The sequence below is a fragment of the Pyrgilauda ruficollis genome, unplaced genomic scaffold, assembly GCF_017590135.1.
Source record: "Pyrgilauda ruficollis isolate IOZ18807 unplaced genomic scaffold, ASM1759013v1 scaffold38, whole genome shotgun sequence".
Lineage (NCBI taxonomy): Eukaryota > Metazoa > Chordata > Aves > Passeriformes > Passeridae > Pyrgilauda > Pyrgilauda ruficollis.
Genome location: NW_024525267.1, coordinates 470900 through 583019, shown reverse-complemented (window position 1 = coordinate 583019; position 112120 = coordinate 470900). Strand labels below are relative to the sequence as shown.

The 112120-nt window shown below is 41.8% G+C and overlaps 1 protein-coding gene across 1 annotated transcript; it reads left to right on the top strand.

Annotated features, from left to right (window-relative positions):
* The first annotated feature begins 33866 nt into the window (after positions 1-33866).
* CLMN (calmin) lies at positions 33867-107298 on the top strand. Its single transcript, XM_041476350.1, has 13 exons — positions 33867-34063; positions 83949-84010; positions 86521-86616; positions 88180-88263; positions 90751-90843; positions 92096-92283; positions 94035-94228; positions 95184-95266; positions 96488-97801; positions 98922-99100; positions 100319-100382; positions 101402-101463; positions 102968-107298. The coding sequence occupies exons 1-13, from the start codon at positions 33982-33984 to the stop codon at positions 103119-103121; spliced, it is 2655 nt and encodes an 884-aa protein (XP_041332284.1). The 5' UTR covers positions 33867-33981; the 3' UTR covers positions 103122-107298.
* The last annotated feature ends 4822 nt before the right edge of the window (positions 107299-112120 follow it).

Here is a 112120-nt window from a genome sequence, read left to right as displayed (position 1 = left end):
GACCTGGTAAGACAAAGGGGAGTTTTTTTATGAACCTTGGGTTTGAAGTTAACACCAATCACATGTAGTGAGCGAACAGTTTGTTAGTGAAAGCACTGCTGATCTCTCTGAAGAGCAATCACTGCAGCGTTTGTGTATGGAGGCACAACTCTCATTAGCATCCAGGTAATTGCTGGTTTCTTTCCTTAGTCTTTATGAGAAGAAGTCTGCCAGTATCCCTGATATCAAAGGGCTCCACAGGCAGTTATTTCTGTAGAAATAACAAGTAGAAAACCACTACAATTTTTCGGTGAGCCTATGGGTTAGGTTCCCTGTTGCTTTTATGAACACACGGGGCTTTATGCAGGTCTTTGACTTCTCTCAGGCATTTGAACTATGTGATCTTTTGCCTTCCTATGAGCTGTCTCCTGCTAAGCCCCCAAAAGTACAAATGCAGATGCTTAGGTGGTCACAGCTGGGTCAAGGTTGGAGCAGCAGCCCGAATTCCTGTAGGAGAGAGCAGGGTAAAACAAGGCCAGGGCTGTAGGAAGAGCAGAGTGTCATGGTGGGACAATCACATTCCCATTAGGGCTACAAGTGGTGCATGAAAGACATTTCTGGTTTTACAGTTTTTGTTTTTCCTTTGCAATGCATTTTTTCATCTTGTAGCTTGTTTTTTTGCGGAGCCAGAAAGTAGCCTGCTTTGTGTATATCAGGCCTCTTCTTCAGGAACCAGCAAAAAGAACTTGGGGCTTCATTTTGTCCCAGACACTGTACAGACACCAGGAAAGGCCTTTGTCCAGCAGGGAGGAAAAGTGCCTGTGAACAGATAAAACAGCTCATGCTTGTATGGGGAATTAATATTTTGTTGATCAGGTTCAGCCTGCAAACAACTTTACAGCTGATTGGTAGGAGCTGGGATAGTCAACAAGAATTATTATAAACACTTTTAGAGGACAATGAAATACTCCAGGTAGTTATAAATCTCTGAAGTCATATATTACTGCAGAAACACCTGTTTTAGATAGCAACCCTGCTGCTAGAGGATGGAAGTTTAGGTTGTAGCAGCAAAAGGTGGTAAGTTCAATAAATAAGAATAATAGGGTAAAACCCTCAAGTGGAGTAAATCAGTGTAGCTTCATTGAAGCTGTTGGAACTAAGTCAATTTACAGCAATAAGGATCTGGCTTGTAGTCAACAGGAATTTTACAGAATGTTTAAAAACTCTCCATTTAGAGAGTTCTCTGCCTTATGTCTGTGCGCTAAATCGTATCCACACAAAGTCCTTGCTGGTATAATGAGGTCATTTCGGATGTGAGCGTTCATTATATGCTTAGGTAAATTAAGGGGAAAAAAATACATCATTAGCAAAGTCTTAAATAAAGGATGGAGCAAGGTTAGCGAGTGAGAACTATTTAAATAAAATCAATCTCAGCCCTGGAGAGTTAATGGGGAGTGGCTTTCTATGGAAAAAGGCTGATGGTGTGTTGATGCTGCACATAGAAGCTGAGCACTACAGCCATGAGAGATTAAAAGCAGGAACTGAGGTTTTTTTCCTAGGCTAATATTTCAAGTTTTCTAAACTTAATTCTGTGACATACCATGAATGCTGCCCAGGTTTCCAACTTCAGAAAAACGCTCTGATAAACACATATTGCTGGAGCAAATGAAACTGAAGGCTCATCCAGTTTTACTGTAGCACTCGTAGTATTAAGAGGGATTGTAATATAATCCTCTTCAATGAATAACCCTAACAGATGTTATCAGGGTTGCTCTGTACGAGCTGTGGACCTCTTGCTAGAACTCCCTCTGTGGAAGTCCAGTTCATAAATTGTCCTAATGGGCTGCCTGCCTCGTCCTGCTGCTGCCACGGCATGAAAAGGAGGTGGTTACCAGCGGCCTTGAAAGGCAGCATTATTCCCATCTGCTTTTCATTACAATACTGCTAAATATTTCATGCTTTTTGTTTTACAAACAAATAAGAGCAGAACTAATCTTTTTGTTTAATGTTCGTTGATTGACATTTCAGGGAGGAAAAAAAGTTTTGGGTTTGTTTTGATTTTTTTCTTTACTTCAGATCTCTGCAAAAGCTTTTAATGGAAGATAGAGCAGATTTCCGTCGACTTTTCTGGTGGGCTTTTTATGGCACCATTGATACAGGAAAAGATATGGGGGAAATCCAGATGATGAATGTGCTGTTCAATCAGCTGGGATTTCTTTGCTTGCAAGGAGATAACTCGATGAAGTGCAAACAGAGACAGGGAGCAGACGTTGACTGCTTGTCAGCTATATACAGAGCTATCTCTGGCTGGGGCTGCTGGAAAACACAGCAGCTATTAGTCCCCCTTTGCCCTTTCACAGCGCCCTGTCAGAGGGTCCCCAAGCACTGCAGCCAGAGCCATCCATTAAACCTCAGGACAAGGAGTCTGTTAAATTGCTGCTTCTTTACAAGGAGGGGGATGGCAGCCCTGGGAGGATTCAGCCGACATTTTAACCCCCTGGATCCCTAAACTCCCACTGAAGGGGATGAGTAAAGGCATTCCTGTGGGCACTCTGCATCTCCAGCAGCAGGTGCTGTCTCTGCCCAGAGGGATGGATGTAGGTGACCCAGCTCTACACAGGACCCTTCATCCCCAGGGCAGAGGTGGGGAGGGGGTCAGGAGTCCTCCAGGGGGATGTGCAGTCTCCCCTCAGGCCTGTGGACATGCTGGAAGAAGGTTTTGAGAGGTTTCTTTCCAAGCGAGGCCTCTTGGCTGACGCTGTTCCACTCGAGTGGCCATGTTGGCTGGTTTGTCTGGCGTTTGGACAAACATCTTCATTAGAGCACCCAGTGGGCTGTGTCAGCTGTGAGGCCTAATTGCAGGGTGAGATGGAAGTGTGAAATGGCCCCCAGAAAGAGCTAAATTCTCCTGGAATCACAGGATGGTTTGGGTTGAAAGGGAGTTTTACAGATCATCTCAATCCAACCCCCGCTCCTGCCATGAGCAGACACACCTTCCACTAGACCAGGCTGCTCAAAACCCCATCTGGCCTGGCCTTAAATACTTTCAGGGATGGGACATACACAGCTTCTCTGGGAAACCTGTTCCTATGCCTTCACCCTCAGAGTGAAGAATTTCTTTCTAGTATCTAAACTACCTTCATTCAGTTTAAAAACATTAGCTTTCATTCTACTGCTATCTCTCCATGTAAAAAGTCCCTCTTTTTCATAAGCCCCCTTTAGGTACTGGAGAGTGCCAAAAGGTCTCCCTGGAGCCTTCTCTTCTCCAGCTGAACAGCCCCAACTCTGTCAGCCTGTCTTCATGGGAGAGGTGCTCCAGCCCTCAGACCATCTTTGTGCCCCTCCTCTGGGCCCACTCCAGAACACAGTCCTGGACACAGGACTCCAGGTGGGGTCTCACGAGAGCAGAGTAAATATAAAAAAAAAGTAAATGGTCCCTTCTTCCAGCCAGTTGCAGCCTGACCCTGCAATGGAGTGGCAGTGTGTCAGTGCAGCTGGTTACATCACCATGCTACATTTGTCCACATAGTAGTATGTTTATATCATTGCCCAAACAGAAATGAGTTTGTCTGATCCACTCTTGAGGCAAATTCTTTGTATTTATTGCAGGATTAATTTTTCCCCAATGGCTGATGCATCAACCACCCCATCCCTTTCTCCCATAATTGCTGGCCTGAATTCAGAGGCAGAAGTGAGTCTTGGGGCCTGACCCTAATGCTTGCCTGCAAATAGGCTTTATGACTTACAATGAACAAGACACCCAGGCAGTAACATAATATACTGGCTTCTATATCATATTTCTTATTCTTCTAGCATTTTCCTTATGAGGATCTCAAGGTCCACTGCAAGGTTTGACTAATTCTCAACAGTCATCTGTGCATTAAGTTCTTGTAGCTGAAATACTATTGCCAGGGCTGAAGATTGCTGTTCTTGAGCATCTCTCTACAACAGCATACAATGGTTTCACTCAGGACTGTAAAAATAAATTCTAACGGCCACAGCTCCTTGCATTTTATTATTTCATCATTTCATTATCATTTTGACGTTCATCTTAAACATTTTCAAATCCAGGAACAGTAAATGCCGAGTCATAAAAGCTTAGGAAATGGGTCAAATCCAGAGTGCAAGGCAGCATTACAGTGTCTGATCTGCTGTCTCTGATAATACCCTCATAAGACAAGGGTCTCTTTTTTTTTCCTCCATTCCTGAATAAATGAATTGCAGCATGTATGAAATCTCCAGAGGCCATCTGTGACTGTAATTCATTTACCCACCGTATTATGGAACAGATTTTCCAGTGAGTTCAAAACTCAGGAAAGGGGGGAAGGGAATAGTACGATGAGAAGGATCTGCGATCCATATCTAAAAGTAAAAATATTATTCAATTGTCATATTTGATGGATAAAGTGTCTGACACACCAGGCAAAGCCATAGCAACTAGATAAATATGTTTAAAACATTTAATTTTGATACATTAAGAATGAGTTGGAGCAGGGGCTTATCGACATTGAAATTAAGCAGACATTTCTAAGTTCCTAAAAGCCTCTGATTTTGTTTAGTTTGGAAGAAAATTTGCTGCAGATAACTTGGAAGTGTAAGGGGAAGTTGGACTTGGTGCACAAAGGAGCAGCTCTGACAGGTCAGGACTAGCAATTACCTTTCTTCTTCATCTGTTATTTTCCAAGTGCCAGCAGCCCCTACTTCATTTGTGTGAGACCACAAGAGGCCTCTTGGCAGGCTTACAGACCCTTGGCTTCTGATTTTAAATTGAAATTAGCCCATTCATTTACGACTTTAGCTGCTACAAAAATATTTTTATATATAGGGCACTCTCAATATTTCTGTAGTGCTGTTAACATTCGGTAATTGTAATTAGTAACACATCCTCATGAACAGCCATTGGGTTGTGTGGCTGTAAGCATCAGATTTCCTCCCTGAGTAATTCCAAGGATGTCACTGAAGCTGCAGCAGGAATGAATTTGGTCCATGGCAGCTGGCAGGGTTTGTGTTTACTCTGCAGGTCATGCTGGTACTCACAGAAGGGTTTTCATTCTGCACCAGGTCATGTGTTTCTTCATAAAGTGATACTGTGCAGAAGAAGGAAATGCTGCAAACTTCTAAAAATTGTTTTCTGTAGACATCTGATTGAGATTTCTGGCAGAGGGAGGAAAACATTCTCCTCCACGCAGTAATTAGGGGGCTCTGCTGGAGCAGAGAGAAGTGAGAAGAGGGCAAGAGAAGGAGGAAGGCTCTGGAGGAGAAGCTTTCCTGCCATCAGTCTGAAATCAGTGGAATGTGCTGCACCAAGCCTGCAGCCCCTGCTGCTTGGAGGAACCAGCATCAACTTCTTCCTCCTAACGCATCAGGCCCTCAAATATCTTTCTTCTGAGCCAGTGCAGAAGTGGAGAAGACAAACACAACCACTTTATTTTCCTTCTTCTTCAAAGGATGGCAAATGCACTCACCTTGCCTGACTCATGTGGTCACTGTGGGGGCTGAACTGAGCAAGGGCTGGGAAGAGCTGAGCATCAGCAGTGAGCCTCCAGCCTCTGCAGGAGTCACAGCTGTGCTTGCCTGGGACCGAGTGAGCCAAATACTGCTAACACTGCTCCTTTACTGCTTCAGCTTGGCCCTCACAGCTCTCTAGGGATGAAATAAATGATGATTTACTCACACCTTCTCATCTATAGCAGATAAAATACTTTGCAGAGTGCCCACAATGCTGAGTTTAATTTTTTTTTTTAATCCAATACTGGCAAAACATTCAGTGACAGGGCTTGGTACACACCAGCAGAACTGTATCTTTTCAACAATTCAATTTTTCCAGTGGAGAACTAAGACATTGGCAGAAATGTGCTTTGATTAGTGCAATTATGTCTCTGCAACAGGCTTTTTTTGCATGCCTGCGTGTATATATAAATATATATATATAATGATACCCATGATCAGCAAAATTTGTAGTGCCAGGCTTGTCTTGGTGAATGCAGACTCTAGGCAAGAGGTTAGTAAATAAAACCAGTGTAGGCTCCTCTCTGCCTCAGCCCTTCTTGCTACTGTTCAAAAAATGAGATGATGGTGAGAAATGTGACTGATTGCTTTGGCATTGTTGCTTAATTTACACGGGGTGGCAATTTGGTCCCAGAAAACTAAAACCAAATTCAACAAAAACCAAAAATCATTCAAAAACCAAATCTCCAAGGCTAAATGAGAAAACGGAAATAAAGGAAAGATGCAGCAGTAAGATTAAAAGCAAAGAATAATATAATTTATGTACAGAAAACAAAAAAACATAAATGAAAAATGAAGTGGCAATTTTCTAAAAAATGAGAAGAGGAAAGCAGGGTGAGCTGCAGATGAAAATGCTGTTCCAGGAGGAAGAGGAGGGACCTGGCAGGGAGTGGGAGTGGGGGTGGGCAGGAAGGATAGGGCAGTGCATGGCTCTGAGCACAGGGCTGCCCCAGTGGGAGGGTGGCACACAGGTGACAGCCTGAGGACACAACACGCCCTTTGTGCAGGCACCAGACGGGCCTGGGATTCCTGTTCTGCTTCCAGCTGGGTCATGGGTGTCTTCTGGTCACAGGGGGAACCAGGGGCAAATCCCACTCTCCCCAGGAAGTCACTGCCAGAACTCCCGTTGTCTTTCCTTCATTTCACAATGCAATGGCAATTTCACACTTTGGGAATGTGGCTTTAAATAAGTGGAGAGGAACTGGGGGAAACTTGATGTTTTCCATGGCCAGCTGTGGGTACCTGACTTGCAGGAGACCCATGAGAAGCAGGGCTGGAGTAAAGGCACAGTCTCAGGCACAGCCATGGGACCCACTGGGCATGGGAGCTGCATCCTGCTGCTGCTGGGGGATGCTGCTCCCATCCATCCTGTACAGCTGAGGTGAGACCTCCAGGAGCTGATCTGCAAAGAGGAGAGAAGCAGAGCTCTGCAGCCAGATCTCATGAAATTCACAACCCCTGGAGCCATGCTGTGTTTCCAAGGGCAGAGGAGGCAGCAAGGCAGCATCTCAGGCAGTGAGGATCCAGTCTGGCACAGCCATCAGCCTGGAGGGGCACAGCCATGCCAGGGATCTGCTGCCCACACCTCAGCGTGTTTCCTCAGCACTGACCAGAAAAGCCAAGTGCCTTCTGCTAATAATCACATCTGGAGATACTTTTTAATAACACCTCCAATCAAGGGTCAAGTTCCTTATGGTAAGAAATTCCAAAGTGATCTTCTTCCACGTTGTCACTCTCTTGCTGTGCTTGGCTCTCCAGCTCCAGTTATGGCAGCAGGGAGGGAAAAAGTGCTCCTGGCACAGGGGAATGCCCAGTCCCCTGCAGAGGAGCCAGAGGCTGCACAGCAGCTGTCCCCAGCCCCATGTGCAGGCAGGCTGGCAGGGAACCTGTGAGAATGGTCTCCATCAGATGTTTGGCAGAACTAACCCCTACCCAGAGATCCTTACAACCAGCAGTTACACCCATTTTCCCTCCAAAACCCCCCGACAGTGTGGTACTGAAGGCAGAAACCAACCAAAATCAGCTTCTGGCCATGCCCATTGCCACAGGCACCCACAGGCTGTGTCTGCCTCCTGGGCTGTCTCCAGCCACCTTGGACAGAGCTGGGCAACACAGCTGCCTGCCAGCAGCACAGTCCTCTCCTGGGGGCACCTGGCAAAGCTTCAGGAAAGCCAGAGGGAAAGGTCTGATGGAGAGTGAGGATAAATTTCTGTATCAAAGTAGTTAACCACTGCTAGAGCCTGCCTGCTGTGCTGGAAGGGCAGCTGGGGAATCTGGGTATCTCCTTTTGCTTCAGAGCAGTCCCAATACACGAGGTTACATCCCAGAATGAGCAATCTTGGCCACAGCTGTCTTCCTGGGGCCAGATTTTGAGAAGAGCTATTCCTGCTCTTGTGTGCAGTGCCCTTTCAGACAGTGACAAATGGTTTGTATTTGTCCTTGATAAAAGCCACACCTTGTCTGAGTTATTTTTACAGCAATTTAACCACTAGTCAATCACCTTGGTTTTGCTGTGGGAAGAGCTAAATGCAGCAATTAGAAAGAACCAGACACAATGCAACAATATTTCGTGGTGTGTTTGGTACTGCTGTCCTGTGCTCACCTCACATGGCAGAGTGCATGACCCTGTGGGCTGGCAGATGGGCCATGCAGGAGGGGAATGGCTGATGTGTGCATGGCTGGGTGATGCCTCCAGGACAGCAAAAAAAAGGGTTTAATCTATCTTGACAAAAACAGGGTTGAGAGGAAAAGATTTGTGATGAGCAGGAGGAGAAATGTGTTTTCTTTGGTACCACTTTCTTCCCAGCCTTGGAAAATGGAAGTCAGCATCCTGGAGAGCTGTACTGGATCAAGCTGGTAACTCAAGGTAGCTACCATGAATACAAGTGTCGTGTTATTGCTGTCTGGATGTCACATTGCCCTGGATTTCTTTGCCTATATTGAGGAAAAACTTGGGTTCCATAAAAATCCACACCAGTTGTGTTAGAGCACAGACAGCTCTCGCATTTGTGCAAATTTTTTGATGTTGGAGAGAGAAGAAAGCCAGAACTGACCTTCTGGCACCTAAAACATCTCTAAAATCTAACAGAAATCACAGCCAGACATGCATGCCATGCTGCTCGCTCTCTGCTCAGAGGAGTGCAGCTAGCAGAAAAAGGATCACTTCTGGTTTCAAGCCCTCCGTGTCAGATGTCACCCGTGAGGAGCCTGGCAGGCAGGCAGCAGGGAGAGAAGCTGGGCAGGTTCACAAGCAGGGAAGTCCCTGAGGTCTGTGTGCTGGGGCCACTGCCTGGCAGCCCAGATCCCTTCCAGAGAGGTGCAATCCCAGAGTGCTGGGCATTGCTCAGTAAAAGGCTGCCAGATGAGAGCAGCTGGGAGTGGACTGTGATCTGCAGAATAAGAGATGATCTGATTTTTGAAGTATTTTTGTTTGGAGGACTTGTCTGATAGGACCCTCTGAATGCCCCATGTGCTGACCTCGGATGCAGCTGAGTTCCTAGTTTACAGCTCTAATTTGCACTGTTGCTGTGGGAAACTCTTCTGGGGCACATGTGTGTGCATGCACACGAGGCTGTGCATGCTTCCCAGGGGAAGGGGGCAGACTCCATTTCCTCTGCCCCTTTTGTACCACAGCCTGCAACATTTGTGTTTAAATTCCATTACATCGTGAAAAACCTCTTCTGTTTCAACCAGTCAAAACCAGCTGCTATTTCTTCCTTTGTTTGAAATAGCAAAGCAAAACAGTGTTTACTTTAATTCTTGAGAGTGTCACAGATAATCTGTGGGATGGAGTCCTCATTTTCCATGCACTCCAAAACCATGGAGTGTCACGCACAGCTGTCAGTAGTACAAAAAATGAAATCAAGTTGCTTAGCCCAGACAAAAGCAGATAAAAGTTCTGTGTGCATTGCCCTGTAAGAAAAAACATGGAAAGGATGAGAAGAATCTTAACATAAAAGAAATGTGAGGATATTAGGCACTCACAAGAGGATAAAAGAATCTGAAATCTGCCAGTAAAGAGGGATCTGTTGCCTTCCTGAAGCACGGGGATCTAATTACTCTTTTCTTCCCCCTCTTCATTATGAAGCAACTATCGCAGAACATAAATGACCTTGTAGACTCATGAGATATTCCTGCCAAAAAGCGTGTCCATTATCAAGTAATACATTTTCTGCTTGTGTAGTTCCAGTGTGCTCTTTTGAAAAGCAGTAAGTTCTCTTCTGTCTCCCTTATCACATTTCAGGATGCCTTTAGTCATAGGACTCTGCTTATTCAGTAGTTCATGTCAAATTTACTTCAGTAAGCAAAACTTAGAGTTCTTTCAGATTACTTTCCTGTTCCCCAGTGAGGGAAGTGTTAGGCTTGCTCCTTCTCTCACTAAAATACATTTGAGCTTTGCTGTTGATTTCATGGAGGCCATGAAGGCATGAGACAAGAGTTTTTGAGCCTAAGTCTCTCCAGAGCTATTCTAATTCACACCATCTGAAGTTCCTTTTTGCAAGAAATAACAGTGAAAAGAAAAGAAGCTTTTGGGACAAGCACTTCAAAAAGGCAGAAACTAATTTAAAAGCTCATCATAGCTCGAGTCCTGCTGGCCAGCTGTACTGTAGAGCATGAAACCTGGGTCTTTGATAGGTCTTTGTCTGAAATCAGACAACAATAATTCCTGACAGAATAATCCCCAAATGCTAGAAGCAATCTGAAGTGGGGAGGCTGCTCCCCAGTGCCTTTGGGGACCATTGTGACCAGTCCTCCCTCTGGCACAGCTACACGATGCTCGTTGGCATCAACTACAGCCAGGCCATGGACCATCCCAACAGGTTATCCATGCACATGACCATGCAGTGGGAATGGTCACTAAAAAAGTAGTACTGTAAATGCATCTCAGAATCCCAAATTCAGGTAAGCATGTTGGCCTCTGATGTCAAAATCGGGTTTTAAGGGCTTTGCTTCATGATACATTTAGTGATACAATAATAGAAGATTATGGTTTTGTTAAAAGTTAGCAAGTATCCACTGTTTTGGCTAAGAGAGTGAGCCTTTTGTTTGCTCAAAATAACTCATAAATTGGAGTTGTGCCCTTAATAATACAGCTACTTGCGTTCATTTAAGAAAAAATTTAAATTGCTACTGTTATTGTGTTCCAAATTTTATTCAGTCACAATGGTACTCAGGTTTTTATTGTTGCTGTAAAACATTCAGGCATTTCAGTCCCATGAATGGAACACCAACCATCCATGTGTGGTGCATTTTCTATCAGACAATTGCAGGTTTGCAACAAAAGAAAATATAAAAAAAGAAACAGTTTTCCATAAAACAATCCAAGAATGCAGGAAAATGTTCTGATTTTTTGAAGCAATGTTTCTTGCTGGGAACTGTGAGTTACAGTCATTTCTCCAGCGTGCTGAAATACTGAGTGCCCCACATTCACAACAGGGTCATTAACAGCTGTGCCACAAGCCCCATGCTCCAGAGAAAGTCATGGCACCGCTGTCATTCTGTGCTTTCCCCAAATTCTGACACTAAGAAAGCTGAACTTTTAAAGCATGTACTCACATTAGATGTTTCAGGCTTTTGCTGGCCTAAGAAGTCCAGTGTCATCACCAGGCTGAGGTTCATGGCTCTTCCCAGCTCCAGCCCCAACTCCCACCCATCCTTCTGACACATGGAAAGAGAGCAAAATCTGAGCATGTTTTAGTACAAGTCAAGGCTCAACATGCTGGACAAATTAAGCTGGATGTGGACGAACAGTCCACTTCAGCAGCAAATAATTTGGCTTTGGCATGATTAAGGCTGCTCTTAACTTCTCATTGCAGATGGGGCCAGAAAGTTCTTTTGCAGAACCTGGAGCGACCCAAGCCTCGTTCTTTATATTCCTGGAAATAATCATGAATACTTGAGAGAAGTCCCCTTCAAAGATTGTGTCACTATCCCCAAAGCATGGGCTGCCTTGCAGGGGTTACCTGGCAGTTCAAGGGCCTCAAAATGACAAGTTGGTGTGATGGATCCTTCACAAGAAATCCAGTTCTTGGCATGGCAGAGCTTTTCCTGAGCCCAGCATCCCTTTGGAGCCAATGCTGCCCCAGGGAGATGGGCAGCTCATGCTCTAGGGAGATGCCTGATGTGGCACCTGGATGCCAAATCCTCCTGCCCCCTGTGCTGCACTGCAGCCTGCATCTCCCCCAGCCTTGGGCAAAACAAACCTGGTTTCTGACTCTCTCGAAGGAATTAAAAGGCAATCCCCATGGTTTCTGCAGGAGCAGGTTTCTGGCAAAACATTGAAGAACCAGTGATTTATTGGGCCAAGCAAGTCTCCAACAACGACTCAAGGTTCTCCCTGTTGATCTGAATACAGTGGAGAAAAAATAAGAATTTACAGCTTCTGTTTTAATTTCTTTTGTTCTGATTAAGTTTTAGTTCTTGTGTCCAAAATAGACAAATAAATGTGATTTTTTTAAAATTAGCTTCTTCCTTACTAGTAATGTGCCAGTAGCTTTGTCTGTGTGGATGTGACTCACAGGGTCTTTCCAGTCCCACTGCTGACCTGGGAATGCTTCAGTCAGGTCACCTGTACACTGCAGACACGTCAAGGGTATCAGTCTCACTGTGTCCCAGTTTTTCTTTTCTGAGGTAAAATATGGTGCAGAATTAGATAGTTCCACCTTTCTCTATGCCTGGAAAACAGCTTCATGCTGAAGGAGAAATTATCTTCCAAGGTAAGACAGTGGACTTGTTTGATATGGACTGTCTTCATTTCTTTGCCATCAATGTCTTACTGTTCTCAGACAAATCCTCTGGTCCCAAAATACAAATACTCCCTCTAAAAAAATAGGGCTATTAATGTGTGTGTCACATTAAATGGAAAATACCTATTGATATTTTCTAGAGTACTGATAAAATAAATGCCACAGAACAGCTTTGTAACTGCCCCTAAGCAAATATCTATGTCTATCTGTATCATAAGGAGCAGATTCTGGTTTCAAATGAATTTGCATCTTGTAGTTGATTCTTTTTTAAAAACAGCAGCACGTGTTTGTGAGAGAAGGCTTTATGAATGTCCATAGCACCAGAAAAAGCTCAATCAGAATTACCTTTTACTACACACAGGATATGGTCTTCATCTGGGAAAGACAACTTGAATGATTGGTGGATTTTTATGTCTAATAAAGCATTAACTGTGATCTAAACTTTTCCTGCAGTTGAAGTATTTAGACTGGCTCTTTCCTGTGTGGATTCTCTGACAGTCTCTCCTCTACCCAGCTGTTTATTTAAGACAGAAATTGCAGGAGCATCCTATTTTTGTGATTTCTCCTTCTCAATCCAATCTGGTTGAAAATGGTCCCTGAGTTCAAAAGTTACTATGAGAAGAGCAGCTAGAGATGCACAAACACACACAAACAAACACAAGACCACATGGGCCTTTTCACCAAAGTTAAAAATAGAAAACCAATGAAATACACAAAAACCACTTTAAAAGGCTTAGGCAGGAGAGAGGCCTCTTTTCCCTCTCCAGTGTTACCCATCAGTGTTTTGCTGTCTGGGCCCAGCATGCTGATGGGGTGCAGGGTACCCCACCAGCCCTGGCAGTGTTTCTCTGATGTGAACAGCAGGCAGCTGTACCACAACCCCACTCCCAAAAGGACTAGGACAGGGGTGCCAGTGTTGCCTCTGGGGAGGAAAAGCTGCCCTTGCATCAAGGCTGCCACAACATCCTTTCCACAGACAGACTCCAGGGAATGCCACTGCCCCCTTATTTATATAAATGGATATCACAAATAACCATGGAAATGGGACAAAACCAAGACTCAGATCGGAACTTCTGTGAAAATTTGGATCAAAATCCTCATGGCAGGGCCCAGTGAGAAGCTCCAGCTTTAGGACTCTGGTGACATGCCTGCAAGGGCTTGTCAGTCTTTCCTCACAGGACCTTCCCCAGGACAACAAACCCACCATCCTGCAGGGCACCAAATCCATCTCTCCTAATGAAGATGATGCTCCCTCATGTACCTCAGTGAAGCACGGATTGCCCAAACAAAAACCATCAGGTCAATTTAGCAAACAGCAGCTTTTTGCAGGAATGTGACCTGCTTGTCTTTGTTTACCCAAATCCTAGGATTTCTCAGCTTTGCAGAGAACTGTTTTCATTCCACCTGCTGCCTGCCACAAAAGTTGTGCTGCCAGGTAAAATGGAGGCGGCTGCAGAAAAGCACCCAGACTGCATCAACAAAAGGTCTTAAACATCAGGGAAATATCAAAAAAAAAAAAAAAAAAAAAGGCAGGACATGTAGCTCAGCCAATGCAAACATGTAAGAAACTCTGCAAGGACTCAGAAGAGAAACCAGATTGCTGTTGAAATAGCTGGTTAACATTTTGTCTGGAAGCACAGCTTCAATAAAAATAGGTAAGGAAACCAGCTAAGGACCCCCAATGGCAAACATATTTATTGAGAATCCAATAAAAGTCTCAGAACAAATAGCCTGAAGGACCTGTAGACACAGCCTCTGCTGTAATAAAAATGCAATACAAGGCATCAGGGAAATAGTAAGGGAAAAGGGCTGCTCCATGAGAAAACCAAACAAGAATCCCAGAGCATGAGGCCTGGAGACACAGGCTGGGATGTAATAAAATAGCTGCCATTGGGGAAAAAGAAAGAAAAACAAAACATCTAACAAAGGCACAAAGAAGCCCCATATACCCCAGCTAGTCTAGAAAATCACCACAAGTTGCCGTAAAAACACATGGGAAAATAGGAAAAGGGTAATGGCTGCAAAGTGATCAACTCCTGCAGGTACCTAAGGGCAGTGCGTAGGTGAAACCCACAGGAAGCCATGTCAGCTGCAGTAAACTCTGAGGGTGCCTAGGAGACAAGGCTGTAAAAGGTGACAAAACAGCAGCCTCAGAGGGGCTAAATCTCTGCATGGGAGAAAGATTTACTTTAAATCCAAACACCATATTGCACGGAGCTGCGGTTTTTGTTGTATTTATCTTGGTCAGCAAAACTTCTGGGTAAGTACAAAAAATGCTAGAGAATTTCTATCATAAGTGCACAGGAAAAATAATTTTCAGAGACATCTTCTAGTTCAAAGGTTTGATCTGTACCCGCTTATTGTGAATTTTCATGTACCACAAAAGCAGCCAGAAAAATGGGCAATTATTGTCAAAGTCATTGTCATGTTAAGTGCTGTTAATGAAAATTATATAAAAGAAGGGCTTGTAAGAACAAGCACGATTTTTTAAGGCAAGTGAGTAAATTGGGAAAAGAAGGTGATTTTCATTTCCTGGCTTCAGTCACATGCTGCAGGTCTCAGGCATTAGAGAGCAGTTGCATAGAAAGGTGAAGATCTCGGGCTGTGCCATGGCTGCACCGCTGCCTGGGGAGCACAGGGGACAGGACGGGACAGGACGGGACAGGATGGAACAGGATCTCTCAGCTGCTGGCAATCCAGCACACCCTGCTAGAGGGGCCAGTCTGCACACACAGGTCTGCTTTTCTGCACTGCCCCTCATTCTACCATCAGTGGGTGAGGGCACCACTTGACAGCTCTGCCTGGGCTCTGCAGGGGTGCCCTCGGGACACCCCAAGGTGCAGACTTCTCCTGGTTTTCTCCAGGTGTGTGTCTTCAAAAATTTATTCAATCACGCTTCTTTAAAAAGAAAAAAACCCAAACATATATATATACACACACACACGCACAAATATATACACACATACACATGCTTATTCTGGAACAGCTGCAGAATTAATTTGTTTAGATACGTGCCAGAAGTTTGCAGTAACAAAGTATTTTTTTTTACAAGCGTCTGAATTAAGACACCTAAAGCTGATAGTTCTTTGGACCCACTTGTCAAGTTTACTTTTCATTGCTGACAAAGAATTATGTGCTTTTTCAACAACACTTCTTCCACCTGCTTCTCAGCCCTGCCCCTTGCACCAATCACTTTAAACCATCCACACTTTTGAAACTGTCCTTCCTGAGCTGGTCTGCCTGGGCTGCACAGCCCTAGGGTTTCCTGGGCACAGCGTTCAATGGTAGAGGATGTGGGATTAAGATTTATGAATGAATCCCCAGACGAGCTGTTCCTCACAGCTTTGATCTCTCCAGTTCCCATCGATACTTTGGGGTAGAATTTGCCCTTCTTGTGCAATTTACAGTGTTGCTCTCTTTCAAGAACACTTCAAGTTACAGACGCTTCTTCCAGCCCAGAGGTGGGTTTATCCATCATATCCACACTTCTTCCAGAGGTGGATTTATCCATCATATCCACACTTCTTCCAGAGGTGGATTTATCCATTGTATCCATGCAGCTTCCGTCTGCTGCTATGCCAGGAAGTGCTCCAAGGACACATCTCTGTCTGCAGTTCACCAAGCCACACGTGCAGGGGTGCTCTCATCACGTGCAGGTCTGGAAGGAAGAAAACCCAAAAAGACCAGTTACAGCAGAAAGGTTAAGCTCAGAAAGGTTAAGCTGTTATGTCTGTGGTCCAAAAGAGCGGTGAGCTGAGCTCATTCCACCAAGTCTCTTGCTAATCTGGTGCTCTCATGGGTGTGAAATATTATCAGCTGTTAGAGTTATTAACCAGTGTTAACCAGGTAGTGTGTGCACTGAGCTATGTTTAAGGTTAACTGTGCCATTAAGGGCTTACAAACTCAATTAGAGATTTTAATGCTCAACAGCTAATGGTTAATTTCTGCAGATGTCCTGTTTCCAATTACTATTCATATATAATGTAAGCAGCATGGCATCACACTTCAACTCAGACAGACTGATTTTTTTAATATATATTTTAGACCAGCAGAAGGTTTCACTTAATTGTGTAATACCAATATTTAGTATTCCTGGAGTGTCTTTGAAACCCCTTTTAAATCCCAACTATTTTCACCTTTCTTTTTCTATTATTACCACTGTACCCCATGTCACTTCTGCTCATCTGACCTCCCAAGGCTACAGAGATGTTCTCTGCATTTGCCATGACCCTGCTGCCCACCAGGGAAAAGGACTGCTGCAAAGTGCTCCTTCTGCTCCCCAGAGTCACAGGGAGAGACTCAGAGGTTTTCTTTTTTATCTCTCACTGGAGGTGACATGGGAAGCTCACAGCCCCCAAAGTGTATGGAGAAGCTCAAATGCAGATTTAAAAGCCTACATTTGATCATGCTGAGTTTAGAAATTTTTAAGCAACAAAAACCCTCTTGTAAGACCAACTCTGTTAAGAGAGAGCTTGACTAAATCTGCAGAGGGAGTTAAGTGGAAAGTTCTGAGTCCTGGAGTTACACCCAGGTGGAAGGAAACTTGCTGCTGTCAGTAAAGAACAAGAGTGAATAAATCAGCTCTCAACTAATGAGTCAAATAAATTCATAACTGGAATCACCCATTAGGAAAAATCAATTACTTTCCATACAGGCAATTGTGGTATTCCTCCTGAGAAGGACATGAACACATACCTAGCTTTGCACATATGAGTAAATCTATGCTTATCATTAAATCTGAGTTAAGAATACAATTAAATTGAAATTAAATATTAAATGCCTTGGGAACTGCTCATGAGCTTGAAATTCAGTCATTTAACTGCAATGTTGAACTGGGGCCTCTGGGAGAAAAGGACCCCAGACAGATGCACACCACACTAGGCATGCAAAACCCTGTGAGATGGTTTCACAAGACCTTCCAACCTTCTAATGACTGTGCTGTTATTAAAAAAGCACGTCCCACCTCTCCTCCCTGCCATGCTTCCCCAGCACAGCAACCAACCTTGTTGTTTGGCCAACTGCATCAGCGAACTGATCTAGACAAAAAACAATCCTCCAAAAAGCCCAATAATTTTCAGATGGGTGTGTTCCTTGACTCATATGACTGTAGGTGCTGTTCCACAAAATGGAGGGTGGAGGAAGGGTGATCCCACCTTTTCTGGTGGCTGCAGAGCCAGCAGCTGGTCAAGCAGGTAAGGAAACTCATGTTCTCTGAGGGCCTGTTACAAAGTCCACATCATTCAGAAAGCATTTGCAGTCACTTCTGACCAGTACCATTGTGTATGAAATCGTGGCTGTTTCAGTCATTCTTTCAGGTGCAAGAGTTTTTGGGATGATATCTAAGGAGATGTTGTTCTTTGGCATTTATAGAGGTGCAGTGTCAGTGCCTGTTGCGGATATTCAGGTTAATGTTAGTCTACAGAAAAGGCACAAGCCACTCAATGATAGAGATCTGCTTTTTTCTGTAAGAAACACCAACAGGAGTAATTAACCCCAGTGATGCAAGTGTGCTCAGCCATCTTAAATTGGGAAAGACTTGGGCAAGAGATTAACAGAAGGGAGATAAAACTTCAGCTATTAATTACAAAAGAGGCAAAGCTAAGTTCATATAATGGATTATAAAAAAAAATATTGTGGATAGGAATAATAGATGGTTGGGAGTCAGAAATTTTCTAGATGTCTCTGAAGTTTTGGGATGAGATCCATCCTTCTCAGGTGTGCAGGGAATTTACACTGTGCATAAAGCTACTCTGGGCAGGGGTCTCCACTCTGGTGGCTGCTCAGAAGCTGTGGGAGGAACTCCAGCAAGATGTTAGACCTATCCTAATGCTCAGTGCTTCTTGCTCCGTGCCTCCCACAGAAATACAGAGTATTGAGCACTTCTAAATGCCCCCCACCAACTCCCAAAGGGGAGAGACTCACCCACACAAGCCTGTAAATGGAAGGCAAGAGAGGAGAAATAAGGCATGCATAACAGATATTCAACACATTCCTCAAAGCATCACTGGATGAGGTTCACATGGGTTGTGCGACTATGAGCAGTGTGGAACACATGCAAAACCAAAGGATTAATCTATTAAAAGACAATGTGTGGCTGACTTTTTCTTTCATTTAAATTAGTGGAAAAGAAAAAAACAGACAATCCTGTTTAAGGAGTGATTTTCACTTTGCACTTTCATCTTGAAGATATTTATTTATATCAGGCATTTACTTTACAATGGCAGAGGCACCTCTAACCAAGACCAGGCCATCAGAGCAGAGAATAACCTCAGCTCCCTACAAAGAGACAAAATCAGGAGGAGTTGAAAGGGTTTCTCAGACCTCATAGGATATTTTCCTTGCTTTTTCTTTTTTCTCTCAGTAGAAGTTTAGAAAAGCACTCACGTGAATGGCAAAGTGTCTCACAAATATCTTGAATAATTTGGCAACCGCAGTGTTCCACATCTAATTTCATTACAGTACATTGAATGTTTTGGGGGTTTTTACAATGGTTTTTGCACCTTTAACAACATGTTGATTATTGCATTTTGAAATAGCTCACTTCTTTAAGAATTACTTAAGTGAAAATTTCATTTAGAGTTGCAACACCTGGAGAAAATCAACATCATGTGACTTATAGGCACTTCTAAACAGGAAATACTCCATTTATTTTTTTAGCTGTGTTTGTGTAATAAAGTCTAGCATCCAAGTGTGAGCAACACATTTTCTCGTTTTATTAAACAGCATGAAAGGATTTATTGCTTCTCCACTGAATGCACTTCTGGCACCAAATGGAACTGGACAATAATTGTCAGGCACTGAGTTTAACATTACGAGAAAACACCTTTGGTGGAGTTCAGAGTTTATTGTATAATGAAAAATACACCTAGATGGTGAGGCTTCCTTTGAGAATTTGTTTGGTGAGTATAATCTCAGATACTGCTGCTAATAAATTGGATTCTTTGAAACAGAAATTAAAGTACTGAAATAATATCTAAGACAGTTATTTTTCTTTTCCTTCTCCAGCTATGCAAAGTTCCCTGAGAAGGAAAATAAAAACAGAGGGAATGGAGAACATTTCTTTTACAACTCAGCAGGTTAGGGCTGTGAGGTGCTCGCAAGAGCAATGTACCACATTTGGAATTTTTCCTCCTTTCTCCTCTGATCTTTCTTGAACACAGGCTGCTCATCCTCTTGTGGTTCCACCCCTGGCCAGAGAAAGGCTTGAAGGACTTTCATCTCTCTCTTTGTTTTATTCCCTGTACTGCAAGGGAAAGTTGCCCCGGCCAGGGTAGGAACCATGAACATGGACTTGGCTGGAGAGAAAGTCAATGAGTGTTTTGCAGGTGTGCAGCATTCTCGTACCCTCGAGTTTACCAGGAATGGAAACAGATGAGAAAACAGAGGGATGTGGTTAAAAAGATGTGGCAAAAATTCAAGTCCTGCACTTCAGAGGATGAGCAGCAGGGACTGATCTGCCGCACCCTGCTCTGCATCTCGTACAGGCAAAGGTACCTATGCAAAGTGCCTGGAAAATGTGGCAGTTTTATGCTCTCTTGACTCAGTCGCAAATGACTGCTCAAAGATGAAATAACAAAAGGGCCCTGTGTATCTCTAGGGTCCAGGGCTGACAAATTCTCCCCGATGTCTCCGTGGAGCGTTGCAACACTCAACATTTGATTTGTTTTCCACTGAGACTGGCAGCTCATGTGTTAGAGGTTTCAGGTTAACTACAGGAATGGGAATAAGCTTTACACAACCCCCAGATTAGGGGCTCTAACTAATGAAGAGCTCTCCCATTTACTGCCTTCCTCGGTGCAGGACAGCAGGCTGCAGGCACCCCGGCGCGTCCCGCTGGGGAGTGCTAGAAGGTGGGGAGGGGAGCAGGGGTGGGACCGGTCCCCTGAGGCAGGGAAGCACTGAAACCATCTTTATTGCCAGAATCCTTCACACCCCCGTGGAGTGACCTGCAAATCGGGTTACGCGCCGGAAAGCTCATTGTGTTCTGCAGCCGTCCCGGAGCTGCGGGCGGGCGCCAGGAGAGGGCAGCGGTGCCCAGCGCTCGGCGCTGCCCGCCCGGCGCGCTCCCCGAGCCCGAGCCCCAAGCCCCGAGCACCGAGCGCCGAGCCCCGAGCCCCGAGCGCCGAGCGCCGACAGGAGAGGTTCTCCATCCACCAGCGACACTCGGATGTGCTGCTGGGCTGCGGCTCTCGCTGCCCGTGCCGCTCACACGGCACAGGAGCCACCGGACACGCAGGCATTCCTCTGCAATCCCCCGACTGCAGGGCAAGCCATTTCTTAAGGGGATGCAGGTTTTAAGGCCAGAAAGGACCTTTATGGTGAGGCACAACATTTTTAGTAGGGCCTGTTGCAATAGGACAGGGAGTAATGGTTTCAAACCAAAAGAAGGTAGATTTAGGCTAGTTATAAAGAAGAAAATTTTTTCAATGAGTGTGGTGAAACACTGGACAGGTTGCCCAGAGAGGTGGGGGCATGCCCTATTTCTGGAAACATTCCAGGCTAAATTGGACTAGACTCTGAGCAACCTGATCTAGTTGAAGTTGTCCCTGCTCATTGTAGAGAGTTTGGACTAGATCACCTTTAAAGGTCACTTCCAATCCAAATTATTCTAAATCACTCTTACTTGGTTACTTTCAGTTGCTCCTTGTGAGTTTAAATGATCCTTTTCATTAGTGTGTACTGCAAATCTCATTGGCAATGCATGAGAGCCACAGGTGAAGCAAACTGGCAACAAAAGAAAAGCTTGTCTACTGGTCTATGGTTCTCACAGAAGCAATATAGTAAAACACAGTCAGTAAATACATTCAAAAGTAAGATAAATCTTGAAAATTGTTTGTGCTTTTACACATTAATGTCTGGATGCAGAAAACAGTTATGCATATAATTGAAGTTACCACCCTGATAACTCCATCGTGGCACATTAGCTGTAGGTATTTGCATTTTTATAGAAAGCCACAACAAGAAACCACAACAAGGTCTTTCAGCTCTACCTTAGTTAGGCAAATTGCAGGATTTTTTGTCCTTATGAACATGTGGATAAGTGACATTTTGAGGGAAATTATTATAATTAATAGATATTATAGGATCGAGACCTGGTTATAAATAACAAGGTCATTGCTAAAATGGGGATACTTTCCAACCAGTTTTAAAGTTTGTCTAGCAAAAATAGGTCAGGCCATACTAAATGGTGTTTAAGGCAATTATAAAATCAGTTTGCAGGAATTGATTTAGATCTTATATGAGATGTGTCATGAAATTTTACAACTTCAGGGAGCTCAGATCACATTTATGTGGTTCTACTCTGAACATGAAACTTTGGCTTCAAAAAGCAGAATAATAAGTGAACCTCAGAAATCAAATGCAAGAAAGAGGTGGTCAGAAAATGTCCTGAAAACAATCTTTTTCTTATGGGATAGGTACGTGTGGCATGAATGAATGGCAAACTTCCGAGGCAGATCTAAGGGTCATGTTAATTACCTTCATAATCCTGACTCCTCACAGATCATAGATGTCTCCTTGGCAATCAGACCCTGGAGTCGCTGATAAAGGCTTCATTTGGCTGGGAAATGACTCCTTCTGAGTATTGCAGTTGCACACACAAAGGTACATACTGTATGAAGGCCTGTTCCTATGGAAAAGTGCTGCTGGGATTCGAGCCATTGCTTACATTTGTACTCGGTCTGTTTTTTCATGAAGCCTATCCAGTGTGATACCGATGATAATTCTTGCCTGACTAGACAGCTCCGTGCCTGGACACTGTTCCCAGAGCCAGAAAAACCCAGCCTGATAACTCATATTGGTGAGACTGAAGTGTGATAGGAGTAAAAATAATAACAAGTATTTTTAAGTATGTGTCTACTTCCAAGGTTCTATACAGAAACCTAGAGCTGGCACTCCTATAGCATTTTTACAGAATGGACTTTGTTCCTGCCTGAGGATTTCAGCAAAGCAGCTGAGCATGTATTTAGATATGAATGACAGCAGGAATGAAGGGAAAGAGAAAACACGATCAAATGTAGCTATTCTTCCTAGGTGGGCCTGGACCCTAGAGATATTTGGGATGAGGAGATGATCCTTAGAAATTGGATGTTTATATTAGGATAGTTATATTAGGGTTAGCCAGAAAAATTTTACTTCTCAAGAAAAGAGGGAATTGGAAAGACCTATCTTGTACTGGCAAAATATATTACAATACATATATAAATACAAAGCCAGCCTCCAAGTCAAGTCCTCTCCAGCACCATCCCCATGGAATGCATGCACATGTCAATAATTTCATCATGCCAGTGCCTGGTGCTTGTGCAGGAAGAGGTTAATTCTGCCTCAGCCTTTACAAAGTAAAAGCTCTCGTTATTTTTGTTTTGGTTTGGTTTGTTTTTTTAAAACTGTGTGAAGAAAGAGGCAGGCTTTAAATATTTGTGTAGGCTGCTTGGCAACAGATTGCATGCGATCTTTACAAAAACAATGAGCTCCCATAGAATTTACATTGTTCGAGCTGGGCGCTAATGGCTCCTGAGCAGCGCTCTGTGGGAAGAAGCAGGGCGAGAGGTGTTATATTGTGCATTGTGTGCTACTGCTCCAGCTTTCCGAGAAGCAGGCGCTGGCAGAAATTGAGGACCAGGGCAGGACTGAAGCTGTGGCTTTTACAGCTCATAAAAGGCATGAGGTGAGAGCTGGCAGTGGCTGTAGTTGTGCGCTCACGGCTGCTGTTGTGGGTTAAGTCTGCACACACGACACGGTGCTCCCATAGGACCGATGGCTGCAGCCCTGTCTCCTTTGGCTCAGGAAGCAGCAGCGTTCCCGATATTTTTCCTTCAGAAACGACGTCTACTTGTCTGCAGCAACGACACTATTAAGCAGATTGCAATCCTCTCCCTATCAGCTGGGAGCTGATTTAAAACTGATATATCATCTGTTCGGCTGTTCAGGAAAGGCAGAGCATCCCTGTGCCTGCAGCTGTTCAAAAATAATTGCAATCAGCTCAGAAATTAAGAGATGTCTCAGAGCAATAAGCACTACTTTGCTCGTTTGTTTGTTTGTTTGATTGTCTCTTCCACCTTTAGGATACAACTGCAGCATGTTTTCTTAGGTTTCCTCCAATATTGGAGCAAAAGCATACTTCATCTCTCCCCAAAATTTTCTTCCTGACAGGGAAAGGGACTTTTAAGCAAATATCTTTTGCAACAGCAGTGAGAAGAAATCTGAGAATTTCTGGTACTGGGTTTGTAACCCTTGCCATAATCTGGAGTGATTACATCATTTCCCAGCACTGACAGCCTTAGGTTAAGAACTTTGGAACCATTCCTAGTGATCACAGAGGGGTTAAGCACATGCAGCACCAACTGAGATACTTGAAAAGGAGACATAAAAGAGAAGTGAACAAGGGTATACCTGATACCCTACCTTAAAACAAATAAAAACTCTGATCACTGTTGCTTCACTTTTACTAGCCAAAATGCAGGCATTGCTTTCTGTTTATACAGGCAATAATGAAACCACATAGCTCTCCTGAAACTACCTCTACATGAAGATACATGAGTGTAGCAGTTCACAAGAGCTGGGAGAAATAGGGCATAGTAAACCAAGAGCATAAATATAAATAATAATAAATAAATTAATACATAATATGAATTCAGAGAAATTAAGTGACTCACATATGATCATGTATGCCCTAAAAGCCAAAGCCAAACTAACATCCAGACTTTTCAAATTGGGGTGCTGTGCATTGAGTGAATGATGCTGATAATATTCTGTAGGTGTGTCAGTATTTGTGTTTTAATTCTCGGCACACATCTGAATGGGAAGATGAGCTCTTGGCAAGTATCACCTGGTAACAGGGCACCCACTGACTAGCTGAGCCTCTCTCTGCAGATACCATGGCAATGTTATGAGTCTTTATGAAGTTATATAAGAGGAGCAGGAGGCAGCAGCTTCTTGTGCACAGATGTGTATGACTCGCAGAAACTGTGCTGAGTAAACCAGATATTCACATGCTCGTGTTCCACCAACAACATTCTTCTGTTTACCCCCATATTTATTAATTCCATACACGTGTATATACAGGTACATACACGATAATTTTACACACACCTTTGGCAGAGAGGCCATTCAGGTTAGGTGCACACACGGGCATGAACTGTGCTGTAACAACCATCTAGCAACACGCATTTTCAAATGTTGTGGCACTGACTATAAATTCAGGATAACCTCACAAAAACGGACTGTGTGATTTAGTGACTGTCTTGCTGAATTGATAGCAGAGGATTAAATTATGACTATCAAACCATTCACCTTTGTCAGTGGGTCTAATCACAATCCGTTTGATAGCGACCAAAAAAATGTGTCTGATGGTAGCTTTGTAGCTTTGTGAATGAGTGAATTAGTTCCCACTGGCTGAGCACTAACTGCAAACTGTTATCACTTCACAGTTGCTGTTATGACTTTTGCTTTGCTAAATGGCTTCATTTTCCAAGGTAGAAACCTGTAAGGAATTGAATTAAAATACTTTCACCTAGTCCGTGCAAGAGCTGGAAAAACGAAAAGAAAAGCAATACTCTTTTAAGATAAACCTCACAAAAATAAAGGCAAAGGACCATTAGGCAGATCCTCTGATACAGCTTTTATTTTACAAGTCATTATACTTCACACAATTAACCCACTTTTGAATAAACTGTACTCTTAGTATGGCACATCTAGAAAGGCAAGCTTTCTTTCTGAAGAAATTAAGAGTTGGCAAATCGTCATTTCTCTGGATGACTGACTCACTATTAAAATCTCCTCATTTGGATTCATCTTGGCTTCAGCTCCTGGCCACTGGTTTTTGTCTTTCTTGTCCCCGGTGCATTTTAAAACCCCTTAAGGCCTGGTGTTTTCTTCTCAGGAAGAAAATTAACTGTGTATGTGAAGAGCTCTGAACAGTTTGTCTCTTCATCAAACCCTTCAAGGATGTTTCTCACCAATGATCATAGGAAAGAGCTCCTGGACATATATATATTTTTAAATCAGTTGTGCAATAAAATGCAACAAGTTTTGTAAGTGGTGGTAAAAACCACTGAATACACAAGGCAGAGCTCTCCAAAATTTTTGATTGTTTTGTGCCTTTTGGCAGTCTTACTGGAACTTAACAAAATTGGGAAATTAGTCAGATTTTTATCTCAACAGTTCTGCAGTACTGGAGATAAATATTGCTGTTGGGACTTCCATTCAAAGCCACCACTTGCGACTGGTTTTGAGAGGTCGGAGATTGCACCAAATGCCTTTTCTGGGCTCTTTGAAGGGGAGAATTAAAGGGTATTTTCAGTCTCCAAAATTTATTCTCAAATTAGACCAGCTGAATTTTGTACTGTGGTATCTATGATCATCTGCCAGTTCAAGTCAAGGGAGCTGCAACATAAATAGATGTATTCCTAAGCCTCTCTCAGAAGCAAAGTACAAACATTTCCATCAAAGCTGACTTAAGTGAGGATGCCTCATACTTTTGCCTTCCTTGTTAACTGTTGTTCATTTTTTGCAACAAAGTTACTGCAAGAGGGAAAACAGTGCATAAATACATACAAATCCATCCCTTTTTATCCCATCAACCCAACTCAGTGATACAGGAGGGACTGGGTGTTACAGAGGGAGCTTGGACATGGGGGAAGACAACATTAATAAAACCCCTATAACTGAACCATGGGTAAGTTGTCATTTCAGCCTGCATTTCTGTGCTCATGCACACACCAACACCCACAAACTGAGCAAAGAAAGTCCTTTTTGGTACTCCATACCCACAAGATATTGCTGGTTTTTTCTTTCCAGATTCTAGATTTTTCTGTTTAAAGGATGGGTTTGAAATCCAGAGCTTGATTTGGAAAATGCATTTGGAAAAGAGGACAAGAATAGATCAAAAGGAACCAGGCAGACACCTCTCACTGGACACACTTCCTGGCTGGGCTGCTGCTCTCCAAACCAACCGTGCTGACCACAGCAAAGCAAGGACATCCAAACCTGCTTAAGTAAAGGCCCCACTGTGTGATCTCTAACATGACTTGTTAGAGTCTTTAAGGGCACATTGGTTAGAGGATGACAAACCCTGACAGATGCTTGCAGTTAACTGTGCTCAGGTGAAACACCACCAACCCTGACTTCTAAACTGCCTCTACAGGCACCACAAGGACATTCCTAGCACTCCTCAAGGTCACAATTTGAAACAGGATAAAGAGAAACTTTCTAAATCATCAACTTCCTTCTGCTAAGGAATGACTGATGGGTTTTAATTCTCCTTATTTTCAGAGGCTTCTGGCAGAACTGCGACATTAAATATTCAGTGAAATATAAGTAAGGTTTGAAAATGCCTGCTCTGAAAGAGCTTGGAATCATTAGTGAGTGCATCCCATACTGCAAAACCCTCTGTCTGGCAGGTTATGCATTGGAATCATCCATTTCTTACCTCAAAAAATTATCAGTTTATTTATCACCCACAGGGTACAGCCCCTCCACTTGAAGCATTTATATATTTCTGTTACTTTCAAAGCTAATATTGTTTGGGAAGGTCAGGGAAGGAAGCTCTTCTCACATTCCTTTCACAATCAAACTGACTTTACATTAGATGTAAAATTGAAACCCCTTCTTCAAACAGAAACAAACAAATAGGAAAAGGTTGAATTGCTCTGGAAGGGTGCTGCATTGACAGGGAGTTTAGCTGAATGTTGCATTTGAAGAATATTTGACATCTCCAGTGCTGTGAAAGAGGTCATGCAGTTCAAAAGAAGCCTTCTTGCTTGCTGGCTTCTAAGAAACCAATTCATTTTGTTACTATGGTGAAGTACGCAGAATAGATCACACATAATTCATTCCTCCACAAACATTTTATTGCAAAAATATACTGGTTGTTTTCTGTAATATCAAATATTATTTCAGGGCTTGTAGATTTTGTTTCAGACAGGTTATGCCAGGAAATTACAGAAAATTGTAATATACAAGAGATTTGAAATTTGCAGATGGAAAGCTGTGTATGAAAGTCAGCAATGTTAGCATTGTTTATACAGCAACTGCAGTGCTTGAACACTAATAATTAGCTGCTGCCCTGCTTCCAATCCTAATATTGATGGGCTAAAAAACCGACCAGGCAATCTCCATTTTCACTCTGAAATTTTCACTTGAAGCATTCACTTTTAGTTGGTGTTGGAGAAGGCTGATTTATAATTTACCCCATATTAAATATTTGTAGTTATGTCCAGAAATAGTCTTTGCCAGAAAGTACTATTGCAGGGGCCTTGACTTGTATCTCTGGGATCTACAAAGAGTGTACCACAAGTTTCTCTAACCAAGATAATTCAGGCAGAGGAGGGTAACCAGGCTAGCCAGGGTGACCTGAAGCTGAGCATTGCAGGGATGGCCAGCCCTGAGCAGCATCCAGCTGGATTGCTTCTTCCTGCACAACTCCACCAGCTTACACTGCTCTGCAGGACCCTTCTGCCACCACCACCATCTGCAGAGACATCCAGACACCAGGCCACTGCTTGCTGTCCCTCTCTCCTTCCATGCAGGAAGCCCTGACGCAGAACTGGCCCCTGTGTTTCCTGGGTTATTGTTTAAGGCACTGATTGCACCAGGCTGGCCTCTCTACCTTTGCACGGAGACCACACAGAATGAAACCATGAAAATCATGTTAGGGGAGTGGATTCTGAAGAGATGGAAACTCCCAGGAGATGCTCAGATGCTCTCAAGGTGAAAGCTTTGCTTCTTTGGTCTTTTTCCTGGCCTTTAGGGTGCTACACAAGCTCTAGAGCTGGAAAAATGATCCTTTACTGGTAAACATTGCAACCTTTGTTCAGTATCTACTGGGAAAACAAACCTTCATAGCGTGCTGGAGCACACAGAAGGGAATCTGAAGGTCCTGAATTCAGCTGGTCACAGACGAGTAAGAGCAAGTCAGGCTCAAAGGGGCAGAATTACACAATACTGTCACATGGATGAGACAAGCGCATCCCACATCCATCAGAAACAGAAGGAACATAGAAGCAGAATAAAAGGGAAAAAAATAACAAACAATTTTCCAAAAACTAGATAGAATTTTTCTGTGTCAATTCCTCTCTGAATCAAGGAAGGGTTTTGCCCTAGTAAGGGGAGATTTTGAATGAAAGGCTCATGGCAACAGAAAAATCAGTTCCACAAGTACATAATATTCAAATGAGTTTTATGTAACTACTCTCCTTTTCTTCCAACTTTCATCTGCATGGAAGAATGGCAGAAAACCAAACTGAATGTAAGAAAACCAGCCTGAAGGCCAGAGAATAGCCTTTCTCTGTCAAACAAAGCACATATGTTCTCTCTCAATAAATCACATCTTAAAATAAACCACACTTACCAAAGAAAATGAAAAACCAAAAGAGGGAGGACTGAGAGTGACCCACAGAACCTTGCTCCCACCACACCAGCTGTCCTGATGAAGAATCAGAAGGAACTCACCTCTACAGCTCTAGCACATGAAAGCTGTCCCTGTGATCCCACCCCATCACCCCAAAAGACACAGACTTGGAAATAACCAGATTATTTTGTTATTATTTTAAGTTGGTCCAAACAAGATTTACCTTGGTAGCAAGCAAACAAAACAAATTCACCTTCCAAGTTAAAAGCCACTGTAACTCCTGGCATTATTCATGGACTGTGTGATGAAACTCATACAGAGCACATAAAGACCTTCCAGCAATTTCCAGTCTATTTATTGCCAGTTTGTGGCACCAGTTGTGAATCACTGTGGTTCATCAGTGTGGCCTATGTGGTGGACTTCTGGGAGTCAAGGAAGCAGGACGCCCAGCAGAGGGAGGCTGCTCAACCTGCAAAGTTTGTAAATATGCTCAGTGGTACACTGAGGCAGGGCCAAGAATCATCACCCCTCTTCTCTTACCATATGAAAGGGACTAAGAGGAAGATGGGTCTAGTGGGGCACAAAACTCCTATTTCTAAGCTGGTATTCATTTTATTCATTTGTATTATCTCAGTGTCTCCTCTTGACTTGGTTGAATTAGACTGTTTTTTCCTCTCCTGACTTTTTTTGTGTTTTGCTTTGAAAGTCTGTTTTACATGGTACCCCTCCCATTGTTTACATGTGTGTGGGCAGAGGAGCCAGACTATGGGGTGGCTGCTGTCAGACAGGGTAATAGTAAAGAAATCTTTGCTTACCTATTCATCTGAGAGAGCTAATGAGTCTTTTCTCTGGGCTGGCCCTCCTTGGTATTTCAGATATAGGCTAAGCAAGGAAAAGAAAATCTTGATGAAACCTACAGTGGTATGATTATTGCCTTAAAATTAAGTGACCACTCAGGTTGTAATGTATCTGTAAAATACCAGAGTTAAATAAGAATGTGGATTACTTTCCTGTGTTACAGACTTCAACTTTCCTCCTTTTTTTCTCATTCAGCTTTAGGGTAAGACAGCATTTTCAGTCCTCTTCCTGTAAGACTTCAGAAAAAGGGTTAAAAGGTGAGTGAGATCCTCACATACTCTGCAGCCCCTTTAACAAGGCAGAAGCACATGCAAAGATGCAAGGACAATGCCAGGACCCAAATGCCCACCACCTTTCCCAAAACACTGTTTGTCACGGACAGAGAAACATTTTGCAGACCAAGGCACTCAACAAGGATGTTTTGGGAATGTAGGCAGAGGGAGATCTAGACAGGATTAGTGGAAAGTTGGTTTTGTAGCTCTTTGGTCTGAGCAGCCATGGATGGCTGAGGCATGGTTGGATAGGAAGTTACACTTCTCTGAGGTCTGGGTTGAAATGCAAGATATTTTCACCTGTTTCAAGACAGACAACACCTTTTTCCAGTACCATTGGTCTGGAACTATTTTAAACAAAAGCAGGAAAAAATCCATTCCTAGAATGACTGTTTGTATGGAGAACTCTGTTTATAAAGGCAAAACAAATTAGCTACAATGGCATAAATATCTTCCTTCATTTCAAAAATAGCTTTCTTTTTTGTCAGATATCTTCCCTTGCCATTTCAGCAGGAATCACAAGGATTCTCCATCTGGACAGGCACAAAGCTGAGCTGTAGAATTTGATGGCTTTGTCCCTACTATTACACAACCTTCAAGTGTAAATTTTCTTCTCAAACTGAGAATTTAACTCATTAAGTCACTCACTGGTGAGATAGGCAAAGGATGGGAAACTAAAAGCTTTTTAACATCCTTATTCTGCATACACTAAAAAAAAAAAAAAAGATAAAGGCAATGCAGAAGAGTGGTAAGTTCCCCGTGAACTTCATATCAGACTCTCTGCCTTCTCATATGTGACAAAACTCTTTTTTTAATAAACCAGCTATTACAGTTCAGAGTCTCTGCCAAGTGTTTACAGCATTGCCCTAAGTAACAAGTCTGAGCCAAGGGACTTAATTAAATCTAACCTGCTTTTTCAGTTATAGAATAGTCCTTTAACATCAAAAGGCAAGTGGACTTTGTTAATAAAATCTGAAATCACTTTTTGTTTAAGAGAAGTTCTTTACTCCTCACTGCATGCAATGAGTTACTTCTTAGAAGACATAGTATTTTCACAGATAATTTCCACAAGCCTTTACAGAGTTTACAACAACTAACATAAGATTTGGTGTTCTAGCTTTATATGAGAATTTCAGATTTCATACTTTCTTGCTAAGCTGATTCACAGACCCCAGGTTGCAAGGAAGAACTTAAAAACTTAAAGAAAAATGTTTATACAGGATGCCCTGTCGATCTTAACATTTTTAAATGTCCTTACAACTTTAGAGGCTTACCTTTCTACTTTGGAGCACTTGGTTCTGCACATATTGCAATGTTCTACATAGGAGGGCTTCTGCTAACCACAAAGCTGACTTGGGAAAGGTGCTGGGGAGCCATCTGAAAGTTTTGTATGGACAAACGCAGGTGACATGGCTGCTGCCTCCCTCCATACCTGCTAAGTGAAACTGGATCAGGGTTTTCATCCACAGCACCTCATGGTGTTGATGTAAGATGAGGTTGATGCAGCCTATATTGATGTGCTGGGCTAGAAACAGGAGTGATCAGACCTGGCAGATGGGCTCAACCCCAGGCTGAAGTCCTGCCTGACTTGCTGGCAAGAGAAGGGCAGGCTGCTGTGCTGATGGTTTTGCCTCCATTGGCACAGGAAGAACTGGCAGCCCCAGCCTGTGCTGCTGCTTGACCACGCCAACCTCTGCTATTGTATAGGGCTACACAGAGCAGGTGTTTTCCCAGGTAAGAATGGTTTAATGCCTTTCTCCTCTCTCTAAGCGGAAGTTTTAACTTCCCTGTGTTCACAATGTTAATCATTTACATCTTAAACCCAGCCTGACTCTGAGACCCAGACTGTGCAGGTCAAGTGCAGCTGCCTGGCAGGCCTGGAGATGTCAGTGACGTGGGCTGCACCCTCAACCACCAGGAGAGTGGAGCTGGGCAGTTCTTGCATGAGGATAAGGAGGAGGGTGAAGGCAGTAATTAGCTCTAGGGAATGACTCACAGCTGTAACATCACAGGTCAGGTGGGGCTGGCAGTGAGGAGTTACAGAAGAAAGAGTGTGGCCAGCAGGAGCAGGGCTCCGACCCTCCTGAACTTGGCACTGGTGCATGCAGCTGCACCTTGCATCCTTTTCAGTTTGGGGGCCTTCATTGCAAGGAAGACATTGAGGTGATTGTGGAGTTGGAGCACTTCCACACACGGGCAAAGAAGATGGTGACAGGTCTGAAGCACAAGTCTTGTGAGGAGCTGCTGAGAGAGCTGGGAGGGTTAGCTTGGAGAAAAGGAGGCTCAGGAAGGATCTTATTGCTCTCTACAACCACCTGAAAGCCGGGTGAGGGTTATTATCTTCTCACAAGTAACAGGTGGCAGGACAAGAGGAAATAGTCCCAGATTGTGCCAGGGGAGTTTTAGACCGGATATTAGGAAAATTTTTTTCACTGCAAGAGTTGTAAAGCATTGGAAAAGGCTGCCCAGGGAAATGGTGGAATCAGCATCCCTGGAGGTATTTAACAGATTTGTAGATGTGCCACTTAGGGACGTGTCTTAGTGGTGGCCCTGACAGTATTAGTTTCACGGCTGAGCTTGATGATGTTAAAGGTCTTTTCCATCCCAAACAATTCTAAATCTGTGAGTCTATGATTCTGCAGCTGACACCCCAGCTCCAGGAGGATGCTCACACACAATGGGACAAAGGCTCAGCTGTCCCCATCTAGCGCTGGGAGTAGTCCTGCTTCGAGATGCAGTGTGGATTAGGGATCTCCAGCCACTCTGGCAGATAGTATTTCCACTGATGCTGTGAAGTCATTCATCTGTTTTTCCCACAGCCACACTTGCTCAGTTTCCAGCTCCACCTCTAAATGTGGTACTGATGCATCCAGCCCACTTGGATAATGCCTGGAAAAAAAACAGGTCCTCCCAGTGTAAAATGAAGGCAAAGTCTGGCATTGTGATTTGTGCAAATCTATTTGAGTTCAGATGCTTTTTCTTTTCCACAAGCTGTTTTTTCTGCTTCTTACATTCAGGTTTATAAACTCTTTGTCATGGCATTCATGTGTCCATACACCTGTGCAAAACTTTCCAGTTTTGGTATGTAAACAGCTGAAGACTGCCTCAGACTCTTGGAGACTGCATTTTGGGATAGCTGACTGCTGCATGTTATAGTGGTGATGAATCCTTATTAGATGCTTAAGGGACGACTTTGCTTTCTTACCATCTCCATCTGATTTTGAGTCGTAATGGCAAAATCACCAGGGCAGGCTGTGGGAAGAGCGATGCATTCCTGAGCTGGGTGAAACAACTGGTTGTGTGGAGTGTTTGCCTGGGATCACATAAACACTTCAGACTTGAAAGAGCCACAATTTCTAGATCCCAGTTTGTTTATATTTAACTTTGTAGATTTTGCTTACATGTTTTGCTAGTCTAGCTCTTGATGCTATACTGGTCTGACTGGATCATGCCAAAATTTGCTGTTTACCTGCACGAAGGTACAAATAGTGGTATATTGCAATGAAATGCTTTGTATGCAAATGACATGCTCAAGCTGTTCATCAGGTTTGTAGAGAACAAATCTCAGTGACACCGAAGGGCCTTGGTAACAATTACTGTCCAAGCTGGATAAAAACCGGTGTACATGAAGACAGCCAATGTGAGAATTCACCTCAAAGGAAATTTGAGAGCCTGAACAGACTACCAAGAGCAAGCTAAATCAGAATGCAACTGTTAGTGTTTTTAATGTATAGTGGCACTGATTTCATGCCCTCGAGGAAAACCCCTCTGCTGCTCATACTTTGGTTGTTCCATTGCTGCCGCGGGTGCATGACACTTGTCCTAGGGACGGCCCTCCTCCGGTCCCCAGGTACGGCAGGAGGGCGCGGGCACACGCCCGGCGCTGCTCGCGGCCCCTTGCCTGGGCAATAAACCCGTTTTTAGGGGAGCGCTGCGGCGGGACGGGCGCCGGGTCCCCGCCTGCACCCGAGGGGGCGGCCGGAACGGGCCGGGCCGGTCCGGGCCGCCGCCGCTGAGGGGAGCACGGCCGGACCCCCGCCCGCTCCGCCCCGCCCCGCCACCCCCGGCCGGGCGGCCTGAGGGAGGGAGGCAGCGAGCGGCAGCGGAGGGAGGGAGGGAGGAGGGAGGGGCGCGGGGCGGGGCGCAGCCGGCGCGGAGAGGGGCCGCCCCCCCGCCCGCTCCGCTCCGCGCCCGCCGTCGGTGCCGGTGAAGGCGGCGGTGGCGGTGCCGCCGGCTCCCGCCGCCCGCCTGGCCCCGGCCCCGCGTCCCTATGGCCGGGCAGGAGTGGGACTGGTTCCAGCGCGAGGAGCTCATCGGGCACATCAGCGACATCCGAGTGCAGAACCTCCAAGGTAAACCAACACCCCCGCAGAAACCCCTCCCTCCGCCCCCGCGCCGCCCCGCTCCCCGGCCCCTGCTGCTCCCCGCGCCGGTCCTGCCTCCCCCGCCCGCCCCCCGGGCCGCCGTGCGCGGCTCCCGCAGCCCCGCGGAGAGGGGGCGGCTGTGGGGCCGGGGGAGAGGGTCGGCGCGGCCAAAGTTTCCCCCGAACGCGGCGCCTGCCCGTCCGGCCGCGGAGATCCCCGGCGCTGGGGCGAGCGGCCCCGGGGCAGGACGGGGCGCGGGGGCTCCGCCGCGCCGGGGATGCTGCGGGGGTGGCACTGTCGTGTCCCCGCGGGCGCTGCTGCCACCCACAGCCGCCCCCGGGGGCCGTCGGGGCGGGGGTTGCGGGCTCCGGCTGGGCTCGGGGGAGATCTGTGTGGCCGGGCGGCGCCGGGGCTCACCGTGCCCGGGGTCCCCGTGGGCCCGGCCGGGGCGAAGGGCAGAGCCCGCCCGCCCCTCCCGGCGGACAGCCGGGGTCGCTCGGCCGCGGTCAGGGCACGGCTCCGCATCTGGACCGCCGCGATTTGAAGCGAAGCCGCTATCAGAGGACTCAATTTGATGTATCTTCTAATATGCTACTGTTGAATAAACAAGGACAGAGCTTTTGGATAAATCATCTGCGGGATGCTCTCCTATTCTGCCACAGGCTGTGCCGGCGGAAGGGATGCAAATACCTGGCTCCTAATGTAGATCGGTATCAATGTAGCTGTAGTAGTAGTTCCTCCAAAGTTATGTTTGCCCCTCACCAGGTAACTCCTCGTGGCTGGAAAGGACAGCAAGATTCGATGGAAGAGGAAAAAACCAGCAGTGGTTTATGGGAGAACAACTTGTTCAATGTAACATACTGATCTTAATCAATAGCTCACATAATACTGCGATGTATCTTCATGTTCCGTAAAAATAATAGACTTTAATCAGAGGTCATTATCTCTTCCTGTCTGTGCATAATTACATTAAGGCACTGTCTACTGGCAGAGCAGTACACTTGCTGGAAATTAGTTTCGGTTTGGATTGATTATAGAAGATATATAATTTATCAGAAAAGAGAGTCAAATTAGCCATTCTTTCAGCTCTGGTATATTAATGCAGTTAGCTACTGATGGGGTCACTCCACATCATTTTGACCTGCATCATCCTAAGCTCTGAAATTCAGATTTTGAGCACAGTCAGGGCCATTGATTCCAGGTTGCATTCCCCTTGGATTTTGACAGTCTCTCATTACATTGTAGCTCTATGTTTCTGGCTTCTGTCTCAGTCTCTTTCTATTCTCTGAGTTAACATGGCTGGCCTGACTGATCTCTTGCTGCTCAAAACTGTAGTCATTAAGACAAATTTAATCCTTAATTAATGAACATTTTTGAGAAAGAATACAAAAGTAATCTTTCTGTTCCTAGAAAGAGTAGTATGTTTTTTGCTTTGTCTCTCAGTAATTTGTGAGAGAATGGTTAATTTCCCTTTCTGGAACTTAAAATGCATGTGTACAGATGCACACAGCCTTATCTAAAATTCCTGTAGCTGTGTAGGAGAATGTCATCCTACAGAGCAAATTCTTTTGAATGACATTATGTTCATGAAAAAAACCTTCTGTTCTCTTCTTATCATCCAAGAGAAATTTTGAAACATACATTGATTATCACCTTGCTTGCACTACTAAATAGGTTTTTAAGAAGTTTCCTGCCTCATGTGAGCTCTTATAGGGCAGAAAAAACATTTGTTCTAAGGTGCTGCTCCAAAGCAAGTGATAATAGCTGTCAGAAAATATATGATTTGTAACACATAGTTCTCACATTATCTTCTAGAGATGAAAAACATTTTACAGATGGCGAGTCTGATACTCGTGAGAGTGTGATTTTTGTCGCTTGGGAGCTTGGTGGCAGAGCATGGTGCTTCTCTTCAGAACAGTTTCTTGTAAAATAGCAGCATATGCTCTATGCTCATATGTAGTAATTAAACTTTCTTCTGCTTTATAATTCAAAATTCACTCTCTCCTCTCAAAACAATGTCATCTGAACAATTGCTAGTATCATTGTCTATCAGCTGCAGAATCAATAACAGCTTTGATGTGGTAGAAAGTCAAGAGTTTGGGATGAAAAACTAGGTGAGGACAACACAGCATTTCCATCAGCACCATCAGACCCTGCCAGGGCCCTGCTGCCCAGAGCCACATGAAGACCTCGTGCAGTGGAGGTCCCTGTCTGCTGCTGCAGCTCCAGCTCCTGCAGCGCTCTCTTGTAACACCAGCTGTGTTTAGAGTGTCAAGGGGATGGTTTGTCTTATTCCAGACTGCTCCCATTCAGTGGGACATCTTGCATATGTGGAGGTCCCTCCTGGTCTCTGGGGAGCCCATCATGTTAATATAGACCCAAGAAGGAGTAAGGAGAGGATGTGAGCAACACATGCAAACACTGGCAGGTGTGCATGCAGGGGTGGAGACTGGCTGATGCACAGAGCCAGAGAAATGTGAGGTGTGCAAGGCAGACAGGCAGTGCAGCCATGCTGTGTCTGAGCCATCCTGCCCAGCTTGGAAGAGTTGGAAGAGCCCAAGTGCTGATGACTCAAGTGAGAAAGGGTCCCAGGCAGCCTAGCTGGTGTTAAGGTTTCTGCAGGAATCATACAGACATCTGCTGTAGTAGTTCTCCATACCCTTTCTGTCTCTGATTTAAAAAGTGAAAATTGTTTATTTCTCTTGCAAATTTCTTCATTATGTCTTAGCTAAGCTATAGAGCATCGCTGACATGAATTCTATTTGAAGATAGCATATGTTGTTTCAGTCTGTTGCATCTTCCCTCTCTAGTTTGGTTGTTCCACATCCAGGAAGAATGCAAGATTCCCGTTACTGGGAAGCATCTGCTCTCATGAAGATGCTTTTGCAGTGGTATGGTCCCACCAAACTGAGATGTTGTAGGTGCATGTGCTGGCTACAGAAGTAGCTTCAGGAACTATATGTTCTGTCATGTGTGAAATTATGGCCGCTGTGGGTTTTTCAGCTCTTTCATAGGGAGACTAAAACTGACAGCAAGGGGCAAAAATTACTAAATAGGCTGGACTTGGGGGTGGAAAAAAAGAATGAGTTTAAAAATGGATTTACGTCTTGATATTTAGGCATGTAATGATGGGCTTCTATTTTCCCTTTCCATCAAGAGATTTTCTGTTTTATTTTTTAAAAGAAGGAAGTGACATTTCAAAACTGTGTCAGCTAAGTGATGCTAAAAGCCAGGCACAATTCTTCCATTCTCAACAGAGGTGATTTCAGAGAACAGAGCAGAAGTGACAATCTAATGGATGAGAGGAGAGAGGAATATAAAGAAGGAATAAACACTAGTTGTGGTAGTGCACAAACCAAATTCCTCCCTCCTGGTTTGTTCTAAATGCACTTAATAAACTGATACCCTTGTGCTCTTTGTTCTGTTTGTATATTTTCCATAGTGCATATTTGTATATTCTCCACATACTGAGAGAGAAAAATGGAAAGCCTGCACAGAATGTAGGAGTGCATCATCAAGCAGGGGAATGCTCAATAATTAATTTCCTGCCAGGAGATGGTTTTTTTCTTCTTTCTTTCTTCCATTACAACACCATTGGGAACATTTTGTTACAATACAAGAATATTTTAAAATCTTCCCTACTGGAAGCTTGATTTAGGATCATCAAAAATATACTTCCTTGTGTGGTGAATTGCACTTGCTAGAAAGAAGCAACATCCTCATCATCATTTAGATGGTTGTGTGCTTTGCAATAGTCTAAATGTATGTTGAGCAGTACATATCTTTCCTTACATTCCTTGGAATTAAATATATAGAGATGAATAATTGTGTAGTCAGATGTATCATCTCTGGCAAACAAGTGCTGCTACCACAACTTTAAAATAATTATGGTTTGAATGTTCATTTTGTATATTTCTAATAGAGTAGATGGGCTGGGATGGTAGAACTCTGCATTTCTCAGAGGACAAGTCAAGGTCCTGCTGCTCGTTATTTCACTACTCACTCAGGGTTTGATCCAGAACTCACAGAAACCTGTATGTGTTCATTCATTGGTTTCTGTAGATTTAAATATTTTCTTGAGTCTCATTCTTGTTCTGCTGAGGGGTACATGGCCTTCAAAAGTATTTGGAGCGCTGCACAGGAGTGTATTGTAGCGTTGACAGAAAGGAGAAAAAGAAGGGTGACAGCCTGGAAGAAAGAACCTGAACAATACCAGCCCCATTGGTTCCCCTTCCTTGCCATAGTCTGTATCTCTGGGTGGATCACTCAGTCATAAAGTCCCAGCACTCTCTGATTTTGCTTGACTTCCTCTTTGGATCCATGAGATCTAGACTTCATAAGCTTTGGACAGTAGTAGTAACTATAATTGTCACTAACGTGAATCTCGGCATCTTATGAGGTAACAGATTCTGCAGCCTCTGTCTCAAGAATTAATACAAATGCCTAACTCACACAAGGTAGCTCTGACAGTGAGAATATCTATATATCTTGACTTTTTGGGGGCTTAAGCATCACTGATGGATGACCAAAGGCAGGTGCTGTAGTCAGTCGTGAAAATGTTTCTCTCTGTACTTTTCTTTTTATTTATGTATGAGGCCTATTTTTAATGACTTTTGCACTTAACTGCAGCGAGTAATAATTTTCCTTTAATTACAAGATACAGCAGCATTCAAGTTGTTTGCTGTAGTTTGACATGCTTTTCAAATACATGGAAATATCACAAGTAGAAGGAAACCTTTTTAATGTTTCCTTTCATTCTGACAAAAGTAAGGTGCTGTAACTCTTCATTACTTTAACTCTTCTATAACTTGTCACCATCCCCAGCAGGATTTTATCTGCCTGGAGGCATGTTCATTTAGTGGAGATCTTTGTAGATTCAGGTGATATTTGGAAAGATTAAATTGTCTGGAGAACCTTAGGCAAAGCACTGTACATCTACAAAGTGATCCTATTCTATATAAAAGTGAAGTTAAATGGGCCTGAGAATTATAAAAGTGAACCCCCAAAATAAAGTTTCATATCCAGGTATAAGAAGCCAAAGTTAATGCTGGAAACCCAAGCATCCTAGTGGGCATGGTCTGTGTAAGGGCAGTCTCTTACCTGGCAGTATCTGTCAGCCATGGAGGGAAGACTTACCTGCTCCAGATGTAGGAAACCCTGGCACTGAAATAAAGGAGCAGTAAGAGGTGAGACAAAATGCAGATTGCATGTTTCAGCATGCAATTTTAACAAGGTTAATGCCTAATTTCTCTAACAAATTAGAAGTCTGGGCTCTCTGTCCCATTGAATGGATGAAATGACACCAAATTCAAATCATGCCCAGTAGCTCCACAGTCACATGAACTCACTGGTGTACTGACACACTTTGTCTTAAGAGAGACTCTGTTTGGCAACTGCATGGACCTGACTCGAGGTGTGGGGTTGATGTGCTGTCACTTGCCAACATCACCTCCTCTGTCTTTCCTGGGTGAGCTGTTGTTCAAGTGCTGACCAGTCTCAGCATTGGGAGAGCTGGTGAGACCTCAGATCATATCACTTGCCTGAAGTCATAGTTTAAAAATGACAGTCTTCAAAACACTGTCTTAAAACTAGTGATGATTTTAAAATATAATGGACTTTTCATAGTTCTCCTGCTTGTTTTTTGTTTTGCCCACTTGACTTGGACAGAAATTCAAACAATTTTCTTTCTCCTAAGGACAGTTTCAAGGTTATGTCATTTGCCTTCTGAAGAATGTGTAGCATTTATTTTGAAAATATTACAAAGAGATTACTTGATTTCCTTTTTAACTTCTAAAGACAGACTTCTGTTGGACTGGAAGAAGCACCCTTGGGCATTTTGGCTTGTCAGTGTCCATTTAGACATTATTTGTTTATGTCCTAAATTGTTGATCCTTACTGTTGTTTCAGAGTGATTCTTAAGGGCGTATGTCTAAAGGGAAAGAGCCAAATATCTGTCTTGTCATGTAGAAGTCAAAATGATCTCAAAAATGTTTTCAGGAGTAGAAATTACCAAATAGGCAGTGAGATGTGTGTCAGTGCTGGGGTGGTGAAGGGCATCACAGCACGTTTTAAGAAATAAGTGTCTTTTTCTACATGTCTCTGTACCTGTTATTCTATTTTTATATCTCCCCAACCAGTTAAATACAGGGACTGTAGGTGGAGGATTGCAGGATGAATTTTACTTCATTATAATTGCTGCATATTTCTGTGCAAAAAGCTGAGCTGTATTTTAGCTGTAGTTTGAGGCTGTATAGCCGTGAACAAAAGTTTAAATTGGCATCTTCTAGGGATGGTTGTAATAGCAACAGCCTGGATAGCTACAGAGTGAATGCCTGTGGACCTGTAAGCTTTAAGCAGAGGATTTCTTTATAACACCAGAAATCCCACTGAATCTGAATAGATGCTATCAAAAACACTTAGAAGATAGTTCTAATCCTCTGCCCATTACTTAATTTGATAGCGTGATTCAAGACATATTTGTTATAATAATGTAATACTTTGAGGGATTCTATTAATTTTCCACTAATTAATTTCAGACATAAATTAAAATATATTTTATGCTGTAATATCTTGAAAGTTACTCCTGACGTTGGTCAATGTAATTCAGACCTAGTGTATTTGTGAAGAATGAGTTACCTTGTTTTTTATACTTTTAATATTAGCATCTCTTACTGTTAGCAGTCAGAAATGAGACCTTTCTAGACTTTCTAGCAAATTTAGTGTTGATTTACTTCATTATGTTTTTCCTCTTTTTGTAGTGTAATTGGTAATATAACTCCAGTTGTTTACAAAATAAATGTTCATTAAATATGTTGTCATCGAGTTCATTTTAAAAACAAACATTTATATACCAGTCCTTTTTATATTTAATGCATTCATCCTTTTGGATCTTCATTTTATTATAATTATGACTGTGGAGATGAGTGCATTTTGTAATGTCCAAAGCTGCTCTTATGTAGTGTCCATTTCCAGGAAACACATCTGTTTAAATGCTCCATATGTCTGAGTTCCCTTTGGGCCCTGCTAAGGGCAGAGATGCTTTACCCATACCCAAGGAATGGCCCAGATCCATTTTTACTCTTCCAGCCTGTTTTCTCTAAGTTTTCTTCAAGGGATGCACATAACAGTGCACTAAACCCTGTGACGATTGGGAGGCCATGTGTTATTCATATGTTGTGAGAGCCATATCACAGCCTGAAGTGTCCATTTCACAGGACTCCAGCTGAAGCTCTGAACTGCAGCCAAGGCAGAGGGAGCAGTTGTGTGCACAGGCTGTCTTTCTGTTGTGCACTAATGGCCACATAGAAGTACTTTGCCATTTTGTTTCAGTCCTTCTGAAGAACCCCCTAATGTATGTCGGTAGGTGTTTGGTGTATGCAGTCAGGGTAGTTCACAACTGAGGGCTGATTATGCTTCTCTTGGCTCAGTGAGAAATAGGAAGGGCAAGAGAGACCTGGCTCTGTGACAAATGAAAGCAGTGCCAATGAAGATAATTTAAAATCTGATCCTTCATATGACTGCATCTGGACACGTGATTAAAGTTTTCTGGCTCTTACTGATGTTCATGATAAACATGAACTGCAGCTGTAACTTAATAAAGATATAGCATGTATAAATAACATAGTATGAAATGTCCAGACTTATTGTCTTAAACACAAGGAATGAAACATAAATCTGTCTGGGCTGTTTGCCCAGGGAGAGTAACAAGGCAAACAGAAGCAGGCCCGTGGGGAAGAGTGCTCCTCAGAAACCTAGATAGTGCAGGAGGGACTGTGGCCAGTATTTGCATGTCATACTTAAACTTGGTGAAACACAAAAATCCTGCCCAAATGAGAAGATGATCTCTCAGAGACAAAATTCCCATTGACTCTCCCTTTTTGATAAGGTACTCACTAGGCTTATTTCTGGTACAAAACCTGAGTGATTCCAAGTGTAACTGGTAAAAGTAGCTGGGAAACATTTGGACCCTCTCCTTGTTCTCACGTTTCAGGCTGTGTAGGGGACTGCCTGGCCCGATGATGAGTGCCACTGAACAACATGCTCTCTTTTTTTTTTTTTTTTTTTTTTTTTTTTTTTTTTTTTTTTTTTTTTTTTTTTTTTTTTTGTTTGTTTGTTTGTTTGTTTGCTTGGGGTTTTTTTAAAGATCTCTCTGGATACAGGACAAAGGGTGATTTGAAGTTTTAGACTCTTGCCTGAATTCTGTTTCTTCCTGTTATAGAGAAAAAGTTAAGGGAGTTGATGTTGGTTAAAAGAACTTGTGCTCGGTCTTCTTGCAGAAGTTGTTTGGTTATTGACATTGGAAAGAAGACAGAGTATGAATTTTTACTGGCTAAACTGCATTTCTTCTTGTGAAGGTAGACAGCCTTTTTGACGTACTAAGTGTTGGCCTTTCAAGACTTCAAAACATTATGTGTTTCCTTATCCTTATCAGAAGGATTAAAGAAGATAGGAGGTTTTCATTCAAACTGTGTGTATGAAGAGAGGAAGCACCATGTTCTGGTTGCTAGCACAGCGAAGGGATGCTGTAAAATCCTTGGTCTAAGCTGCAGCTGACAGTATCAGTCATCATGAGTTTATTTTAATTTTAAAATTTGAAGGTTGCACCAGTGTGACTCCTGTGAAGCCAGGAAGTGGTGGATGGGCTGACCCTGGTGATGGGAGCCGATTTCTGCAGGAGAAGGATGGTGCATGTTTCCTGTCCACACCCAGCCAAGAGGGGCATTCTCAGGTGCTGAGAGATGCCAGTGTAGCTGAGGAGGTCTAAGGAGCTGATACCCATCTGTCTCAAAACTGGAAACTGATTAATGCAGCAAGTTATATTCAAATTTTGTTTTAGCTGGTCAGATCTTAGTACTTTTAAAGTCCTTGACACCCTTTAATTTTGGGAAAGGTCGAAGCATTATTTCATTGCCCATCCCACAGATGGCTCTAGAGCAATTGTTTTTCTTGCAGGATCTCAGCTTTTTTCATGCACAGTGAGTCCTTTGCTTTTATGTTTAGGCTGATTATGAAAGCCAGTTGCAGAAGCAGTCTGGATGCCCACAGCAAGCGCTGATGAGACCCCCTTGCTGCGTCACTCAAGCCAGTAAACAGCTTTGTCATTTAGGCACTTAATTATGAACTGGATGTTCACTTGACCTCTTATATTCTCATTTCACTAATGAACCAAAGCTTAGGAAGAGTGACTGACTTCAGAGCTGCAGCAGTTTGGGCTCTTTGAGCCAAAGTTTCCACTCATTTAATTTATCATACTAATGATCAGTTTTGGAGCCTAAACACAGGAGCTGCATGGAAAATACAACATAATGTGCTAATGTGATGGCCACGTGACAGAAAAATTGGTGGGGGCTGCCCATTTCTTGGCTTTCTGGTCCTGCTACACATGGGTATTCTTGCATGCAGCATCCTTAAAGAATGAAGGGGCTGTTATGGATGTGGAAGTAGCATTTAGGAATTCTGGTTTTACAGAGAGGGTCCAAACTTGAGTTCTGGTACTCAGATAATATTGATGCCCATAGGCTTTTTTTCTTACTGCTTTGTGTTTGTCTTAACTGAAACTGAAATGTGTTCCTACTGCATTCTAGCAGGGATTTATTTCTACTTTTTTAGTGTTTGGGTGTCTCATGGTTTTAATGTATTTCTCTAGATGACACCCTTAAGTTAGGCTTGAGGATAAAAGACACATGAAAGCCACAGGATTGATTTAAGTTATCCAGAGAATCTAATGACATGCTTTTCTATTTATGAACATGGAAAATTTTGGTGGAGCAGGCCTTGAATCTTGGTATTCTCTTTTCAAGGTGATCATTGGAAGCACCTGACCAAATTCCTTTCTTCACATCTTCTTCTCTCCTTCACTGTGTTACAGCAAAAGCTAACAATGTCCCCTAACAATTCCTGTGACTTAAATACTGCCTTCTCTGTAGTAAACCTTTACCAGCTGATGATTTCCATGAAGCTACAGACCCATCTTTCACCCCAGCATGTGGTGTTCTCATGTTTGGTGGCAGGTGGTTCCCCTCTGGGTTTGCTTGTGCTTGTAGGTGTTCTGTGCAGTGCACACCACTTGGTGTGAAGGTTAACTGCAATCAGATTTCAGTTTGGCTCGACTTGGAGTTTTTTAAATGAAAGAAGAACAAAATGTTTGTAGAATGGAATAAAACCTGCTTTGTTCTACTTTTTGCCCATTTGTGAAGATGTATTTTTTAATGTCTCATTTTGGTCATCTATATGAGTTACTAGTTATCATCTTCAGGTAGAAACTCTTTTTTCCTTCAAGGGCTTTGGAGTTACCTCAGTTAAGATCCAAATTAGCTGTGCTCTCTCTGGCCCTTTGTACTGTGCTTTCAGTTCACTGAGTTTGTTCTAGAAGTTTTGTTTGTTTTGAGTATGTGTTTCTAGAAAGAAGATAAAGTAAAGCTGGGGAAGGAAGAAAACTTCCTGCTAGATGGAAGCGGATAATTAATGATAAATATCTCCAGGAACTATAATTTGTTTTCTTTGAGAGATGTATGCTAATAAAAGCTTTCTGCTTGCATGCATAAATGAATCAGATTAAATTTTGTCCCAGCATGAACTTGCTGTCAACTCATGCTCTTCAGTTCTCAGAATCATCCAAATGTTATTTTAACAGAGAGCAGTGATATATCCTTTGTCCTGAAACCCTGTCTGCCTTGTGCACAGGTTTGAAAGAGCTCAGTGGGGTACAGAGGAAGACTAAGGAAGAGCTTGCCAAGGGCATGGAAGAGGTATTTTTATCTTGTGTGAATGTAGGGAAGTATGTGTGTCTGCCCTGGATGATCATAGGAATATGTTCTGCAAGAGAAAGAAATCAGAGAGTTAATAAAAACAAAATTGGAAATAGGACAGCAGTCAGATTCTGTGTTTTTTTTACTGCAAAGGTCATAGAGGAATGAGGCAATTAATTGCCTAACCTTTAGAAATGGTTTATAATGGAAGCTCTGCGATATCTGAGAGCATAAGCTGCCTTGAATTGAAGCAAGTTGCAGCTGGTGTATTGTGGAGTTACAGCTTGATAAATAAGCCATTCTGACCTTCTCCTGGAAGATTCCTTTCCTTCTTTGTTCTCTAGTCCCAGTTTCTCAACCTCTTTGGTGTTTGTTTGGTCATCTCCATCTAGGCTTGGTTTCATTGCATGAGCAGAGGAAAGCATTACTGTTTTAGTCTCATTCCTAGAGATGAGTTATTAAGAAATAATATTAATAGATGACAGGTGCTTTGCTGGGCACCTTCCCTCCAACTTCTCAATCTTTTTTCCACCAGAGCCTGGGAAGTGCTGAGGCCTGGAAAGTCCTGAAATAGCCCCGAGTCTTCCCTGGGCAGGTTTTTCCCACTGCACACGGGCTCTGGCTTGCGATGTGTGCGTAGGAGCTGATCCATCACTTAAGGCTTCTTTGGGAACCCCAAAGAACAATAATATCCTGTTCACTAGGATTTTACTATTTATATCCATGAGCTGAGCAGCCACCTCCTCTGTCTGCTCCTTAGTTACCACTCTGCAAATCTGTCTTTGGACCACATTGTCTACTGCATGGTTGACAACATGATTTTTCATTTCAAGATGAATTTGCTTGAGACACTTAGAAGAACAAATACATCAATGATGAAAGGCATCTGCATTTTTTATTTTGTTAACCTGTTCACTTGTTGGACATCAGACAAAGAGACTGGCAGGAAACTAACCTAAAAAACAAGGGTTTTCATTAGGAAACAGTACAACAATAAGAGGAAAACAATCAGTTCCCTTATAGGTACCTGACTGTGAAGAAGTGCTGACATACACCTGTCAGATTAAAGACTGAATCCTGCCACCCACATGCTGTGCTGGCAGTTTATTTATTTCTTTTTTTTTTCCACTCATTTTTTTTTCTGCAGCAGATTTTCAGTCTTCTTGAGTAAAAAAGATATCAGTTTCTTCCAGAAAAAACCCTTCCCTGGCTTTGAAACATTAGGAAAAACTGTCAAATTTAGCCTGTTATTTTCTAGGCTGTTTTTTTCAAAGTTGAGCTTTTAAAGAGAAGCTGTACAATTTACTTTGAAGAGAAAAAATACAGTCTAACCTGTGGGAGTCAGCTAGAGTGAATGGAAAATAAAGCAATTATTTCACTGCAAGCTTTTGTGAAGATTTTTGAGGCTCCTATCAGAAAATAAAGTGTGCTAATAATGGAAGTTACAATTTTTTGCTGCTTTTGTTCCAGTATGGATAAACTTGTGGACAGAGGGGGTTAAACCAGATCTGAATCAGAAGGGGTCATTGCTCCTCCTTGGAGCTAATTTTAAGGGTTTGAATGTGGAACACTTAGTTCTGTAATTTTGCCTTTGTGTTATCCTGCATGGCCAGAGCGCGGTTCTTTTCTGAAGATCTCAATAGTATATGCACCAAGGAAGCACCATATTGCTCTTGGCTTTTTGATTCCTTCTTTTCTGCACTTTGGAATGTGATGGTTCTGCCCATCTCCCTTCTCCTGTGCTGTCACTCCCCAGCTCTGCCTTTTGAGGTTTTCCAATGCATATATGTCCTTCTTGTTAAAGTACTGCAAGCAAAATATATGGCAAGTTCAGCACTTCAAAGGGAATTAGAAATACTCAGAGAAACCGGTATATTTTGTGAAACCATTTTTTAATTATAGTGAAAGCTTTGTGCTTATAGAAAGTTTGGAGTATTTTTGGTACCATCTGGACACCTAAGCTTGGACAACAAATCACTTTTGACATAATGACGACAGTGTATAATACTGTGTTCTTCTAACCCATGTCTCATTAATGTGGAAGCACATGGATTTTCCTGCAAAATGTGGATTCACCATCTGTGCTAGTATTCTTTGCATGAAGTGAAAGCCTGTTCTTTGTGTTGTGATTGCAATGGACCCATTCTGCTTTTACTGCCTTCTCTCTTGGACCAAATGGATAGGTCACAGAACAAAATACCTCTCACCAAACACTACTTACTGCTGATGCTTATTTACCTTACATCCAGTGTGGGAGCTACCAACGTTTATTAAAGGTGGAATTCACAGATTAAGTGACATTTTTCTGGTGTTCCCACTTTCACTTCTTTATGCTTTGACATTCATTGGCTTATATGGGCTGGAACCTCTGGACCTTGGGAAACTGTGACTTCCTTGTATGCCCCTTGTAGATGTCAAAACCCAAGGGACAGTAGCATTAAGAGATAAAATGTTACAGGCAGGTTTATAAAAGGTGTAGGAGAGACTTGCCCATTGAGTGTGTTGCAGCTTGGTTTGAATCACGTCGCACATCAGTTATAAAGTGGCTTACAGGTAATTTGCCTATAGAGCTGGGAATGGTGTTTTAGTCTGATCCAAGACTGGGGATCACTGTACTCACCACTGATGTCTGAATTGCTATTTAAATTCTCCTGCCTTCATTGTGACTTTTTATATTTATGGAATAATAGTTAAGGTTCTTTTATAGAAGGTATTGCAAAGCAGTCTGTCTTTTTACCATTATGTAATTTGAAGTATTACAAAAAAAGTGTTTTATATGCTCTGAAACTTTATACCACTAACTGATAGCTTCTTTCATACTCACAAGCTGGTACTGGTACTGATGGTTTCCCCATGAAACCTGTCAAGCCCAGGGATGATCTTTCATCATCTCATTCTTTCTTCATCTCTGTCAAGTTTGTTTTTTTTTTTTTTTTTTTTTTTTTTTAATACCCTTGGCACTGAGAAATAGATGGAACATCTCTATGTAATAAAATAAGTATATTAGCAGTAAAAATTTAATCTGCTTCCATAAATTAATTGATGTAGTATGACTGAGCAATGTACAGTTAGGGGACAGATTCTATTTTCTTGTGCTTTCAGTAGTTTTACTTCTGCAATCTCACGGAGATAAGTTGCTTTATGGAAGATACAGATCTGTGTTTTATTAATGAGTTTTTATGATAATTTTGATACATCAGTAAATAATACCAAAGGGGCAGGAAAGGGCAAAAAAAAAGAATTTTTTTGTTGATGGATTCAGAGTATCAGTTTAGGGGTTAGACTTCTCTAAGGACACTGTGAGGGAAGACAGTTAAAACAGGACAGAAAGAACATGCTGGGGCTGGAAGGGGACTGAAGGGGCTGGGAGCTGGACAAGCTGGTCTAGAAGGAAGGTGCCTGATCCCTATGCTTTGGGGCCAAGTCCATCTTTCTTCAGACACAGCAAATTACTTACTGGATTCGGTAACAAATTTGAAACAGCAATAGCAAAGCCTTTCTTAGGTCCTTAGGGCAAAATTCTGGTGAGGTTTAACAAAGAAGAGCAGTGGCTGGTGGTGGTCAGCAGGATATTATCACAGAATTGGCTGGAGTACTGTTTTCTGAAATGAGAGAATATCAGTAGGAGAGACTTGAACATGTAGGTAGACAAAATCCTATGAATTTGCCTGCTGGGATGAAAAAATCCAAAGCTGCTCACTGGGAACATGGAGGAGGAGGTAGTTATAGGAACCGATAAGATTTTGATGCTTTGTTCATGACTTAAATCCACCAAACCATGTACTTGGGCAAACCTCAGTAACTATAAGCTATTAAGCTTGCCTTCATCCTTCCTACTTGTCATATGAATTTCTTTGCCTGCAACTGGGATCTGATCTTGCACCCACTGAATTTTTTGCCATTGAGCTCAGTGAGGCTAAATCTGGCTGCTGCGGTGGGGGAACTGCTCATCTCTGCCTGTCTCACGTGCACAGCGTTGCATGCTAAGGCTCTTGAGCACGCAGTGAGGGTCCTCCAAGGGCTGCAGAGTGGCTGGAGCCAGTTTATAGAAATGTATCTGCCTGCCGTTCAAAAACCTGAATGCACAGAACTACATACCAGAATTACATCTAGATCCTCAGATCAGCCTGATTTCCCATACTCTCGTCCTGGGTTGGCATGTTGCCAGGTGAGCCAGCAGCACACCTGTGCAAGAGGGGTGATGTGGAACTCCTGGCTGGATGCTGCAATGCTTTATGCAGTCATTTGCCCGCTGTAGGAGTCATTCTTATGGCTTCTGGCCTATTTCTCAGCAAAGCAATTAGCAAGTCCGAAAGGTCTTGCCTCAAGGCTTTTACAAGCCATGAATTATGCATTTTATTCTGTGTCCTGCTTTTCCTTTCTCTAACATGCTATTTCTGATCATGTAATATCTTATTTTGCCTTCCCATAAAATCTGACAGCTTGGTGCCCAGAGCAGGGGCACAGGAAAGACTTTTTGTCATCTATTTCCAACATACAACTTCTTTAGTTGGTTGGCTGGTTGATTTTTTTTCAGGTGGTGTTCGTGAAAGAAAGTGCTTGTTGCAGACAGTGATATCTTTAGGCTATTCAATGCCTTCCCTTCTGAGAGCAATACCAATCTGCAGGGCAATCAGCAGCAACAGCTGCTGCCCACCTGCCACCATTAAAACACAGGTTTAGAGTTTATTTACAGCACCATGGAGCCATAAACGTGACCACTGCCACTCTGGTCTGGTGCAGCTAAGGAATAACAGAGGCTGTGTCAACATGAGTACCCTCAAAAGTTAATGAGAGTTAACTTTCCTGAAAGCCAGCCTGGATGTAATGGTTCCCCTGAAGAAATGAAGGTGTCTCTGCCTCAGCTGCTCATAGTTAAATGTAAACTGAATTAAGGATACTTTTTTCCTCTGCTAGTGTTGTACATGAGGCAAGGTGTTAACAGTGCGGATCTTCCATTGCATGCTTGAAGTCGACCCAAGTCCTGACAACAGAAGTGGATGCAGAGAAAGCAGTGGGTGTCTGAATGCAGAGTTGGGTCAAGCATGTGCTTTGTACCAGGATCAATACCGGTAGAACTGGGCTCATTCCCAGCCGCTGGTGCTGGAGGCTGTGCTGGGAAGGGCAGGCTGAGGAGTGCTTTAGCTGGAAAGGCTGAGCACAGAGCCCTGTCCTGCTGGAACACTGGGGCTGAGGCTCATTTGTCTGTAATTCCAGTTTTTGCTTTTGACATCGCCTTGAGGCAGGGAGGAGGAGTTGTGTGGCTACTCTAAACAAAAATAGGCTAGGAATTAATTTCAGGAGTATTGTCCTGCTTCACTGTCTCAACAAGAAGCTCACTGGGGATGCCTGAGCTGCTGTTAATAACAAGGATGCTGCAAAGTGACCACGTTTGAGGATGTTTACAGCTGACAAAGCAGGGTTATACACTTAATAGCTGTATACCTATAGTGGTTCCTGTAAGCAGTTTATTAGGCCTCTCCAGACATCAAGGATGCTCCGGGGAAAATGCCTACATGGCCCCTTAGCTATACATTACCTGTTCATGTGCTGATCCATGGGATGCAATTATTCCTTCAGGCTCACAGAAAATGCTCTCCTAATTCAGTGCCATGGCAGTAAGTGTGGAATGAAAGATGACTTTCAGCCACTTCAGGAGCTTGCTGCTGCCTCCTCTCAGGAGTCCCCAAGGAATCCTGCATGCCTGCAAGGGAGCCAGCTCGTTTCTCAAATCAGTTATTTGGGCTACAGACCCACCCACTCTGGATGGTAATTCTGGGCAGTGTCAGCTGGAAGGTAATTTGGTCCCAAGGCCCATCGTTTTGCTGCTGGGGATTCTCCATGGAAGCTGGGATTGCAGCATGTGGGGGTGGGGGAAGATTCAAAGCCTGTGCTGGCCAAATTACACAAGCTGTGTTTTCCAGTACCAGTGTTCTCAAGCTTTCTTTGCCCTCCTGCACGGAAAATCTTGTTCAGTTAACAAAATCAATTATAAGCTGAGGCTGCTCTTGGACTTCTAGTAAATGTAAAATATAATTGTTAGGATGAGAAATATTTGAGTAGTGAATTTAGTGCCATGGTATAAGCAAGGCAAGGTTTGTAGGGAGGGGTAATGTCTTTTTTTTTAGGCTGGCTGATAAGTTACTTTGTTGTTTTTCCTGATCCTGTTTGTTTGCCTAATAAAAGCTCCCACCTCACCACAGACTTTTTTTGCGTGGCCTGCTTATCTGAGCAACAGAAATCAATGACATTAGCCTAGTGCAAGTGGTCATGTCTCCAGACTGGACTATGAAGCAAACAAATAAATTAAATGTTAATTTTTATAAACCCAGTTTATTTATTGTCTTGCATATATTGCTTTTTAAAAAATCTAATTTGTGACCATTAAGAAAAAAAATTAAGTTCTTTCATTTTTACAGGGTAATCTCTTGAATCAATACAATGAATACATCATTGTATTTTCAACAGCCTGGCTACAAATAAGTGAGGTTACAGCAGTGACTGACTGAGAATGACAAGTAACAGCACAGCCAAGGCCCAGCCTGACTGCAGATGCAAAATGTGAAATTTGGCTTTGAGACGTAGTAAGTGGATAAATTAAACTACACTTGTAAGCAGGAGAGCACTGTTTAGCTGTACTGCCATAACCTGAGTCTTCCCAGTGATGCCCAGTCCCTGAACAAAGTCAACCATCTGTGCTTCATGGTAAAAAGGAACACACAAAATACCTATCCAGTCTGCATCTTGCTAGTAATCCTAGCATGTATAATGTATCAAAACAAGAAGTTTCACTGCTTGAAATGCAAATATTGCAAATCATATATACATTTTCCCTAGTTTATTTGACTGTGTAGGGTGAGGCCTATTTAAAGTTCATTCCACCTTAGCTTATTTATGCATGGAAAGTCCTTGAGGAGTACTTCAGGGAGGAGGCTGGGAGATGCCTGAGTGCTTCCTCAGCCCTTGCCAGGCTGTTGACGTTGTCCCGGGATCATTCATTCCCAAAAACACTGTTAGGATTTAATTCGCCTTTTCCGTTCTTGCAATGGCTAGCAGAGCAAAGTGGAAATATATTTTAATTTTCTAAAGCAATATTTGAGGTACTAACAAAAGCCCCGTGTCTGGGAGGACACTGGTGTAAACAGTAGGCAGATTGTTTGAACTGCTCACTTCCAAACTACCTCAGCAAATGTTTCCCAGATCAGTACAGTCCACTCCTATCTGCAGCCACCGTAGCTGCTGGAATTACACGCCTGGAAGGTCCCTCCTGTTGACTTAGCCCTCATTAAAGCTGTGCCTTTCTCACAGCTGTGACTCTTAAGGACAAGCACTGAGTTGTGGCACTTTGCAGGGGCTGGTTGTGATCCCTGAACCTAGCTGCCCTGTCTAATAAGAGTCCCGGGACTCTCTTTACAATTTTGGCTCACTGGGTGGCATTTCTCTTAAGCCCTAACTGGAAGCTGGACCTTCTCAGCTGGTCATGCAGATTTCCTCTGCAGCCTTCCATGTGTTTGATGGTTGTTTGCAGTACCTGAGAGTGTGAAATGCTGAATGCCAGGCTGGGAAAGCACTCTCCTTTGCTATGAGAGAATTAAGCTCAATTTCAGCCTCTGCTGTAACTCTGCAGACACAGAAAAAGGTTTGGGGCCAGCGATGTAAACACTGCAGGCTACAGTGTGAGCCTGCAGCTACCGAGGTGGCAGGACTAGCAGGGGGGAGACAGAGGTCACCCCGATTTCCTTTTGACAGGGTCAGTAAACACTAATCCTTCTCTGCCAGGGGAAAGCTGCTCCCTTGGCTCGCGGGGAGCCCTTGGTCACGTCAGCCCATGTTTATGCACCAAACACAGCATGAGAGCACATAAAAGAGCAGTGTTGTCAGCTGAGCCCCCCCACCCTCTACAAACACTGCCTTGTTTAGCCTGCTTGGCTCGTCAATTTTATTTCATTTTGTAGGGTAAACTCCTTTTTCTTCTGTGGTGTTGGTAGAAGACTGTGTTCCGTCTATTAGTTGTATCTAGTACCTGCTCGTTGTGTCTGCCTTAGAAACCTCCAGGTTTGTACATCTGCACCATCCCAGGTGAGGACTGCAAGAGCTGTGTTCTGAACTCAACCTGATCTGCTTACCCACCTTCCTGCTTTTCTTACTGAATGCAGATTGAATATCAAGTGCTTATGCACAAGTAAAACTATTTGTTGTAATTGAGTCCATCAGGTTAATGCTGAATTAACAGGACAATTAAGTGGAAAAAAAACCCCTTGGGTATGATTGCTCATGTAGGTCCAAAGAGGATTTTGCTGTGGAAAAAGAGCAACTCTACCAAATCTGAGTTTCTGTTACTCTACAAAAGAAACTTGTCAGGTCATTGCAGTTTTTGATTATTGCTTCATTCCCTTGGCCTTCCCCATCCCACCAGCTTGAATTCACTATTAAATGTATCTAAATAATCTATAAAAATCAGAGTGCTGATATTTGCAAACCTGTCCTTGCAGAGGGGTCATTGCTTTTCATTGCAAAGGCTGCATATGTGGAGCAGTAGGTAACTCTGGTCTTTTCTCCCTGAAAAATTTCCAAGGGCAAGGAGAGAATTTTTGTGTGCAGAACTTACAAGTAATACTCAAAACATAACTTTGTTGTGGTCATGCTAACTGTTTTTAAAGAACCATTGAAGTGGTATTGCAAGAAAAAAACAAGCAGTGAAAAGCCCGTTTCACTGTTTCCCTGTCACTGCTACCTTGGCATGGTGTGCCACCTTGGACGTGTCTAAACTGTGCTGAGCTTGTCTGTAAAGAGACGGGAAGTGCTTCAGGGTCGAAGCTTTGTGTGTGTGTGTGTGTAGCTATGCAGGCTGGATCAAACTCAAATCTTTAAGTTGTGCTAATAATTAACCCTCAGCTTGTAGTAACTATCCAGCATAATGATAACCACACTGCTGGCTCCTGTCCATGAGGTTATTTGGCATGTACTGCACAGCATATCCCTTCCACTCTGTCTGGGAGCTGATGTCCCTGAATGTGAATGAATGTGAAAGATTCTAAATTAGGCACATTTGCCAGTATCTTTTGCCAGATCCTAATACTTATAGGCAGATACCAGTTCATCTGTCCTTTGACCTGTTATGTCAGGCTTGAAGAGTATTCTTCTTGCAGAGACTTCAGTAAAGCTCTTGAGCACACACTGTGGGCTATGCTCTCATGTTTGTGTTAGCAGTGGTGCTTTTTCATGTTAAACTGGTTTGACCATAAACTGTATGAGATTAAGTCCACGTCTCTTTTATCTAGATTGTTTTTTCCCTCTTCTGTGTTACGTGACGATGGGTGAGCAAAGCAGCAGTTGGGCCTCTGTGTTGCTATTCATCCTTTCTGTCCAATTCCTTGAGGTATGAAGGATGCAAACAGGTAGTGAGTGTGTTTATGGCTGCCAATCACTGATGCTTTGGCAGCTCACACAGAAAATATTACTAAGAGGTGCAGGAATTCACGTAACTTTTGTTTATGCTTAAAATATCATTTGCTTTAAATATCGTCTACTTCTTCTTGTCAGATGCTTTGCCCTAACTGTGTTCCCTCACCTGATTGTCATCAAAGCTGAAATCCTGGCACGGGCAATGTGGCTGCAGAGCTCCATGACTGAACCTCAACCTGGTGGCTGAAACTCGGCAATGAGAAACTTTTCACTGCAAACCAAAGGGAGCTCAGGCAGCCTGGGAAGGGGAGCAGAAAACATGCCCTCCCCCCTGTGTGACCCTTCATGGTGACCCTGTGTGGTGACCCTGCGTCTCACCCCGCAAACCAGCCATCCTGAGTCTCCCACCAAGCTGATTTACAGCCTCTCCTTAAGTGCATGTGTAAAGGAAAGGGAAACCGAGCTGTAGTTAATCTCATGTTTCTAAGCAACCAGGTAATTCTCTGCAGCCGATCCCCAAAGGGAAATTCCTGTTTTCCTGCGCCCCTGCTCAGAGGACACCTTCCTCTTTGCCTTCTCCAGCTCCTGGGCAGCAGGCAGTGGAGTCTGAGGAGGGTCAGTTTTTCAGCATTTCTCCAAATGCTGTGGGGGAGGGTGAGGAAGCACAAAAATGACACTTTGTTAATGGTCTATAACAGGTAAGGAGGTTCCTTGCGAAATAGAGTGTGGAAAGTTTAAATGTTTTTCCCAGAGCTAAACTGAAAATCACAATCAGAAGTGGGGGGGGGGGGGGGGGGGCGGGGGTCGAGGGGGGGGGGGGGGGGGGGTCCTGTGCTCCAAGAAGCTTAAAAATGTCTGAATAGTGTATTGCCAAATCTGTTTACAGTGAAACCTGTTTGCTGTTAAGTTTTGGTGATAGAAGTGGCTGAATTCTATTCTCAGTCTGTTTGAGCCCCTCGGAGTGACTATAAGGAACTAGCCTTTTATTGATAAAAGGTTCCTGGGCCTTGGACCTCAGACTATAGAAAGGAAATTGAGATGAAATGAGATCTCTGAGCATCTCCACTTTTGGAAGAATGGAGGCCAGTCTGAGGCTTCATAATAATTATTATTTTTAGGGCTTTTTTTTTTTCTTTTTTTTTAAAGTCACATGACCCTCACACAAGCAGTTATACTGTAGGGACCTCAGTCTGCTCAGCTCCCCCACTGGAGGTGGTGTGTGCTGAACCCAGAGATGTGTTGGAATGGTGACAGGAATTGGGCAATGAACTCTAGTCACAGCTCCAGCTCCAGTGGGGAAGGTCAGTACCTGACCCTGGAATTAGCTCATTTGGTTGGAGCATGGTGCTAATAATGCCAAGGTCACAGATTTGATCCCTGAACAGGCAATTCAGAGCAGAGTTGGAGTCAGCGATCCTCATCAGTCCCTTCCAGTGCAGAATATTTTGTGATTCTGCTCAGGGAAACAGTGGTGGGTAACTTGAGAAATGCTTGTGTTGGTTGAAGGCTGCCCATTTGACCGAACAGAAATTCTAGTTAGAGTGGGGGAAAAATGCTAGAAATTCAACAGTGGTCAACAGGAGGAAATATAGTTAATAGAAATGGACATGCCATGTAGGACAGGTGCATCATTGTCTTGAGATTTGGGGTTTTTCACCTTTCCTGGTCTTTTATAATCTGGAGCTCAGCTGAGAAAGTGTCCCTGTTGGCCTTTGTCCTGTTTGTTGACAAATATGTGCTATTGACTACTGTTGAGAACACCAAGTCCACTTTCATTTAACCCAGATAAGATTCTGTGTCAAATGGACATTTAGGTGTGACCCAGCATTCTGTCCAGAAAAATGTGTACTAAACCACTTTGCGCAAAGATTTTATAACCAGATGTAACCAGGGTAACCAGATGCTGGGAGCACAATTCTTTGGAACAAGTCTACAAGCCTGATACATTTAAGCCCATAACAGAGAAGTACTTTTACAGAGTGAAGTACAGGAATAACTTTTGAAAATATAACTTCAAAGTTATATTCTTGAGTTATAACTTATGGGAGGGGCACTCATGAGATGGACTTGGCTGAAGTGCTGACCAGGCAGGGTGCCTTGTGCCATGTACCTCCTCCCTGACCTCGGGGAGCCACAGAGCCACGCCTCTGTAATGGCCAAGTAACTTCTCCAGCACCATCCTGGCCCTTCCCTGGTTTGCCCTGGAAGCACAAGGAAAGGTTCACCGGGGTGTGGCTGGCTGAGGGGTTGTCCTGCCCGTCCTGTGGCCTGTGCATGGGCTTGCCTCTGTGGTGATGTGCAGAGGAACACAACCAGGGCTGCCTGGGGCTGGACAGATTTTATTTCCAGGCAGGAAATGCTGTCAGGGAAAATTAGGAGGAAATCTTCCAGCAGACTCATTTTACTCTTAAATCTTGGCTACATTTATCTCTTCACGTGGCAGTAGAAGAGTGTGGCAGGGCAGTGTGGCTCACAGGTCTGCCCTTGGAGTTCAGAGGTGCCGCTCACACGGGCACAGCGGGCACGGTGCCACGGCGTGAGGAGCTGGCTGATACCTGGCAGCCTGGGCACAATGGATTTCTTCCTCTGTGGTACTTTTGTAGAAGATCTGACCGTGGTTAAGCGGAGGGATTAGTGGGCAGGAATTGCCTGAGAAGACAGAGAGATTAAAGCTGTTGTTGTAATTTTGGTTTGGGAACACACAGGAAATATTCTAGTTGACAACCACCAGCACTGCATATGAGGTAGCTGTTTTCTGTCAGGCGTGTCTGCTCTCAGCACCAACATGGGCTTTCATCTGTTTTTAAATTAATGTTAATTACAAGTTATTAATACTTTTTTAAACAGCAAAATGCAGCTGAAAGCAATTACCCCTAATTGCTAATTTGTGTATGTACACCCAAAATGGTAATCTCTTCATCTGAACACCCAGTTCTCACTGGAGTCAGTCAGTGTGGTTTTGCTTCCATTTTTTACTTCAGTTTTGGATTGTATGATAGTCTTTCTTTTTAATGGCTTCGCTGAAAGCTACAAGATCTCTTCTCACAAGTTCTGTGATCGTCTGGAAAGCATGATCTTGTTAACTGTTAAGGAGGCCTAACTAAAGAGATGTTCTTTGGTTTTGGAGGAGTGCTTAAAACACAGTCACTGACATTGGGAATTAATCAGTTCTTGCAAGTTGTGCATAACATACACTTGAATTTGTGCTGGATCTCAATTTCATCTGTGAACGTCATCATCCTTTTTCAGAAGCTGATGGCCACAAAGGTGGCTTGTGCTGATAAATTAGTGGTACAGTTGAATGCTGACCTTTGCAATCCCAGGTCTCAGATGGTTTTGGACTTTAAAAATTTAATTCAGAGATACCATGGCTTCTCTTTCTATCTGCATATTTTCATCCTTGCCAGTGCAGGAAAGATTCAAAGCTGCCAAATTCTGCCAATGGGAAATGGCCTTTCTCGTACTGCAGTCACAATCTGGTAGAACAGATTGTTAGATGGGTTGAAATCTGCTGGGACCACCTTCAGCTGGACTCCAGGAGATCAAAGGGCTGACGTCCAGCTGGCACCAAGTAGTGAGCATCATACTCTGCTGGAGTCCATGTTCCTCGACATTTTGATCAGCACAGAGTGTGCCTCCCTCAAATGTGGGAACGACACTGAATTAGGGGTGGCAACAGCAAATGAGAGAGCCTAAATCCACAGGGATAATCTTGGTGACTAGGCCAACGTGAAGCTCGTGGAATTCAGAAAACAAAACAGTCTGCACCTTGGTGAGACCAGCCCCTTGCAGTGGTTGAGGCTGGGAGGCAACTGTGTGACCTGTGGTCCAGCTGATATGTTCGTGGGTATTACTGTGAACACCAAAAGATGCCAGTAGGTCTGAAAGTTGAAAACAACCCAACGATGCATCTTGACTGTGAATAAGTGAAGCCACGTTCTGGGTTACACTGGGAAGGTCATTGCCTTCTGTGTTTCAGTGTTAGTCACAGCCAGTCTTCTCCAAGAAGCTATCATACTACAGTTGACATTTACAGGCTGTGGAAGGGCACTTGCCTGAGAGATGGTGCATTCCTGAACACTTGCATTTGTCTGAACACTTGCATTTTGTGCAACGTGTTTTTATCTTAAAGTTTTACTTGAAATGTGCCTGTTTGCACTTCCATAGGAGACCTGAAAAAAAGATAAATATGCTAAGGCAGGAAAAATGTTATTGACCAGTTGTTAAAACAATTGCTTTTCTTTGTCTAAAATAGCCCAGCTTTTAAAAAGAATTGAATGAGGAAATTTTTATGCCACCTATTCTTAGTGTTACAGAACTGCCTGCCCTTTTTGGAAGATAGGCAGTACTGCAAGTGCTCAGGAATTTCTTTCCAGAAGCCAAGACCTGCTGCTGAGCCCTTTGCCCACTGCCCTTTGGGCTGCCCTTCCACAGCCAGCAAATGCCAACTGCAATGTGGTTACTCCTTGGAGAATATGGTGACTGATGCTGAAACACTTCATCCTACAGCAGTGAGGATTCCCAGGTGGAGGCAGACAGGACTCTGCCATGATCAGCCTTCAGGTGTTCTAGTTCTGTTTAGCAAGCTGAGTATTCAAAGGGACTTCGTCATCAAAAGTTGTTCTCTCATTTTTCTTGGTTTTACATCCCTACCTCAAATGATAGATTGACCTCTTAGCCTGATGTATATCCATAGTACTTTTCCTGCACTAATAAGGGTCAGAGGAGTTCTGACTGTGCCACTGGCACTTCAGAGCTGTCAGGCTGTTAAGGAGGAAAGTGCAGCTGCCAGCTCTGCTACAGATCTCACATGTGTCTGTGGAGCAGAGCCAGCCTCCATCGTGGGGCTGTAACACAGAGATTTCTGGACTGGAGAAGCATTTGTTGCACCTCCCATCCTACCTGGGTAGGTGTGGATCATGCCATATGTGCCCAGTCCGTCCCACTGTGCCCCTGCACAGCTGGCAGCACCATGCCCCCTTGGAGAAGCTGCCAGGGATGTCAGCTAGCAGCAAGCTTTGCAGCTTTGCTGAGAGCAGGGATTTTAGTAGGCTTCACCTATGGAAAATGATTCTTCAGCCGTGGTGTATATTTAACTAGCTTCTGTTTGTGCAGCATTAAGTCACTGGAACAAGATGAGTTTGTTTCTTTTCCACTGATATGGCATCTTGCAGCTGATGCCAGTCAAATCCCACACCCTGAGCCCAGCTCTTGTTTAACCAGGTGGCACATTTCCTCCTGGAGCAGCTTGTAAAATCATACTGGAAAGGAGGGAATCTTCATCTGCCTGTAATGTGCCACCAGCACGGTGAAAACAGGACAGTTGTGTGAGTCCTGCAGAAGGCAGGGATGCCTGTGTGATGAACGCATTCCCCAGCTGAGAGCCAGAGTATCTCAGGATCAGTGGGTGTGTGCTCTGCAGTCAGACCTCTGCTGCCAGCCTGCTCTGCATATGTCTGAGGAACCTTTGGCTCCTCTAAGCTCTTTCTTAAGTACCAAAGTCTGGATCTGCTGGATGTTGTTTTGCTCCTAACTAAAGATTTAGTTCTGCTGAAGAGTACCTGCTGCCTTTTAATTATTCATTCCTTCAGCTATGAAATAACCAACAGAGAGGATCCTTTCATGGTGAGCTGGATTTAAAAGGTAGCAGCCCCTTGTGATTCTGATATTTAATGCATGAGCAAAGACTGAATGCTGCTATCAGGCCTCCTGAGATGGTGCATCAGCTGCTGCCTTTGGGCAGCATAATGCAGAGATGCCTGAGGGGTGTTGTGTTGTCTTGTGCTGGCCTGAAATGTTATAGCTGGAGTGACTAGGTATGTGTAATGCTCCCCTAACCACAGCTATCACAGAGCAGCATCACAAGTGGGTTGTGATTGCTCTGGTTTTCCAAATTGTTTTCTGGTAAGGAAAGGAACTACCTCTATAGAGCTGCACCACTTTATCAGCTGTGAGATGGAAAGAATGAGCAGGGAAGGGAAGAGGAAGAGATAACCATGTGCCAAGATTACAGCCAAGATCAAAGACTGAATGGGGAAATCAGCACCAGCAAAACAGAGAGGTAGGAATGATAAATGCAAAGCAGGCAGGGAGGAAGATAGTTATTGATCCTGATGTCTCCAACCACTTGTGCAAAACAAAATCCTCCATTGACATCACTGGCAGTAGGATTGGGACGAGCAGCTAACGAAATGTGTAATTTAAATGTTGTAAATCAACAGTATGTGTACTTTTTTTTGTGGCTTATGACTGGGTAGGTAAAGGTAAGTATTAGGGAGAGAGAAAATGAAGAAACTGTTAAGATAAGGACTTTTCTTGTAGTGCAGACCCTGCAAATACACAGGAGAGAATGGACAGTCATCCTGTTGACAGACATTACACATACCTGGTTATTATCACAGCTGTATGTTACATTTTTGAATGCTTTTAAGAATCTTGAGAATCTAAAGGTTTTGTTAGCTGTTTTTTTTCATACACAATCACATGCAATCAAAATGTTAGTTCTCATCCTAAGACCTTACAAAGGAAGGTAGGGAGACCAGAGCATGGAAACAAATTCATTTGTTTGCTTCCCTCATGTTGGTGGCATACCTCAGCAATCCTTTGCTTTAAGTACCAAATGGCAACTATTTCTGAAAATACAACCATTGTATGCAGCCATTGGATCACTGAGTATTTGGTTAGGCATGCCATAATTTTCCCTCCTATATGAGGACTCATGCTTTGTTTATGAAGTGTCTCCCGTCTGGACAGCAGCAAAAATCTCTGTGATGTATGTGTGACTCAAGAGACTAAATAAAATGGCTCGAGGGCTGTTAAGGCATACTTTAACATACAGTTTAAATAGAAATAAGCCAGTGCTGCTGCCAAGACAGGCAGAGCTATAACACACCCTTTTCCCCCTTGGCTCATACAGGCACAAGTGTTTGTGTGACTGTGCAGTGAATTGGATCGAGTGACCAAGTTAAAATAAACCCTTTTGTCCATCAGGTTAGCTTTAGCTGGCATCAAATCCTGCATCTGGTTTCCCATAGAATTACAGAAGGATTTAGACAGCTCTTCCCTATCCCCCACTCTCAGCCATTTGAGCTGATGGAGAACATTAGGCAAATCTTAGCACAACAGCCATCTGCATGCTCTCGTTGGGTATGTAAACCAGGAATCTGTGATAAACATAGGGGAAAACAGGTATGGCACTACACGTCACGTTTAGTCATGTACCACTAAGGGATGAAGAAGAAAGCAAATTGTCATTCTGGGTCTTTTCTACCTGATGTGGTATTGCAGACTTGCAGCTCTGTCATGAGATAAGTGTTATGTGGCTGATGAAGCTTCCTGTAGGTAGGCATTTCTCCATTTCTGTATTTCTGCTTTTGATTGCTTCCTAGGATGGGGATTTGAATCCAGCTACACAAACACTTCTAAGAAGTAGTAGTATTTTAGTTACTACCTATTTTTCCAAGAATAGGCTGTAACAAATTACATGACTGAGTTATAAACATATTCAAATACGAGTCACATTAAAAGGAGCAAACAAAACTTTTTTGCTTTTGAAGACTGTGAGAATATCCCTTCCCTTGCAAATAAGCTGTGATCCAGGCATTCCATAGCCACCCTGTTTATAGGCATTAGGGCTTTAGTTTGCTTCCAGACCCTCCTGGGGAAGGAATTGAGGGCAAAATGGGATGGGCAGAATCTGCTCTTCTTGCTGTGCATTCAGGTCCCCTCAGTGGGTGTAAAAGGAAGTCTGAGGCTCTCCTGGGTTGGACTGCAACTGGCTGTGCTGAAATACAAGATGAGCCAAGAACAGACTTGTCATTAAGTGTTTCCGTCTGATGCCTTAAGTTTCAGCTTTCATATTTTCCAGATTCTGCACTGTATTGGTGTATAACTCTGAACTTCATATAAAGTGCTAGCAAGTTCTCTTTGCAGTTCAAGTTCTCTTTTCCGGCCCAAGAACAAAGGACACCATTGCAGCTTTAGACTCAAAAAGTAAAAACAGTGGCGAATTGGGGAGAGTGATCTGGGAGGATGGGACTTCATAACCTGAAGCTCTAATTGGACAATTAACCCCAACAATTAACCTAATGGAACAAAACTTATAAAAGTGTGCAAACTCGTGACCCACCGTCCATCTTGGGTGGAGCCGTGGCCAGGCTCTTTTACTGCCCCAGGTGTATCCTTTGAAAACCTTTTAATAAATCTCTACTTTATTCCTTCTAGCCTCTGTTCTAGGTATCCTCACAAGGCATCACGTCCTTTCAGAGGGTGGCAGGATGTGGTGCACAGGCTGATGGGCAACAACCTAACTCATGAGGAAAGTGTATCCTACTGCCCCAGCTCATTAAAACCAGGAGTTATTTTAACACTACCTAGCCCATTGCTATTAATATTGATTATATGTTGTTAGTGTACAAGAAAACAGTGTGGGGGTATTTGAGAGCACACGTGGGCTCACCTTTACTTCTCTCCTGCGTTTGCCAGAACATGCAATGAAGAGTTTGACAGCTCTGCACTGACCTGCTGGATGCAGAGCACCAGACAATAACTGATGTGACCCAAAACTTGGAAATATGAAATTAACTTCCAACTTTTTACATAATAAAGCTTCTAGGATAAAATTATATTAGTTTGGCATTTTGTATGATGTGGATTTAAGAAAAAATTGCTTCCAACAATTCAGGATGGATTGACTATACTGTTGAATTACAGTGTTTGTACTTTGCTGCTTATGTTATTAAGTTATTGTGTTTATCTCTAAAGATAATGAAAATGAATGAAAAATAGACTTTGCTTTGCAAAGGTTTTAGGAGGCAAACTCTTGGCTAGGGAAAACAGCCTCAACCCAGCATTAGGAGTATCTTTTTAAATGATTTTCTGGGAAAATAACCCACAACTGGGATCCAAGCTACCATGGGGAATAGAGAAATTGAATGCATATGGGGAAAGTCATAGTGTCTCTAATTGTGTTTCTTGTCATGAGTCTTGGAACATCAATAAACATTTAAAAATGACATTTTTGAAAGGGTAGCAGTGCATTTTTCTGAAAGCTTTAAGCAAGTTCTGAAAAAGCTTAAGCTTTTTTAGAATGCAGCATAAAAGCTAAACTGACAAATGAATAGAAGATAATGGAAGTAATTATATTTTTAAAAAATTAAATAAACACATCCAGAAAGCACTGGCAGCTTACTAAAGAAATACCCAGTGAGTAATTTAAATGGTTTGCTAGGCAATAGGTAACGTTGCTTGGGCTCCTAACGTGTCGGTGACCTGAAATCTTCAAATAATGCTTTTGGCTCCAGAGGTGCTCCAGGATATCTGTGCTTTCCTGGTAGCTCCACCAGTCTCCCTGTGGCACCTCCCTACCCTTTTCCTGTTTCTGTGTCAGGAGAGGAGTCTCAGGTGTGTCTCTGCAGATGTGGCTGCAGGTAGTCACAGTTTAAGGATATTTTGAATGTAACAGTATTAGGTTTGTGGGTTTGTAATAAAAAAGTTAATTCTGATATGTAGAGAGAATAAGCTAGTTTAAAAAATCAACAGATCTAATGGATTATGATTCATTAAAACTCAGCACACTTTGCATTTTCAAAAAACGATTGACAGCTCAGTGTAACTTTATCCAAAACTTACAGAAGCTTAATGCTTCAGCAAATTGAATTGAATGGTCATCTTAGGAGCTACAAAAATACCTGAGATGCTGACATTACTCCAATGATAGAATCTACAGACTGATCTTTATTTCATAATGTGCAGAAATCCTTCCATTTCTTTCTTCCTTCCTTTCACTCAGAATCCTTCTGGCATGGAAAGTATTAATTTTCCATCATACTGCAGTTGCATGGTTCTTTTTGATGCATCACACTTGCACACTTCCCACAAGTTCTGAGCTGCTGATTAATCTTATTAAGGAGTTGTACCCAAATTATAGAACAGGAATCAGTGGTCCTTTTGGAAATCCTAACAAATAGCATTTAGTCAGCAGAGGAACACTCTGCTTATTGATGAGAGTGATGCTTTTAAAAGGAAGTGGCCTGCACAGCTGTTTCTTAATTGTTGAAAACATTTAAACTGAAAGCAGTTTAAAATATAATGATGCTTCTGTGGAGGAACCTTTCCTGTCCCTGAATTATTTACAATATTGGTCTGCTGTGCTTGCTTTTCCATCTGCCTTTAATATGCATGAAGAAAAAATGAAAGTGCCTGTGATTTGCACCTACATTTTTTCCTTGCTCCTCACAACGTTCCTGCTGAAGGTCAAATTATCAAACCTGGAAAAGAGACAGAGATGCAGTGTGTTTATGAGGAAACCCAAGAACTGCTCAATAGCAACATGGAGCAATTTGCATTCAAATTTGAGGAAGAAACTCAGGTTACAGAGGGCAGGAATTTGGAGTATGTGTGCACCTAGTGAGACACAAGACAAGCTGGTCTTGGAATTGGCTGAGATGTTTCTGGAACCAGCTTTTTCTGATCTTTTCTGAAACATATTTTCTGGTACTTGGTATATGTAATAGAATTAAATAATCAATTTAACAAGTAAAGAATAGAACAGGAAAGCAAAGTAACAATAACTAGAAGGGCTGTACATCCAGCAGAAACTACCTGGAAAAAGGGGCTTCTTGGCAAATAATGCTTACATGTGGAAAAAGTACAGAGCCTGAGTGCACAGAGAACCATAGGAAAAAAAAAATTAAAAACCTCACTTAATATTATTGTCTAATGGTAGCATGGGGGAGCAAATGACAAGCTGGTGAATCTACAGAATTTATTTCTGCTGTTCAAAGTACATGGTGCATCAATTTTTAATGGGATAGAATGTACTTTTTGGGAGAGAGAAGTATGCATATTGGTTTTTTTCTCTGACTTGACTCAAGAAGCAGAAGGAGGATGGATAGTGGGATAATCTATGGAACGTGTGACTTCATACCCCAGGAAAAATTGTAATTCACCCCTAGAGAAATGCCTGTAAATTGCAAAGGCATACTAACTGTTCAGGGAAAGGATAAACTAATGCCAGCCACTAGTCTGGAAAAAGCTTCCAGGCTGCAATTAAAGGAGCTCGAAGAGATTAACAAAGACATAAAAAGTAGCATCTTATCCAGTGTGCATGTTAGACAGTGGCACGGAAAGCATGGAGCAAAGCCCCTCCTTGCAGGCTGGGCAAAGGAGGAGGAAGGGAGGGCAGTTCCCCCATGGCCCAGGCTGGCAGGGTGCCCCGGGGCAGCGCTGCAGGCTCGGGGTGCCGGGCTGGGGGCAGGCTGGGGCTGCAGCCATGGCATTGCTGCGCCGGGAGCTGCTCTGCTGCTGCTGCACCCCGGGGCCTCCGGCCGCGGGGGCTGCAGGGGACTCAGCGCATCCGACAGAAGTGCGCTGGCTGTGAGCACCTCTGCAGTTTGGAAAAGAATTGGCAGGAGGGTGCAAATCTGGGACGGTGATGTGGGACACTGACAGGAGCACAAGGACGTGCATCTGCAGTCGGGCACCCAGAGGACTTGTGGGTTTGAATTAGGGCTCATCGGGCCTGTAGCTTCCTAGTGAGGAAGGAACTCCCTTTTTTTCCTAAAGCAGCAGAATAGAGGACAAGAATGATCCATTTCCAAGGACTGATATGTGTGATACCACTCATACCACCAGCTTCATTCAGGGCAGAGGGTTTCGCTGGAATGAGCATCCACCCAGAAAGAGCACACTGGTGTGCAGAGCTGGCTACAACACCTGTGAACCTCTTCAGTACAGACAACTGCAGGCACTGTAGCTTGGTTTCAGGGACATTTTGGTACAATTTCAAGCAAGAACCAAAAGGGCATTTAAAGGTAAGCATGAGTTGATGCTTCGAAACCGAAGGCAAAAATTCAGGTGTGTCATAATTGGCCATCAGCTTCTCATTGGTCCATGCTGCAACTTGGGAAACTTTAAACTTTTTAAAGAAAGGTCTTCTCCAAATGCTGACAGCATTCCTTAATGCAAAACAATTCTGCCTTCTCACCTCTATGTCTGAAGTGAATACAAAGTCTCCAAGCCACAAGAAACTGCTGATGAGTATGTCCAGACCAGTGCAGATCATCTGAGGTTTGAGGACTACAGTGCGAGAAGTTCCTGCCCAGGACCTGCAAGGGGTGGCAGATGGACTGAAGGGAATGTGTCCTTGGGAGTGCAGCACAGGTGGCTTTGTGGGAAAAGCGCTTGGATATGCACCTTGTGCGTAGGTCATGAGTAGTTGCAGCGCTTGGGGACTGAGCTGCTACCTCAGTAAGAACACAGAGTCCTTTTTGATAACTGTGGTATTCTCTTTTGCTCCAGATGCAATTCCTGAAAAAAATACCAGTTAAGAAACACCTTTTTTTTCCCCCTCTCAGAAAAGAACAGAGGCAGCAATGAGATGCTTCAAATTGAAAGAACATTCTCATATATCACCACACCCACAGAATTTATCAGAGGCAAATTCTGTGCTTAAAATTCTTTCTTCTTGTTTTTGACTGATAGCTTCTCTGCCCAGAGTTTATTCCAAAAGTGCCAGGATGCTCTTACAGGCCCAAGGCAAGGACATTGGACAGTTGGTGCTGACATGCCTGGAAGCAGCAGGTTTCTCTACAAACACTCAGTTGATGTTGTAGCATTTCCTTTTCAAAGCAAGTAAATATAATGGTGACCTGTCAAGTAGTTGCATTGTTAGAAAAACCTTTAATAGTAGCATTTTCTGTATCCCTAGCTGCTCAGCAAACCTGCTTCACTACAAAACGCTCTCCTGATGAAGGGAGGGAAAGAAGAGGGGTGTTTTAGTCAGCCCAAGGGAAAGCAGGGACAGCCCTAGGCAAAGCAGGCAGAAGTGTCATTTTCTGATCTCCAGGAAGGAACTAGGGGTCAGGCTAAGATAAACAGATCTGCAAGGAGATGGAGAAATAAATCTCCAGAAGATGCTGGCATCAGTGAAATAGTGCTCACTGTGAGGGTAAGAGAAAGTAACTGCTCTGTGCTTCTAGTCCACATTGATCAGACTGTTTCTGGTTTAAAAATATTCTCTGTGGTAACCTGTCTGAGAATAATTTTGTGTTACTTTCCTGACTTTATTTCTGGCTTTTCATTTCCCACAGAGGTCTGGAGCCTGATGGATTAGACCTGTTTCTGGAAGTAATTGTGGCAGTCAGGAAGGGCCCCGTATCTGGAATGTGCTTTCCTTGGCAAGCCCTGGAAGGTGGCAACCTTTAGGGTGTGACAGGAGACCTATTTATTTACTTTGGTTCTTATGCTTACTGTAGGGGTTTTCTGTGAGTCCAGCTTGGGATGACAATACTTGTCTCCCAGCCATGGGCTCTGTGATAGCTACACTGTCTAAGGCACTGCAGAATTTTTCACGGCTGTTTTATTAATAGACAGCTGGTTTAACAAGGCCAGCTGTTTTATAAATAGGTTAGTACATTTTAAATTAATAAAGTAACTTGTTAAAGCAGTTGACTTTAACAAAGTGTACTAGTTTTTATCAGTAAAAGTGAGTGAAAGGCTCTTGGAGCAAGAAGACAGAAGGGTTGTTTTATCCAGGTCCTTCCTTCTCCCTGATTTGTTTTTTAATATTGCAGTCCATCTAAGGGTGGGACCAGACAAGGTCATGCAAAGAAGACTTTAAATTGATGTCAGGTATGGTAACGATCATCTGTTTAATTGCAGTGGTGAAAGTCCTACTGTAGACTGGACAGAGCAGGCAACAGTGAAAAGGAAAACCAAACCCAAGGCTCTTGCCTTGCCACTGTTATACAAGCATGAAAAAGCAAAGGTTTCTCACTTTTTCTCTACCTCCCAGGGCCTTTTATCCAAAGTGATCTTTTTCTTCAGCCTAGAACACATCAGCATGCCTTCAGCCCAGGTTCTCTCTGACCTGTCCCACAGCTGAGACTCGCCCACTGCAGTACCTGGCAGGGAATGTGCTGGAGGCACGTACTCACACAAAGGTCTGCCCAGCCAAGGGTCTCTGACAATGCCAAAGGGGGTGCCTAGTTAGTATGAGAAAAGGGCAAGAGTTTTCACAATTTTCTCATCTAGTCTGCAATCACTTGCAAAACAGGGACTTCCAGAACCAGGAGGGAATTTGCTGGTGAACAACATCGGTGAATTTTCCTTCCATGACTGTGCCTCCCATTAAGCTCTCACTAAACGTGTGGATTCCTCAGCATCTGGCTGTGAGGACTTCAACAGAGCAACTGTGTGAAGAGGCGATTTCCTTAGTTTTGTTTTTAAACCTAGGCCCTGATGTTATCATTTGATGTTCTTTAGTTCTTTTGCTGGGAGGGACAGCAAATTAGTATCTCAGTGCCACTCATGAGACACCTTACACAAAGAGAAAAAATTATTCTGTCAAATCCTAAGTCTTCGTTTCTTCAGATCAAATAATCTTACTCTTGCCACCGCTCTTGTATCAAAAGATGAAAGAATTGTTTGTCACCAGAAATATCCATCTACCAGGTAAGTAGTCACTAGAGATTAGCATGATGTGTTCCAGCACCTCTGTTTTGGTAAACCATACAGTGACAGGGTAAGGCTGGTATCACCTGTCGACTTTTTTCAGAGCCAGCTCTTCATAGGCAGAGACACAAGGCAGGAATTACACTCTGCCAAACCCGCTGCAACTTGGAGATCTTGTTAGGAAACGTGCCAGGCCAGCGCTGCCTCCGAGTTGTATGGATATTGGCAAAAAGTTCAGTGCAGGGTAACCAGAAGGAGTGCTGGAAATAGGCAGCTCCTTCTTCTTGCACTCTAGAAGTGAAATATTCACCAGCATTTATGCTTTATCCATGGGGAAACTGGGACTAATATTTACAATATTTACAAGGGCCTGGATAAGAAGGGAAACCACACACCATGATGACTTCACAGATTTCCTCCACTGGTTCCCAGGAGCTCCTCAGAAATGTGTAATTCATCATAGCTTAACTGGATCTTGCTTCTAGAAGTGATTGGTGCTGCAATGTGCCAGGCATGATATGAAGTCAGGATACAGTCCCTTTCCTGGAATGCCTCTGGTACCTGGCTGAGCACCAGCTGTCTCAGACTTGATGAGTAATTAGTAGTGCATCTCTATTTTTGTGTCAGAGGTTAAAAATGTTTTAGGGCTACTGCTAAAGTATGACATGAGGACTTGCATGCATTGACTTTTGGAAGTAACTTAACTTGAACCACATGTTAGGTTTGTTACATAATGTTGTTACATTAAGTTATTAAAAATAGGTGGATCCTGAGAAATTGTGGGATTTAACTCGAGTGGGCAAGTTTCAGGGATACTAACTCAGCATTGATTAGCCCATCTCTGTTCTTGAAGAACAAACTGTTAGTACAAGATGTGAGTGGAGCAACTGTATTTAGAAACATGTTTCCAGGGAAACATTAGTTTCCCTGGAAGACAACCCTGAGACACGAAATTTTATGTGACTCTTGGGACAAATGTTAAGTTTGAAGACTTTTTCTTCCCCTTACTTTTTATAGCCAGTACATTCTGCTCCAAATTCATTCGCTTCAAACCTGTATGGAAAAACCTATTTTAACTGTGGAGTTCAGTATCTCAGTGGATTTCATTAAGAAAAGGGCCCACGCAAGCTGCATTTCAAAGATCCATCTCTTGCATAGCAACTCAAATCAAATCCGTGCTTTCTAAGCACATCCTGGCATACCATGCGAAGTGTGATTTAAAAGAGCAAGGCTTGAGACGTAACTGGATTTCTTGTATGACATCAGACAAATCAATCAAATTAACTTGTTTGTGAAATCAGTACAGTGGTAATTTCTTATGTTTGACCCTGAAATTGCATGGATCAATTTTATAAGTGTCTAAAAATCCAGAGGAAAAGGGTCAGTTTATACCAGCAGAAGGTTTATCCTTTGACTGGCAATTCCTTCTGAAACCAGATAATTTCGTCTCTTAACCCCGTGGCAGCTTCCTTTCCAGTGAGGTTCTCTAGAAGACTGCTGTATCTCACTTAGTGGGCAAAGGTTATGTTCTTTATGCAGTGAGATCTCCGTTGAAACTGTAAATACTTGTCTAAGTACTTTTTGTTGTTATTTAGAAAATTTTAAACTGTTCATAAACTCAAAGTTTTCATTTCTCTTCATGTTGTGTGTGACAAAAATATGTCCTTTGCTATATAATTGTGCTTATATACCTGATTGTATTTTTTTTTTAATAGAGAGAGTTGGCTGAAAGTGTCTAAGTGGAAGGATTTATATAATTAAGCTTTAAAATCCTATGTTTAATGGTCATAGAAGTCAATCAATTGATTATTGTTTTTTCCAGTGGAGACATATGAGACAATACTGGCATTTGTAAAAGCCACCAGTTATCTCCATTTTTTACTTTTCTGGCCAAGGTAGGAGAGGAAGACAAGATTTGTCTTGGGAATTTGAATGATCCATTGTCCTTTTTTGTCATCTGTTAATGTCAGTGTCTTTGTTTGCTTACACATGTGATGTTTAATGTGACCATCCTACAAAAACAGCTATAAAATTAAACCTCTTCACTGTTAAAAGAACAGAGTAACTATTATTTATTATTTTATTTATAATGAAATGATCTACAGATTAAATCTGTTTGTTTTAGAAGATAAATAAAAGCTAAATCCTGATGCTTGAGCTGTGGATGCTGTCAAGGAAGAGCCTCTGTGGGACACAGCTGTGCCCAGAACGCTGCAGGATGTGAGATGAGTGAGGACCTTAAAGAGGTGTGCTGCATGTTGTGGTGTCATAGCATCAAATCCTGATTAAATTATGTGCTTAGGGATTTCTGACAAGCTTTTTGTGCTTAATTACCACCCACGTGTTTCATCTGGCATGGAATTTTAAGTAATTATATTGCTGTCTTTAGCCCATACATGCTTTCTTTGCATTTATCAACTGCTGATCTCCAGCAGGGCAGCAAAGCCCTCTTCTGACAGTGTGTATCCACTTAGAGGATTCCCACCTACTCTGCACACACCACAGAAAATGAACTGTTCATGTTATTGGTGTGGCTGTTGCTGACCATTTGAAAACAAACAAAAAGTGAAATTACTGGTCTGTCAGCCAGATGCAGCTGTAGGCAATAGTGTGAGCTGACTGGCAGTAAAACAGCGTGGAGTGAAGTTATTTTTCAATCAAGTTAGGCTTTACCCTACTAATCCACTGAAACTGCAAAGGCTGTTTTCAGTAAACTCGCTGCTTATTAAATGGGAGCCAAAGCCAAAGGAAATCCACTTAAGAAAGAAAAGTTAAACAATGTAATTCTGCAGCTGTAGAAATAAATTGAAATAGAGAAGGTGTATTTTCAAAGCCATTCTTGCAGCTAAATTGCAGTCATAATTATTAATGGAAAAAATAAACTAAAGGGTAACCATGAAAAGTGTCTGTGAAGTTACACTAAAACAAAATTCCCATCCTGACTTTCCTGGTGACTTTCTTATGCATGTCATGTTGGTGAGCAAGGGAGGAACGACCTGGTGATGAAGTTCAGTTGTAACATTTTCTCCTCTGTTACTTCCAGGATCAGTGACTTCCAGGGTTAGTAGGTAAAAGGTGTTTGTGTCTTTACGACTTCACTGCACTGGGGTCAATATACAGGTGCAAACAAAGCCAGCACAAGAGAGGCACACTGCTGTATCAAGCCTGTTGGCATTCCTTCCTTAGCTGTGCAAATGATGTTACTGATCAGCAGTTTTGGTATTGTTGGATAGATGAATGATGAAAGCCATCTTAGGAATTCCTTGTTTACTAAACATTAGGGCCTGACTTTATAGTCAGTGTTTGTGGGTTCAATTTCAAGTTAGCTTCAAAGTATGAATGATTGCACTGTTACAGATGAGAAGCACAGAGCATGAAAATTTACCCAAGGCCTGAAAGGAATTCCCACAGGCATTTAAGATTTTGAGCCTTCTCCTTGACATACCTTATGTAGGATTTTTTTTATAGAGGTCATACTCTGGTGTCCATGATCTTCCTAGCGGTATTTTGTAGTAGAATCTAAATGCTGTTTTTCATTGAGAGTAATTTTATTTTTTTTAATGATACCTCAGTTTCAAAGTAGCATCTTCTTCTTAAAGACTTGGTGTTTCCCTGTTGCCATGCAAGAGGCTGCAACCCTGATTTTTTTTTTTTTTTCTCTATGAAGATTTCATTGTGTTTCTAATCCTGAGGGGAGCTGACTGTATGATCATGTTTTAGTCATGATTACTCAATTCTCTGGTCTGACTTTGCTTTTACTATGGGTACTGCAAGTGCTTTGATGGTGCTCATTGCCATGCACACTTCAAGCCTGCCAGAGTCCTTGGAATACTGAATAATGTCTTTCCATGATCTCAAAATGACACACAATGGGGATATGTGAACTCTGGCTCTCAAAATCCATTAGTCATGTCTCATATTTCTGAAATGTTCTGTTTGTTTTAAGTCATTTCATACAGCTGTAAAGAGCAGAAACTCCTCACAAGAGTTATGCTTCTCAACTTAAAACCAGGCTCTTGCAACAAAGCAGCTGCTGGCTGGCATGAGCCAGGCAAGGCACCGATTGCTGCACAGGACCATCTGCAAAAGCTTCTCAGCTGAAAGCACATGCAAAGGCAGAATGGCTCTGTCGTGGCTCTAACACAGCTCTGTAAGATACCTGGGCTTCTCATAAAAGAATCTTGTACAAGTCATATACAGACAGTCTTGAAACAGCTTTGAAATCTCTAGGTCTGAGCACAGACAGGGCCTGAGTGAGGAGATTTTGTCATCCCATTCACCTGCAGTGCCAAGGCCCATGCTTGTACCAGCTCACCTGATCTCAGTGCTGCTGACAAGGGGTTCAGACATCAGGGTCTGTGTGCAGTGCAGCCTTCCTTATGCTCTTATGCTTTTGGTGTCTTTTCCTATTTTACTGGACTGTCCAGCTCCTTACGGATTGCCATAAGGAACTGGAGTGCATGGTTCTGACAGCATTGGTGTCCTTTTCTGCTGTTCTTCCATCCATCCATCCATCCATCCATCCATCCATCCATCCATCCATCTCATTTCCTATGGTTAAAGAAAAATGGAGGCTAAAGTACTGATTTTTTCCTATTGGGGAGCATGCATATTCCAGCTCTAAAGGTAACTGGAGCCTAAAGAAGGTGGAGGTATCACCTATTAGCCATATCCAGCACATACCAGCATTCCTCAGGGCTGAAATTGCCAAGTGTGCCTGTCAGAGAGAGGAAAAAGAGGCAGAACAGAAGCTGACTGATTAGAGCTCTTCTGACTCCTCCAGCAGCAGGAATGCTGTCAGCCCTCATGCTCTGCGTTATTCCCATTGCACAACATTCCTGATTTGATATGGCAAATGGATAAAAAACCAGGAGGAACATGCGCTAACCATAATCCTGTTGTTAGGGCTTGGGGTGAGATGCAAGGCAGTGCAACAAGGGGAGCAAGAGTGAGCTCATGTGATAGTGTTTGTAAATGTAAGTGCTCCTGGGCCAAGGGCTGCTGTACACAGTAGGCCAGCTCTGCCACCAAAATGTGGCTTGACCCTGCCCTTGTGCTGGCCCTCCCTCTCATGCCAAAATGCCTTTATTCCCCTCCTAGGGACTGTGACATATATTGGAAGGTCTGCCTTTCTCCGGAATATCTGATTAACTTCTTGAGTACAAGCTAATATAACAAATGAATGGCTTACGTCCTGTTTGAAGTGTATCTCTTAAACACATCTCAGGAGGGATCGTTACGCATGCTGGACACAGTTCAAAGCAACAAAATACGTCTTCTTTCCCTGAGCTTTTTTTTTTAAATTTAATTTTAAACTTGGCTTTTGGAAAGATGTGATAATGCCATATGAGCACTTCAGATTGTATTAAAGGAAGGGCTTGTTGCATGCGTGAGAATTGGTCCCTGAAGTTCTTGCTGCCCCCATTTGCTTCTTTGTAACAGAACACACTGCTATGTCTTGTCCCCAGGGATGAAAAAGTCTGATAAAGAGGATGACAGAGCTGATGAGCTTGAAGGTACAGTGCAAACACACTGTATAGTTACGTAGTAATGGGGTTTTGCTTGAAAGAAGATTTTCTTGCTATGGGTAAAACTGTACATGAGGAATGTCTCTCTGGTAGTCTTTGGAAATGTCCATAAACAGCACAGATATTTGCTTGGCACTGAAATCCAAATCCTTTTTCGTTTGCCTTTCCTTCTGAGTGAATGTTCCATGTTTTGGCTATGAAGGGCAGAGTGTGAATTTTCATAGTTCCTGCCATGTTCTCATTTGAACTTTGGAAAATAGTTGCAAAAAATAGCAAGGTAGAGAGGTGCTGGCTGTCTTGGAAGCTACAGGTGAGGTATTTAATAGCAAAGTGAGGAGGCGTGTCAGTGTCAGTGTTGAAGATGCATGAAGTGTGTACAGCTCACTGTGCTGTGGTTTTTGATAACATTGGTTTAATGCCATAAAATGGTACTATTTTATTGTTGGATCCTCAGAACAAGAGAGCTCATGCACACATTCCTCTTCCTTGGGTTTTCATCCTGGTAGATTTGTACAAACCTGCCTTCAGGCACGTAGCTAAAAATGTGGAGCTCCATCAAGAGCATCAGTCAGTCACTTGAGGGCTGCATTTCCACATTCTGTGAGAGTCGGGAAAAACTGGGATTCTGAGTGTTACTGCAGGTCTTAATCCAAACCCAGTCCAAGATTTTGTCTGACACCCTCTAGTTTTGATTAATTGGTAAGCTATGCCAGTATTATTTCTGAACTGTGTTCATACATTTTAACCTGGTCTTAGAGCCTGCTGGAGCAAAGGAAAGACTGCTGCTGATTTCAGAAAAATAATTTCTCTGCTCACTTTTGAATAATACTCAGGACTTTCAGCTCACAATTCCCTGTGCTACCTAAAGCAGTGCTCACCAGGGTGCAGAGGGGACCAGGCTTTCTGCTGTGCTGCCCACAAAGCCTGTGTTAGTGCTAGAGGGGCCAGGCTTGGGATCTTGTGGGGGAGACTGCATGATTGACTTTGCTGAACACTTAGAATTTTGCCATCCTTAGTCTGCCTGTAGCTTCTTCTGTGACAGCCACCCTTTCTGGAAAAGCAGGAGTAACTCTCTTGAAGCCTCCTAGAATACCTCCCAACAGGTCATTTAATTCAAATGGCAACTCCTCCGGAGTGTGTACTGGTACAGCATGCTGGAATATGCCAGGCTCTTGCATTTTATAAAATGTATCTTAAAAAGGATTTCTACTGTAGTTCAGCTTTTTATCCATTTTAATCTAACTTTGGGAGCCTACAGTGTGCCTTCATCAATTTTTGAATGGTGGTTGCCTTGCACTGCAGTACAGCACCTTATATAGTGTAGTTCCCACCTCTTACTCAGTTTTTGGTTTTGTGTTCCTCTCTGTCCCTCCAAAAGAGGCTTGTACTCTCTACTTCACATCACATGTCTGGCCCACAATGAACAAAGCATCTGCTTATTCCTCCAAAGCCAGAGGATTTTTCTCTAGTAAATATTAATCTCCAAAAATCTCTTCAATCTTTTGCTCTTAGAGTTGCGTGTATTTCTGCATGTCTCTAATATTCACCTGATTACCATGCTCCTCACTTTATTTCTTCTGTGCTGCTTATTGGCTTTGATAAGAGACATTAAAAGGAAGAATAAGTGGGATAGAGGCAGTAGACAGCGTGGCTCTGGATTCTGCATATCCGTACGAGGCCGCTCCATTTGTTGAGCACACCAGTAGGTTTTGGTGGTCCCTGCACTGGGTTACTCCTTCTGGCTTTTACTACTGCTCTTTCAGTTCTGCAAATATATATCTACGTTTTACTTCTGAACCTCTTTGAGTGCTGTGGTGTCCAGAAGGCTTTTTAAGCATTCCTTGGTTTGAATGACGTATTGGCCAGGTAATCTCGAGGTGTTTGGGGACAGTGGGGGAAGCAGAAAAGATAAATCCAGAAGCCACCAGCTCCCCAACAAGTAATTATTTGTGATTTCAAGGCTTTTTCAAGGTAGTTCTGTGACATGTTCATGGTTGCCTCTCCTTACCAGATTTTAGAAAATGAAACTACTGTCTTTTAAGTTTCCCACAGGTAAAGGCAAATTCCAAAGATGATGATATGCCTCTGGCAGTTGTCTTCTCAGCCTTTCTGTACCATCCTCTGGTGCTTTAAAGATCCTGGTTAATAACAGGGAGAATTAAAGACTGATTTGTCTAAAGAAGCTCAGGAAACTGCCTGGGACTCTGCTGTGGAAAGTGGATGTGTTGCCAGTCCCCTGCTCCTGTGTTTTCTTCATTCTACTCGCAGATTTAATTACAATGGTTTCAAATGCATAAAAATACAGTTAAACACCAACCTGTTAACATTAACTGACAAATATAGGAAACAGTGGGACTCTGGGCACGTGCTAGTTCTCATCTGATTCTGAATGTCAAGAAATCCCTGACACATAATGTGTTTGGATTTTTTTTTGGCTTCTTTGCTCATCTCAAATTATTCAGGCTTTAGCACTGTTGTCAGATCTGATGTATAGCAGAATATCTTACTGCATTTCAGATATTGATGTCTCAACAAAGTTAACCAGCCAAAAGGATTTTTCTCCCTCTCTAGAAATGAAAAAATGTGAAGAATAAGGAATGCTTCACAGTTTAAGCTTTCTAAGTTTGCCATAACAAGTAAAGGTAAATGCAAAGTGGAGATGGAATGGACTGGACTCTGTGAGTAGCCCTTACTTGCTGGGTGTAGGATGGTTTCTGGAGGATGATGTATTTTTCATTTTAGATGCCACAGGATGAGAATGGAGATCTTGCCAGGGATCACTTAGAAGTGATACATAGATACTGGTGCAGATGCTGATATGGCTGTGGGACCTACTTCTCCATGTGGCAGGGAAAGGTCTGTGCTGGTAAAACCATGTCAGTGTGAACTTTATTCAAGAGCCATTTCTCTGACTGATAAGAAGATAGGGATAACTGGTACCTGGCTGAATGTGGCAACTATGATTTTGTTAGTTTCAGAGGAGTGCTCCTGATTTTATTTTTGATCAGGTACAGGGAATCTGACCGAATATACTCAGGTAGGTAGAAAAGGTGCAAGAGGTTGAAATTGAAGTTAAGCATTGTGCTTTAAAGCAGAGTTCAATATGCCAGCAATGACAGGGGTGGGATATTTTGCCCGCTGCAGAGCTGGGGACCTCAGTCCCTTCAAGAAACATCAGCAGTCCCAGGAGGTGAACCATTTGCAGAAGTCAGTACTAGTGCAGCAAGCAGCACTGGAACATCATGGGCGAGGAACAACTCTTGAACCACAATGTTATTGGTTGTTTTTGCATTTCTCCTAATGGCACCTGTTGGTAACAGCAAATCCTGTTTCATTTCATACAGAAGGAGGTATTATGGTCCTTGAACAGCGTGTAATAAACCACAAGAGGTGCTCTGCACAGCCTGAAAACCCCTTGCTGGATCAACACTTAAGTCACTTTTTAGATCAATTTCAAACCTGTTGAATTTAACCTAGTTAATACTGTATTTGGCTCCAGCAATCTTCATGGTAAACACTGATGTCTGTTTCATTCAGTGTTCAGAACAGAATTGCATTTATCTTTTCTAACCTTGTCAGATTTTGTTTCATAACATTCCTGGTATGTAAATAAGAAATTTTGTTGTTCTGTTCAATAACATTTCCCACGTATATAGAGAGTAATGTGAATAAAGACGTTTGCTTTGTGGTTGAAGGGTACATGGAGGAGAATCTTTACCATCTGCCACTACTAAATTAGTTTTCAAGGGAAAATATAAATCCCTCTTATTGGAAGCTATTTTGATCAGCTCTAATACTAATATTTTATGTAGGATTTCTCTTCCAAAGCCCAACAGAATTTACAAGTAAATTAATCTAATTCTTTGGCAAGAGAAACATCTGTCTCAGACATTATGAGGATTGAAGAACTAAGAGTTTTTTAGAAATCTCATATTCGTCTTGTAGTATTTGTCTGGTGCATGTAATCATAATACACCAATTGCAGCAGTAAATATTTTGCTATAACCAGACACTGAAGTCCAAAGAAACCTGTTTAGCTGCAGCTAATGAAAATGTAATGCTTGGGATCATAGAATGTTTGTGTTCTGCAGCACCAACCTGAGTTTTAAAGAATTTTGAACCAATAAGACTTGGACTCTGCAACTTTGATGGAATGAAAAAGCCTCAAGCTTTCAACACCTGCCATAGAAATTTAATAAGAACCCTAATAAATGGGTCAGTTTCAACAAACAATTAACTTAACAACTTCATCTGGAGGGCTTAGAGGCCCTGTTCATAAGAGGTAACTTGAGAGCAGACTCATGTTATATAGTGTAGTTAATGTTTGCTTTAGAAAACCAGGGTTTTTAAGATTTAATATTTCATGTGCTCCAGATTACATCAAATTGGCATATGGTACACAACAAAGCCTACAACCCCTGTATAGATCAAAGAGAAAATTTATATTAATCTTCTAAGCTGTTTGGGGATTTCTTAAGCACAAGGAAAATATAGAATTCACAGGAATTCATAAGCTTATAAAATTAATTTTGTAGGCAATTTGGCTAAAATTTTTCCTTATATTTTGATTATGCCTTTAAAATTCACACTCCTACAAATATGGAGATTTTTATGTGCAAGTACTGAGTATTCACAGAGGAGTGTTGCTGGACTGCACCATATACATGAGAGGAATGTTTTGAGCTGTTTTTTCATCCACTTGTGAAAACATTTAATAGAAATTATGTCTCTGAGCATTCATAGTTCAACGTGTTTAATGTAACTCTGTGTTGACATGAAACAAAAGTACAAAATTTAATTGTGCTTTTCCCTGCCCTACTTTACACATTTAATCTTAAACTCTCCAGTTTTTTTGCTGTCAGTTGCTACCCCCGCACCCAGTCTCTCTTGCTCACCCCGCTTTTCCTTTTGTTACAGTACACCTTTAATCATCCTCCCCATGCCAGATGTGTTGCTTACATGTGCTGTGTCCTTGGGCTGTGCACCTGAACTTTGTCCCATGTATTGTATTTGAACAGTAGAAGGTCTCCTGGACAAGGATCTGTACTTCCCTAGGGCTGTCTGTATCCGGTATCTGTCATCAGCATCCTGCATCTAGTGCCTGACCATGTACTCTAACTAATGGCATGGTCTTTGTTTGCCCATAGGCAATTACTTGCATCTATCATCATCTCAAATGAGCATTTTTAGGTAAAATCCATTTTCTAAGATGTCAGTCTGGCTTCCTTTGTGAACACTGTTTGCAGAGAAAGGATTATTCAGAATTGTTGGTATGACGCCTAGTAATCAGAAATACCTAAGCTGTGTCACAGTGCAGGAATACCCAGTTTAAAATCCAGTTCTCATTTTATTTAGTGGCCTGGAGTTCAAAAGTGGATTGTTCAATGTGTGCTCATTAGAGACTGATTGATTGCTTAACTCTATGAACGTGAGTTTGGGGATGAGGAAGGCAGGAGAGGAATTTGCATTTCCCAAGACAGGGCATCTGAACCACATCCCACTTTGGAGTTAGGCTGTAGTATTTAATTATCATACGTTTCCCCATCTATTTTTGTTGTGTAATAAGAAGTGTAATTTTCTCCTGATCAAAGACATTGGCAAATGCTGGGATACATCCAGAGCCATGCACATTATAAACTGGTTCTGTGGTGGCCACTGGGTACTTACGAAGTGAATATGGGGCGATTTTCCTGGCAAGTTACTGCCTCTGCAGCCAAGAGTGGCTAAAGCATCCTGTGTCACAGTTAGATGGACAACACCAGCATTTCCATCTTGAAGACTTGCTTCTTGTTAATAGTGAGTGTATCTATAGAGGCTGAGTTTGTGGTAGAAAGAAGGAAGCTGGATTTTGTGCTTATTATAAAACTGGAACTTGGCAAGATGTCCAGAAGGTAAGTTGTAAGTGGATCTACAAGCCAGCTTGGCCTGTTGTGAAGGTTTTAACGTCATTTGATGATGATATCCTAGATGAAATGCTAATTGGTTTGGAAGCAAATTTAAGTGACCTTCTGCTTTGCTTTGGGAGTAATATCCATACATGCAAATCAAGCAGTTTCCTGAAACTATGTAATTATACACTGACAAGTGTTCTACTCAAATCAGCTTCCATGTTTCATAATTCCTTGAAGTGCCCAGCCCCATGGTGGTGTGCCTCAGAGGATTATTCATAACTGGTTCTACAACAACAGAATAAATAGTATTTAGAAGCAAATCAATATTTGCTATCTCCAATTTGCTGTTGAACATAGAGGCTCTTAGGGATTGGCTTCCTGCAGGTGATGCAAACACTAGTGACCTTTGAGGAGATTTGGGAGGGGGAGAAATTGCATTAACAAATGCCCAAGGAATTTCTAGACTGATGGGGAAGGAAATAGTGCCACACAGGAAAGCAGCCAAACTCCCTTGTGCATTAGCAGCTTAACCTTGAATTTTGCCCAAGTGGTTTTTGAACTAGCTTAGTTTTACTCTTTGAGGAATTAGTTGTCTTTGCCGTACGATTTTATGAAGCAGTATGTCTTTGTGAATATTGAATACTGACTAGGGTGCAGTTACTGGGGCTGAGCCAAATTCTGCCAAATTCTGCTGTCCTCTAGGACACAGCTGTGGGGCATAGATCTGTGGGGTATACAATAGGGTACACCCAATCCTAACAGTACACCTTTTTCTTCTCCAATGGCTTCTTTCCCTCTAAATTATTGCAGTTAATGCCTGTCAGTGCCCTACCCATGCACTTTGATAAAAACACTGTGCCTCTTACACCCTCCTGTGAAAGCATGTTGTAGTTGGGCTTACTGGAAGAGTGTGGAAGACCCAGCTTCTGTGAGCGGTCAGAATTTGTCTCTATAATTTTCCTCTTATATCAAAGTCTGAGCTGAGCTGAATCAAAAAGGCAGTTCCTGACTTTTTACCTTCCAGCATTATATCTTTCAATTCAACCCTCACAGCAGGCATCCTTCTTTTCCAGTATAGGATTTGTTTACAGGCCGGCCATATGGTGGGTGTAATTATTATTTTATAATAGTGTTATTGCTCTCTAGCTGCCCAGTAAACACAGTGCAGTTTTAGTAAACTATATGCGTAAGTATAGGAACTTTGGACTTGAATGATTTTCTTCACTTTCATATAATATTAGGTGTGAAAGAGAAAAAAATATTCTATTTAATTTATAGAAACTGCGTAAAGTTTATAGAGTCTCTACAATCATCTTAAATGAAAGGATTGTGGAGAGGAGGGGCTGTACTGAAACTGGGAGGTCCCCAACACTGGAGCAGAATAGCAGTTAAAGGTGCACACCAGTAAATACCTGTGCTGAACTTTTCCCATTAAATCTGCCATCCAGCATATGGACTGCATTAGGGGTTTGTGTGCCTTGGGGATTTTATAAACACATTTCCTCTCCTGTCCTCTTCCCCTTCCAGTTACTGTTGCTTTAGAATTTTACAGAATCAAATAGTGCCCATTCTGGGGTCATCACTCTTCCTGGAAAGAAGCTGTTTGCCACAGAGACAAATTCATCTCAGAAACCTGTCTATGTATGCAAGTGCTTTCCTGAATGTGCCTTTTTTTAATGTTTGGTGTGTGAGCTTCCCAAAGCAGTAATACCAGCTTGGCTCACCCATCCTTTGAGGCATATGTGCAACTCCTGATTTGCATCGTGGCAGAATTTCTGCAGCAAAATTAGGAGCCAGTGTGTGCTCAGTTTTATGGATGATCTGTAAATAAACACAGCTCTCTTTTGCATCCTTATTTACACTGAAAGTGAAGGTTGCCAAAGTGACTGGTGAAAAATATGACAAGAAACGAAGCCTCTGATGAGACCAGAAAACACTGTATTTGCTTCTGTAAATTCTTCTATGCTACCTTTTTGATTTTGATTGACATTGGAAATCTTTATATCCAGCCCATTTGATAATGTCTCCTTTTTCTTGTCTGAAGCCTGGCACTGGTGCCCATCCAAGCATTCCTCAGCATTTCAGACAAGTTTAATGGGTGTTGCCTATGCCTACTGCTAGCACCTGTTCTGTACACCTGTATTTGAACAAAAAGAAGTATATCTGGGAACAATTCTAGCTTAACCTCCACCCACTGTCAAAGGTTAATTTTAACAGCTCGATTGTCGAAGTTACACCCTGGGTGACACACAGCACTTCTGCTGCTCAGCCGTGGCTGTGGGAGTGAGTGCATGGAAACCCAGTTCTGAAGCTGAGGTGCTGAAGAAAGCGAAGCCCAAGAAATATGTGACACATCTCTCAGTTTATTGTGCTTTGAGATTTGTAGGTGGTAAATGCTGTGGGTGTTTTTTACAGACACTCCGGAGTCCTAATATAATTTACAGTTTCATTGGGAGAGAGCTGTTTCAAATCTTTGCACATTCTTCTAAGACATTTTAAAAGAAAAGCCAACAGCAATAATTAGTTTGGCATTTTCTATGTTTTCTAAAGCACTTAAAGGGTAATGACTTTTTTTAACCAATCTTGGAGAAAATCAGGTTTTATGGAATAAGATGACTTAAAAGGGCTGAATGGACATCAGTGACAGATGTACTTCATGCTGAAAAGCTCTATTCCACTACATCAAAATAAGGAAAACAGTTATACATGATTAGAGGCTGCTGACCCTTTGGTTCAAATGATCAAAAAGAACAATATTAAAGTTTGATTTACAGAAGCTACTGCTTGGCCTGTAATCAGTCTGACCAATAAAAGCAATCCAGACTTTTTCAGAATGTGATTTCCCAATAGATAGGTTAGCTGTTTTTGTAGGACTGAAGAAACACAAAATGGTTTAAAAATATATTTGATATACTCTATGAGTAAATTGAAATACTAGCATATAACTAGTTTTAATGGGTTTTGTTCATAAATTGCCAGATTTCCTTAATTCAAGTGAAACTTGGTAACCACATGAGAATAATTGTCTTTAAAGTGAAATATTGCTTTGACAGTCTACTTCATTTATATTAAATATATGGTTTACTTTTTTATATTAGAAAGTAAATGAAAGCTGGTCAGTAATATGATTCTCCTTACACTCTTGCCATAGTTCACTATGGAAATGGATTCAGGAAATGGCAGATGTGATTAAAAACTCTTCAGCTGGCCCAAGAGCTGTTTGTACAGCACCCAGAGCACAGCACAGTTCTGGCGAGGACAAGCACTCCTAGTCTTATTGCAATATAAATAAAATTATTCTTCAGTCTGGGGACTTGGAATTTTGATTCTAAATGCACTAGTTAGGAGACTGGGAAGATGGGATTTCATGAGGCTTTTCCTTTCATAAATATGAAGACAAAATTGTTGTGTTGGTCCTGTTACCATGTGCATGCAAACGCATTGGAATCCACGCCAGCCCAATTTGCATGAGGGTGTCAGAGCAATAACCCTATAAATTGACATAGAAGGGTCAAGCTGCCTGCTCAGAGGGTGACAACACTGGAAAGCTGTGCACAGCACATAAATGTTCACCTCGCAGAAGCTGAACACTGAAGATTGCAAAATTAAGAAATTCATTCCTCCTGCCTTTTAAATGCATCTGCAAATGCATTTAGCTCATGTCTGGTCAAAGAAATTGAACAAAACACTGAAACTGGACCTAATATCTCCTGATTTAGGATATATTTGTTTCATTCACCAAGTTCTCATGAATTCTAACTCTTTTGTGCATCATTTTCTGGAATTTACTACCAGTTTTCCCTCTTCTGGAAAGTTAAGTCCTGTTTTTTGTTTCTGATATTTCTAGTTGAACGCGAAAATGTCCAGAAGAGGACCTTTACCAGATGGATAAACCTGCATTTGGGAAAGGTAAGACTGACAAACAGTCTTGATATTGTGATACAAGGACATAGCCATAGACAGATTGCTGTTAACTCCTCTAAAGTAGTTAAATTTTGGAAACAAAGTTGACATCTGTGCACATTTGAAGGAGAATGAGTGGAAGCTCAAAGCCTGTTCCTGGATTAATTAAACTTTATTTCCAGGTATAATGAAGGCTTGACTATCATTTATCATCTCAGGTGCGTTTAAATCTTTAATGCCATTGCCTGTTATCATGAGGGTAGAATTTTCCCATAGAATGCACCCACATAAAATCAAGTATGGTTGAGGCTCTGAGATGATGATGTCTGTCTTCTTCCCTGAACTGGAAGTTTGAACATCTGAGGACTCGTGGCTAAAGAAAGCTGTTCTTCAGAACCTGTCTTCATCCCAGATCTGAAGATGGAAAACAGTAATTCCTTATCAGTCATGTTGTAGGGGGCAATATGATGGGATCTTCACATATCCACTTACATCAGAGAGCTAAGTTTGGACATCATATCTTTAAGTTGTAATTGTTTCTTAATGACACCATAATATGGCTCTTAAACCCAAGATATTGTTCTTATTGACAGAAGATAAGTACTACCTCTCCTCAGTAGTCTGTCATGCAGAGAATATTTTTTTTGCTGTTGAGGTAAAGAGAAAAAAAAAATCTTACTATTACTGAGACAGCAGCAACTCTTAGTGTAGGATCAAGGAATGAGACCAGCTTCCTGATCTAGACAGAGCCCTAACTCAGACTGGTGATTGAGCTTCATACATACAATACATACAATGCTTTAGTATGTGCAGCTAAATTTCAAAAAGTACAGAGTGGGTTTGGGCTGACTCTCAGTTTAGTAGCTCTTGAGAAGTGATTGCATTCCAGACACAGTAAAGTAGAGGGGTTTTAGAAGAAAGGCATCACATATATAGTTGCTTAAGTCCACTACTCTGCAGTGAGTGTTTTTGAAGGCATAAAGGGATCCCCTTAAATCTCACTGGAAAATCAGAATAAGGCTAGTTGGAAATGTTTTGACTAGCAATTGCTCCCAGAGGCCTCTCAGAACCAAGACAGTGTTACATGATGCCTTCGTGAATCAGGCTCTAGGGCTTTAAACTAACTGCAGGTTTGGAACTTGTCAGAAAGGGTTGTCAAAGAAGGTCTTTGATTTACTGAAGGAAGAAGGCTGAAAAAGGCTGAAAGGGTGCTGTTAATTCTAGTGTGCCAGGCATTTGAAGTCTTAGAACCTTTGTGAGCAGGTCAGCTTTCTCTGGAGTGCATACAATTTTTTTTCCTCTCTGATTCAATAAATAAAAATGCTTTTCCGGAGAAAGGGTGAAAGCCTTTTGCTTTATTAATGCTTTATTAATGTATTTCCTGGAAATGGCATAATAAACATAACCATGTAAACAATGACAGCTTCACTGAAGCTGTTTCTAATTACAGGTGATTCCCTGAGGAGACTCACTGAGAAAGGTGTCCTCTGCCTTTATCCTCAAAGAGGCACTTCTTACAGAGTGGCTTCTTTTCTTCAGAGGCAGCAATGAAGTCTTGTACTTCTTCAAGAAACTTTTGGTGTGATCCTACTTGGGTCATCTCTTGAGAGGATCTGGCTCTGCTGATCATGGGATAATTTGGAGTAGTCAGAATTTCTGAGTTTTGTTTGTTCTTGGTTTAAGTACTGAAAGAATAGAAAGTGTTTGGGTTTTACTCTTTCAGATAAGTTATTTAATTTTGAAAGGAAAGATACTTTGCTTTCTTTCATGGAGCATTATTTAGTCTTTTGGCTAGATTAAAGACCAATAATGAAAATGTGTGGTCCCAGTTTGCCAGGAGCAGTGCTGAATTGAACAGAAGTTTCTTGCCCAAGCAAAGATGAAAAGATTGGGCTCTTTAGGCACATGTGAGTGAGTGGCACCTAAGCGGACTGTAATTGCTGCAGCTGGGACTACCCCTAAGGGCTGAGCTGACTTGGCTTTGTGCCTTGAACTGCACAAATCTACCAACATCGTAGTGAAGTGAGGAGACAGTTCCCTTTGGAGGAGTTTGCTGAGAAAAGAGACACAATATAAGCAGTTGCTTTTTAAAGTACTTAGAAAATGCTGGGAGACAGAATGGCACCACCAGAAGCCTTTCACATGAGAAGGGACATTGTGGCTGGCTGGATCATGGGCTTATTTCTGCACAAAGTGATATTTGCTTCTTCTGCTGGACATGTCTTAGTCTAAGGGATCAGCACACAACCCCTGGTTGGTTATTTCTTATTTCTTAGGCAGAGTATTTAGGGTTAGATTCTGTTATGGGAAATCTGGAATAAGTCCTTGTCTGATTTCAGTTTTAGCTCCAACATTCATAGGACAGAATTGCCACCGATGTGAAGAACAATCAGCTCTTTCTTACAGCAGGCTATGATTTACTTCTTGTATCTCTGTCTTGTAAAATTCTCCTTCCATCTCTCTGAAATCATGATGATTTATTGTTTTAAAAACTATCTGGTTTCTTTTCTTCACAGTGCAAGCCTCCTTTGAAAGTGAAGGACTTGTTTATTGATATACAAGATGGCAAAATCTTGATGGCGCTCCTGGAAGTCCTGTCAGGACAAAAGCTGGTATGTACAGAGAGGGAGGAGCCTCCATACCCTGGAGCTGGGTATGTTACAAGCAACAGTGCCTGGATATCCAAGGAATAAGGGTGAATTTGGGCCCATGTCTTGCATAATGTAGTAAGAATTTCAGCAAATTTGTTGTAATTTCCTTATGTTACCGGTGGGTGTCCTGATACAATGTAGATTTCAAGGAAATAAGACAATGAGGTGTAAATGATGGGTGATCAGTGTAATGTTCCTACCCCTGAGGGTTTTTAAGGCTTTAATACTTTAATGCTCACACATTCCATTTGGGGATTATCCAAGTTACATTACCAAGAAAACACATATTTGCTGTATAATTTTTTTAATCCCTATGTTCTGTTCTATTTTGTCTAAGATCATTATGACACTCAGTAGTTCTTCTGATGCCTGCTGTAGGTCTGAGTTTCATTCATTGATTAGATGAATCAATGAATGAAATTCATTGATTTAGACCATATTAGTAAGACTAATGAAACCTGAGTTTCATCCTGGTATCCTGACTCAGGTTTCATTAGTCATACTAATACGGTCTAAATCAGCAGGGCAAAGCTTTACTAATCAGAAACTTCTCTCCTCCTTTCTTTGTAAGAGCTGTGTAAAGTTCCGCATACCAGAAATGGAACACCCAATGCAAATATAAATGCCCAGTTGACTTTAATGTTTTCTTTCTCCATCGATCCTGTCACTAGAACTCTCCTGTGTGTGGCTACCACACTTGGGTAAGAGGAGCAGCTGTCCCACCACTGCAGATGCACCTGGTGATGCTCTGTAGTGACTGACCACCTGCATACCCTGCAGCAGGAATGCCCCCAAATGTGTGCTCACACATTCAGAGTCAAGAATATTTTTTAATATTCTTGAAGTTTGGCAGAGCTGCAGCAGAAGTAGCAGTGTCTCTATGTGCATTAACACAGATTGCATTGAGGGCCAGGCTTGAAATGAATTGAAGGGGGAGATACATCATGGTAAACCCCAGGCTATGCTTTCACAGGTCAGGGAGGAGGTGAGAGAAGGGGGTAAAATCAGCTGGCTGCATTTCTTGCTAGCTGTTTCTGGAAACATGGGATAAAAACAGTGTGTCAAAGTGGAATTGCAGGGAGACAGGCATGCAAAATCTTTCATTTCTGCCAAAGTGAAGGTTTTTTGCCTCCCACCTGCCTGTGCCTGCTATTAAAACCGCTCATGCTTCCTAATTAGGATAATTTCATTTAATTCAAGACAAAAGAAAATATTTTATTATGAATTTTCAGGCAAACCTGTTCCTGTGACTGAACATGGCTGGGGAGTGATTACATACATAATCAATGTGGCAGGTCCAAGAGAACGGTAACATCTGGAGAGCAGGAAAGCTGGTTGCTCACCCTGTTTTGCTACAATCTTGTAGTTGAAGCATTTTGCTGCTCACAAAAGATGGCAATAATTTTTCATAGATAGATATCCTTAGCTTTATTTTGCCTCAGTGCCTGTAGTGTTTTAAGCTTTGTATGATGTGATGAATAATTCCACCAGTTTTAAAAACAGTGTGGCAATATTTTTTTCTAGATGCACGAATACAAATCTTCAACCCATCGCATTTTTCGTTTGAACAACATAGCCAAAGCACTTAAGTTCTTGGAGGACAGTAATGTGAGTATTTTAAAGACTGGTCTTAATATTTTCTCTTGATGTATGCTGCAAGTTGTAATTGTTGCTAATCTGATGTGCTGCATATATGCAAGAGGAGTGTACTGCTCAAGAGGCTGTGACTTACCTTAGCAGCAAGGCTGAAAAGCCACATAAAAATGCACAACAAGAACACCTACAGAGTCTAAAGCAAGGATTATTTGCTCATTTTATATGTTAGAGTTCAACAGGATTAAAGGATCAGGAACCCAGTATTAAAAGAAAATAAAAAGAAATGCAAGTAATTTTTATGATCTGGGTTTTAGTGGCATTACTTCAGTTACACTGATGGTAGATGACTTTCTTTCCTCAGAAATACTTTCACTTATAGAAATCATCTATTTATCTGGTATACTGATTGCTGCAGCAACTGATCATGAGTCAAAAGCAAGAGAAAGTGAAACTGGGAATATGATATAAATGCATAATTCCAGGAATCAAAGCCTTTCAGGGATATAATTTCCCTCATAGTGCGTGTTGTATACCACAGCATCACTTTCTACAGTGGTAAGTGACCAAGTGTGATCAGACCCTGTAGCTGGAAATGATTCATTTCTTATTCCAAAGCCCTGTGGAAGTGGCCTGTGTGTTGTTGAGAGTATACATGGTATACTTAGATTCTCTAGAAACAGTAAACAGATATTGGGCTATTTCCTATGAAGGATTCAAGTAAGGTTAAACTTCATGGCTGAGGAGGGATCAGTGTGTGCAAAACCCTGCCTTGCATGGGATGCTCCAACAGCAATTGGTGTCACTTTGCTGCTTCCCTGCACTGAGCTTAGCTCCTGCTCCAGCAGCAGTGCTTGTCATGCAGGAGAGCTGCTGCAAACCCCAGTGCAGGAATAAGCACGATATGAGGTCTCAGCACATCTCTTGTGACTTTGTAGGTGTGGGAGGTTTAACATCCTTTGCCTTTTTCCCCAGGAGAGGATGTGAAAGGTCAAGAAGTTGTCCAGTAACTTCCAGGTGTTCCAGCCTCCCTATGGAAACTCCATCAGTAGGGGCTGATCTGGCCCTAAATGTGTACGTCTACACGTCCTCCTGTAGAACTGCTAAGAAATATTTTACATATTTGCATATTTCTTAACAGTTTCCCAGTTGATGCTTTTTACCCAAATCCAGCTAAGGCCCACTGGCAGATGAGATGATTTCTCTCTGTTGGTACCAGCGCTTGGCAGAGCTGCAGCTGAAGCTTTTCTGGTTGCCAGGACCTCACTAGGTCCTCAGTCAGCGAGGCCAGGAAGGAGGAACCTTGAATGCAGGTGGCTTTTTAATTAGTAGTGCTAAAAACTACTTTCCTCTAGATTTCCTGTTCCCTTAAAAGTAAGCAGTCAATATCTTCTAACTGATTATCTCTTCTGGGCTGGGTGACAAACACGAGCAACAGTAAGAGGATGGAGCTCACACTAAGCAGTGAAATGATAAATGTGACTTGCTCCCCGTTTTGGAGAAACTGTTATTCAAATGTACTATGTCCTAAAGGTTTTCCCATGCCAAATACCTTGGAGCTAGCAAGAAATCTGATCCTTGAAATATGACAACTAGAGATGTCTTCTTGCTAAGACTGAAAATGTTTTGCAAACCACCAGATAAAAAGTTATTTTGCTTTCCTTTTTTCAGCTTAACCAAACCGGTTAGTGAAGGGCGGTGATGAAAGTGTTGGCAAAATGCCTTGGCTGCCAAGAGCTTCAGGGTTAGCTATTAAACCCCAGTGGGTGGAACCCGACAGTGTCTGTGGAGCTGGGGCAGCAGGGTAGAGCCCTGCTGGGTGATTCATCGTGTCCGGGACTTCTCAGAGATAAATGGGCTGCTGGGCCTTAACTCGGTCTGGGTGCCATGTGCAGTACTGACAGCTTCCTTGTTTCCTCCCTCCTCCCTGACCGTTGCCAAAACCAAATCTGTGTTGTCTAAGAGAATAACATCCTGGTGTTATCAGCTGGAAAAAACCTCAGTGTGGGAAAGTCTAGAGTTTGCTTGGATTAGGCAACCCTATCCGTTGCTAACTGATTTAATGAGAACTCTGTGACAAGCTGTGTAAGGTGGGATAAGGAAGGAGAAAGGAGATGCATAGAAAAAAAGAAGTAAGCAGATATTACTAGGATTTTAGATTTTTTATATGAGAAATTACTCTCTACTTTTGTGAGTGGGGTCTACTGGATGGGGCCCCATCTTCCTCCATTTTTGTATGGAGGAAACGCACTTGTAGTCCCAAAAATGCAGAATTGAGTTAACTTCTGTTCTGCAGAGTATACTGGGGGTTTCAGATAGGAGTTCCAGGAGAAGGATGATTGTGATCAAGGCAAATTTTCATTAATACAAGATTGCAGCATTGCTTTTTTGCTGGCCTGTCAGTGGCAACAGTGGTATGGACATATCCAGTAGTCCCAGTGCATTTTTTGCATATAACTTGCTGCTTTGAATTTGGCACTGAATTTGTGATCTCTCCTACAGGTAAAGCTTGTTAGCATCGATGCAGCAGAAATAGCAGATGGAAATTCCTCTCTGGTACTTGGACTAATATGGAATATAATCTTGTTTTTTCAGGTAATAAAATTTGAATACTTTAACCATAAGTAATCAGTCTTCATGGTATCCATCTATTCCAGATGAATACTGATTTTTAAATTGGTTTTTAATCCTAAAGAACATAATTAATCATGCTAAACCTGAGCTTTTCCCCTCCTAATATACACTAATTTTATACTTGCAGCTGCTTTCATTTTACTTCATTGGACCTATTTTGATGTAAATTGGAGACAATTTAAGCCCTCATTTAACTTGGACCTGAATTAGAGCTTCAGATTACTACTTTCCCTTCTTTCCTGTGCCTTCTCAGGGTTCTGTTCCAGATTCCCTGGATCTGAACCAATGTCCTGGGTATGGTTCCAGGTCACAGTTTATTTTCAATAACCTTTACTGGATTTGGTCCAATGTGGTGGGAAATTCCATTTAGAATCACTGTTCTCTGGAGACTTACTCAACACAGCAAAAATTTGCAACTGATATACATGGTCATATGAAAGATCTCAAAGGACCTGGAACTGATAACACGTATTTGAGCCTGAAAGTTGATTTATCCCCAGGCTTATATTAAAACTGCTCCCTAACCTACCCATAGTTTGAAATTACCTTCTAGACAATCCCAAATTCTAAAGGACAGAGAGAGATGGAGGGAGGGTTCTGCAACTCTCATAAGACTGTGAGGCCCTTTCATTCTCTTGGTCTGATTTAAAAAATGGCTATAAGGTTAAAAACATGATCTCAGAGTTGCACTGGGGCTTCTCTCCCTGGCTGAGCTCCTCAGGCTAAACAGTGCTGCACAGAACCAGTGTGGCCACGCAGACTCACAGGCAAAGATGGTGTGACCAGAACCTGTTACCCTGGCAGCAGAGGGCACAGGGGGACCCAGAAGCAGCAGAGTCTCAAATGTAAGTGCTGATCAAGGACAGGAGTGCTGCTGCAGGTCACCATTTCTTGACAAAAAATATTTCACTCAAGCAATCCCTGTGAACAGAACAATTTCACTTAAACTAACTTTTCTTTCAAGGACATGTTTCTTTGCTTTTTGTTTAATTTGTGCAGTTTGGCCTGATCTGGGAGCTTGCCCTTTCTGTTGCCTGGGCTGCTGCTGGCTGTCATGCTTGTAAAATACAAGTTGAGAGTTAAAATGAACTGGTTTATAATTATCACTTAAAATTCAGTTATGGCACTGATCTCTTTAAAGTTTGCATGAAAACAAGGACACGATGCAGCCAGTGATAAAGCAGAACACTGTGTATTTCACCTTTTATTACAGATTAAGGAGCTTACAGGCAACCTCAACAGGAACTCCTCCTCCTCCAGCCTGTCCTCTGGGCCCAGTGGTCCAGAATCAGACACATCCCCCAGCACTCCCAGCGTGGAGAGAAACATGTCCATTACAGTGAAGGATCAGCGGAAAGCCATCAGGGCCCTTCTAATCTGGGTTCAGAGGAAAACCAGAAAGTAAGCTAACAAACCCTTGGACAAAACAGTGTCTTGCCACCTGCCCCTCTGAAGCTGAGTCTCTTTTCTCTGTCCTGCCCCATGGGTGTGTTACCATGTGCTGTGGCTTCTTCTGCTTTTGAAGCTGGGGAGCCCAGGGTCTCTGCAGGGGGGTGTTTCACTATGACCATGTGTTCACAGCAGCCATCTGACCTTGAAGGCAGCGCTGGCTCCATGGTTTGAGTGTTAAATGTTAACTTACACTAACCTGCTTGGTGCTGTTTAAAACAGGATCATTCTCTACTCCCCAAACCCCAGCTTTCATGCAGTCTCTTTGACATCTTTTGCTGATTAAAAGTTAGGTATAACCAGGGGGTGAACTGAAAAAATAAATGTACTGAAAGACTTTATCAGCAGCCTTTTAAATTAAGCAGTAGCCCAGAGGAAGCTTCTCTGTGCACAGCAGAGTGCCTTGAAAGACAGAGCCCCTACTAGAGTCCCTCCTTCCTCAGTATTAAAGAGGGGAAGAGGATGAAACTTAAGTCACTTCTCTTGAACTTGTAACATTTGAGTGGATTTCCACTGCACAAGACATCTCTCTCCTCTTTAATAAAAAGTGGTTCTTTCACCAAAGCATTTTGTGTAGTAATGCTTTATCCTGGCAGAGTTACTGACAGGTTAAAAAACTGTAGTGTAAGATGTCTCATGTACATGCAAATGCTTGGAGTGTATTTTACATGTATTGTTATTTGAACTGGCAGAGAGTTTTAAAGAGGGCACGTGTCAAAGTTACTTATATAGGTTGGTTAGCTGAGTATTTGGTGTTTTTGTCTCTGGATTTATATCTTGCCTTTGAACACAAATTTTCTAGTATTGAAGACAAAAATTTATATCTTACATACTTGGTCCTGTGGACGGCATCCTCCCTTGGTTATCCCCAGTGAAGCTTAGGGTGCTTGTTGAGCAGATAAACTTGCCCCCTGTAGTTCACTGCTGCCAGTGCAGACCATAGAGGAAGTAGAATTTTAGTCCAAAATAATGTTGATGTTGTTATTAATACGTGGTACAAAGAAAGTGAGGACCTGAGAAGTACATGCCACAGACTTTTCAGCCCAGTCAAAGAGTGCAAATTGAAAAGATCTAATAAGAGAAAATTGTTCTTGCAACTGCAGTATTTAAAACATAATAGCATCATTGTAATCCTGTTATCTCATGATCTGTGCAGAATTTTCTATTCTTGGGCTGTATTCCATTGTAAGTTTGATGGCTGTTTTTCCTCCAAAACTTTGGGCATCTAACACTCTTGTGGTTTATGCATATGCTGACACCATTTGCATTTGGCAGATTTTCTGCTATAGAAGGCCAAGTACACAGGAATGTGAATCATTTATGCTTATGTGTTTAAATATTTAAATCTTGGAAGTATTCCCAAGCTATGGCATTAAAATGCTGGAGAGCAACAGAAACAGGAATCACAGAGACATTTGGTTTTGTGAATGTTAAATGTGGTTGCTGAATTCTTCAGGGCTTTGTTTTTACTAACTGCTTCCTACAAGCAGGTTGGTGTCAGCTGTTAGCCACACCAATTCAGTTTGTGAACCCATGTGTTTTCTGAATGTATTTCTAGATGTTGAAATCCAAAAATAACTCAAATATGACAAGTGCTACTCAGCAACCTTACATTTTAACTTACAGGAGTCTGAAAATGATGATGCCTTTACTTTGGATTTTGTAACAAACCACCCATGTAAAATGTATGTAATTCTGTTCAGGTATGGCGTTGCCGTCCAAGACTTCACAAGTAGTTGGAGGAGTGGCCTCGCTTTCTTAGCTGTCATAAAAGCCATAGATTGTACTTTGGTAGACATGAAGCATGCACTGGAGAAATCAGCACGAGAAAACCTGGAGGATGCTTTCAGCATAGCACAGAATAAACTGGGTGTCCCTCGGCTCCTGGAACCTGAAGGTAAACACATCAACTTTGGTGGGTAACACTCAGACTACAGTGACTTCATGAATATTGCATTGTGATACATACCAAAACCTCACAGTGATTAGGCTGCCGATGGGATCAGTGTGCTGAGCTTGTTTATGAGAAAAACTAAATGGTCAGTGGCTTGTAATTGTATGCTTCCAGTCATATTTGTAAGCTCCTTGAGGTCAAAGATCTTACCATGGTTTTAGCTATGTTCATGCTTAGATGCTTTGTGACATCTGCATTCTTAGAGGGCATTAATTGTTGTGCTGAGGGGTGTCTCAGTGCATTAGCACTGTTCTGTAACACCTAGGCTGCAGAGACTAAATGTCTCTCCAGGGTGAGCTGTACGAGGCTGGCACACCAGGCAAATGGAGAGATACCCATTCAAATGCATCTGCATCTTCCAGTTTTCCTTTTACAGTGCATATATACACAAAAGTATTTATAAATGTAAACCTAAGTGGTGTGTATGTGTATATAAAATATGTATAAATGGATTTCTTGTCGTTCTTTTTACTGAACGCTATGAGACCGGCGCTGGGCCTTGGTGTCATGATTGAAAGCACAATTGCACTTTCATCACCTGTTAGAAGACTGGGCCATCCTGCTAAAAATAAACCTCTGTATTGTTGCTCAACAACAGTCAACTGTCTAGTGACAACAGCATAAATGGCAGTATAAAAGTGAATGAAAAGGGAGCCCTGATCGGGGTTCAGTATGTGTTTGGAAATAGGAAAAAATGAATGTGAATAGGATATTGAGAACTCTGTCAAGTGCCATCAGCAGTGAAGAGCATCTCTCTTATCTGTCAGAAAAAAAAAAGAAGTGTTTGTAGCTGTTATTTCTGCACCCATAATGGCAGGATAAATGTCTGACAATCTGTTCCTCTGCAAGAGCGTTTCAAAGCTGTGCGTGCTCAAGCCCCTCGCGTCTGTCTCCGCAGATATCATGGTGGAGTCACCCGATGAACAGTCAATTGTGACATATGTGGCACAATTTCTGGAGCACTTCCCAGAGCTGGAAGGGGTATGTGTTTACTGCTATGTCATGCAATTTCTTTAATTTGCCTTGGTGTACGTAATAAAGTCAGATTTATTTTCTAGGTTTCTTTCTTAGCTATTTAAAATAAACAACAAACCTGGATTTAATTTTTCAGATTTTTGTTAAATCCAGTGAAATGGGCTTTCATTTGATTACTAAAATGCTGATTTTAGTAATCACCAGTGAAATGGTGATTACTAAAATGCTTTAGGTAGAATTGTGCTTTTATACATTTACATCCAGTTGTAACTCTCAGAGGTTAGAATTGGTTTCATATGAATCTGCTACTTTGCTATATCGATTTTCAGTAAGGCTGAAGTTTATTCCTTTATCTATAATGATTCATTGGACTTCAAATTTAATTTTTACTTCTATCTTCTCAAGTTTGAGGGCCATGATCAGTCTTAGTTTGGCATGTATGAAACACAAGACATCAAAAGCTGAATCTTGTCAATACAACAGTAAAAAGCACTCATTATAAATATGAAATAAACTGCAGTTTAAGTGACTGGGACTTTGATCCAAAAATAAAGAATTGAGGATTAAGCAAGGGTTGACAGTGTCAAGAACTGGCAAAGGCCTTTTGGAGAAAAAGGCATTTTCTCTCATTTCTTTACTGAAGGTTGCAGTTGGCATATATTTTGTAATTGACAAAATTGGTAGGCATTAGTAAAGTAATTGGAATTAAAATTATTATAGTAATCTAATAATTATTATCAGATTAGATGAGCAATAAGACTGGTTGACATTAAGACTTGTTGACATTTTTATAAACTAAGCTAAAAACGGCCTTTCTTTTAATAGAGTCTATTGCAAGGAAATAATCTGGTATATCAATATATTTCACAGTGGATTTATTGCAGCTGTTAGATTTATGTTATTCCCAGGGTTTAGGATTGTGTCAAAAAGCCAAGTCAGTTGTCTCCACAGGTGCAGCAGGGAGAAATAAATACAATAACTATTGAGGAGTAGGCTTGTCTGCATTCTGATCTTCCTGTACAACTGCCTTCTTGACACTGAGCTTTGTTCAAGGCACTTGACTTGCCAAATTATTTTTCCTACTTTGAAAATAAGTGAATCATTAATTGGCCATTCATAAGGTAATGGACTGAAAGGCTAGGTATTTATTTTTTCAGTTGTGTTTGAGAAACGTAAAATGGTATCTGACCAAGGATTTGTCTTCTAATGGTGCGTCATAACTTACAGGAAGACTTTACAGATCCTGACAAGGAGCTTCCAATTGAGTCCACATATGTCCACATCAAAGACACACCGTCAGAGAAGGAAGGCAAAATCTTGATTTTAAGTGAAAATGAAGAAAACATGTATACTGTTAATCATGAGAGGAGTCATCCTGCTCCTCCAAAGGTCCATATTCATGATATCCCTGAGAGAATCCCATCAGAAACCACTTCTGAAAATTGTAATGGAAAACTGAGTCGAGTGTTAGGTGATGTACAGGGAACATCTGAAGAGGAGCCTCAAAGGCCTACTTCACTGAAAATTACAGGACCTGTCAGTTTTGAATCCAATTCCTCTTGGGAGGTTCAAAATGATAAATTCATGTCAGGTGAAGAGAGCATCTCAGATGATCCACTGAAACAAAATGATGAGCTTTCTCCAGCTGTTCTGACAGATCAGAAAGATTCTGTTGACTCTTTTGAAGAATACTCTGAAGAATTAACTAAGGAAACCCCTACTGAATATGACAATGAAACCAAGAGCCTTTCAGCCAATACTTCTTCTTTGAGTCCATTATCCTGGACTTCAGGTATACTTACAGATGATTCTATTAATAAAGTTGAAGAGAGCAAACCCCAGTCTTCAATTCTTTTACCAGAAGATACATCAAAACAAGAAGATACGCAGAAGTACGTTCTCCACCTTCTAAATGAAGAAATTCAGACGCTTCCACAAGATGAACATACAAAGGAATCTCCTGTCCTTGAGACAACAGAAACGAACCCTTGTTCACTGAATGGTTCTAATCTCAAAAGCCAAGAACTATCTACACAGCATGAAACATCTGATGACTCTCTCTCAGATATACCTAAAACTCCAGAGGACCTGGACAGCTGTGACGAAGTTGAATCTGCAGCTGAAGTGCTACCCAGTTCTTCAAAAGTATCTGTGATACCCCATGATCTCTTTTATTATCCACATTATAATGTTCCCATATCAGCAGTTCTGAACGCTTACCTTGAGCCTTGTATCGAAGGTTATGATACAGGAAATGGAAAAGCTTCTTCTGAAACAGTAACAGATGTTTTACATGACAAGAACTTAGCAGAACAGGACCACAAGGAAGATGCTCCAGAGCCAGACTTGGAGAATAAGCTAGGTACCCCTCCATCAGAAACAGATACTGAGAACAGCGAGGAGGAAACTACAAAAACAAGCAGTCATGTGAATTCTTCCGATGAAAAAGAAGTGCCATTACTAGTAGAAGAGTTAGAAATAGAAGAAGATGGCGATAAGGCCACCAACCATGAAGATTCCACTATTCCACAACATCCTGAGGTATTTTATTTTATTACCAGCATTTCTTTGTGTATATGTGTGGACTTAGCATCAGATCCCAGTGGTTTTCATTTGCTTTCATTTTGCAGTGTTTGGGAGAAATACTTAAAATGTACTTGGTTTCCTGTTCCATTACACTGTTTGCCACAGCCCCCTACTGGAATGAATGGAATTGCAGATCCCTGAGAAGATCTGACATTATAAGAGAAAATACGTCCTAATAGTAATGGCACTGCAAAAATGTGAATTTATATTATGTTTTTAAATAATTTGAGGCTTCTGTAATCCCTAAGCATGAAAGATTACCTTAAAGTACAGCAAAAATGTGCCTTTTTATTATGTTTTAAAATAGTTAAGAGGTTTCAGTATAATCCTTAGGCAAAACAGATTACCAGAAAGGGTATTTCTAATAATCTGTAATGAGAGTAACAGAAATTAGTATTGCTTCTAAAGAAAGGATACAGGCAGTGATAATTTTGTCTCAATCCAAGTAAGTTTGCCTATAAAAACTTAGAAAAACAATTTGAGTAGGATAGGTTACATAAGTGAAATGAAGGCTTCTGTGCACTGGAGGAGAAAGAAATGGGTACTTTGAGGGTATTTGGTTTAGGCAGTTTGCTTCTGCATCTCTTCTTGCAGACACCAGTTTTGAAGTGCCTTACGTGTTTTCCAGCACAGTAATTTCTGACAGCGTTTTTCAGGAATGAGTGTCCATTTAATGCTGCTCTACATGTTGCTTAGACATGTTGCTTGAACATGTTTTGGTCCTGACTCTGACTACAGAAATGAAGTCAGTTTGCTGTTAACTTGAAGGGCTAATTGGGGGTAGATTTAAAAAAAGTCTAGTGGATTGCTTCAAAGAGCCATGTCATGTCATGACTTCTTAATAGAAAGATCTGACTTTCCAACTGTATGTATGTATGTATATATGTTGAACTGATGATTCTGTGTATCACAAAAGATTTTCAAGAAATTAATTGCTTTTTTATTCTCTTCAGTGAGACTTTCAGTCTCATATTATCTGCAGTTGAGTGTCTGAGTAGGCTGCACCACTAAGATATTTGGAAGGGTGGGGAATCAGTCATGTTGCCTAAAGCAAAACACTTCCTAATTTCAACAGGCCATAGTAGAAAATCTAGAGGATTTACCAATAGCCATAAAGGCGCCAGAAGAAAATAGTAATACAGAGGAGGAAGAGAAAGATATGATTGAAGAAGCTTTGCAGATCTCAGAAGTTGCCACTACTACTCTATCACAAGATGACCTGGAAGAAAATGCTGAATTCCAGGAATTTACCAGGTATTCCACATTAACTTGGTCTTAAATACACGTAAGTGGTCTTTTGAAATTGCCCTGTCCATTGGATGTTTGTTGTAGTCTTGTTTTAGAAAGAAGTATTAAGATTCATTGGCTTCTTCCTGTGTTTCTCTTAAATATGTTGAGTGATTCAGTGGGACTTGATTTGACTGTGCTACAAAATTTGCCACACAAAACCCAAGTGGAAGCCCAGTGCACTTTGAACATGGAAGTGTTATAATTGCTTTCCTAACAGAGAGAGTATTTTGTAATGTAGATGAAATGATCCATGTGCATTATGACACTGTGTGAAAGCATAACACTGATTGATTTCAGAAGATACTTTTTGGTAGCTTTTTTCTGTTTATAAACAAGTAAATGAGGTGTTGGAGAGAAAATAAGATGAAGAACTCATGGGTCAAGGTAAAGGCATTTTAATGAGAAGGCAAAGGCCATGTGTGGAAGCAAATTAGAAGAAGACCAAAAAAAATTATTTATTCTCTACTTCCCATCAGCACAGCAGTGTCCAGCCACTTCCTGGGAAGCAGGGTGTAGTGACTGCTTCAGAAGACAGATACAAGAACAAGTGTGTGGGGGGGTGTCACTGCTCTTTGGTCAGTTTGGGTCAGCTCTCCTGGCTGGGTCCCCTCCAAGCCTCTTGCCCAGCCCTAGCCCACTGCTCTTGGGAAATTTAACTGCCGCCCAGGCAGACCCAGTACAGAGACACTCAGCTAATTTTGCTTCATTTACTTCTGGTTTTTCTTATGTTCTAATTTATTCTTAGGTAATCTATTTTAGTGGGACATGAACTGTAATTTGTTGATTATTATTATTATCACTGGAGCACTCTAATGAATTTGAGAGTTTGCTTAGAAAAACCTGTTGTCCACTTCAAGCTTACTGTTCCCTGTTAGTTCATTTTTTTATATCAAAGGCCATAAAACTTGGGTATACTCTCAGTTAAATGTCACTGATGTCAAAGGTGCAAAAATGCTCTCAGATACAATTTTTCAGAAAAGATTCCTTTTTGAGAATATGAATTTTTATTGTGGGTCAGATTTTTCCCAAAGCCATTTTTATCATGTTACTGATAAATTCCAGCCCATATTCTAATACATGCAGCAATGCATATTTGTGGTTTTGTGTAGCTTAAACCTGTCACGTCCATTTGCAGTGTCTCTTTTAACTATATGAATTTAAAAACTTTGCTTTTACATACAGAAGCAATGACAGTGATGCCAACATTCATCTCCGAAAAAGGTTTTCTCGTAATGCTTCTGAGGAGGTAAGTGTGGACATTTATTTATTGCTATTTCTCTGGTTCTCTCAAACTCCAGAAGATCACACACTGTAAAAAGGCCTCTAACAGTATGAAAGTCTTGTGACTTCTAATAATTTTAGTGCTAAAACCAGGCATAGTTGCAAAGTTTTACTGAACTCTCCTAAAAACATACTAAACTTTACTGAACCTTAAGCAAATTCACAAAGGAGTACGTAATACTACAGTTAAATCTGCTGTAACTTGAAATCTTACTTCATCATACCTGTATAGCTGCAGCATCTTGCTTGTTTGAAGCTGCTTTTATTTGCTGCCCCAGTTTCTTTTAGTTTTTGCATTCTCTGTATAATGTTGGCGCCCTGGTCTCAACCCTGCAAAAATGCTGGGTTTCTCCTGAAGAGCACTGTTTCTGAAAAACTGGGCTCTGTCCCTTTTCCTCACAGTAGCAGTGTATTATATTATCAGTAACAACAACTAATCCTAAAAGAATCTTAGTTGTAACGTGAAACTGCATCCCTAATGACAGAAGTGATTCACACTGGCTTCTTGAAAGCACACAATACAGCTGAGGTCTGGATTTTTAAAGTCAGAAGGAAGGGACAGCATCAGCAATCTGGGCATGCTGAGCAAGGACAGGAATATGGCCTTTTTCAACACAAAAATAAAATTCTGACCATCTTGGAGTTTCTAAAAAAATGCTGCCACCAGTGAAAGGAAGGTTTCACACAGATGCTTTAGTTTTGCAATACTGTCAGAGTTACTAGAAAGACATATGAACAAGGGAAATTTTATTCAACTGATGAAAGCAGTTGAAAGCAAAAAAATCTTATTTCACAACTTTTTTCCTTTTCTGTGTGTGCACCAGACTGCACTGCTGGATGTGCTGATGGAAAATATGTTTATAAGCACACTTTCATTTTATTTGAGCAAACATTAGATAGAATTTGCATAAAATACACAATTACCACCTTTGTGAGATGCTGAATTTTATTTTTGTTAATTAATCTATTCCTGGTTTGTTTAAGGAAACTTATGGTGTAAACGAGCCGAAGAGGACAGATATGGGTGAAAGTCCATTAATCATCGGGTGAGTGTTTCTTATTCAGACTGACTTTTGCAAGGAAGCCATAACTCCATGGGACTACTAGCAGTGATACAAAGGGGGCTGGAAATTAATTATAATGGTGGCAACTGTCTTCTGTAATGGGTCAGAGTCCACATTTCCCATAGGTGTGAGGTGCAAAATTTCCTTATTGCTCAATCTGTCCCTTGACTAAAATGCTTTTGATTGCCTTGAAAGATTCAGCTGTCTAAAAAAGATTCTGAGCATTTTCCCCACATGTTGGATATCTCAGGCTGAGAGAGGAGTGGGAGAACTTAAAATGTTAGGCCCTCTGGCAGCGATGACTCTTTCCAGGTTTGGAAGACTGTCAAAACAATGTTTAGAGAGATCAGTGCCAGGGAAAGCCAATTTCTTCAGTGGAGGGCTGGCCTCTGTTAGAGCATCTATGGGTTTTGGCAGTTTGTATGTGTGTTTAGACTTAGAGTGACTGGTCATAAACACATGCATCCCTTTGGTATTAGGGTCTAAATATCTTTAAGAAACAAGGATCACTTTAGGTTTTGCCTCTTAGCTGATACTGAATAGTACCTCTTAGAACTTCTAGGTAAAATGGTTGTTATATTTAGATGCAGAAAATACACAAAATATTATCAGGATCCACTGGGCTCTTTTTCTCTGTTAAAAAAAAAAAAAATTACACAAAGAGCTGTTACAGTTGTGTCAGTTGTACAATTTGCTGATATTAAGTGAATGTCATGTAATATTCAGGTATATATCCAGTAGGAGGCCCCAAGCAGAAAACCACCATTTTTCTACGAAAGTAGATTAAAAACAGTTTACCGGAGCATTTTTCTTAAAGTACTAGAAAATTATAAAGTGATTGTACCATTTTGTGCCTTTTTAAATAAGACCTTTCATTGTCTTTGTAAGAGCTCAGCAGTGCTGGCAGAATCCATCAGCCTTTGCCCTTATGAACCACAGCTGGAAATTTGTGAAGCTGAAATTTTGGAGTTGTCCTGCAAACCCCCAACTGCTAGTTGGTTTCTTGGTTGGAAGCCTTGGGCTTTTTCTGTCTAATATTCTAGTGACTAGCATGAGGGGCTCTGAAAGTAGAAGAATGGGGGAAAGTATATCAAGTCAGATCCAGTGTATAAGCAAAACTGTGGAAGTGTGAGATGCGTTTCCCGGTGCTATGTTTACTGTTCTGAAAATAAAAGGGCATCTTTTTGACAGGTGGAAATCTCCCTATATCAGAGGGCTGTGCTGTAATGGCACTTACTTAAACTACCTGAGAAATTGTCTGAGTTTTCAGAAGATTGAGTCTTACTTATGTTGACTCTGGAAGGAACACACTGCTAAAGCCCAGTATGCCCCTCCTAGTCCAGCTGGGGCCCTCCAACTGACTAGACTGAAAAGGTTCATTAAACTGCTGTCTTTTAGACCACCCCCTGATCTTCACAGTAATTATTAACACTGAAGGTTTCTTCTTCTTTTCCTTGCCTCTTACTGAATTCTCTTCTATTTTCAGGAAGAAAAAGGACTTGGAAGCAAGCGAGACTCCAGCACCAACTCATGAGATAACCATTTTTGAGCAGCCAGAGCTATTCTACTTCGTCATTTTCTTTTGGGTACTGGTCTACTGCCTTTTACTCCTTCCACAGCTTCTTAGCAACAAAGTTTGATCTGTGTGAGGTGTGGAAAATAAAGGGATGGTGGCTGGATTGCTTTGTGTATCTGCATATGAATATGTTTCTTCAGGTGAAGCACAAACAGAAATCCAGGACCTGGTATTTATGTTTATTATCAGGTTGTCTTCAATTCCGCTACTGTTGTGCTATGACAGTGTCAAAGCACGTTTTATATTATGGTAATTGTGTAAATATATATAAAAATGATCAGATTTAGTAGATGCGATTTTGTACATTTGTGCCTTGCTTTATAAGATGCTAAATAAAAACAGATAATTATCAGTAGAAGTATGAACAATTCAGAGCTCTAGTCTTCAAAAATTATTCTTCTGGCTTCACTTTCTTATGTAGAGCCTGATAGCTGTGGAAGAGGGATGGTGTTGACTTACCTCCGGATCTGACCACCTGCAAGGGCAAGGCTAGAAATGGTTCTTCACATTTTCCATTTCAAAGAGTTAGAGGCAGAGCTACAGGTAGTGAAACACACATCAGGAACTGATTACAGTTCCAGCAAAAAATACAGTGGAGCAACAAAATCAGGTTGAGGGTTTATTGGGGTAGGGAAGTTTGATTTTTTAAGATTTAAAGTAATTTTTATCCTTCACCTTTTGGGATATTTGATTTGCAGGAAAAATTGGGTATGAAGAAGTGTGAAGAACATATATGCTAGCTGCTTCTTAGTAGACTTTATATGGGAAATCTCAGGCCAGAAACTAAAGTTTTTTAAAAGTACCTCAGTGCTTCTGAGTCTGCTTTTGCTTCAATTTATTTGCTGCTTTTATTAACAAATCGCATAAAGATTTCTCTCTTTTGCAGATACGAAAAATAAAAGGTAATCAGCTTTGCTGAGGCTACTGTTAAGGCACTAGGGCGTGGTAAAAGAATTAGAAATATCTTTTAAGTGTCCAATTGAGAAAGAAATGATAGATGTAAAACTAAATACAGAAAAATGCTGACAACAAGTATTGACTTCCTAGTGTGACTGAAGAGATTCCTGTGGCTTATCCATGGGCACAGTTGAGCTACTTCTGCCTCTTGTATTTTTTGTCCACATCAATGATCACTTTAGGATATTTCATATAGGATTTTCGCCTGTGCTTTGTAGGACAAAAGAGAAGTCTTCAATTTCATAGCAGTAACTTCTCTCCATGTGACTATTAGTGAAGTCACTACTTCTCATTGGTACATTTTTAGTTTCACGCTGTGCTTTATGAGACTACATCACATTGCTGCTTTTATCTGAAAATTCAGAAGGTTGACTGCAATGCACTTCCTAAAATGAAGGGTTTTATAATTTTACAGTGAGTGAAGATTAAATAAAATAGCTATACATTTTACCTATTTTGTTGTAGCATAAGGTGTATCCCTAGCCTGGCTAAGTTTTCAGATGAACTAATCACACCTGGGGTCAAGATACATCAAAATATACAGCAATTTCTTTGCAGGTATTTAAAATCTGTCTGTAGTCATGTTATCTGCTGGGGCAATCCTAACCATCCGTCACACTTCATTCTTCTTCATAAGCTTTTTGTTCCCCTGAGATTTTCTCCTGAGCTGCAGTTAGAATTCAGTAGAAGTAAGGAATGACAAGAGATCTTAAACATCGAAGATAAAATTCTGAACACCTTTCAACAAAGCTGAAATCTTTCTTATTCTGTCCTGCCACTGTTGACTAGAGCTGGATTCACCCCGTGAACCTACAAATAAGATCAACTGTTCTTGAGGAAGAGATCCAAATGTCCCAACCTAATTTGGTTTAAATCAGCTTAAGTAAAAAAAAAAACAAAAACCAAAAAAACCATTTCTTTCATCTTGTTCACGAAAGCAGTCAAGATTTTGAGTCAGCTGATTTTGAGATCCATGAACTTGTTTGTGCTTGTTGTAGAAGACAGTGATACTTTCTTCCAAAAGAAAATCTATATAAGAATTTTTTGAAGGTGCTTTCTGGAAGTAGACTAAAATAGAAAGTTGAAGGGTTAGTGCTTTGTCCTGAAAGAATAAAACTTAGTACAAGAAACATATTATGCTTATCCTGAAAACCAGGGAATATGAGGCTGGGATACAGCATCTATTTAATAGCTGCAAGCAGCAGTGTACTACACTAGTTTGGAGCAAAATGTTGACAGTTTTCATTATGTTCCATTCTTCATAGGCTTCTTTGGTTTCTGATAACTTTTTCTGACCCTTTGTATCTTTACTCTGGTTCTTCCATGTTTATTAATCTTCAGCAGAGGATATTTGGAGTTGGATTACACTCTCTTTATAGGGCTTTACAGCTATCAAAGTTCAATCAAGTATGCTCCCTCCCTTCTGCTTTCCTTCTTCCTAAGAAAATTAATCAGGATGAGGAGCTCTTTGGATGTCTTGGCTAAGCAACTGACATCCATGAAGAATGGAAAGGTGAATGGGAACGCAGTGATACCAGAAATGCCATTACCCAGTATTTTTGTTCAAGGAGGAGAAAACTCAAGGTTTTCTTTGTTAACCTGCCACTGATGAACAGTGACTGATACATTGCAATGAGCAGTTTAAATGTCAAACAGCATCCCACAATTGTATTGATCATCTCCGCCAGTGATTCAATTGATGTACACTTTCCAGCCTATCCCACTGAGAGACAGAGACTGTGTCTTCCATCCAAAATAGATGAAAAAAAATACTAAACCATTCCATGATACTTGGTATTACATTGCTTTCAATTTTTGGGTTTGTTTTATTGTGGGTGTGCTGTAACAGAAGTAGTGTACCTTACCCAGCCATTCCATAGATGAGAAGATCCAGGGTGAAACAGTTAGAGTGATTGTATTGGTCAACTGTGCTTAGAAAAACTGAACTCTTCAAGAGTTTTGCCTTTACCTCAAACTGTAAACACTGACATCTGCATAAGCAAGAGGTTCCCCCAGTTAAACTGACTTGTGAGCCTGCATCTCTTCTTCCACAGTGCAAGATCAAATTCCTAAATGCAGGGGCCCTGTTCTGAAAACACTGCTTGGTTTTGGGGTTTGTGGCCTATCCTGAGCTACTGCCTATAAGCCTGATAATGAAACATTTATTATGGCAAAGCCTATTTTAACTTGCTGCCCAGAGGACTGGCTGGTTTAAACCCTGGTGGGCAATTCATTGTCTACCCATTTTCCAACAGATATGTGCACTGTCTGAATACAGAAGTTTTTGCTGAACTTTTGCCTGGGTTGAAGAATGCTAAGCTTGAACTGACCACTTATGGTATATGGATTTGGCATCTGAATTCAGATACACAGAGGTACTGATCTATTAAGACTCTAAAACCTGCTGCTTTTGAGCAAATGCGGGTAGCAGAGCGTTGTGAAGTGCGAGTGTCAGGAAGTGCCTTGAGGATCACTGGATAAAGGATGTTGGGTGTTCACAGAAGTAGCATTAAAGACTGAGTGGCAACTGTAATAGGATGGTTCAATGTCATTGTAGTCATGGAACTTAACTGCAGTGTTTCATCGTGATTTTATAGAAAGTGCAAGGAAAGATACACCATTAAAGACTGAACCCCACTAAACATTTATGGGGCAGATGACTTAGAGTTGAAGAAGTGAGTTAAACAGTCACATAATCTACAAACTGACCAGAATATAGCTTTTGCCAAATTGTAGGAAATTATCAGTGCAAATGCAGGGCAAACACAGACTACAGTAAAAAAAATGACAATCAATTTTCAATGCCATGAATATTTTTGAGAGATTGAGCTCTAAAATGTATTTTTATTGAGTTTCTAGATTGTAATGAATGTGTCTACAGAATTTTATGCAAAGCTTGAGAGTTCAGCTGTTTTAAAATGATTTTTTTTATATAGCAGTGATTATTTTATCTATATATTTAATAGAATTGTAAAACCATTTTAAGAGTACCTGTAAAATTCTATGTATGTGATATAATTATTTATTAATTATGACTCATGAGAATGAACATTAAGCTATGCATTGGTTGTGTCATCCATTTGAAAACTGGAAACTGCAAATAGGAGAAGAGCTTTTAATGAACAGCAGATCTGAAAAGCAGGGGAAATGATTGCATACATTTGTGTGATTCTTAAAGCTGCATAGCAATATGTCATTTTGTGATGTTAAACTTTCAGCTAAAGTTGCAAAATATACTGAGTGATTGAGCTACTTTCTTCCATTAAAACTTCCTGAGGCTGAAATTTCTACATGTTGATATTTGGCGTCTAAACACACTTAAATCCCATACATTTTCTGGACACTCTCAGTTTACTCCTGTTCAATATGACTGTAACTTCTTTATTCAAGTAGTGCTCCACTGAGTTTACAAGGGTACTATGCCATAAACCAGTGGGGGTTTTTAGGGTTCTCTACACTAATCCTCAAAGAATTCGAGCTTTAGGAGATTAATTTGGCCAGTGTATGTGGAATCACATTCAGCCATCCTAACACAATAATAATTATAACTGTGCATTATCACTTATGCTAGCTTTAAATACTTGGGAGTCCCTTCTTGCCAAGCACAAACGTGAATGCATCCAGTGATGTGTTCAGTTCCTCTACTTCTGTGGAAGTGAGTGCAACACATCTGTGTGCTAAGCACACACTACAAGATCTGGCCCTGAGGGCACTTAAATCAACATCAACTACATAGGCCGGGAAGTCGCTGAAGCCTATGCAATGCCCATGCAAATCCAATGTACACCAACCATACACCACTCACTTCAGTCACCTCCATTTTATACAGAGCATTTGTTTACCTAAACTCTGCAGAATCAACCCTCCAAAGAGAGGAATTTAACATCTACTTCCATCTTCAATCAAGAGAACAGCAGCAGGGAACAAATAACTGGAAAACAAGGATGAGGTTTCAGGCTGGGGTATGGCAATGGAAGTTCCCAAACTGCTACAGCTGAAAGCTCATACCCTGAAAATCGGTTGCCTGCTGTTTCCATTGAGCTAATAGGCAGATCTGAATGGAGGTAAAAACCCCAAAATCCTTTGTATTTCTGCATTGTGCAGGTTTTTGTCAGGTAAATAACTTCCCCTGGTACACCACAGATAACACTATTTTACAGCTGCCCGACCTACCATTGTTCATGTTCCAAGTTTGTATGTAAACAGGACATACAATATGGCTTGTCCCCACCCATACTAGCCTAAGATTATTAAGCCATTCATGCAGGAGAATGGGATACATGCACATTAAATTATATGGAAAAGTCCTGTTCTCTGTGGAGTAGCTCACTTGCTCTGTCCACAGCTTCACACAACTCCAGAGCTCACAAAGGGTGAAAAATTAATCCTTTTTTTTTCCAAGTGCTGTAGTCATTTCAGAGTTTTCTTAACTGAAATTGTGAAACATCAAAGTATTTCTCTCCTCCACTAAATGTAAGACATGGAAAACCTCTTTCCACTTCAGTGGCACATTTAACAATTCCTTTCCAAGCAGCTGCTACTGCTGATTCTGGAAAATGAGACCCATGTTATTTCTCCCCATAGTGGAGAGAAATGTCTTAAGTTTGTGTCTCTGGAACATAAAATTGGCCCCTGAGTGATTAACATATTTTTTCTTCATGAAAAGGTTAGAAGGACCAATAAAAATGATTTTACCTTAGTAAGAAATACTAAAACCTACCATTCCAAGAAAGGTTAGTTCCTGGTCATCACTGCTGTGTTAAGGCCAGGTAATATTTTATTCCCCAGATAGTATCCTTAATTTCACTGGGCCTTCCTGGAATCTCTTTGATTCACACAATGGATTTGATGTGTCCAAGGACTAGTTTGTACAGGGGTTCCTTGGTCCATGGCTATTATTAAGGCTGTAACAGAAAATCACTCTTGTTTATTTCAAAATGACTGGTCTGATGTGAATCAAGTAACTTCCAACATATATGCTGCTGAGTTCATGAGAGAAACAATGCAGTCACATTTTAATGCCAAGTAAGTTACACAAGTAAAATAAGTATTTTTTACTGTAATGAAAAATTCAACTTGTACTTTTGCCTTGAAGAAAACATTTTAGTAGGCATACCACCTTGTGCTATTGTATACCGCTGTGTAAAAAGCTGAATAAACTGTTTTACCTTTCTTGTTAAAGTTCTCTAGTTTAAACTGTAAAGTGCTAGATGGCTAAAGAGTTAATGAGGGACTTCTCCTAAATAAATAATTTCTAAGTAAGGAATGTAATATTTAAAATACATGTTTCTCTTTGGCAAGTGGTGAGGACTGATGATTTTTTAAAATGAGAACAAATGCTGGGAGGACTTGAGTGGTGTCCAGATATACTGAAGGAAATGCATTTTCATGTACTTTCAAATACATTTATTCTGAATAATTTCAGTCAGGGGCTTGTACTGGATGTTTGCACTAGTTGATCAAAGCTAATTTTTGTGAGAAAGAACTAAATTCTTCTGTATAGCTGGTAAACAAAATGTTTTTAGAAATTGTTATGCTGTAATAAGAATAGTATTTACTAGTGAATAGCTCCAATTTATTTTACAGAATCTCCAATTTTGAAATAAATGAACAGGCTTCCTGTATCTACTCTGTTACCTGTGGGTTTGTCTTGTGGATTCTAATTGTTCAGTTTATTAATTGTTGTAATTATATATTGTATCTGTTATATATATTATTTTATATCTATTACATATTTTCATGCCCAAAAACTAAATGCATATTCTAGGGGAGAAGACCCCAGTAAAGACTGCAAATTCATAAAGTGCATTGTTTCCCACTTACCCAAAAAGTGACTTTTCATTTTGGAGGAAGAATCTAAACTTTTTTTCTGGTCAACAAACAAATGGATTTAAAATTTTTAAAAAGGGGAAGAATTACTAATTTATTAATGCATAGAAACTGGCATTATAAAGGGAAGCCATGGGAAAGCTCACAAAAATAGTTGTGCTTAATTATTTACTGTTCTTACAATTTGTTTATCTGGACTGTTTCTATATACATGTTTAGACTTGGGGATTAGTAAATTACTAGCTGCAGTACCATTTCATATTTACTCTGTACTTCCCCCTACACCTTAAATCCCTTTGCAGTATATGAGAAAAAGAAAATATAATACAATAGAGTTGCAATACAGTTCAGAATCAGCCCCATGATGTGTGTCCTGAAAAATATATCTAAATTGGATAAACACACGGAAAAGAAATGGCATATGGGAAAGGTATAGGAATGCTTCCTCTCTAAAGGTTTCATGGGTATCATGCTTTAGGAGTTGTAAATATTCCTCTAATCCTTCTACAAAATCAAATCATCCCACATGTTTTCAAAGTGTTTCTAACACTCCTGCAGTAGTTGTACCTGCCTGTTGGACCAACCTCCCCCACACCGAAGTGTACATAGCAAGAGAATATTCATGGTTCTGTTGAGAATTTGGGATATTTGGGTCCAGTCCTGTTAGCAACGTAGACTCCCAGAATCATAAAACAGTTGGGGCTAGAAGAGACCTTTAACTGTTATCCAGTCTAACTGCTCTGCCATGAGCACCTCCATCAAAGCAGGTTGCTTGGAGAACTGTCCAGTCTGGCCAAATGTTTCCAGGGATAGGGCATCTACCACTTTTCATAACCAAAACTTTGGTTTTTGGTTTTGGTTTGGTTTTTGGTTTTAATTGGATTTTTTTTTTTTTTTTTTTTTTTTTTTTTTTTTTTTTTTTTTTTTTTTTTTTTGCTACTGACATTGTGGTTAGGAATTTGCAAGTGCACTGGAGAGGGGAGGGTGCAAAGTTCAAACAGCTAAGATGGGTCATCTCAGTGTGTGGAGGCAGAGTAAACTTCTACAGTGGTATGAGATCCAAACTTTAGTTCAGACTCAAACATAGTAAGACAGGAACCGTTGGACTGGTTTTCTTTTAACTACTCTGGGATAAAAGTAATTCTGACAGAAACTCAAAAATAATCTCCCTTATCCTTGCTGTGTAATCACAATTAGTGTAGCTTGAAGATGATGCACAGGCAGTGTTAGAAACACACTGGATCCATCTGGATCTTGGCAGAAACAAAGACAAGCACAGGGTTCATTTCAGACAAGGAGCCCTACACATGTGTACACAATGAGCATGCACTTGGGTTGTACAGGAGCCCAGACCTCCTAAGGATAACCTGTGCCCATCACACATATTCTTGTTGGTAGTGTGAACTGAAACCTTCATCCTCTCCTCAGGGCTCATTTTACCTGGTCAGTAAACAAAAGCCAGCAGGAGAACTTTCCAGCTGGTGAGTGGAGAGAGCAAAGCCTTTCACTTGAGCTGTGCTCTCTATGGTAATCTTTTCTTGAGTTGCTATTTCTACTGATGTTACAAGGATTATTTCCAGGACAGCTAATTGCAGCAATTTATGAAATGCCTTCTGTGACTAACTCCATTCCTTGGTGAGACAGTACCACTGGCTTACCACAGTCCTTGGCAAACTACTCTTTATCTTGGAATATCATATAACATATGATCAAAGCAAAATGCATAGCTCCATCTGCTGTAAATACTTTGAATTGATTATTTTTAATTTCTTTTTTATGGTTGCTCTGTACCCTGGGGAACAGATTTATCACTCTGCTGATATGTATTTTCTTCATGTTAACAAGAATCGACATACATATAGATTTATACATTGTAAAGTGGTATTTCTTGGTTCTCAGGCATAAATGAGCATTAACAAGGGTATATCTCAAGGGCATTAGGAACCCCTGTTAACTATTGTACGACAGATCTTTTGCATTGTGCCACTGAAGGTACTTGTGAAACTGCTCCGCTCTTTCAGTAAAAAAACCCATCAGATGAAGTCCCAGGTGACTGGAAAAAGGAAACCCTGCACCCATTCTTAGAAAAGGCAGAAAGGAAGAGCCTTTCCCCCTTGCTCCTCTAGTTCCCTACTGGCACACACCTGAAAGGAAACAGTGCAGTGCTCAGTTCTTCACAGGCTAACATAATCAGTAAACCTGAGCAAAACTTTTCCTTCTTGCTGCCCATGTTCAGGAGATGTTTTTAGTCACACCAAAGTATTTTCTGACTCCCTC

Coding starts and splice junctions, on each gene's coding strand:
- CLMN (XM_041476350.1), top strand. CDS start 33,982: ATGGCCGGGCAGGAGTGGGACTGGTTCCAGCGCGAGGAGCTCATCGGG. Junction 100,383..101,401: donor CTCGTAATGCTTCTGAGGAG/GTAAGTGTGGAC, acceptor GGTTTGTTTAAG/GAAACTTATGGTGTAAACGA. Junction 101,464..102,967: donor GAAAGTCCATTAATCATCGG/GTGAGTGTTTCT, acceptor TTCTATTTTCAG/GAAGAAAAAGGACTTGGAAG.